The 124,758-nt window shown below is 34.8% G+C and overlaps 3 protein-coding genes across 4 annotated transcripts; 2 read left to right on the top strand and 1 right to left on the bottom strand.

Moving 5' to 3' along the window:
- Window positions 1-5,594: 5,594 nt before the first annotated feature.
- LOC131948251 (hemicentin-1) lies at window positions 5,595-79,235 on the top strand. Its single transcript, XM_059309785.1, has 50 exons — window positions 5,595-5,960; window positions 15,221-15,341; window positions 28,754-28,999; window positions 29,840-30,024; window positions 30,488-30,605; window positions 32,153-32,267; window positions 32,473-32,684; window positions 33,394-33,486; window positions 34,853-35,041; window positions 35,796-35,983; window positions 36,248-36,362; window positions 37,401-37,676; window positions 38,064-38,348; window positions 39,230-39,517; window positions 40,171-40,458; window positions 40,998-41,285; window positions 41,973-42,260; window positions 42,805-43,092; window positions 43,726-44,016; window positions 45,138-45,425; window positions 45,862-46,152; window positions 47,096-47,383; window positions 48,513-48,800; window positions 49,298-49,588; window positions 49,845-50,132; window positions 50,561-50,851; window positions 51,097-51,384; window positions 51,801-52,091; window positions 52,754-53,041; window positions 53,399-53,689; window positions 54,000-54,296; window positions 54,856-55,149; window positions 56,789-57,079; window positions 57,742-58,035; window positions 63,460-63,753; window positions 64,427-64,720; window positions 67,244-67,362; window positions 67,643-67,817; window positions 69,438-69,597; window positions 70,776-70,906; window positions 72,096-72,294; window positions 73,405-73,463; window positions 73,963-74,145; window positions 74,601-74,727; window positions 75,129-75,134; window positions 75,246-75,442; window positions 75,997-76,078; window positions 76,390-76,500; window positions 77,237-77,323; window positions 78,220-79,235. Exons 3-50 carry the CDS (start codon window positions 28,837-28,839, stop codon window positions 78,353-78,355), a joined length of 10,389 nt encoding a protein of 3,462 aa, XP_059165768.1. The 5' UTR covers window positions 5,595-5,960; window positions 15,221-15,341; window positions 28,754-28,836; the 3' UTR covers window positions 78,356-79,235.
- Window positions 79,236-88,436: 9,201 nt separating this feature from the next.
- LOC131948256 (ficolin-1-like) lies at window positions 88,437-102,683 on the top strand. Of its 2 annotated transcripts, XM_059309790.1 has the most exons (5): window positions 88,437-88,615; window positions 90,181-90,263; window positions 93,289-93,417; window positions 100,812-100,931; window positions 102,275-102,683. In XM_059309790.1, exons 1-5 carry the CDS (start codon window positions 88,537-88,539, stop codon window positions 102,644-102,646), a joined length of 783 nt encoding a protein of 260 aa, XP_059165773.1. In that variant the 5' UTR covers window positions 88,437-88,536; the 3' UTR covers window positions 102,647-102,683. The 2 variants fall into 2 exon arrangements, with proteins under 2 accessions (XP_059165773.1, XP_059165774.1); XM_059309791.1 differs by lacking the exon at window positions 93,289-93,417.
- An 8,233-nt stretch (window positions 102,684-110,916) lies between these two features.
- LOC131948263 (apoptosis regulator R1-like) lies at window positions 110,917-111,809 on the bottom strand. Its single transcript, XM_059309801.1, has 2 exons — window positions 111,402-111,809; window positions 110,917-111,072 (listed from the first exon to the last, which is right to left on the bottom strand). The coding sequence occupies exons 1-2, from the start codon at window positions 111,807-111,809 to the stop codon at window positions 110,917-110,919; spliced, it is 564 nt and encodes a 187-aa protein (XP_059165784.1).
- Window positions 111,810-124,758: the final 12,949 nt, after the last annotated feature.

The following is a 124,758-nucleotide window of genomic DNA, read 5'->3' as shown; positions in this document are numbered from 1 at the left end:
CCATACAAAATAATCTTAACCCCTCACTTAACCCAACCCCTTAACCTTCCATTAGCCCTGGTGAAAAATTTAACCAAAGTGTAAATAGTACCGATAAACTTATAGACTAATTTACATATTCACTGCGGTGCAGTCAGAGCCGATGCCGACAGCTTGCGGGATTACCCGATTAGCAGAAACCAAAAGTAGAAACGCGCCACTTGCCGCAAGCAACTCACAACACAAAAGAAATCAATACACCCGTATGCAGCCTTTCATTACCTATCTATGTACCGAAAGTGCAGGCAATCATTCTTAACACCGAGACACCTCGATAATAAACACAAGGCGGGGTTGAATAGAGATATTTAGCGGTAACCAAGGGTGATGGGATTATCACGTGTGGCCTCTGACCCGTGGGCGTCTTTTCACTTTCATACATGGGATATTTCTATTTTTAGATGTAAGCGTAAGTTGATCTATAAGAGAGCACGTTAACTTTTGAATTAAACTGCTGGCAAATATTTACAAAAACAACAACAACAACAGAAAGCAACAGTGCATTACAACACATGGGCTTACGCTTCGAAAATGATAAAAATTAAAAACTGACGTCATACAATTTCAACCACCATCTGTTGACAACTTGACCCCTTTCCCCCCACCCCATCCCCCCCCCCCCCCTCACCCTCACCATCGTTCTCCACACCACCTCATTGAACACTGACACATTTATTTTTTAACGCATTTTACCCACTCTGATCCGAGGATTATCGGAGATCAAACACACAAACCAAAACACGAGTTAAATAGTGAGGGGGGGGGGGGGAGGGGAAGGGGGGGGGGGAAGGGGAGGTGAAAGAAAAACAACAGTTGTTTTTCCACGGAATCTCAATTCAAGATGCTTAAGATTTTGGTTTGAAAGGGATTACTTCGTCAATGTTTTCCATACTTTCTGAAAAATGTGTCTTGGGTGGGGAGCGGGGGGTGGGGGGGGGGGGGACGACGTGGAATACAAAAGCAACGATTGAATATAAACACCCTATTCGTAAACTCAATATTGTTTATCAGAAAAGATTTAATTTATTGAAAACACATTATACAGACATTCAGCACTAACGTCCGTCTAAAACATGATTTTTGAGCTCAACCATGGTGGTTGTAGTCTAAGCAGAAACCTTGGAGCTTAATTAAAAGGCTTGGAGCTTAATCAGGATTATCGGAGCTTACCAAGAATGTTAACACTTAACGAAAGTGCTTGGAGCTTAACCAGAATTGTTGAACAAGAGAGCTTAAAGCGTTACCAGAATATGGAGCTTAACCAAATTGATTGGAGCTTAGCCTTAACAGTTTAATAAGAGAGTTTTAAGCTTAACCGAAACATATGAAATCTACTGCATCTGCCCAATGGATTGCTAGATATAACGAAGTATCTTTACTTTTACTTTTTTAAAGCTTAACCAGGTTAATTGGATCTTATTTTCATACCAAGATAATAAATACAAGTGTTGATTATTGTATTGATATCAATTTTGTTTATTGATATCGATCGATTTACGTATCAATCACAACTTGACACTCGGATCACTAGAGCATGGAGATCAGTTCTTGGATCGATAACAGATATTCGATTCATAGCCTAACCCTGGTCTTTAACTCCATACAGCCCGACAAAAACCTTTTTTGACGGTTTTAGTCGCTAGAGGTTTGAGGGTTAATCAAGATGTGCCAATAGTTATGTCCCTTGATTTATTTATTTATTTTTATAAAAAAAATTTTGCCTCTTTTATTTTTGTAATAATTTTTTTTTTGGTTGATAGTAAAGTAACCCTTTCGGATTCGACGGTTGAATAGTTTTGAAGTAGATTTCACCTGTTTCGATGACGTCTGTATGCGACGGAATAGTGTGTTGAGTTCTACACCAACCAGCCTTTTTATGGTATTGATTAGAACACAAACGCAAGACTTTTGAGGTGAACAATCGTGCGCTCTACCGCTCGACCAGACCGTTCCTTTGTTGTTTTGGTTAACGATATTTTAATGATGTGAGGTCCTTTATACTCGGTACACGTGGGCATCACATAGAGCTAATGGTGTGTAAGTTGATTTGGTTAAAATGTTAGGGCAGGTTTAGTTATAAGTAGTTCTATTTGAAATATAAGTTAAGGTTTAGTTTTGAGTGGTTTTGATTAAAATGTTAGACTGAGGTTAGTTGAGGGTTATGGGTACTTTAGGACTTGGATTAAATTATGATTAATGCTAGGGTTCATGTTGGTACAATACAGGGGTTAATATACGCAGTGGCGTAGCCAGGAATTAGTCATGGGAGGGGTTCAAATATTTTTCCATATGTATAAAATGATATATATATATATATATATATATATATATATATATATATATATATATATATATATATATATATATATATATATATATATATATATATATATATATATATATATATATATATATATATATATATATATATATATATATAGATATAGATATATATATATATATATATAGGGGTGTGAGTCCATGGGAGGGGTTATAACCCCCCTTGCCTACGCCACTGAATATAGGGGTCTTGTAAGTTTATTGGGCTAAGCAGGGTTAACTCAGTGGCAAGGATTGACTGCGATTATTATAGAGTTAGGGCTATTTAATGTAGAAGGTAATTTGATCAAGGGTTGTGGTTAAAGATGGCAGTAACGAACTAATAGGCTTTACGATGTATGATATTAAAAAATCCTTTCAAAGGAATAAATCCTTCAGCCTTTCACTTCCTCCTCCCCCACTCTATGTGACATGTTTTCAGACACCCCACCCCACCCTACATGACATGTTTCCACCCCCCCCCCTTCCCACCTACTATGTGTTACACGTATCCAAACACCTCCAGTCCACGTGACACATTCCAAACACCCCCACCCAATATGAGACGTTTCCAAACACCCCCACTTGATATGACACCTTTCCACCCTCCAACCCATAAGACACGTTTTAGCTCTCACCTCCCATCCCATGAGACACGCTTCTTAACACATAAGTAAAGAATTGTATTATATTTTTTTTTAATCGAAGAATAGCAGCAACATCTATCATTCAGCATCACAGGTAGCCTCATTCTAGCGTTGCCATAACAAGAAAGAGCCGAGTAATCTGATGTAGATAAATAACACTCACACCCCCCTCCCCTCCACCCAGCACAAAGGTGAACACGCATGCGCAGTTGCTAGGTGACAATGCGACAGGTTCTATTTGCAGTAGGCTTTCACTAAAGCTGAACGCGATGGCAGTGAAAGAACTACTAATTGAAAAAAAAATTGTATTTAGCTATCGTTAGACACGTCTCACCTGTCTACACAGTGACGTCAGACCTATATGTTTACATAAGCTACCGGCCAGATTTTATTTCATATTTTAGGCCATATTGGGAAATGATATTTGGCTTTTTTTTTTTTAATCAAGTGCGTTTTTAGTCAATTTTAGTGCCCAGTTAGTCAATTAGTAATAATTAGGAAGCAAATCAGTTTTTGGATGGTAACGATGACTGATAAATGTTCCAGGGAAGAAAAAAAAATATTCCGTTGCTATGGAAACGTAAACAAATAAAAAGACAGTTAAAAAGCCAATTAGCAGATGGTAGCAACTCGCGTTTTTGGACACGTCGCTAACTATGACAGTTAAATCGTACAGTGAAGAAAAAAAATAAACGTTACGTTGCTATGGAAACGTAAGCAAAACAAAAAAAAAACGACCGTTAAAAAGTGTTGCTTTGTAATTTGTTTGTAACAGTATATTGGCAGATAAGTGCTAGGTGTGTGTTAGAGTTTTTATTAGTGTAGGTCTCTGTGTTTGTGTGTGTGTGTGTGTGGGGGGGGGGGGGGGGTAGTGTGTACACGAAGTTTTAAAATAAATTGTATACAATGAACAAAACAAAAAAATCCCAAAATGTAAACGACTAAAAGGCTCAGATAGATAGATAGTTAACCAAGTTGATGTTTGCGTCTGTTTTGTTTATGTGTGTGTGCGTGCGTGTGTTTTTTTGTGTGTGTATTTGTGTGTGTTTTTGTGTGTTTGCTTTTGTGTGTTTGTGTGTGTATGTGTGTGTGGCGTCTAATTATTCAATACGGACATTATTTTCTCGTTTTCTTAAAAAAAACACTCTCCGCTTCCATTTTATTCCTCTACCGAATTAGACACGCCACAAGTTTTGCTTTTTGATGCAGGCAAATGCCACTCCTCTCTCAACCGCTTATAGAAATAAAGAAATTGTTAAAAATATTACGTAAGAACTTTGCTGTTAAAAAACAAATTAGTTTTTTTAAACACATAGTGCATTGCGTCCGCTGCAATCAGCTAGATATTTTTACGATCGAAGTGGCAGTTTTATAGACATAATTCATGTAGGTGTGCGGCGGGGTAGAAATCCTAGTTTTGTCTTCCGTATCATAATTTGGAATGCTTGAACAAATTTTTTGATTCGTTTATTGAAGCGTACGTGTAATAAAAAATAAAATATGTAGAAGTTTGCAGTATTGGAATTATTCCTCCTCTTTCAATAATTTTATCAGATTCAGATAATTCACGGTTCGATGCACATGAGTGACGAATTTCTTGAAAAATCGTTCGACGGTTTCCAGTACCTGTGTTATGACAAGTCGTTGTCCTAATATTTGTCAGTGGTTGTGTTGTGACATGTCGTTGTCCTTACATTTGTCAGTGGTTGTGTTGTAATATGCCGTTGTCTCAAAACGTGTCAGTTGTGTTGTGACATGCCGTTGTCCTTACATTTGTCAGTAATTGTCTTGTGACATGCCTTTGCCTAAACACTTGTCAGTTGTGTTGTAAAAGTTTCTTGTAATAGCACTTGGTGCCACAACTGCACAACAAGATGAAATCTGAGACTTCTGTTTGAAAGAAAAATTAAAACATCTTTACAATAACAAGCTTTCTCTAAAAATAAATTGACTATCTATGGATATTATATTTACCTAGTTCGAAAAATGGCCGTATTATTCATACATATTAACTAAATAAACATAAAAATGGGATTTTATTTAATTTTTTTAAAGACTGATTTTTTTAAAAACATAGATTTCAAACTTAAGAATATCTGTCAATATTTTAACCAACTTTTAAAGAATGACATCAGATAAAACAAAGACCTTAAAAAGGTCATCATCTGAATGACAAATCAAATCATAAAACTAAACACAATCACTCACACAAACACAAACACACAGGCACACACTCGCGCACACACACCTCACACACACCTCTCACACACACACCCATATAAATGTTTATATATATATATATATATATATATATATATACATATATACATATATATACGGCACTGAGAGCTTAAACCACCTACACGACACTAAAAGCTTAAACCACCTACACGACACCTAGAGCTTAAACCACCTATGCGACACTTACACCGAGAATGCCATAGATTCTCCAGAAATCGATGCCAGCCATTCAGGTATGACCAATATAATCATTGATCTGTCCCCCCCCCCCCCCCACCCCCCTCCTCTCTCTCTCTCCTACAGGCGTGGCACCGTTCAGAACTGTTTTTCATAACCGTCCAGGTGAACTGCACACGACGGTCGCAGTAAGTCTGGCACCACGACGACAAAGTATTCCCTGGAAGTGTAGGAGTGGTTAGGGTTAATGTTTCTGAGGAGTGGTTAGGGTTAATATTTATGAAAAGTGGTTAGAGTTAACGTTTCTGATAATAGGTTAGGATTAATGTTTCGTGATTTTAGTTAAACGAGTGAATTATTTTCTTTTTCAAAGTGAAGTTTACGAAGTGATATTTTCTATTTAGTGGTGATTGTATAGTAACAAAAGAAAAAAATAATTGAAATAATTTTGTGAAGGACTTTCGTTTTTGTTTCGAGAGTTGGAGATTATGTAAAAATATATACCAGGGACATTTTGGATTAGAGATTACGATCAAGGTAAGGAGACGGTGTTTTTATTTCAGTAATCATGTAGCTTTTTAAATTTGAAGAATAATTTTGTTAAAACAATTCATAAGTCAAACAAATAGTTAAGTGTGTTCAACTGATATATAAGTTTTGAATGGTGTAATGAGCATAAGTTTGGAACAAGTTAATTAATATCTCAGCATATGAAGGAATATGCCCAGCCGCATGTGTTTTCACTACTGTGAGCTGGGTGGTCTCAGGGACGGTCTACTGACTTGAACCCGGATTCGAACTCGAAACGTTCGGGTTGGCAGTCTAGCTCTCTACCGCTAGGCAACGCCGTCCCCTAGAACAAGAAATATGAGACTGTTTACTTTCACCTGATTTACATAGGGGAGGGGCTGTGTTTCTTCCAGACTTTTTTCTCCGGGGGGGGGGGGGCACTTGAAATTTTCGGGGGGGGGGGGGGGCGGTAGACTTTCTTCGGGGGGGCGGACACTGTTAAAAGTATATATTTTCTATATAAATTATATCAATTTCATTTCGTTCAGGGGGCGGTAAAAAATTTTCGGGGGGGGGGGGGGGCTTGTCCCCCCCGAAGAGATGCCTGGAAGAAACTCTGGGGAGGGGGGGGTGGTAAACGCGCGGTCTTACATCCTCCCCCCCCCCCCTCTTTAGCTTCTTTTATTTAAGTAGTTTCATGTTGTCTTTGATTAAATAAAAAAAAAGATTACACAATTTACACTTAGGTGTATAGTAAGCGACTGGGCGAGGATTAAACCCGTCACTAAGTTTTAGGATAAGACACGCCACGGACTAAGTTTTAGGATCAAATACGCCGAGGATTTAGGATAAGAAATAACCAATTTAAGGCAGGATCCGTTGCTTATTTAGGATAAAAATCGGCCAATTATTGTCAGATATAGAGACAGTTGGAGCAGGGTTCGAAACCTTGACACCGGAGTTACAATGATTAGCTCTATCAACTCGACTCTATCGTATGGTAGATACAGGTGATACATCTGGTAATAGTAAAAATAAAAAAAAAGTAAAGTTCCCTTTTCAAACCTGCAGGTCTATGGGGCAAGTAAAGTTGAGTTCACTTTTTTCCGTACCTCGGCATATGAAGAGATAGTGTGGTCAGAGCTATGCCCAGCCGCCATTACTTTCCCTAACGTGAGTTAGGTACCCATCAGCGTTGGGTGGAATCGTAAGGTAGATACAGGTGATACATCTGGGGAGGTGACAAAAGATGGCAGTCCCCTTGATGATCACGTGTATTGAGCTTTGATAGCCGCAATATGTTTTTACCTGTAAGAAAACTTGGAATCATAGGGTTTTTGACTAATTCTGACCATACAATGACAGAGTTAAATATACAGCAAGAACAGCAAAATATTTTTAAAAAGTCAAGTAACCAACTACAAAAAATAAAATAAAAAATGACTCCATTTAATGTAATTAATCTCAGAAACATTACCATTGATTTCAAAGTTCATTTAACTCAAATGTCCGTTATTATTTTTCTCATTTTCGACTTTAAATATTTTTTTCACCCAGTTTCTTGTAGTCCCCAGGCATTTAATTTAGCACTTTCTTATCTTTCGTACTTTAAGATAACTCAGGAACAGTAGTTCATTTAAGTGCTCCTTTGTTCATTCAACTGTTCTTTCTTTATAAGAGAACTCTGTTTTTAAACCAGTTCTGTCCCCTTCTGACCCGCTTTGACGAACTCGAATGACATTTGTGTAGAGGTCGCTTTATGTACCACAGCCTCGACAAGGGTAGTATAAAGAATGGTTTTTTTTTTTTTTTTTTTGTAATGCTTGAGACTGGATTACAAATATAAGCTTATCGAGTGCGGGTTCGGTTTAAACTTAAAAGGTTTAAGAGTGTGGGTAGCAGGAAAACGACCTTAGGATGTCTGAAAAATAAAGAGTATACCATGTGTGTATGGAGGGGATATCTGTGTGCATATTTGGGGTAGGGGAGTGCAGGGGTTGCATAGATACACACATTCCAGCAGCAGAGCCCCCCCCCCCCCTAAAAAAGTCTACAGTCCCGTCCCCCCCCCCCCCAGAACGAAATGGAATTTATATTGACAACATATACTTTTACCACTGTCCGGCCCCCTACCCGGAAAAAGTTGTCCGCCCACCCCCCCCCCCCGAAAATATCAAGTGCGCCTCCCCCCCCCCTCGGAGAAAAAAGTCTGGAAGAAACACTGTCCAGCAGAAATAAGGAAAGACGTATAAATTTCAGCTGGATAGATTAAGATAGATTAGATACGTACATTTCAAAATTTTGACTTAAGGATTACATACTGATTTCTGAAAAAATAGTACAAATTGCAATACTTGGAAGAGAGAAGAGGGTGGAGCTCAATTTGAACTAACTTGAAAGGGGGGGGGGGGTTGTTGAATTATAGACCACTGCGCAGCTATCAATGACGTGCAAAAAAAAAAGAAGAAAATGGTTTATTTTTGTAATTATTATATTTCGTGTTTAAAAAAAATAGGTCGTTTCAACAGTTATTTCATTTTTTCTAAAACATTGATATTTGCCAAAAAAATATATTACAAACCATCTGGATCCCTAAATTGCATGAGGCCCTTAGGCTTGTGCCTACTCTGCCCATTGATTAATCCGCACCACAGACTTCACAAAAACTATTCCACTTCAAAAATATTAACCTTAATACCACGCCCTTTCTACTTGAAAGCCTACAGCGACATTCTATACTTAATGAATCACTATCTATAACTCTACAAACACACACACACACACACACGGTGTGATTTTTCTGATTTCGATTTCAATCATCGATTTGTTTACCAACTGATAAGGCGAGCATGGGTTCATGATTGGGTGATTAGACCGCCTATCTGTCGTTCATTAGCTGTTAAGATAGCTTGCTACTGCTGGTCAAACATACGTCATCGTTCACTGCAGGGAAAAGGGGATGGGGTGGGGGGTTGTGTAAGGGGGGGGGGGAGGAGTTGGCGCATTTGCTTGTATGGCAATTACGTTATGTCTGATAACACACATACATTCCCAACCCTGAGTTTAAATAAGGTTGTCTTATAACACACAAAAAGTATAGACATACATATATATTTATTTATGAGTATATATATATATATATATATATATATATATGAAAATTGTGCATATATGTGTTCATATATATATATATGTGTGTGTGTGTATGTGTGTGTGTGTGTGTGTTGGCCTAAATGAGCTAGTATTGTCAACATATTTCCGTTTTTCCTTTATTGGAGCTATAAAAATATTAAATCCTACAAATTCATTAGTTGGCTCTTAATGAACTCCCACGGTCAGGTATGGAGTCATACATTTGGCCTGAAAGTGAGTAGTCGCTCTATAAGAAAAACCGCTCCTCGATTGTAAACTGTGTAGGTCTACATGAGACTTACAATTTCCCTTTACCACTGAAATGTAAACATGTTTATAATGTTACACGGAGCGCTATCTCTGAGCTGTAAAGTCTTGCGTTGCTATGGAAACGATGTAAACACATCATTTAATTGAAAATAAAGACGCGGGGATTACTTGTAGAGCTTGGCCTTTCATCTTTCCTTCTCTGGTCTCAGCTTCAATAGGCTGAACGGTAATAGCTCAGAAAAAATAGAGTCATTGATAGCTTCAATTAAAGAGAAACGTTCATATTCCTATGAGCTGATATATGTTTGGGATATGGCACTCGGTTGAATGAAACTCAGTGACATATCTCAGTGCTAAAATAAGATCATTTAAGAAGATGCGAGCTGAAATAGAATAATAATTACGTATCGTGTCAACTTGATATGCGCCGTATAGACCGTTGACTCCGGTTTTAGCCTGCTTAACTTTTTTGGTTTGCTACCATAGACTTTGTCCAAAAAAAAAAAAAAAAAAAAAAAAAAAAAAAAAAAAAAAAAAAAAAAACTACAAGGCAGTTTAGATTTGCCGTGAGGAAAGAATAGGACATAGGGCATACGAAGATTATATATGAGCTAGTTGTTTAAGGGGTGGGGCTGGAATGTTATGGACAAATATAAGTAGCTTTCCCCACCTATCGAGCATTATCTGCCCAGGGTTCGAACTCGGGACCTATATATGCAATTTATAATGCTACAATAATACATTGTCTGCCAAATATCACCTCAGCTGTATATATAACAGCTACCGTTTTTCCCAAAAAATCACCTCTGTTGTTTGATAGTTACTGTCGTATGCCAAAGCTCACCTAATCTATCTATGCAACAGGTAGACGTCTGCCACTTATCACTTAAGCCCGTGTAACAGACGCAGTCGTCTGCTAACAAATCTATCAGTTCTTCCGCCGTTCAATTTTTTTTTCACGCATGCCCGACTTTGTTAGTCCACTGATCGAACCGTACAGGTACCCACTTGTTCACGCTCCATTGAGCTTGTTGTTGTAGGCGTTGGATCATGTATCCACAGGCCGTGTGGATTAAGGTGGATATGATTGGAATGTGATAGTAGAATAAGACAGAGGACGCGTATCAGGAGTATGTATGTGATAGTTGTTGAAGAGAAAGTACTTAAAATAGAGTAAGAACAGGACATAAAAACACATAAATGGATTACATGTTGCCTAGCATTTGAAGATGTAGAAATGAATATGAAGGAAGAATAGAACATATAGGACATATAATTTGAGGGTTATATATTAGATTGTAGTTTTTAAAGAGGAAGGACTGAAATTAGGGTACGAACAGGACATAAAGACACATATGAGGATTATATATGAGCTTGTAGTTGAAGAGGAAGGGATGAAATTTGGGCACGAAAAGGACAAAGAGACATATGAGGATTGTATGTTGATTATGTTGATTAGCACTAAAGTAAGAGGTTGGACTGGAATATGAAGAAATAGTAGAACATAAGACTGAGGATTATATTAAGATATATGAGGATTATATATGTGCTGTAGTTGACGAGGAGCTAAGATTTGAGTAAAGAAAAGACAGAAGATAGATTAAGGATAACATTTTTGAAGTGGAATCGTTTTTGTGAATTCTGTGGTACCGGATTAATCAATGAGCAGAGTAGGCACCCGCCTAAGGATCGAATGCAAGGATTATATACTAGCTAGTAGTAAGACATTAAAGCGGTAGGTTAAGGTGTATGGAAAAAAATATTGATTTGAAATATGTTGGAGGTGGGTGGGGGGGGGGGAGTAGGAGGTGGATTATATTGTAAGGGGATAGGGTTTGGGATATATAGGTCCATATAAGGTCAACTACGTTTAACCTCTGGTTTAAGGTCACTGTACAAATTAACCTAAATCTATACAATTCTGTTGTGTTCGCGAAATATGACACCACGCGTCATTGAGACTATGAACCAAATGTTCCGTGACCTTAGCAGAGTGGCTCCGTTGATTTTTGTTCAATGTTTTATGTTTGGCCTAGACTTCTTTGGAAATAAAAGTTTGGTTTGCCAAATTTTGTTTGTTTCGCCCACATAAAATTATCTTTGGAAATAAAAGTTTGGTATGTCGATTCATGTTTTTTTTTTTTGCTTTGTTTGGCCACATTATTATCTTTGGGAATAACAATTTGGTATGTCAATTCATGTTTTTTTTTTTTGTTTGGCCACATTATTATCTTTGGAAATAACAATTTGGTATGTCGATTCATGTTTTTTTTTTTGCTTTGTTTGGCCACATTACTATCTTTGGAAATAAAAGTTTGGTTTGCCAAATGTTATTTTTTTTAGGTTTTGTTTCGCCTACATAATATTATCTTTGGAAATAACCATTTAGTTTGTTAATTCGTGTTTTTTTTTGTTTTGTTTAGCCTAATTATTATCTATGGGATTAAAAGTTTGGTTTGTTAAATGTATTTTGTTTGGCACACATTATTATCTTTTGGAATAAAAGTTGGGTTTGTCAATTCATGTTTGTTTTTGTTAGACCCAAAAATCTTTGGGAATAAAAATAAAAGTTTGGTTTGTCGATTCATGTATTTTTTGTTTGGCCAAATTATTATCTTTGGGAATAAAAGTTTGGTTTGTCGATTCATGTATTTTTTGTTTGGCCAAATTATTATCTTTGGAAAAAAACAGTTTGGTTTGTCAATTCATGTTTTTATTAGACCCACAAATCTTTGGGAATAAAAGTTTGGTATGTCAAATATAGGCTATTTTGTTTGACTCGCATATCTTTGGAAATAAAAGTTTAATTCGTCAAATGTTTTTTGCATCGCTTTGAGGATAAAATATCTGTCACATGTTTGTAAAGAGAAATTTAGTCCCCTGTAAAGAGTGATATTTTATCTGCTGGAGGCCTTATTTTAAACATGTTCGTGCAGATCTATTCCATGTGTACTTGTCTATACACTTTAACATAACATGTACATAGTCTGTACATCAGGAGCGTCACTTTGAAGGGGGGGGGGGATCAACACGGAACGGCAAATCACCTTTTTTTAAAAATCATCGTCACCCTCTTACTACCTAGTAACTAATCTAAAAATCTTCCTCTCAACTACTGAACCACTGAACCACTGAACCCTTGAACCACTGAACCCTTGAGCCACTGAACCACTGAACCCCTGAACCACTAAACCCCTGAACCACTGAACCACTGAACCACTGAACCCTTGAACCACTGAACCACTGAACCCCTGTACCACTGAACCACTGAACCACTGAACCACTGAACCACTTAACCACTTAACCACTTAACCCTTGAACCACTGAACCCCTGAACCACTAAACCCCTGAACCACTGAACCCTTGAACCACTGAACCACTGAACCACTGAACCACTGAACCACTGAACCACTGAACCACTGAACCACTGAACCACTGATCCCTTGAACCACTGAACCACTGAATCCCTGAACCCCTGAACCACTGAACCACTGAACCACTGAACCCTTGAACCACTGAACCACTGAACCACTGAATCCTTGAACCACTGAACCACTGAACAACTGAACCCCTGAACCACTAAACCACTAAACCACTGAACCACTAAACCCCTGAACCACTGAACCACTGAACCACTAACCCCCTGAACTCCTGAACTACTGAACCACTGAACCCCCGAACCCCTGAACCACTAAACCACTGAACCACTGAACCACTGAACCACTCAAAGTAATTTTCAACCCAACCCGTTTCCCACCCAAACACTTTTCTTACCTTCCTTCTCAAACACTCAACATTTTTTGCACCCACCTTACCCACTGAAAGTGCATTTCACCATACCAACCTTACCCACCCATAATATATTACAACACACACACCTTACCCACCCATAATATATTACAACACACACCTTACCCACCCAAAATATATTACAACACACACACCTTACCCACCCAAAATATATTACAACATACACACCTTACCCACCCAAAATATATAACAACACACACCCCTTACCCACCCAAAATATATTTCAAGACCCCCCTTACCCACCCAAAATACATTTCAAGACACCCCTTACCCACCCAAAATACATTTCAACAACACCCACCGAAATTCAAGAAATTAGATCCTCTTTCTAATTTCCCCCGCCCCTCACCACCCAACCACCCACACTAATAGACACTATAAATCGGATCAAAGATCAATACAATGCTAAAGCTCTTGTGTTTTGATCTTAATCTTCAAACAGGATTAATTGATTAGTAGTGACGATTTATGGGTCATTAAATTCTAATTGAACGCCTACTGACTTTTTTTTCAAACCGGGTATTGACTAGATTACAATTTACATCATACATTTTTGAAATAAAAAGACATTATTTCAAAAGAGGATTAAAGCTGTTTAGATTTAGCTATTGTTAAAATTGCAGCACTTAAAATGTAACAAAAAGCAAAGAATTTTCTTGGAATTAGTGGCTCGTAATGTTTTAGTTCAATCACTGCGCACATGGAAAGGTCAGCTAAACATGGCTCAATTGACTGCTTGCATTGAATAATGATAACAGTTTAAGTGGGCGAACCACGCTGTCGACTGCTACGGTTATAATCAATAACGGGCTAGTCATCAATTACATCACAAAATCAACATTAAATTTTGCCCTTCCTAAAGCCCTAAAAACATCTTTTTAATCCGTTGTGTTGTTCTCTAAAATAAGATAGGTAGGTTTATAAAACTTAGTAGTTAGAACGCCGTCCCACTATGATATATATATATATATATATATATATATATATATATATATATATATATATATATATATATATATATATATATATATATATATATATATATATATATATATATATATATATATATATATATATATATATATATATATATATATATATATATATAGGGGTCATCCATAAATGACGTCACGCTTTTTGGACGATTTTAACCTCCCCCTCCCCTCCGTCACACGTTGTCAAAAAAAGCCAGACCCCCTAAAATGACGTCACACTTCAGCCTACACCCCCCCCCCCTAGAAATTGCAGTTGAATTTGTTTTAAAACATTGATATTTTTCTAAAACCTTGTCTAAACTCTGTCAAAATAGAGTATTTTAATAACTTCCTATTACAATTCATTAAAACAGTTTTATAAAACGCGAAATAACGGCTAAAATTCGTTTTCTAACATTGCTTTTTTATAATGCAAAAGTGTGACGTCGCACCATCTGGACCCCCCCCCCCCCCTCCTCCTCGTCACAAAAATACGGACCCCCCTTCTCCCTACGAGTGTGACGTAATTTATGGACGACCCCATATATATATATATATATATATATATATATATATATATATATATATATATATATATATATATATATGTGGCACCATAGTCTAATAGACCGTTGGATTATTGGTCATTGGCGATCCAAGCACAAAAGTTACGCCCTAAGTTGATTTTCTAAGTTTATTTTGATCAGATTATGTGGTCTTGAAGCAAATTCTTCGATTATTCATCCGGTATTTTTAGATTCGGCTGCTGACTAAATCTATTTTTACGACTATCTTTGTGATATATCTGAGCTATCCCAGCTAAATGGGGTACCTGACATTCGTCTCTGAGACGGCTGACGTAACCACGTAATCCTCTGTGGAGCTAGGGGGCTGAAATTTTTCTACGCACTCTAATCCAAGCAGATCTCTCCAGTTTGGTCCATGTTAATCCCGAAATCTTTGCTTCACTTTCTATTGTCCTCTTCAAAAATAAAGCATAAACCTTTAAAATCATCGATAAACAGGTGGACTCTACTTCACCTGGCCAATGGATCACCATTGAGAGTAAACTTGTCTAAAATGTTGTATTTTTATCCACAGGAGCACCATAATGGGATGTGAGGAGACTTACACCATGTAGCCACCAGTAGCCCTGGATTACATCCAAGTTTTAGTGGCTACCTCTTGCTGTGGATAAAAACAAACTTCGCTTCATAATAAGGTACTTTTTGGTACTTTTAGGTGTTCATATGTTTTTTTTTTTAAAAACAGTCTTGTTTAATTTAATATAGTTTAGTCCTTTTCATCATATTGATAACGAAACAGTTGTCGAAACAAAACATGATAGCCCTCCTTTAAAAATAACGTTACAATTTTCTCATTCCTCTGATATTCAACCATTATTTTATTTTAAAAAATCAAATTTTTGTCGTTGATACAGTCATTCCTCGGTTATCTAGGTCAGTAGGGACCCAAAAAAAAATGGCCGCCATAAGTTAAAAACCGTGAAGTAGGGTTACCCTTTCATTAAAATTTTTATATACATTTTAGTTTGTATGTATGTATGTATAATATCAATAAGTGTATATAAAACTAAATAAGTGCATATATTATCATTTGAACATTAAAGAATAGTTTCAAACATGTAAAAAAATATAAATAGTAAAACTAAGATACATACAATAAAGTATCTATAATATAAGCGGGCTGTGTCTGTCCTTCCTTCCTTCCTTCCGTCCGTCATCGCTATAGATTTTGGGACTATAAAAGTAAACTACGCACCATGCTGTGCTTTTCAGTGCACCGCAGTGTCTTATTATAACTATTAGAGTAGGGTTTGTTTATATAGCGGCATAGAGCTATTTTATAATTTCCACTGTTTGTACAATTTTGCATAACGTAAAGAGAATATTAAATACACGCACATTGCTAAAACATATTAAAAGGATCAATGTCAAATATAGTTTTCGTTAATATTCCTAGAAAAAGTGGATACATTTTTATAACATAATAACTGTAGGTTAGAAAAATCAAATTAATTTAACTCTTTTCTAATTTTGACAAAGGAGGTAATTTAAAAATACATTAAAACTCTCGCTAATAAAAAATGTGAATGCAAATATACGTTCGTCATAGAAGGAATTAGTGTTGCAATAATATAATTAGCAAAATGTGAATGCAAATTATTCGGATGTGTAAGAGGAAATTATTGTTAGAAAATTATAATTAGCATGGATTGATAAAAGGCAATCTTTTATTTATTTTATTCACTGAATGTAGGCCCTACTGTTTATTACTTATAATTTTTAAACAACTATTCAGCACTATTATAGGCGCGTCATCACGTTCATTAGGTGCGCAATGGTTTTAGTTATGAAACTCAATTGTAAATTTTTAAAATTTAAAGTACTGGGAAAAAAAAATGCGTGAATGGATAAAGTGAAATATTGTAGGTAAAACACGGATATTTTAAATACTGCCTATTATTTATACTGTTTTCTAATTATTATTCTATCTTTCGGGTTTTATAGGAGAGGCGTAGCGAGGGGGGGGGGGGGGGCATATGTCCCCGGGTGCGCCAAAGTGGGTTGGAAAAAATTTGCGAGGGGGAGGGGTGTGGTGCAAATCGAAAGTTTTAGGGCGGGGGGGGGGGGGAGGGGTGCAAATCGAAAGTTTGAGGGGGTGCAAATCACCGGAAAGGGCGCGATTTGGCGCTACGGGCTAGACTGTGAGCAATATGCCTTTATGATTGCATTTAAATTGTGTTTATGTTATGAGTGTTGTGTTTGTTTTTTCGTTGTTTTTTTTTTTTTTTGCGTTCGTTTGTGTTGTGTTTAGTTTTGTTCTGTTCCCAAGTTGGTACATTTAAAAAAGATTTACCGTGGCGGAGCACGGGATGCAGCTAGTCTATAATATAAGCGGGCTGTGTCTGTCCTTCCTTCCTTCCTTCCGTCCGTCATCGCTATAGATTTTGGGACTATAAAAGTAAACTACGCACCATGCTGTGCTTTTCAGTGCACCGCAGTGTCTTATTATAAGTATTAGAGTAGGGTTTGTTTATATAGCGGCATAGAGCTATTTTATAATTTCCACTGTTTGTACAATTTTGCATAACGTAAAGAGAATATTAAATACACGCACATTGCTAAAACATATTAAAAGGATCAATGTCAAATATAGTTTTCTTTAATATTCCCAGAAAAAGTGGATACATTTTATTAACATAATAACAGTAGGGTAGAAAAATCTAATTAAACTGCTTAGTAATTTTGCCAATGGAGGTAATTCAAAGATAAATTGAACTCACGCTAAAAATGTGAATGCAAAATCTGCAAGACGGAATAATTGTTGGAATAATATAATTAGCAAAATGTGAATGCAAATTATGCTGACGTGTAAGAGTACATTATTGTTGGAATATTATTATTAGCACATTGATTGATAAAAGGCTATCTTTTATTTCTTTTTATTCACTGAATGTACTGTTTACTAATTATAATTTTTAATCAACTATTCCGCACCATTATAGACATTGGGTGCGCAATGGTTTTAGTTATGAAACTCAATTGTAAATTTTTAAAATTAAAATACTGGGAAAAAAATGCGTGAATTGATAAAGTGATATATGGTAGGTAAACACGGATATTATAGATATTGCCTATTTTTTATTGTATATTATTTATTATTATTCTATCTTTCGGTTTGCGGACAAGCTGGGGTTTTATAAGAGAGGCGTAGCTGGGGGGGGGGTGGAAATCGAAAGTTTTAGGGAGGGGGAGGGGGGTAGGGTGCAAATCGAAAGTTTGAGGGGGTGCAAATCAAAAGTTTGAGCGGGGGGAATTTCAAATCAAAAGTGGTGCAAATCGAAAGTCTGAGGGGATGGGTGGAAATTGAAATTTTGAGGGGAGGGGGTGCAAATCGTAAGTTTGAGGGAGGGTCAAATCGAAAGTTTGTCCCCGGGCGCCGGAAAGGGTCGCAACGCCTCTGTTTTGTAGTCATTCACTGTGTCAGACGCGTCCGCCGGGACTCGGAAAGGGCGCGATTTGGCGCTACGGGCTAGACTGTGAGCAATATGCCTTTATGATTGCATTTAAATTGTGTTTGTGTTATGAGTGTTGTGTTCGTTTTTTCGTTTTTTTTTTTTTTTGCGTTTGTTCGTTTGTGTTGTGTTTAGTTTTGTTCTGTTCCAAAGTTGGTATATTTAAAAATGATTTACCGTGGCGGAGCACGGGATACAGCTAGTAAAAAATATAAATGTGATACGTGTGTGTGTGTGTGTGTGTGTAACTTACTTGCACTGAGGCTGCGATAAAAGAACCGCGAAATATCGATGGATTATTGTACTCCTAATTGATATAAAATGAACGCATAGTTATCTTAGCCCCCCCCCCCCTATCCTTACCCCACCCCACTCACTTATCTTCACCCTCTCCTCCCTTCCCCTTATACAACACAGATTTCGATGTCACTGCATTCTTTATGTTTTATACAAGAGTTTGTACCGGAAGTTGTAATCTCTATGACTACCACACGTCCTGTAGAAAAGAAAAAGACTCAAGAATAAAAATAAAACACCGACAAATCCTCTAAGAGTTTAATGCCACTGGCAATATTTTTTTTTTGCTTTGCCTCTATTATAATACCCGAAGAAGAAAAAAATCATTAAATGCAATCAATATCTCATGCGATTACAATTATCGATTTTTCATAACGTTGAAAGCACATATTGACCCACAAAAATCCGATACAGTTATGGCGGCGAGTGGGATTATATGCCATGGGTTAAATTCCTTAGCTCTCGAATACATGATTTTTTTTTAGTTGACGGTAAAAATCAACAAACGGCCGCAGGAGAAATTTATCTTCAAAATATTTGTTGATAAACACACATGGGGGATGAATATGTGTTGTGGAAGTTTGGTTTTGTATTTGTTTCTGTTCATCAAGTAAAGATTTTAGATACCTTGAGAAATGTTTTCCTTTAAAATATTTGATGATAAATGAACTTAAAATATACAAAATCACTCGCGTGTTGATAGTTTGTTTTGTTTCATTGAATAAATTATAGATTTTAGATAGCTTGAGAAGTATTTTGCCTGAACATGCTTGGCGATAAATGGACTAAAATCATAAATCTCTTGTTGATAAATTGTTTCGTTTCATTGATTCAATTATAGATTTCAGGTAGCTGGAGAAATATTTTCCTTCAACATATTTGATGATAAACGAACTTGAAATGAAAACTATCTTGTTTATAAATTGTTTCGTTTCGTTGAATCAAGTATAGAATTTAGACCGCTTGATTAATATATATATATATATATATATATATATATATATATATATATATATATATATATATATATATATATATATATATATATATATATATATATGTATATGTATATGTATATATATATATATATATATATATATATATATATATATATATATATATATATATATATATATATATATATATATGTATATATATATATATATATATATATATATATATATATATATATATATATATATATATATATATATATATATATATATATATATATATATATATATATATATATATATATATATATGTATATATATATATATCCCCCTCTTGTGACCTTGTCTCTCTACCAGTAAGAAAATTGTATATAAAAATGTCTGGTGAGAGACAAACAACGCAAAACGTACCTGTGTAGACAGTTCACTTCGCCTGCCGTGTATCAATTATAGACCTTAGATTAATCGAGAAATGTATACAAACAATGGTTCGTGACGAGCTAGACAAAGAGTGTCTTGTTGATAATTTGGATTGGTTCGTTTACCGTTCGTGTCCAGCGAGTTTTTTTAACTTACCACACACTCGATGGAACAAAATAAACTTTAGTTTTGCTTTGAATGCGGAGTGAGGGAGAAATATGAGGGATAATGTTTTATATTAGGATCTACGGGTGTCTTTAAAGCAGGAGGGCGAGGAGGCGGGGGGGGGGGGGGGGGGGTCAAGGGTATGTCTAGGGGTCTGTTTATCCAACTCCCCAGCCTAATTCTGATCGCGTTACGATGAAATACTTTTAACATTTGAATTACAACATCTTGTTATCAATATTGTATTTCTGTAATAAAATTAAATGATCTTTACTATGTATCGGTAAACCCCGGTAAATAAAGATCCCTTGTAGAAATGATGACTGTATACTTCAATCTTTATTTATCTTCTGCTTTATCTTTGTTCTTATATGTAATAAACTTTGGAGGGGACTTCCTACAAGACAATTATATATTACACATTCACATTAACATATTATACCCCATATGACCGGGTGACTTCGATTTCCATTTTAATACCTCAACGTTTTAAAAATTTTGCCTTAATAATATTTACACGCGCATTTTAAAGTAACGTGGTTTTTAATAGAACATGTTTACCTCTCTTATATAGAGCCGTATTTATCATTTTTTAAATTCAGTTACTTCCCTAGCAGAGTTTCTTCCAGGCATATCTTTGCATAGGGGATTGGGGGCTAACGCCCCCCCCCCCCCCCAGAACAATGTCTACCCCCCCACGGGTTATATAGAAAATATTTTTTAACAATGTCCGCCTCCTCCTCCTCCCACCCCCCTCCCACGGAAAATATAGTACCCCCCCCCCCCCGGAGAAAAAAGTCTGAAAGAAACACTGGCCCGCATCTTTACCCTCTTGTATCATGATGGTTGATTTACACTTGGACGCACTCAAAAGACATCAAAAAATGTTTCAAACTTTAAAAAATTCAAACATCAAACTCTCTAGCTCCGGATTAGAATCGACCGAAATTTTTGTCTTTTCAATCAGGGGTAATAAAGTTCAGAGCTCAGATCAATCAAAGACACGAACACCTGTCATCGACGAGTCAGGTAAAAATTAACAGCTGTGCGTGACGCACATCATACGCTTAGTTTAACCCTTTATGAGTCCGTCAACATTTTTTATAGCCTGCTGTGTTATTAGACTGAATAGTCCTTGAATTCAAATGAAGTTTGGCTGTTTTAATCTAAAGTGCCGATTTACTTTATTTCCTGAGATTATTTAAATGTGATTTATGCTAAAGACTTTTTTGGCTACAACTCTGTTTAGTTTAATACGAAGACGATTATCATGTGAGTATATGTGACACGATTTGTGGTTTAAATTATGTCATATTTCGGACAGGGGCGGATTCATAGAGGGGCTGTTCAGGCATTAACCAGGTGCCCACTTTTTATAGGCCCCAAAAATTGGCGTATGTAAACATGTAAATAATTCGGGGGTTGAAAGAATTTTAGAAGTCTCAAATAGTTTAATACCACACCAGTGACATCGCTCAAGCTTCTTGTTCCTCCTGTGTTTACCACTTTATTAGATGTGGCATTTTAATTATAATTCATTTTGAGGAAACCGTGTTGTTTATTTTGAATTAATTTTCGTGAGTAATGTGTTCATGATCTTTCTATATAAAAATGTCAGGTGAAATAATGAATTAAGCATCGATTAATTAAGAAGTATATTTAGGATAACCAAGTTATTGGGCTTCTCGATAATGCTCTAATTTTTATTAAAATATGAAATAGTGTATCCTAGAACAGGTCATTCCCCCACATTCAGCTGTGCCACTATGCTAACTACAATCCTACAGTGTTAAGCTACACACCTTAAGTGTTAAACTAAACACCTAAATTGCTAAACTGCTTACCTACAGTGCTAAACTACACACCTTCAGTGCTAAACTACACACCTTCAGTGCTAAACTACATACCTAAAGTGCTAAGCCATACACCTAAAGTGCTAAACTATGAGTCCATAGTAATAACATAAAGTTTAGTTTATTGTTGATTACTCGTTGCTAAATAACATCTATTAATATAATTTCACTAATTAGCCCATTAATTAGTAAGTGCAAAATCCGCTGGTAATCATGAAATGCCGGCAGACACTTCATCAAAAATAACTTTTATGTGCTTTTATGTTTATTTTCACCATGGCAACGTAACTTTGATGAAGCCAGTCTGATCCAAACGATTATTCCATAAGCATTTTTGTAGATCAAATAGCAAGAAGCAGTAGCATATTCAAAAATTCACGTAATTGTTTTCTGACGATATAAAAGAAAACAATATTACAGCTAAAATTATATTCTAGAATACATCTTACTGCCCGTCGTCATGTTGAGGATAAATTATAATGCTTCAAGCAACGAGATTAATTGTCTAAAATTGTGTGTGTATTAAAAAAAGGAAGTTGATAGAAAAATGTAATTTTTAAAGAAAAAAAACATAGATTTGCTTTTTAATATATTTCAACTTACCCTATCCCTCCGCCTCCTCCTCCACCACACACACATACACACACATACACAGTCACACACACAGTCACACACACTCGTCCACCCCCCATACCATCAGCTTCAGTCTTGAGCTAGAGTTTATAGGAAAGGGGTTGTAGTAGTAATAGCTGCTTACATTTGAACTTCATGTAAAGTTTTACTCTAGCAAATTAAAAATTAAAAAAATCTCATATATATATATAATATATATATATATATATATATATATATATATATATATATATATATATATATATATATATATATATATATATATATATATATATATATATTCCTATTTAACATAAATACATACAAATATATATATATGCTTATAAATATGCCTATATATATATGTCTATATATATATATATATATATATATATATATATATATATATATATATATATATATATATATATATATATATATATATATATATATATATATATATATATATACAGGTACACACAAACGTTTTATTTACGTAGGCCCACGCGTGTCATATTATTTATACCATTGTATAAAATAAACCAGTACTTAAGTTCCGAACCGTTGATTTATTTTCTTTTATCGATCTCCGATGAGTATTGAAATCGATAACCAAAGTACCCTTGGAACAGTGTGTCTACCCCTCCCCCACTCACCCTCTACCTCCGCCTGTGTCCACGGCATTGTTCAAACCACTTAGCCTTCATGTCAAAGTTTTAGGTAATCAAAAGCATAACAATGACCGATAACTCCATTAGACTTGTCTGTGGGCCAGTGCATGCACAGACAATTACATTCCACTATTTCCCCGACTGGCTGTTTTGAGCGTGCGCAATAATAAAAACGAGCCGACCCGCTGCGTATCATACGCCGCTATTTAGTTGCTTTTTTTTCCTACTTTTCAGCGATTTATAATTTGTGAATTCGACAGTACCAATGCTGCCACTGAAAATATTTGCTTAAAAACACTAAACCCCCCTCCCCCCAAGTGAAAGCAGCCTCCTCTTAGTTACCTCCTCTAAGTTTAAAATCGTTTCAAACTACATTATCTGCCCCTAATAGCTGTTACCAAACCCGTCTCTATGATTGTAAAATGTAAACAGCGTGAACCACAGCTCACCAGACCATGTGAGGGGGTGGGGAGTGGGGGGGGGGGGGGTGGTAGCGATAGAGAGGAACAGAGGGAACTGTAAGGCGCGCTTGCAGCTTGTTTTCTAAAGGCTCCCAGAAGAGAATTATATATATAGATAATAGGGGAGACAACAACAGCATTTAAAATAAGGGAGACAACCCAGGTAGAATTAATTTTTTTGAAAAATCAACGTTATGGTGTTACTGCTTAAGTCAGACAGGCGATGACATGTCTTTGTTTGGTGCCAAAGCGTTTAGAACCCGTTTGGTTGGTTTTTTTAAAAGTGTAAATTTATTGCATGTGGAAGTTTGGCCATATAACCTTCAGCTAACGATATACCTTTTTTAGACAGGAACTTTATGGTAGGCTGTTGTTTATTCTCCTACTCCTATTCCATAAAAAAATAAAAATAAGATTAAGTTTGAAGCCGTGGTTGTAGTATATTCACATAACTTTATTCGGTTATTACTAAAATTTGTGTTAGGTTTTGGTTATACTGTATTGTGTAGAGTTAGGGTTAGAAGTGGTGTTAATAAAAAGGGTAGAATATCTATATCAGTTCTAGAAATTTGGATTCGGGTTTGATGTTATGGCGTATTAAGAACAAACAAGTTAATAAAAAGTCTAGTGACAATTTAAGCGCAATTTCCTTAATTAATTTTTTGTGACCAAACGAAAGAATATTTTTGAAAACTTTCTTCGGCAATATTGTTTTAAATTATGGCAGAAATCGATTGGTAAATGTTGCAAGTCGCTAAGTGGTCTGGTTGCCGAGATATGGGCAAAAAACTGCATTTTTTCGAGGTTTTTTGGCTTTTCCGGGAAATCCAGGAAGGAATTCCGGAATTTTTTTGGCCCACAATCATCCTCGGAACTTACTTAACAAATTTGCTTTTGGAACTAGTCCTCGATATTGCTTCGGTGAGGAGAAGATACGACTTAAAGCTGCGCACATCCATCCATCCATCCAGAAATAACGAGTTAATAATCGCAATTGTCCAGTAAGGAAATTGCGCTAAAAAAAAGCAACACTTGGTTGATTGGGTCGAGATAAGTTGTCGGCGAAACGCTATTCGGCGAAACGTGACAAAGTATCGTACAGTTCTGTTTGAGCTAAATCTATACGAGCGTACTGGATGGATTGGCAGCTGTGACTTCTTTCATGTTGGATAACATGGTGAAGGTCACCAAGATAAACAGTATTTTAAAAAGGGAGTTTCTTTTCTGGAGTTTATTTATTGCTTTTGACTCCTACCCAGAGGCGTAGTGAGGGGGGCGGGGGGTGCGGACCGCACCGGGTGACACCATTTAGGGGGGTGACACCAAGGCAAAAAATAGCAAAATATATAGAGAAAAAACTTGACGGGGGGGGGGGGTGCAAAACGAAAGTTTGAGGGGGGGGGGGGGGTTCAAATCGAAAATTTGAAAATTTGTCAATTTGTCCCCGGGAGGGTCGCTACGCCTCTGGGGGGGGGGGGGGGTGATTGACCGGGTGATAATTTACGGGGATCGGGGGTAATGACCTACTGCAATTGTTTTATATCGGAGGTGATGTACAGTGATAATTGATCTGTGGGTTATGACGGGAGGGAGGGATGGGGGGTGGAATAACTAGGGGATAATTGACCTGGGAGGGGGGGTAATGTCCTGCCCCAATCATGTTTATCACGCATGTGGTTAAAACTTAACCCTACTCTCCACGTAAGTATGTGCAGCCGTAAATCTTGTCAGTCGGAACTTAGTCCTAGGGTGGGGTTCGGCGAACCCTGGCACATATTTCTTATCGATGGTAGCGGGGATAGAGATAAGTATGGTATACAGTGCCGAGGTTATCTGACAAGCCCATCAACACAAATTAATCGGTACTTTCAGCCTATGATATAGATGTTTTCTGGTTAAACACTGGTTAAACCCAGGTTAAACCTAACAGCACAATACTCTCGATTTAAGACAGGCACTTTTTTAGTTAAACCCAGGTTAAACCCATTAGCACAAATAAATCGATATTTTCACCCTACGGTAGAGACGTTTTCTGGTTAAACACACGTTAAACCCAGGTTAAATCCATTAGCACAAATCAATCAGTACTTTCAGCCCACGATATAGATGTTTTCTAGGTTAAACACAAGTTAAATCCAGGTTAAGCCCATCATCACACAGATATTAATAATCTCACAGATACTTAACTGGTTAAACACAGGTTAAACTCATCAACAGACATAAATCAATACTCTCACAGATACTTAACTGGTTAAACCCAGGTTAAACCCAAGCTTAACGCCAGTGAACTAAACATTACATATCGATCGAGGGCGAAGTTTTTTAAAAATCCAAGCTTTTGTTTCGTTGCTAGCGCTGTTTGTTTTTACTCTCAACCAGAGTTTCTTCCAGGCATCTCTTCGGGGGGGCGAAGCCCCCCCGAAAAATTTTTACCGCCCCCCCGAACGAAATGAAATTTATATAATTTATATAGAAAATATATACTTTTAACAGTGTCCGCCCCCCCGAAGAAAGTTTACCGCCCCCCCGAAGATTTCAAGTGCCCCCCCGGAGAAAAAAGTCTGGAAGAAACACTGCTCTCAACAGATTTATTTTTAGTAACGTCCCAAAGAAATATGCCGATAAACTTCGATCATAGCAAATACAGGAGGGATGGGTGGGGTGGGGTGGATTAAGAAGAGGTGGAATAATTTAAGGCAAGTTTAAAAATTGAAATTTTACTTGTAACATGAAAACAGAGTAATATTGTTGACAAAAAAAATTTCTCTTTCGTCGGCAGTGCAGAAGACAATGTTTTGCTTAGGGGGTCATCCATAAATGACGTCACACTCGGGGGGTGGGGGGTCCGTAATTTTGTGACGATGTGTGATGAGGGGGAGGGGGGGGGGGGTTGGTCCGTAATTTAGTGAAGATGTGTGATGGGGGGGGGGGGGGGGTCAGATAGGGCAACGTCACATTTTTGCATTATAAAAAAGCAATGTTAGAAAACGAATTTTAGGCGTTATTTCGCGTTTTAGATAACTGTTTTAATAAATTGTAATAGTTTAGACAAGATTTTAGAAAAATATCGATGTTTAAAAAAAATTCAACTGCAATTTTGAGGGGGGGGGGGTTGTAGGTTGAGGTGTGACGTCATTTTAGGGGGGGGGGGTTCTGGCTTTTTGTGACGACGTGTGACGGAGGGGAGGGGGGAGGTAAAAATCGTCAAAAAGCGTGACGTCATTTATGGATGACCCCTTACACAATTATTGTGTTGTGAAAGGTGGAGGGTTGTGTTTCTTACAGATCTTTTTCGCCCGGGGAGGAGACTTGAAATTTTCTGGGGAGGCCGGACTAATTTTTCAGGGTGGCTGGGGGGGGGGGGGGGGGGTGGCGGCAGAGATGCCTGAAAGAAACTCTGTTGGAGTGGAGGGATGGTGTTTCATTCGCATTAAAGACGAAAACCCCATATTAAAAAAAAATAAAGATCTTAAATAGAATAATTTAAAAAATAATAAAAAGTCTAGTGACAATTTAAGCGCAATTTCCTTAATTAATTTTTTGTGACCGAACGAAAGGATATTTTTGAAAACTTTCTTCGACAATATTGTTCTAAATTATGGCAGGAATCGATTAATAAATGTTTCAAGTCGCTAAGTTGTCTAGTTGCCGAGATATGGGCCAAAACTGCATTTTTTTCGAGGTTTTTTGGCTTTTCCTGGAAATCCAGGAAGGAATTCCGGAATTTTTTTGGCCCACAATCATCCTCGGAACTTGCTTAACATATTTGCTTTTGGAACTAGTCCTCGATATTGCTTCTTTGAGGAGGAGATACGACTTAAAGCTGCGGACACACATCGGACACACATCGGACACACATCCATCCAGAACGAGTTAATAATCGCAATTGTCCGTATGGAAATTGCGCTAAAAAGTATTATGTATTGAAAAAAAAAAAACAACTTAAATCGCATATTTAAAAAAAAAATCATATAGAACTATCATTTTCAAGGGAAATCAGACATAAACACACACACACACATAAACACACACACATAAACACACACACACACACATACACGCACACTCGCCCTACCCTCGGAATGTCATAACTTAAAACAGATACCGATCAATACCAATTTTCAATGCCTCTAACAAATCGATTATTCTAAAAAGCCTGCATTGAAAAATACTTAGCCGTATGAAAGAAGCGTGAATTAACGCCGGCGAAGAGTGGGAAGATTGTTTAGCGCGTCCTAATGTGCGTTTTGACAAGGTAAAGACGTTGTTTGGGTACAACTTATAAACACGGAAGTAAAAAACAAATTGATTTTTTCAGCGCATCGTAAGACATACACCTTGGAAGAATTTGAGTAACGTTACTTAAAAAAATAAACAAGATTTCTTTGTGTCGATTTTTTTCTTTAACAAGTAGGAACGTAAATGTTGAGAGGTTGTTCCGCCTATATATTAAAGAAAAGTACATTTTTTTGTAAGGCTAAGCGTAGAATGTTTGTTAAGTCTATGCTCCAGCTTGTGGCGTCACTAGGGCGGGTGTAACCGGGGTCGAGCCACACCCTCCGTACCAGCATTGTTATCATTCTGGCTCCCGCCTGCATTTTATTTTTATGTTCGACCAATCACAGGGGTGATAATTAATTTGATGAAAACAATAATTAAATAATGGTAATTCTATTATATACAAGGTATAAAACATGATAGTGTATAATTAATTTAGTCGTGATGAATTTGTATTTTTTTCGTTAATAATAGTAAATTAGTCTAGAACAATAAGTCGTTTTGATCCCAACAAAATTTACGAAGTATGGGACGGCGTGGTCTAAGCGGTAGAGCACTAGGCTGCTAACCCGAAAGTCTTGAGTTTGAATCCGGGTTCAAGTCAGTAGAATGTCCCTGAGTCCACTCAACTCTGTGGGGTTCCTAACTATTGTTAGGGAAAGTAAAGGTGGCTGGGCAAAGTGGTGACCACACCTTTCATGTAACCGAGGTTAAGAAACATATAGACTCTACTTCATCTGCCCAATGGATTGCTAGTCTAAAGAGGATTCTTCACTTCGTTTTTTTTTACTTTAAGTTCACGCATTAAGACTATGACCTATACATCTTTCATATTTTTGTATGTTACATTTTTAATTTGAAACATTTTTGTCTTCCAAATTTCAGATCAGCTGTAAATAAGTGGGCAAATATTTGCCAGAAAAAAAAAACAATTAAAAATGTCAAGTGACATATTAGGGTCAACGAATATGACACCCGAAAGAAAATGTGTTCGGTTTAAATACCAAAACAACGAGGATCACCCAAACACGCCAAAGAGGAAAAAGGGAGGCAAACTAGCAAGCCACCATACGAGCTTTCACTATTTGTTACCGTTACTGTTATTACTAACGTATTTACCATTGTCTTCATGTAAGTATACTTTTATCAGTAGCTAGACTAATACAATATCCGTATTTAAATAGTAATATACGTGCGTATTAGTCATATATATATATATATATATATATATATATATACATATATATATATATATATATATATATGAGTTTGTATTAGTAATATATTTTTATATTTTCATAGTGGGGGGGGGGGGGGGGGAGTGCACATGAAACATACGGAGGGGGGGGGGGGACTTCTTTAATTTGGGGTAAAGTATACATTTTCTAAATACATTATATATTTTTTTCTATTTCGTTCGTGGAGGGGGTGTGACTTACTTCGGTGGTGGTAGAGGGGGAGTGTTGCTCCCCAACCACCCCGAAGAAATGCCTAAAATAAACTGTGAAATTGAAATAATGTTGGTATGGGGGTCCATCTAAAATATATGTATGTGTGTACGTCATAGTATATTACTGTCACAATAATACAATTTTGCCCTTTTATTAAGTTGAAAGCTTTTAACATATTGAATATTAAATTAATGCCTCTACCTTTAAGAAAACCTACAAGAAATCTCAAAAAGTAAGATGGGTGTTATCGATTGTTGCTGTCAGTATTTGGTTCAAACTTTCTGCTTCGGTGTGGGGAGGGGATTCTGAAACTTACTTACGGGGCTGGGGGGGGGGGGGGTTGTCCCAATTACACATTTTTAATTTAATTTTTTAAATTTAAATTTCTAGTTCGTCGGCAGGTGGTAGTTGACAAGCTTCACTACCCCCCCCCCCCCACCTCTTCCAAAAGAGATGCAGGAAAGCATCACTGATTACTGCCACCAAAATGTCATCTAAAATTTCTGCTCTCTTCATGCAGGTTTGTCAGATCCGGTCATCTCCTCCCCGTATGCGGTGCTAGAGGGGGGTAAGAACGCCACCCTCACGTGTACCCTGTCGTCTGCTCAACTCTCCACGACCAGCTACCCGCTCATCTGGAGGCGAGACAACGGCCTTCCTGTCGGTTCAAGTGCCCAGAACTACCCGTGGGACTCGAACACAAATGTGTGTAATGTTCGCCTTTAAATTGTGTATTATGTAACACACTCTGGTAGTGTGCCATGCCGTCATCTATAGCCAGTTACACCAGTTTGATCATGATAGTATATCCAAATTCATTCTGATATTTTTTTTTTCTTAAATGTGTTGGTGGATCTCTATCCCATATTGTTAAATGAATACATCATAATTTTTTATAATCTATTCTTGGACTCGGTGGGTGGGTGGGTGGGTGGGTGGGTGGACGGACGGACGGACGGACGGACGGACGGACGGACGGACGAACGAACGAACGAACGAACGAACGAACGAACGAATAAATGAATGAATGAACAATTAAAGAATCATCGCACACTATTCATTTAATCTACATTTCATTACCTCACAAAAAAAAAAAAACAAATTAACTTAGACCATATTCCCAATCTTTATGTCTCAATTAACAATTAACTTACAATGTTATTTCCAGACATACAGGACTGAGCTAACTTTCGCTCCTACGGCACTAGACAACGAAGTTTCAATCATATGCTTAGTCTTTGATGGCACAGATACAAAAACTGCAAGCTATCAAGTTTCCGTCATTTGTGAGTAGTTCAAACTCCACGTTTTGCATGCTTTTCATAGTTCTTAGTATAGTTTAATGAGATGCTATGGTCTTTCGGTATAGGGTTTGAAAGTTAATTAAAACGTTTTTGATTCGGCCTAGTGTGGGGGCCGTACAATATAAATCCAGCTCTAATGGGTATAGGGCTGGTAAGTAGGTCACCAACCAGTTCTACAGCTCAATAAAATCTGCATGAGACAAAGAGCTGGTTGGTGGCCTACTTACCAGCCCTATTGGCTAGGTGTGGTACTGGGTATTTATTACATGTATATTTTGCAATCACAGACATTTGTGAATTGTAGCCAAGTCTTCTTACTAAATTGATCAGTTCGTAACGATATTTTTGACTATATTCATTCAGTGTTTCTTCCAGACTTTTTTCTCCGGGGGGGGGGGGCACTTGAAATCTTCGGGGGGGGCGGTAAATTTTCTTCGGGGGGGCGGACACTGTTAAAAGTATATATTTTCTATATAAATTATATAAATTTCATTTCGTTCGGGGGGGCGGTAAAAAATTTTCGGGGGGGGCTTCGTCCCCCCCGGAGAGATGCCTGGAAGAAACTCTGTATTCATTAATGTTTAATTTCTCTGAAGTCGAAAATTGGCTTATTTTCTAGTGAAACAGTATATAGTTCGCTTAGATTTCAGCACACAACAAGCCTATATGTTTTATTTACGGTCGTCATGGTAGTCCATTATCCTAATATATGATAGCCCATTCGCGCAATTCTCTCTCTTTCTCTGTCTGCATGCCCCGAGGCTATGAAGCAGTATTCTAATGTAGAAACAAATTTTTGATTATGCAACCGGAAAAGTGTTTTGTGACAAGAACGCAATAAACAATGACGTCACATGCCACATGTTTAAACTACGGAAATTACACATGGCGTCATCTTCCAATTTCAGAATACGAAGAAATGAACTATTTCGATCAAATTTGATTTAAATCTAGATCTATAGTTCTACTTACCAAGATGTACGCTATGAAATGTATAAAATTTTCTCGGCCAAAACTAATACAAATTACTTTAAAAAAAATATAAATACCATTGAACAGCCGGGTTTTTAACGGAATAATTTCAGTCTCTTAATCCGTGTGCATTTAATGTGGTGTTGTGTTTAGCTATTTAGTTATTTCTTTGCTTATCACTAATATTGTTAATATCATAACTTTTAGGCCAATAACTGATTTATTTTTTTCCAAACAAAAAAAAAATCATAAAAAACATTTTAATAACAGGCTTTTATGTAATAATGCACTAAACAGGAGAAAATAAATGATTTTTCTTAAAATATATAATCATACACTACTCTTTAAATATTTTTAATATGTAGATTCTTTTAAAAATATTTGTGAAGAGACCCACGCTTTTCTTTATAGTTATTTCAAGAGTAGTGTATTAGTATATATTTTAAGAAAATCGTTAATTTATTTTCCTTTTTATTGCATTATTACATAAAAGGGTATGATAGCACTAGGGTTAATGCTAATGTTAACAAAATTATCTTTTCTGTTTTTCCAACCAGTGGTGCCCCAAACGCCAAACATCACAGGGAACTTGACCGCCAGAGCCGACGTTGTAGACATCTGGACATGTGTGGTAGATGGTGCTAGTTACATCCCACCCAACGTCTACTGGAGGTAAGTCCTCCTGTTACATATGTATACATATATATATATATATATATATATATATATATATATATATATATATATATATATATATATATATATATATATATATATATATATATATATATATATATATATATATATATATATATATATCTAAGTCTATAGTGTCCGTCTGAAATCTCAAATTAATATTTTGGAATCCCTCCATCAGAGATGGCGACGGCCTCTCGCTGACCAAGGGCGTGAATAAGAACACAGACATCGTCGTGGTGAGCAACAACAATTACGTGTACAAGGTCACTAGTACCTACACGGCGGCACTTCCGGCCCAGAGCACCTTCACCCTCACCTGCTACGTCGTCCACCAGATGGACAACTACTACAACATCATGAAGCAGTCGTCCATCAACATCAACGTCGTGTGTAAGTTATTGGGGAAGTTGGGTGAGCGTGGGTTGGTGGGTGGGTTAGTTGGTGGGTGGGCTGGTTGGTTCACGGGGTTGGTGGGATGACGGGGTTGGTGGGTTAGTGGGTTGGTGGGTTAGTTGGTTAGTGGGTTGGTATTTGGGTTGGTCGGTGGTTGGATGGGTGGGTGGGTGGGTTAAAGGGGTTGGTGGGTTGGTGGGTTGGTGGGTGGGTTGTTGGGTTGGTGGGTGGGTTGTTGGTTTGGTGGGTGGATGGATGGGTTGGTGGGTGGGTTGTTGGGTTGTTGGGTTGGTGGGTGGATGGGTTGGTATGTGGGTTGGTATGTGGGTTGATGGGTGGGTGGGTTAGTGGGTGGGTGGGTGGGTTGGTGGATGGGTGGGTGGGTTGGTGGATAGGTGGGTCATTGGGTGGGTGGGTGGGTGGGTCGGTTGGTGGGTTGACGGGCTTGGTGGGTGGGTTGGTGGGTGGGTGGGTAGACGGGGTTATGTTGGGCCGATTTCTTATAGATTTAACATATCCTATGTTAAAATTAAAAATAAGTAAAAAAAAAGTATATATATTCGCTATTTCGTCCGGGGCGGGTGGTGGGTGTGCTTACAAGGGTGTGGGCAGTACCCCCTCTTCCTCCCGGAGAGATGCCTGTAAGAAGTTCTTGACGTACTCAAAACGTCTCTATGTTGTGAAATGTGTGTGTTGCCTTCACCAGATCCTCCGACAACTACAGCAGGCAGCCTGGCGATGACTGTGAACGAAAACACCAGGGCGACTATCGTCTGCACCATAAATTCCAACCCACCAGGTGAGAGATTTTTGTTAGGTGATTCTCTCTCGTAAAGGGTTAAATCGTATCGAGACATCCCTTTGTTTGGGTGATTCTCTCTAGTAAAGGGTTAACTCGTGTCGTATTTTATGCCTCTGGGTGATTTCCTCTAGTAAAGGGTTAAATCGTGTGTTATTTTGGGTGATTCTATCTTGTAAAGGGTTAAATCGTGTGTTATTTTGGGTGATTCTCTCTTGTAAAGGGTTAAATCGTGTGTTATTGTGTATGATTCTCTCTAGTAAAGGGTTAACTCGTATGTTTTTTTGGGTGATTCTCTCTTGTAAATGGTTAAATCGTGTGTCATTTTTGGTGATTCTCTCTAGTAAAGGGTTAAATCGTGTGTTATTGTGGGTGATTCTCTCTAGTAAAGGGTTAAATGCTGTGTTATTTCCTCTCTCTGTTTGAGTGATTCCCTCAAGTAAAGGGTTAAATCAGAGGCGTAGTGAGGGGGGGGGGGGGGGGCGGGGGTGGACATATGTCCAAAATGGGTTGGAAAAATAAATTGAAAGCTTGAGGAGTGGCGCAAATCGAAAATTTGAGGGGGGGGGGTGATGCAAATCGAAATCTTGAGGAGGGGGGGGGTGCAAATCGAAAGTTTGTCCCCGGGCGCCGGGAAGGGTCGCTACGCCTCTGGGTCAAATTGTGGGGAAAAGCTATTCACACGCGACTAGGTCGGGGGACGGGGAACGGGGGGAGGCGTGCGAACAGGGATTTTTGTCCAGATAAGCCCCGCCACTAATGCAAAAAGTGCACGGGCGAAAAGTTTAGCTCCGCCACTTGTGACCTATTTTTTTATGTCTAGACATTTGACTTTGAATATTTAGATCGAGCTGAAGTTTTTAAAAACATTATAGCCAATAATAAAACTAGACTAAGTAGGTACACAGTATAACCCACATAAAGCGAAGGTCATCATAAGTTGTTTGTAAATGACGTCATTAATTTAAGTGATAAAATTAATCTAGGGACTAGCTAGTCAAGATCACCGTACAGACGATAAATGAATTGAAAAAATTATGTGTAGGCTAGAATCTAGGTGGTCTAAATCTAGTTCTAGATCTATATCTTTACTTTAAGATTCTAGATCTAGACTCCAGATCTAAATCTAATGTAGGTTGAGATTTTGACTTAAAGATTAAAAATAGATCTAGATCTACTCTAGAACTAGATTTAGATTATAATTATAATACGAATGCATTGTAAGTCATAAAAAAAGTTTTGTTATTATTATGATTATTGGCCTGTAGGCCTCTAATACTAATAGAATCTATAACTTCCAGCTCAATATTTTTAGAAGGCTTAAATTATTGAATTGCATCTCCTAATTTTTATTTGGTTTATACAGCAACAACTGTAACATGGACAAAAGATGGAGTAACAGTTAGTGGTGAACGCTATGAAAGTTTTAACGCCACCTCACCTAATCTTATTATCAAGAATGTATCTGTAAGCGATGCAGGAAGATATAATTGTACAGCCTCGAATTCACTTGGTAGTGGGAGCTTTACAGCGCCCACAATGCTTACTGTTAACTGTAAGTACCAAAACACTTAGGTCTACTGTTTGTTAATTCTTAGTAGTAAAAAACTTAGGCTTAGGTCTATTGTTTGTTAATTATAAGTACCAAAAGGGTTAAGGAATTATAGCCACTGATTTCACTACTTAGTTAAATAAACATAATTCAACATTATAACACCTTATTTCACTATTTAGTTAATTATATAACATCTTTTAACATTTTAACACCTAAACACCATGATTGTGAACATATTACATATCACACAAAAGGGTAACATCTGGTTTAACATGTCTCTATTGTTTTATTACTTGGGAACAGGTGGTATGTGGTTTAACACTGTCTAAAAATGTTCTGCTATATATAGGGTATAGACATTTGTATTTATTCAAACCATATATATATATATATATATATATATATATATATATATATATATATATATATATATATATATATATATATATATATATATGTATATATGTATATGTATATATATATATATATATATATATATATATATATATATATATATATATATATATATATATATATATATATATATATATATATATATATGGTTTGAATAAATACAACTTTTCTAATGTAGCGATGTATCAAGTTTGCATTTCTAAGATTATGTGACACCAAAATTTTTTGTTTGTGGTAAATTCTTGGTTCTTATAAAGGGGGTGGGTCCCTGAAGTATTATACATTTATGTAAGATGTGTATGAACTTGTATGACAATGCCCTGTGCAATTTGATCTACAGATGCCCCTGTCATACGGTACAACATAACATCATTCACTGGCAACGTTGGCTCAAGCATAGTTTTACCTTGTCCTGTGAACGCCCTTCCAGAAATTACAACCATCCGATGGAAGCGCTATGATGCTGGACAGGTCACAACTTTATCATTGACCAGTAGTAAATATTCTGGTGCTGATGTCACTAATAAGGTATGTCTTAAATTTTTTTCTTCTAACTAAATAACAGTCAATAGCTTTGAAAAACAGTAGGCCTATAATTACAAATTAGATTGTTAAGTGCAACAATTTTTTAGCTTTGTATTTAAACAAAGGTTTACATAATTGTGTAGTTATTTATAGCTTTATGAAAAATTATATAAAAAATAAATTTCATTTAATAGTGAGAATAATTAATAATTTTTTTTCTAATACTTATAAACCCGCTAGCTAACTTATATAATTTTTTCTTTGAAGGATTATGGATTAAAAATACAGACCCTGCAAGAAGGTGATGCTGGAATTTATTTCTGTGAGGCAGGCAATACACTTGGGACAGGAACTGGGTCTAACCTTACCCTTACAGTCACTTGTAAGTTGACTGAAGCACTTGTAACCTAAAGCACCCTGAATTTTTTTATCTTTGCTTTTTATTCTTTAGAGGAAGGGGAAACTACTCATAGTTTAATTAGTCATGCATGTGTGACCTTGTGGCTTCCCTTAAAAGCTTTTGTTTTTAATTTATATCTTATAGAAAGTGGAGAGATTAAAAAAAAAAAAATTTTAATTGAACTTACTGCAACAATAGCCTACTTTTCAGATTCTTCTATTAAAAAAATATATTCTACGTATATTTAAAATTGCTGATTTTATTTTATTTTTGGTAGTTTTCTAATGCTTTAATTGCTGTTTAAATTAGTTTATTTTAATGCTAAATCAATTTAATGGAAGAAGCCCATATTTAGCATATTTGTAGATTCTGTAGTTGCATCTAATGGCATGGCATGTTTACAATCATTCTATACACTATGATGTCACTTTTTATTCTATAAATTTATTTCAGTGTGTTTAGCTAAGTTTCCATTCAAAATTGGTATTTGATGAAAATGTACCGAGTTTTTTTTTATATCATCTGTCAACATGTATCATGTTATGATTGAGAGTAGTTGAGTAACATGCTACAATTAGGTTTGCAAAAAATCCATCCTATATGATTGTAGATCATGAAGAAGTAAATATAAGTTTTTTTTTAGGGAACTTTGAATGTACAAAATTCTGATAAGTTAAAATTTAGTTTTTTATTTCTTGTTTTATTCATATTTTCTTGCTATGTTGCCTCACTTTTATAATATATTTTGATATTTTAAACATCAAAATGTGGAGTACTTTAGCCAAGTAAAAGAATTATTTTACAGAATGTGACAACAGCAGTATAAAGATGATCAACTCCCAGCTCAACAAAAACCAGTACATTTATTTAATAATTTAAACTTTATGTATATATATATATAAATATATATATATATATATATATATATATATATATATATATATATATATATATATATATATATATATATATATATATATATATATATTAATATCAATTTTGTAATCATTTTGTAATTAGCTCCAGTAATTGTTAATGTGTCGTCACATTATTACGAGCGCAATGAAGGACAGAAAGTAGTCATGGGCTGTTCGTTTACCCCGGCTTGGGAAGTCGTTTCAGTTTTCTGGACCAAGAATGGAGGAGAGACTGCTGTTCCAGGAAATTATAACGAGACATATCCAGATCTGGTGATAGAGTCTGTAGCACCATCTGACTCCGCATATTATCAATGTGTTGCTGTCAATCAAACCGGCCAGAAAATAATTAGTGATTCTGTTACTTTACTCGTTAATTGTAAGTTATAAAAAACACTTAACTATTGAATACGTAATAGTCATTATAACATCAAGCAGAGAATCGACAGTCAGATTTGTTTAGGCCTACGTTTTTTAATTTTTTTTTTGTTGTAAAAGAATGATAGTTGGGATAATAAAAGATAAATGATCTACACATGTTATCATTGTATTACTAAATATATTTAAAATACAGTTATTTGTTTTTAATCATAACTTATAGACATAATTTTTAAATGGGTTTTTAAAGCAGATTTCTGATTACATTACGTGCAACTTCTACAATTTAAATATTGTTCTATGTAAAATCCATTGCAATAGTTATATTTTGTGAAAGCAGGACATTGCATCTGTTGAAACTTATGTAAAAAGCCATTATGAATTCCAGATTTGCCTAAGATTCAGCCAGTGCAACAAACAGCTTTTCAGAGAAACTTGTCTCAGTCAGTGACCCTTCGGTGTTTCGTAAACTCCTACCCTGCAGCAGTAATAACCTGGCTAAGAGACAACCAAACTTTCGACATGAGCAACAGCAGCAAATACCTGCTCACAGACAGCCAGCAAACTCTGACCATAAACAACTTGGTTCCCGCTGATGAAGGGAATTATTTTTGCCGTGCGGCAAACAGATTAGGAACTGCGGAAGGCCAGATTCAGGAAGTTCATGTCTTGTGTGAGTGTCACACTTCCCGTCAACGGATTGTGTTTATCATCCACGTATATCCACATGCTGTTGGCTGCAACTTGTAACCCCACGCAAAAACATCAGTGTTGCTTTTAATATGTTCAGCATTGGCTTATTGTGCAAATTATTTTTTAAATTTTTGGTTCATGGGCTGATATTTATATATTGATGTGTTGGGTGAAAATGTAAAATTACATTTTTTAAAACATTGTAAACAAAGCTTTTTAAACCTTTTATTTACCTTTATTTAAATATTTTGCTAATAAAATTTACATATTTTAATAATTTTTTTAAAACATGTAAAACAGGAAATTTTCACTAACTTAAGTGACATAAATCAGCTGAGTGTACTATTTTAATTTATAAACTTTCTCATGTTTTGCTTACATTTTGCTTTGAAATAGGAAACTTAAAATTAATATAATTTTTATATGCTTTTTCTCATGTTTTGTTAAAGTTTCTATTTTTTTAATTTTGTATGTTGGTATAGGTAACTAACATTAAACAGACATAAATAATATAATCAACTAACACAAGAGGGATAATTGTCATTATTATTATTATTATATCAGCTATGAATATATGCACTGCTGTGTACTTTTATCACTTTAAAACACATGCTTATAAAAATTGAAATAAAAAAAAATTTATTTCCAGAAAGCCACAAGAATCCAACAAGACATGTTCCCAGCTGCTAGCTACATTATTATAAAAATATAAAATACTAATATTTGTTTCTTTAATTTCAGATTTTAATTTTTATTTTAATTTGTTCATGATCACATGTTTTACACTTGCTACTAACATATTCTACTATCTATTCCTCATTTTGTATCTCACTCCTCCAATAATATCACTGGTAAATTTAGCTAGCCCAGTGGTCGCTGTACCATACACGAACATTGTTGCCAGTGAAAATCAGCCATTCACACTGACATGTATTGTCACATCTCTGGACAATTTAACTGATTTTTACTGGACTAAAAATGGTCAGAGACTGAACACTAGCGATGCGGGACACTACGTAGGCGGAACATCAGCGGTTACAAATTTGAACATTCTCTCGGCACAAGAATCAGATGGTGGTGTTTACTCCTGTGTTGCCACCAATTCTTTTTACACCACTAAAAGTGATAACGTAACTGTTACGTATACAAGTAAGTGACTGAGTTATCACAAACATTTTAGCGTATAATTTATTGCTTTTCCTACTGTTTCTTGAGGTGCTAACTAGCTTATTGAAAGTTAAAATACATCTTTATATCTACAGTATTTAAAAATATTACTTTTTAAATCTGTCTACTTCAATCTTGTTTTTTTTTCAGTTATATTTTATAGGTAAAAGACATCTAATTCTTGCATTAACATAGTATAGTGTTTAGTTCATGGCAAATCATCTTACACCTCACTTTATCAAATTTCTAAGTTGCTTTCTTACATTTTAAAGGAAACAAAACAAAAGATTTTTATATCTCAGAAAAAAATTCATTTTCAGCTAGTTATTTTAAAATATATATATATATATATATATATATACATAGGCCTATATATATAATATATATATATATATATATATATATATATATATATATATATATATATATATATATATATATATATATATATATATATATATATATATATATATATATATATATATTATAGGCCTATATATATATATATATATATATATATATATATATATATATATATATATATATATATATATATATATATATATATATATATATATATATATATATATATATATATATATATATATATATATATATATATATATAATTAACAGGTATTCCCAGGGTAAACACCCCTAGCCAAATCTCAAGTAATGAGAGCTTGATCGTTGTACTGACTTGTAATGTTAGCTCAAGTTCACCAGTCACTATTTTGTACTGGACCAAAGGTGGACAACCCATTAACACAAGCTCTGATCCAATCAAGTATCAAGGGGGAACAATCAACCAGGCAACTCTTGTTCTGTACAATGTGTCTAAAGCCGACAGTGGACTCTATGTCTGTGTCATTGGTGATGCTACAGGAACGACTAACAGTAGTGCATACATTGTTACCATTACATGTAAGACGTAGTAGTTTTATCTCATTAGTTATAATGTTATATCCACATAATTGCTCTTTGCAATACTACAGCTGATTTTTTTTAACTAAGAAGATTTAACACTAGAAAAAATAGCAACCCAGCAGATGTTTATTAAAATCACAGCAGAGTTATGAGAAGTAAATAAAATATTGAAGTACAAAAAAGTATGGTAAAAGACACAAATGGTTAAACAGCCACACTATATTGCATTAAAAAATAAAATCTATTAGAGTGATTCAGTTCAGATATTAAAGAAGTGGCTTGAACCTGAAGTTTGTTTCAGTAAAGGTCAGACTGGAACTTAGTTTTTCTTTTGAAAGCAAAAGGAATGAGTAGCATTTTTTTTTTGCTTAGCTCATGTGATGCAAAATAAAAAAATCAAAAATCAAAATCTGCTTCCTATTTCCTTCTCTTTTCAAACCCTGAAATAGCTTAGAGTTAAGAAATATATCTGACATACAACTAGTTCATTTTCTTCTATTCTCTAATTCAATGTCAATTTTTCTCTTTATTATAAGCTGCACCTGAAGTAAAAGTAAACCTTACAAATATAACAATCTCTGAAGGAAGCCAGCAGTTTAAAATTTCATGTGAAGTTAATGCAAATCCTGCTGTAAGCTCAGTCATCTGGCTGAAAGATGGACAGCCTTTAAACATCCCATCTCCCAAGTATGCTGGTGGTACAACAGCCACTCCTAGTCTGACCATAAACAACGTCAGCCGCTCTGACTCTGGTGCTTATGTGTGCAGGGCTACCAACAGCTTTGGTTCAAGTTCCAGTGGTGCTGTCAATATTCTTGTTACATGTAAGTGGATTATATTATCAAGGAAACTGGATTATATTGTAATGGGGTTTATACGGTATATCGACCTGAAGTGGGTCGTCTATAAATCTTGGGGGGAGTTTTATATCTGACAAGTCACAATCTGATATTTAGAGCTAAGGGAGATAACAAATTTGAAATTTAAATTTTTTAATACTTGAAAACAAATGATGAAAGGTGTTAAAATAATTGTTTAAAGTGGGAGTGTGGGGAGGGGGGGGGGGGAGAGGAAGAGGAACATAGGTATGCTATTTTTTTGGAAGTGACTGGCTTTCTGCTAATGATGTGTGGTAACAAGGGACAGGGCTTCATGTCCAGTAAAACTTTTTGACTTCTTTTATGGACAACTGCTTCTAATTGTCTATAATTTTAATTTTTTTTAATCAAAAGACATCTTCAGTAATTTTTTCACGTTAATGCACATTATTGCTTTACTATGTTATTTATGTTAAAACTTCTGTTAAAACTTCTGCTAAAACTTCTGCTAAAATTTCTGTTAAAACTTATGTTAAAACTTAATATGTTAAAACTGATGTTAAAACTTATGTTAAAACTTATGTTACAATAACCTTAGTAGCACCAGGCTGTTATAATGAGCACAATTTTATTTTATATTATAAAAACTGTTTTTTTTTTTATTTTTATACATTGTCCTCTTAATATTTCCAGATGCTCCCTCTGTTATTGTCAGCTCCAATGAAATATCAGCACAAGCAGGAACCAATGCTACCCTTACCTGTGCTGTATCAGCTTTACCAAGTGTCACAAACTTCTACTGGACCAGGAATGGTACACAGCTTCAAACTCCAAGTCCAAAGTATCAAGGTGGCACAATAACTCAGACAAACCTAACCATCTTTAGCCTCGATCCAAAGTCTGATCCTGGTGTGTATGCCTGCGTAGCTACCAATTCAGAGGGAACAACCACAAGCTCAAATATATCATTAACTGTAACAAGTGAGTAATCAAATCACTTATAGTTTAAGGAGGTAGGCTCCAGTAATAAAAACTTTTTTAATACTATAAATACTAGAGAGAAAACGATTTTTTCTCTATATCTAAATATGCATTTCCGTTTTAAAAAATGGGTAATGTTTTTTTGGTAACTTTGACAAGGGAGGCCATTTTGAAAAATTTACCTCTTTGTAGGATTTCCACCAATGATAAAATATTACATTTGGGGTATTCAGCTAAAAATTGTAAGTGCAGATCTTCAAACTAATTTCTTATGAATTTTCAAAAAGTGGGTCTGTCAAAAGCATTAAATTTAGTGTTTTTACTGAAGCCTACCCCCTTAGCTATGTTTTGTAAAGGTGTATGCTTTTGCTTTTTTATGTAATGACTTTTTAGTAGATATTTTTTGCATGTCATGTCACAATTTTAACAGTTGTTTTGAAAGTAAATTTAGCATTTGTTAAAAACACAAGCTGAACCTGTACTTAATATATGTAATCACAAAATCAAAGAATTTAAATAAAAAAATATTGTCCAATCAAAACAGCTGTTCCAGTCATCAAATCAAATGACACAATTGTTAACGGCACAGAGAACCAATCAGTTGTTGTACACTGCCCTGTCACAAACATAGAATCACTGACAGACCTGTACTGGACAAAAGATGGACAGAGGTTGAACACGACCAACTCAACCAAATACGCGGGTGGCACCCTGTCCACACCAAGCTTGACCATAAAGTCTTTGTCTATCTCAGACAGTGGCACCTACATGTGTGTGGCTGCCAATGCTTTTGGTACAGTGCCAGGGAGTAATGTCACAGTGGATCTAACTTGTGAGCTTTTAATTGATTAATTATTTCAGTTATTTTTTAAATGAATTTTTAATTTCAAATACCTAAGGACTATTTCACTGATAAAGTTTATAAAATAAATTATTAAAAAATACAAATCTTCCTTCCAAAATACAGACAACTCCATTTTAAAACAAATTTACAAAACTAGCCCTTAATATTAAAATAGTATCATCCTTGCTTTTAAAACAAAAATTATTAATAGTTCATTATTTTAAAACATTTCACTATTGAATGATTTGATCATCAAAACTAATTCTTATAGCTGTTTAAAAATGCTTTTAAAACAATAAAAATTATTAGTAGTTCATTACTTTAAAAACATGTCTTTATTGAATGATGTGATCATTTAAAGTAATTCTTATAGCTGTTTAAAACTGTCATGAACCATATTTTATAAGTTAGCTTTTTATATAGTCTATACCCAAACAAGAACGGTTTTAATTTTAATGGGAATAATGTTATCACTAAATCCCATTTATATCCAATATATTTGCCTATAAACTATTATGACACCAATGTTGGAATAGTTATGTATTAATATTAGTCAGTACTTAGCAGGTAATTTAAAAGTATGTCATAAAAAACTGTGAAACATGCTTTTTAATTTCCCAGATCGCCCAAAAGTGGCAGTAACCAACTCAACAGTGACTGTGGTTGCTGGCCAAACCATTACCTTAAACTGTAGTGTTGATGCAGTTCCAGCCATCAGCAGTTTGTCTTGGACAAAATCTGGTCAGACCATTAATGTCAACAATCCCAGCAAATATTCAGGGGGAACAACCAGTGATCCCAGCTTGAGAATCTTGAGTTCATCAGGTTCTGATGCTGGCTCTGATTATATTTGTATAGCTGGCAACACTGTGGGCAATACAAGTAGTAATCCTGTCACAGTTGTTGTTATAAGTTAGTAGGTTTTTAAATCACTCATTTAATGTTTCTTCTAGGCATTTCTTTAAAGAGAGTCTACCACCACCCCCCAAACGAAATGGAATTTATATTGAAAATATATACTTTTAACAGGATTCCCCCACCCCTCCAAATTTTTATTTAGTCTGCCCCCCTACCCCTACCTAAAGTTCAAGTACCCCCCCCCCCCCCCCCCCTAGAGAAAAAGTCTTGAAGAAACACTGCACACATTTCAATCATAAATATTTGGATATTAATATTATTTAATATGTAGCAAAGAAATGAATTTTTGATTATTGTGTTTACATTTGGTTTAATACACGGGTTCCCAACCTGGGGGTCGCGACCCCCATGGGGGTCGCGAAGGGCTTTCTGGGGGGTCGAAAACTGGTATAATAAACCTTAATAATTTGAAACAAAACGTAAATATTTAGAAGAATTTTTAAAATTTGGCTTTACTAAAATCACTGGAAATTGAATAGAGAAGAAGCAAAGCGTACTGTACAAAGTTTTTCTCAGTCATGAGTTTATGATATGGAGTTCTTTCGTCGGTATGAAGCTAGTTGCAAACGTCAGAAGAATCTGCATTGACGCATTATCCATTCTCTTCTTTCCTCGATGTTGCCAGCATTCACGATGAATTACAAGATGAATTCTTTGATTTGTAGAATGATTCCGCGTAAGATAAAAAACTGCACACTCAATTTTGGTGTAGTATTCACCATTCATACCCAAACGTAAAATTGATTGACTTTTCGAGAATAGATTTTCAACACTATTTTTCGATTAAAAATAAAATTAAGATAATGATAATGACATAGGTTGGCGTTAACAAAAAAAAAATGCTATTAAAAAAATTAACCACTAATGTTTAGTGAATAGTATGCAATTTTACTCATGGTATTAAAACAGTTATCAAGAGTAGTTCATATTGAAAGTCTACTAGAAAATGTTATTTTAGTGCTTATTAATTTCCATACTAAATTTCGGCTTTTTGATTCTATGGGGGTCGCGGGTCACTTAATTTTTATAAAAGGGGGTCGCCACTCGAAAAAGGTTGGGAACCACTGGTTTAATAGATGTATCTAGGTTAAAGTTTCATGGTATACACTTAACAGCATCCCCAGTAATATCTACAACAAGCACCAATGTTACATCATCTGAAAATCAACAAGTGACTTTAAGCTGTGAAGTCATACCCTTAGATTCATTGACTGACCTGTATTGGACTAAGGATGGACAAAGGCTAGACACATCTAATACAGGCAAATATTCAGGTGGTAACAAAATAACCCCAAGCTTGACCGTAAATTCACTGACCCTAGCGGATGCTGGGAAATATGTCTGTGCTGCCAATAACTCTTATGGCACTGCACAGAGTGGAAATATTTTACTCAGTTTACAATGTAAGTTTTTATTTTTAAGGTAGTTGTCCTTTATCTAGATTTCTTATAGTCTGCGATGTAAGCAGATACACTTTTAAAATAATTTTCCCATTTAACTTAACAATGGGGTTTTAAGGTAGACTAAAAACAATAGTTTCCTTGGGATTTAGAAAAATGTTTTGTTGTTGAAAATAAATCTAATTGAAATTTTAATTTTAATAGGAAAACATTTAAAAGATTAGTGGTTAATTTATTCAATGTAGAAAAGATGTAATTGTTTTCAAGATAAACACTCCTGATTTTTTAAAATTAAAATATTTGATTGTAAAATATTTTAATATAGCAGCTAAAGAATAAATATTTAATTTTTTAATAAATGTGTCAAATATCTTATTCCATCTACTTCAAATTTTGTTTTAATTTACTTAATGAATAATAATTTTAATTTATCAAACAGATCCTCCTCATGTAAGTGTTGGGAACTCTTCTATTCAAGCCCGCCCAGGGGAGACAATCATGTTAACATGCTCAGTTGATGCCAGCCCAAACATTACAGAGTTCTACTGGAAGTTTGAGCAAACAATTATCAGCTCTACAGCCAACCCAACAAAGTATTCAGGGGGAACAATCACTGATAGATCTTTGAAAATTTTTACTGCTGCACCTTCAGATGTTGGCAACTATTACTGTGTAGCTAGCAATTCTCTGGGTACCACCACAAGTTTACCAGTCAATTTGACTTTGAATTGTAAGTGTGATAAAATTTATTTGGCATGTAATATATATTTCTGAAAAATTTCTTAGACATTTGCTGCTATATGGTTTGTTTCTTTGAAAAGTATTAGTTCCAAACAGCAAAACACAGCACATGAATGGAGAATTGACAATGATTATATTTAAGTTTAATAGCTACTCAGTTTTTAAAATTAAGTGTATTCAGTCAGAGGCATAGTGACCCATTCCAGTGCTGGGGTGAACTTTCAACTTTGTGCCCCTCCCTCCTCATGTGTATAGTTATTCACATTGGCATTTGTAAAAAGGTCCCCCCTCCCCCACATCCCAGTTAGGAAAGGTTGAGAGCGTTTTTTTACCATTCACTGTACCTTAATGGTTATGTTAAGTTAAAAACTTTGATGTAAAAAAACAGTTAAATAAGCCAGTAAAACCAGGGGCGTAGTGAGGGGGGGGGGGGCGGGGGGTGCGGACCGCACTGGGTGACACCATTTAGGGGGTGACACCAAGGCAAAAAAATAGCAAAATATATGGAGAAAAACTCGAGGGGGGGTGCAAATCGAAAGTTCGAGGAGGGGGGGGGGGTGCAAATCGAAAATTTGAAAGTTTATCCCTGGGAAGGGTCTCTATGCCTCTGGGGGGGGGGGGGGTGACACCATTAAGTGCCGCACCGGGTGACACCCGACCTTGCTACGCCACTGAGTAAAACTGAGTAATTGTCTATTTTCCATAGCTTCGACTGTGTATAATTTAGTAATGCAGCTCTAAATGAGCTTTTTTATTCATTGTTTTATCCCGATTGGCACCCCAACCTTTAAGTCAGCACCTGGGGTAGCCGCCCCATGCACCCTCCTCTAGCTACGCCTTTGTTCATATAGTAGACTTTTCAGTGAATCTTGTTCTGGAAAAACTAAGAAAGAAAATATAAAATTAATTTCTATAATTATTTTTTTTTAAAGCTGCACCAGTCATATCAACCCCAATTACAAAAGTTTCTGCAAATGAAACTGAAAATGTGACCTTAAAGTGTGAAGCTACACCACTGGACTCTATCACTAGCTTCTATTGGGTGAAAGATGGGCAACAACTAAACATTTCTAATGCTACAAAATATACTGGAGGAACTAATAGTTCTACAAATTTGGTCATATTTTTTGTTATTCCTGGAGATGAGGGATTTTATTCATGTGTAGCAACTAATTCTTATGGGACTTCCAAGAGTGAAAATATTACTCTCACTGTACTGTGTAAGAACATCTACATTCACATTGTTATTGTTTTAACTGTTTAAAAAATATAAAAATAGATCATGCCTATTTACTAATTTTTCTTAATACATAGTTTTTTCAATAAAATATTTTATACTGTAATATATTTCTATGCCAAACTTATTCCAATTATTAAGTGAAAACTATTTGTTTAGTAAAAGGCAATGTTATAATTTTCTGAAAAACTAATTCTAATTGATAAATGGAAACATTTAGATTGATAAAAGGTAACACTTCAATAGCAGTTTATAGGCTACAATTTATTTTGAATAACCATTTCAATCTTACATGCTATATTTCACATACACATAAAAAAAACAACAACTGCTTTTGGTTTAATATAATATTTTCCTGATTGTGCCTAAGACACATGGGGCAGATGAAGTAGAGTTCCTCTGTTTCAATGACCTTAGCATACTGGGTTTTTGTTTCACTAACATTAGTTAGGTACCCACTTCAGATGGTTATACTCAGGGACATTATACTTATTTGAACCAGGATTTGAACTTAAGACTTTCGGTTTAGCAGTTTAGTTCTCTTTACCACTTGGCCATGCCACCACTTGCTATTGGTATGTTATTGACAAATCTTGAAACATTCACAGATGGGCCCCGTGTGACAGTGACAAACTCAACAATATTAGTCATTGTTGGTCAAACCATTACCTTAAACTTAATTATGCTTCATGTAAGAAATTTAAAAAGGTGGAATATGAACTAAATGCAGTTAAAGTTTAAATTGTGTGTATGTCATTTTTGTGTAAGTATAATGAAAATGACTTACACATATTTTGTAGCTCTAGTATTAAGATGTTACATTTTTAGGACAAAGACTTATTTTAAATTCAAATTAAACAAATAGATGTAGTTATATCCTAATGAAATATATTATCACAACCTTCTGCTAGAAACCATGTATTGCAAAATAAATTGGATTTTTCTCATTTTAAGAAAGGTAATTTTTAAAAAATTTGAAAACAAGAGAATTTCTTTTTAAACATAAGAATGAAATTCAATAATGCCACATTTTTTTTTGAAAATTTACACAAGTCAGAACATAGTTGTGATGAAATAGGTGCTGAAGAATCTGTTTATTAAATTTATTACAGCGGTCCCACTCATTGTCACTCCAAACACAAACATCACTGTCAATGAAAACCAGCAAGTGACCCTTAGTTGTCAGGTCACTCCACTGAACACACTAACTGAACTTTACTGGTTGAAAGATGGTCAGCGGCTGGTTACCAGTAATACTGTTAAATACTCTGGTGGCACAACAGCAACACCCAGCTTGACCATCTTGTCACTGACCCCAATAGACAAAGGATCTTATTCTTGTGTGGCCAGAAATTCTTATGGGAATTCTAGCAGTGACATCATCAATGTTGTCGTACAATGTAAGGCACAATTTAACTTTCATAATGTAATTAATGCTGATTCATTAAGAAGTGTTATCTGAAAATACTGATAGTATAAAATATGATGAAATCATTATATAAGGAAATAATTATGTTTAGCCTAAGAACATATAAAGAAAGCAAGTACAAAAAATATGTTGGTAATATATTTTCATAGAGTTATGAAATAAAACATTCTACTATGTGAACCTTTAGTAATGACAACTGTTTTAACACAAGTATAGCTGTATAAAACAAAAAAAGAGTTTAGATTATCTATTGAATGTTAAGGTTATACACATATGGTGTAAAGAGTGTTCTGTTAACACTCGCATTATGTATTTACTGTTCTTTTGAATCTCATTTAAAAAAAAATTATTATTGATTTAGTCTGTTAATTTTACATTTAATTAATATAATTTGTTTTATATTTTAAAGTTTAAGACACTCATATTTCAAATGAATAATCTAGTTTTTAAATTAAATTTTTGCTACAGATGTACCTCGTGTGGCAGTAACCAACTCAACAGTGACTGTGGTTGCTGGCCAAACCATTACCTTAAACTGTAGTGTTGATGCAGTTCCAGCCATCAGCAGTTTGTCTTGGACAAAATCTGGTCAGACCATTAATGTCAACAATCCTAGCAAATATTCAGGGGGAACAACCAGTGATCCCAGCTTGAGAATCTTGAGTTCATCAGGTTCTGATGCTGGCTCTGATTATATTTGTATAGCTGGCAACACTGTGGGCAATACAAGTAGTTATCCTGTCACAGTTGTTGTTATAAGTGAGTAGGTTTTATTGATAATTTTTTAAAATACATATGTATTGTTTTAATCTTTTTTTTTAACACATTATTAGTTAGTTATTTAACATATGCAATTTACAAATTAAGAAATACTTTTTATTTTTTTTTTTAAATTTATGCTCTATTGACACTCTTTGTCCTTAAAAATCAATTTGAGTATATTTGAAAATGGGTAAATTTTAACATAATCTTTGCCATCATTATAAAACTTTTTTAAAAACAATTAACATTTCAGCTGTCCCAGTGATAGTCACTCCAAACACAAACATCACTGTCATTGAAAACCAGCAAGTGACCCTTAGTTGTCAGGTCACTCCACTGAACACACTAACTGAACTTTACTGGTTGAAAGATGGTCAGCGGCTGGTTACCAGTAATACTGTTAAATACTCTGGTGGCACAACAGCAACACCCAGCTTGACCATCTTGTCACTGACCCCAATAGACAAAGGATCTTATTCTTGTGTGGCCAGAAATTCTTATGGGAATTCTAGCAGTGATGTCATCAATGTTGTCGTACAATGTAAGACACAATTTTTATTATGTTAAGTTTATTGAGTATTAATGGAAATCCTATAAATTCCTTCTTATATATTTATTAATGAAATTATTTGATATTCAGCTCAATAATATTTAAAACGCTAAGTGCTATAAAAAATAAAGGCCTACATTCTTTTCATTCTGGAAATTAACTATAGTTACTTAAAATGTTAGAATAAATTAAATGTTCTAACAAAAGTATCATTCTACAACACTATAAGTTTAAATCCAAAAGTATTTTAAAAAATAGTTGTAATATTTGATCTGTTTGAGTATGCATTAAAGCAAATCACTTTTGCAGTATTCATTTTTGGTTTGCAAGTTAGACACATTTTTTTATTTAAAGTCTTGAAAAGATAAAATTTTTTACGGAAAGTTTTATATATTTCATACATTTCACAATTACTACAGATGTACCTCGTGTGACAGTAACCAACTCAACAGTGACTGTGATTGCTGGCCAAACCATTACCTTAAACTGTAGTGTTGATGCAGTTCCAGCCATCAGCAGTTTGTCTTGGACAAAATCTGGTCAGACCATTAATGTCAACAATCCTAGCAAATATTCAGGGGGAACAACCAGTGATCCCAGCTTGAGAATCTTGAGTTCATCAGGTTCTGATGCTGGCTCTGATTATATTTGTATAGCTGGCAACACTGTGGGCAATACAAGTAGTAATCCTGTCACAGTTGTTGTTATAAGTGAGTAGGTTTTTTTGGTAATTTTTTTAAATACATGTTTATTTTTTTATAATTTTTTTTTTATACATTGTTAGTTAGTTTATTAATCTATGCAATTTACAAACTAAGAAATAATTTTAAAAAATGTATGCTCTATCTAAACACTTTGTCCATAAAACCATTTTTTAAGCATATTTGAAAATGGGTAAATTTTAACATAATCTTTGCCATTATTATAACACTTTTATAAAAAAATATCATTTCAGCTGTCCCAGTGATAGTCACTCCAAACACAAACATCACTGTCATTGAAAACCAGCAAGTGACCCTTAGTTGTCAGGTCACTCCACTGAACACACTAACTGAACTTTACTGGTTGAAAGATGGTCAGCGGCTGGTTACCAGTAATACTATTAAATACTCTGGTGGCACAACAGCAACACCCAGCTTGACCATCTTGTCACTGACCCCAATAGACAAAGGATCTTATTCTTGTGTGGCCAGAAATTCTTATGGGAATTCTAGCAGTGATGTCATCAATGTTGTTGTACAATGTAAGACACAATTTTTATTATGTTAAGTGTATTGAGTATTAATGGAAATCCTATAAATTCCTTCTTATATATTTATTAAATAACATTTAAAAGGCTAAAAGTGCTATAAAAAATAAAGGCCTACATTCTTTTCATTGTAAAAACTAAATATAGTTACTTAATCTTAGGATAACTTAAATGTTCTAACAAAATTATCATTCTACAACGCAATAAGTTTAAACCCAAAATAAAATAAAAAATAGTTGAACATAATATTGTTTAATATTTGTTCTATTTTAGACTGCATTAAAGCAAAGCACTTTTGCAGTATTCTTTTTTTGATTTGCTAGTTAAACAATTATTTTTTTTAAGTCTTGAAATGATAATAATTTTTATTGTATGTTTTATATATTTCATACATTTCACAATTACTACAGATGTACCTCGTGTGGCAGTAACCAACTCAACAGTGACTGTGGTTGCTGGCCAAACCATTACCTTAAACTGTAGTGTTGATGCAGTTCCAGCCATCAGCAGTTTGTCTTGGACAAAATCTGGTCAGACCATTAATGTCAACAATCCTAGCAAATATTCAGGGGGAACAACCAGTGATCCCAGCTTGAGAATCTTGAGTTCATCAGGTTCTGATGCTGGCTCTGATTATATTTGTATAGCTGGCAACACTGTGGGTACTACAAGTAGTAATCCTGTCACAGTTGTTGTTATAAGTGAGTAGATTTTATTGATAATTTTTAAAAATAGATGTGTACTTTTTAAATCTTTTTTTTTAATAAATTGTTAGTTAGTTTTTAGCGCAATTTCCATACTGACAATTGCGATTATTAATTCATTATTTCTGGATGGATGGATGGATGTGTGTCCGCAGCTTTAAGTCGTATCTCCTCCTCAATGAAACAATATCAAGGACTAGTTCCAAAGCAAATATGTTAAGCAAGTTCCGAGGATGATTGTGGGCCAAAAAATTCCCTGAATTCCTTCCTGGATTTCCCGGAAATAGCCAAAAAACCTAGAAAAAATGCAGTTTTTGGCCCATATCTTGGCAACCAGACCACTTAGCGACTTGAAACATTTACCAATCGATACCTGCCATAATTTAGAACAATATTGCCGAAGAAAGTTTTCAAAATTATCCTTTCGTTTGGTCACAAAAAATTAATTAAGGAAATTGCGCTTAAATTGTCACTAGACTTTTTATTAACTTGTTTAATCTATGCAATTTACAAACTAAAAAATAATTTTTAAAAATAAGTATGCTCTCTTTACACTCTTTGTCCATAAAAACCAAATTGAGCATATTTGAAAATGGGTAAATTTTAACATAATCTTTGCCATCATTAAAAACTTTTATTAAAATAAAATATTATTTCAGCTGTCCCAGTGATAGTCACTCCAAACACAAACATCACTGTCATTGAAAACCAGCAAGTGACCCTTAGTTGTCAGGTCACTCCACTGAACACACTAACTGAACTTTACTGGTTGAAAGATGGTCACCGGCTGGTTACCAATAATACTGTTAAATACTCTGGTGGCACAACAGCAACACCCAGCTTGACCATCTTGTCACTGACCCCAATAGACAAAGGATCTTATTCTTGTGTGGCCAGAAATTCTTATGGGAATTCTAGCAGTGATATCATCAATGTTGTCGTACAATGTAAGACACAATTATATTTATGTTAAGTGTATTAACTATTAACTGATGTCTTCTAATTTAATTATATTTATTATTTATTATTTACCTTGTATGGCTAATTATTCTATAACGTTTTCAAAAATTGATGATTATAGCAAATTTTAGCATTTAAAAGTTTAGGTTGTATATCAAATGTTTTAATTTAAGTGTAGGAAAGTTTCAAGCAAATATTTTAAATAGCACATTGTTGAATCCGAATATAAATCCTTATTGAAGTCCTCTTTGGAATCTTGAAATAACTTAATTGTATTTGTATGTTTTTAGTTCAAGTTTTTGCCAGTGAAAAAATGTTGAAATTTATTTTATTTTTCTTTACAGATGCCCCTAAGCTTTCTGCAACCACCAGTCCTGTAACCACAGTCTCTGGAAGTACAATAATTCTTACATGTAATGTAGATGCCAACCCTCAATTGACTGATTTCTATTGGAGGAAATCTAACAGTAACATCTCTTCCACTTCTAATCCTGAAAAGTATTCAGGGGGGACAATTTTCAATACAAATTTAACTATTATTAACACTTCAAAAACAGACACTGGAAATTATACATGTGTAGCTGTTAACAACATTGGAGCTTCCTCCAGTCAATCAGTATCAGTTGTTGTGAACTGTAAGTATAATATGATGAAGTCTATTTTAGATTTATACATTATTATTTAGTTAAAACGTTTTCTTTTTCTATACATGCCAAATACAAAATTGATAACTACTGCATGATTACACCATGACAAGAATTTTAGATATTGTACTTGATCTTACTTTGACCATTTATTATATTTTGTCTGATTATATTAAGCTTTTAACAAATATTCAAGTTTCATATAAAAAAAAAAAACTTTTATTATCTTTTTTATTTTGTTACTATTTTATATACTTTAATTAATATATAAAAATATAAAATAATTAAATTTTATTTACAGATATTCCAGTGGTGTTGATGAATCAGACAACTATTTCAGTAAGAGAAGGAACTGCTCAATACACAATTACAGCCCTAGTAGACAGTAGCCCAGCCCCAGTCCTCCTGACCTGGAAGAAGGATGGCCAGGTGATCAATGTCACTAACCAGCTGTCCAAGTACAGTGGTGCTACACCAACAAATCCAGAGTTGACCATCAAAAATATTTCTCGATCTGATGTTGGGCTCTACACTTTAACAGTGGAAAACAGTATAGGATCTAATTCAAATCAAGTTCCAGTTTCTTTTCTTGTTACATGTAAGTGATAAATTTGGTTGTTTATTATTGAACATATATATGTTGAATCTACTTCTAGCTAAACGTATTATCTTCTATAGACATGTCAGTGCATAGAACACAATGTGTAAGCCCCACAACATTTAAACAGGTTATAATTAATATAGACTAAGCAAAATGTTCTTTGCTCTCAATAAGCATCATTTCATAAATGAATAATTTACAACACTTAAACATGGTGTAATTAAATTAAACAATTTTTTGCTTTTGATAAGTATCATTTCTTAAATGAATATTATACATTACAAATCATTATACCTAATGTGTTATAAATTATAATTTATTCACCTTCCCTCAACTTTTTTTTTCATGAAAATATTTAGTGTTTACTTAAATACATGGTTTTAATTGAAGGATTTTTTTAGCTTTTATGTTGTTATTACTTTTAATATTTCTTTTATCAAATTCACCTCTTTTTTAATAATGTTTTACATTGTCTGATTAATGTTACAAACTTCTATTAAATAATTTGAATGTTAAACATTTGTATATACAATATGTATTTTACACACAATTTCAGACCCACCTACAATTTATGTCAACACCAGCAACATCACAGCCAAAGCAGGCACCAACATCACCCTGATCAGCATTGTGACAGCTTTCCCAGCACTCTCCAGCTTCTACTGGACCAAAGACGGACTGCCCTTAAACACCACAGGCACCTCCAGCAAATATTCTGGCGGCACAGTAGCCACGCCAAATCTCACCATTTTAATCTTAGATGCCAGTTCTGATCCAGGGCTGTATGCGTGTGTGGCTGAGAATGATGTTGGAAGAGTTACAAGCTCAGCTCTAATGCTAACAGTTTTCTGTGAGTTGTACTTCTAACTTCAGCCTGGGACTTCAGAGTAAAGTAAAATATTGAATCTCTTCACCCCCAAAATTTTATGTTCCATAAGTTAAATAACCCTAACTGTGGAAAATGTAATAAAACTATATGATAAGTATTTAATTATAAACAAAAAAATACTTAAATTCTGTATTTGAATACTATTGAAATTAAATTGAACTTGAACTTTTTAGATTGAAATGCCTATTAAATGTCCTGCTAAAATACTAACTCTGTGACTGAATCATATATATCCTGATAATTGTGTGATTTTTGTTTTTGAACTATTTTTTTTAAACAACTTTTTAAAATTTAACCAAACCCACTGTTAAAATAACTTTCTATCTCTGACACTAATACTGTTTTAATATTATATTATATTTAATTTAATTAATATTTATTTAAATAATTTTTTTACATTGTTTTGTTTATAATTTTTTTTGAAAAATGAGATAAATGTTTTTTATATTTCTATTTTTTAGGATTACTGTAACTCTTCAGTGTATGAAGCATTTTGTTTCATACATTTCTACAGGCTCATTGGTTGGTTTATTTCATCATGCTTGATAATTGGCTTTTTATAGGCTAAAGGGGGAAAAAATGGCTTTGGCATTCACTGATATTTTGTGTGACTGATATTTTTGTAGGCTGCTAGTTAGTTAAAGATTATAAAGCAAACCACTTAAGAACACGGAAATATTTGGTTTGGACACATTTATTTACCTACATTGTTCAAAGCTGCCTTCATTATTACCACATTGAGAAAATGTCTTCTTACAACAAATAAAATATTTACAAGGGGACAGAGTATAAAGAGTATAAACTATAAACAATCTCAATGGTCAGTTTTATATTTGGATATTTAAACATCTTAAAACATAGAAATCTGTCAGGCTTTTGTACTCAATTTGTGAATGCTTTTAATGTTTTTTTTCAAAACCTTATTTATAAATGCTGACTCCATTTTATTTTTCATTTCATGGCATTGCTGGTGTATTCATTATTCAATTTAAAATTGCTAGTTTTATACATTGAACATAAACTGCTAATAAGAATTTTTCAATTTTCAGCTCTTCACTATTTGAAACCAGCTTTTTCATTTTAAATTCTTCAGCGTGTTTCTGCATTTCTTTACTTTTTGTATTTAGCCATACAATATTTTTCTCTGCACATTTTTTAAATTTTACATCATTAAAAATATTTCTCTTGCATATTTTTATTTTTTATAGCTTCTTGTATAAAAAATATAGTATGCCTCACCAATAGGCAATGCTATTTTATTCCAATTTACATTTTACAATCATCTTAGTTTTATTACTTTCCATAAATAAAAGATATTGTTAAGAGATATTTAATCATACAATAGGTTCACAACTTCTATTCAACATTCATCACAAAAGTATAAATAAACTGTTAGAAATTCACATGTAATGATAAACTCTGAGTCATGCTCAAATTTTCAATTAAAAGGCCAAATTAAATTTTGAACACTTAATATTTTACCCAGCTGAATGAACACAGGCTTATTGAATAAGCACCAACTTCATGACAACACTAAGTTCATTAAAATAAGAAGTATCAGTTGACGACTATTCACCATTTAATGCTTTGCTTTTTTTAGCTTTTCCAGTAATAAAACCACCCACCACCACTAACCTGACTGGCGTTGAAAGCCAACAGACAACTCTGGAATGCAACGTCACACCTCTAGATTCACTCACAGACCTCTACTGGACTCGGAACAGTCAGCGGCTAAACACATCCAACTCTACCAAGTACCAGGGCGGCACCACTACCAGACCTAACCTGACTATCCTGTACCTGACAGACACTGACACTGGCATCTACGCTTGTGTGGCCAACAACAGCTTTGGGCCTAGTCAGGGCCCTAATTCATCTTTAAACATCTTCTGTAAGTTCTGCCCTTCATTGTTACAGGTACAGTATTAATCATAAATCTTTTCCTGTTACTGCCCAAGACACACGGGCAGATGAAGTAGAGTTCATCAGTTACAATGACCATGGCATTACAAGGGGATAATGTGATCGGAACTAAGCCCAGCTACCTTTGTTTCCCTAATGTGAGTTAGGTACCGATAAGAGCTTGTGGACTCAGGGCCATTATTCTGATTTTAACCTGGATTCAAACTCGAGACTTTCAGGTTAGCAGTTAGTGCTCTACCTCTAGACTACACCATCCCTCCAGTGTTAAAAGTTATGTTTAAATAGTGTCAATAATTCTGTTTCATCTTTTAAAGCAACTTTTCATACATACATTATAAATAAAAGCAAAAAAATAAAATTAATAGTTTCTTTTATAACCTATTCACTTTTCCCAATCAGCAATACAAGTGTTTCAGTATAATTAATGAACTCATACATAAACAAAAGTATAAGCATTTTTGTTAATTATATTGGAAGATATTTACTTTTTATTTCTTTTTCTTTAGATAAAATATAGTTTTAATGCTTCAGATAGTTATCACAGTTCTTATTTCACTCTTTAAAAATATGGCATAAGTTTTGATGGTAATGATATTTTTATGGTTCTAAAACAGTTTCCTTTGTCTTTAGACAAGCCCAAGTTGACAGTTGTCACTGATCCAATCTCATTAAAAGATGTGGGATTTGTGAGCTTGACTTGTAGCATCAGTGCTAACCCAGCTATAACAAGCTTCAACTGGACCAAAATAGGCGTGGGGGCCATCAACTCCTCCGCCAATACTAGCAAGTACTCAGGGGGAACGACCTTTAACCCTACACTGACCATTTATTTGTTGTCAGCTCAAGACTCAGGAAACTACACTTGTGGCGCAGCCAATAGTATTGGTTCTACAGTCAGCTCAGTTGTTGTGCTTAATGTTATCAGTAAGTCTGTTTTATATTACTTTAAACATAGCTTTAGTACTGTCACAAAATGATTATCCCATGGATGTCACTGTACTTCTTCTTTATTCTTAATTTTAGTATTAGTGTCAACTGGTTATTTGCTTCCATAGCAAGATATGATGGTGCTTAAAACTTAAGTTTGGGAAAGTAAAAAAAAAAACTGACTTGGCAAAGAGCTGATGCCACAATTATAATAGATTGACGACAGAAGCCTGTGGTTGTATATAACACATTTAATGGGTCTAACTACCACGATGGTAACACACAGAGAGGACTGAAGAGGACGTACACAAGGGACATCACTCAAGATAACAATATTATAAATATAACTAATACAGAAGAGTGAGTTCCCTTGACCTCACAATTATTTCAATCTATTACATCCCTTTACCCTTAGAACACAATAACACATCTCTCAATAGAACAATTGATAGTATCCTAAAATCACCAATTATATTGTAACATGAACACTATGGTATATTACATCCTTACAAACAATGCACAATATGCTACAACATAATCAAGATACAAAACAATGATGTCAAAGTCCTTTTTGACCTTTAAAATCATAGGTCTAACTTATTTGGGACTTTGATTGTCCTGCTTGACCTTCTCAGTGGCTTTTGATTTGGTGACTCAAGATTCTGACCATCTGGATTCTCTATCTCAGGAGGTCTAGGATTTAAATCATTAACTCCAGAATTTACATTTTCTGACTCCAGACAACTTGGTTCACTCATATCAACAGAACTTGGTTGTGAAACAAACTGAGTTGGTGTGAACTGTTCAGATTTGGTGGGATTGACAGATTCACACTTATTATCTGCACAAGTTATTTTTAACTGGTCTGCATGTCTACGGACAATAAGTCCATCATTTGTTTTTACTTTATAAGACACAGGTCCTGTACATTGAACAATTTGACCTGGTATCCATTTTTCCCTTCTCCCATAGTTTCTTAGATACACATTCTCATTAACACCAAATTCTCTTTCAATGAATGTTTTGTCATGATTTAATGGAACTATTTTTGAATTGGCATCTGAAAGTATTATGCTATTATTCAGATCCTTAACTGGCATAGATTTCTTTGATTGATCAATTTCTCAGGTAATCTGATAGTGCTTTCCTGGTAACCAAAAATACTGTTTAAAGTAATATCCTGGACAATATCACTTTGCAACTGTGATCCAGTATTTGAAGTGGGTGTATTAAATGGCAAAAATCCTTTTTCTTTTCTTTTGATGTTACCCTTTTAGTTTCTGTAAGTGCTAATGATGTTAGCAAAGTTGTTTTATGATCACATTCCTTCTTACTTAAAGCATTTGAAATTGCCATATCACCATAATCATTTATTAAGTTACAAATACTTTGTTTAGGTAGCTCTGACTGATAATGGACTGCATCTTCTCCATCTTTTATATTATCTTCACAAAGGGTTTTAATTTCTTATTTTATATGGCTTTAAGTCCTCATTCACTGACTCTTCAGGCCAACCATTCTTACAGTACTCATATACTTTTATTAAGCACTCATCTTTTTGTGTTTCTCTCTTAATATCATTCACATTTATATTGGAGTTATCCATGATAGTGAAGAGAACAAATACATCTTCTGGTACATAGCTCAGGCTTTGGTTTTTTAAAGGTAATCTACTAAGACTATCTGCACTATTCTCAGATCCAGGTTTGTATTTCAATTCATAATTGTATGCAGTTAGTGTGATAGCCCATCTTTGAATTCTTGGTGAGGCATGCTCAGGTAGGGTTTTGTTTTCTCCAAATAAACCTAGCAATGGTTTATGATCTGTAAAGATGGTGAACTTCCTACCAAACAGAAACTTATGAAATTTCTTAACACCAAAAATGATGCCTAAGCCTTCCCTATCTAACTGAGAATAATTTTTCTCAGCCTGGTTCAAAGATCTACTGGCAAAAGCAATGGGTCTGTCACCCTTCTCATCCATGTGGGACAAGACTGCTCCTACACCATCTGGTGAAGCATCACATGTCAATACAAGTCTTTTCCCTGGGTCATAGTGAGTTAGTAAGGTGTCAGCAGACAAAGCCTCTTTTGCTGTATTAAAAGCAGCTTCTTGTTGTTTACCCCAGTGCCAAGTTGCATTTTTCTGTAGCAGCTTGTACAGTGGTGATAGTTTACCAGACAGATTTCCTATGAACTTTGCATAGTAATTTATCAAGCCCAAAAAAGCTCTTAGTTGTTGGGTATTTTCAGGTTTGGGTGCTTCTTTAATGGCTTTTGTTTTCTCAGGTTGAGGTCTGATGCCTTGTTTGCTTAATATATAACCAAGAAAACTAATTTCTGTCAGCATGAATTGACATTTATCTTTGTTTATCTTTAAACCTTTTTCACCAACAATTTTCAAGACTTTATCAAGTGTTTTAAGATGTTCAGTGTCATTCTTACCAGTTATGTACACATTGTCAAAGTACACACAAACATTTGGAATGTCCTTAAAAATACTGTCCATGACAGCTTGGAAAATTCCAGGGCTAGATGATATGCCAAAACATAGTCTTTCATATTGGTAGAGTCCTTTATGTGTGTTTATTGTCGTATAGACTTTTGAATCTGGATGCAGTTCTAGTTGAGTGTAAGCATGACTAAAGTCTAATTCAGTGAATTTGTCTCCTCCTGCCAAATTCAAAGAAATTTCCTCAATGTTAGGTATAGGGTACCTATTTAGCTCTATTTGCTTATTCAGTGTAGTTTTATAATCTCCACAAATTCTTATAGAACCATCCTTCCTTAACACTGGCACAATGGGTGTCGCCCAATCGGAATAGTCTACCTTCTTTATAATGCCATTAGATTCCAATCTACTTAGCTCATTTTCAATTTTATTCCTCATTGCATAAGGTGGAACTCTAGCTTTGCAGTATCTTGGATTTGTATCTTTAATGCTTAACTTCACTGTTCTATCATTTAGTAAACCTGAATTGCCAAAAACACTTTTATTTTCAGATATTACTTTATCTAGTGAAGTAAGACTAGATTCTTTTCCATTGTTCAATGAACAAATACTCTCCCAATTTAACTTAAGATCACTTAACCAGTTCCTACCTAGTAATGGCGGTCCATTTCCTTCAACCACAAGAAGAGGAAGTTTAACACTTTGACCATTATAACTTACATGAACCATACACTCTCCTATTACCGGAACATTGTCACCAGTGTATGTTGTTAGACACTTGTGACATGGCTGTAGAGGCACTGATCCTCCTATGACAGCGTCAAAATCTTTCTTTGTTATGACTGTTAGAGATGCTCCAGTGTCCAGTTGGAAGCTGATGCTCTTACCGTTGATATAAACTGGTACATTGATGGGAGCATGACTTATTGATTTCACAGAGAATAGGTTGAAATCCGGCTGCGAATCAGTTTGAGCATTTTCACTGGTAGAGTGGTTCATTGGTTGGGTTAGGTAGTCTTGGTGAGAGTTAACATAGTGCTGCCTTTGGTTGCGGTACTGTCTTGACTGGCTAGATTTAGCAACAGACGAAGACTTTGCAAAGCAGGCCTTGGCAATGTGACCTTGCTCACTGCACTTATAACAAGTTGCAGACTTGAACTTGCACCGATGAGATGCATGGGGACCTTTGCATCGATGACATTTTTGATAATTATTACTAGATTTAGATCTAGGATTTGAACGAGCAGGCTGTTTAGCATAAGTTGGAATGCTCTGATGGGGTTGATGTTTATTGACTAACCTGCTGTTTACTGCATGGATCTCTGAAGGTGCTAAAGATCTCGCCGCATCTGATGACCGCTGGAATGACATTGCAAGTTGTATTGCTTTTTCTAATGTTAGATCTGACTCGAGCAGCAACTTTCTTTGAATATCAGGACTGTTTACACCTGTCACAAACTTTTCACATAATCTGTCAGACAGCGTGTCTCCGAATTCACAAAATTCACTTAAATGACGTAAAGCAGCAACATATTCTGATATTGACTCGTTTGGTTGACGAGTCCTACTGTCAAATCTAGCTTCTACATAAAAACTTTGATGGGGTAGGCGCATGGTGGTCTGTTAGCAATTTGCTCAGCTCGTTAAAGCTCTTGGTAGTTAAACTAGCTGGTGCGCATAAGTCTTTTAGTAGCCTAAATTGTTGAGGCCCTATGACTGTTAACAAAACAGCTCTCTTTTTGGCTTCTATCGTCACGTCGTTAGCTTCTAGGTAAAAGCTTAACCTCTCTAGGTAATCTTGAATGATTTCATCATTCGCATCAAATTCTTTTATTTGGCCATACAGCGCCATAATTCTAGAAATAATTAGCTAATAAGCTCTAGCAAACCTCTTTTTTGCGTAAGTAGGTGCTCTTTCTAGTAGATGTTTATCCTTCGTCGCCAGTTATAATAGATTGACGACAGAAGCCTGTGGTTGTATATAACACATTTAATGGGTCTAACTACCACGATGGTAACACACAGAGAGGACTGAAGAGGACGTACACAAGGGACATCACTCAAGATAACAATATTATAAATATAACTAATACAGAAGAGTGAGTTCCCTTGACCTCACAATTATTTCAATCTATTACAACAATACATTCCAATTTTTTAGAATCTGGTAAACACTTTCATTGATCAAAAGATAAACAAAAAAAAACTATATTACATTCAGTATGAAAATTGTTTAGGGAGGGGGGGGGGGGGGGGACAGGAATATTTTACTAAAAAATACACTGATCATGTGACTATATTCTGTTGCCTATTGGCATTCACTCCACCTCAGCTTCAACAATTTTACCCAATAGACATTTACTAAGTACCCAGAGAGCTTGTATAACTTTTTTAAAAGTAAAAGTAAAGTTCCCTTTACAAACCAGACGGTCAATAGGGCAAGTGAAGTAGAGTTCACTTGTTTCTGTGACCTTGGCATATGAAGAGATAGTGTGGTCAGCACTATGCCCAGCCGCCTTTACTTTCCCTAACAAAAGTTAGGTACCCATCAGAGTTGGGTGGACTCAGGGACGGTCTACTGACTTGAACCCGGATTCGAACTCGAGACTTACGGGTTAGCAGTCCAACTCTCTACCGCTAGGCCACTCCGTCCCTTAACTATTTTAACTTCTTTTTAATCCTGTTATTGCCCAACACACATGGGGCAAATCCAGTAGTAGTTCATCTGATTCATAGTCCTCAGCATATGAAGGGATAGTGTGGTCAGCACTATGCCTAGCCACCTTTGTTTCCCTTATGTAAGTTAGGTACCCATCAGAACTGGGTGGACTCAAGGACGTTCTACTGATTTGAACCCGGATTCGAGCACAAGACTCATGGGTTAGCAGTCTAGCTCAACTATTTTAACTAATCTCTCAAATTGAACTAGTTTCAGTCTAAAAATGTTAACACCAACCAATGTGTTGCAGGTAGTCCGCAAGTAACTGTATCCCCTACATCGGACACGAAGCCAGAAGGAACACCTGAATTTGTCCTCTCCTGCACGGTGCTAGCCATTCCAGCTATAAAAAACCTGACCTGGCAGAAAGATGGCGCAGTCATGAACCTGACTGGGCAGTCATCCAAGTACTCTGGAGGTGTAATCAGCCAACCTAACCTGACCATTAAAAATTTAACCCGCTATGACGCAGGGGTGTATGTTTGCCAAGCAACAAATGACAACGGTTCTGGACAAAGTGCGGGCGCTCAACTCAATGTCACTTGTAAGTCAGGGGGCTTAACTCAATGTCACATGTAAGTCAGGGGGCTTAACTCAATGTCACATGTAAGTCAGGGGGCTTAACTCAATGTCACTTGTAAGTCAGGGGGTTCAACTCAATGTCACTTGTAAGTGAGGAATCAACTTCAGACAACAAAACAACACTAACTGCTGCTTATATTATTTGCTCTTCATAGTACAGTCAAGAATTAAATATATATATATATATATATATATATATATATATATATATATATATATATATATATATATATATATATATATATATATATTTATATATAGGCCTATATATATATATATATATATTATAATACCATAATAAACTCAATAAACTCATAACCTCACATTCCAACAATACATTGTCACAGACCTGATTCCCTTCCCCCCTCTCACCTTCCCATACCTGAAAATGATATTACAAATTTTGACCCTCCTTCCCACTAATAAACTTAGTTCTAATAAATATTAACATTTTTAAAATTATTTATGTCTTGAAAATATGTAAAATAAATTCTAGTTCATATGTGATTATTCTACATAGCACATTGTCACTAAAGTCTGAAAACTTTAATTTTAGTTGTTTTAGATCTATTCAATTTATTGTTGACACCCTACATTTAAGCTCTAAGCTGAAATTTTTTTGTCTTAACTTTCAGTTCAGCCAACCATCTCTGGTGGCCCTGGCTCTGTCCAAGCAGCTGATGACAAAAATGTCACGCTGACCTGCAGCGTCGCATCCTACCCTCCCCTCACTAGCTTGTACTGGACCAAAGACGAGGTGCCCATCAATACGACACAGAATCCAAATAAATATTTTGGAGGGACTGTCTCGGTCCCTGACCTGACCATCATCAAACTTAACAAGACTACAGACGTGGGCAGCTACAAATGTGTGGCTAGAAATTCTGTGGGAAACACCACCAGTCCAGCTGTTAACCTTACCATCACATGTGAGCTTAGTTAAATACTACATTTATGTTTTAGAATCAGTAAATAAATAATTTTAAAATAAGCTTATTCTTTAAAATAAAAAAAAAATTACAAAGCTTGTTTTTATTTATAGGCAAATTTTAATTAAATAAATAAGGTTTTCCTTATTTTAGCTAAAATATGTTATATAAATATAACCAATGCTATTCAAGTATAGCATTATAAAACCAAAACACCCTTTAGTTTTTTTGTTGATAATTAATGCAAATTTATTTCCCAAATATTAAAGTTCACTTATTCTATTAGAAATATGATATTTTAATCGAAAATGCAGAGTAAAAATATTAATGCCTTAGTTTTGAAAGCATTTGACAAATAATTTTGTTGTAGCCTATTTAAAATTTGCATTCTAAAATTTAATTGAGTAATTTAATTATCAGATAAATAATTTTAAAGTAAGCTGTACAATAGGGGTTTTATTAGAGGTTTTTGAATAATAATTTAATAAATAAAACATAACTTATTCTTATTTTTTTTACTCTTATGTTAAGCTTTTTCTCATCTACTGGAGATTAGTTGTAAAATATCTACTAACATTTTGATCTTAGCAGAAGCTGTTGCTATAGAATGAAAAATCACTCAGAAAAAAATAGAGCATTCTACTCATGTAGGCGCTTCTTGAATGTGACATTCAACACTTCATTAACATTTCTTAAAAATCAAATGCAACAGCTAATTAAAACTAAAGTTTCATATTTAAGTTTTTGTTTCAACAGTTCAGGTATTTACACCTTTATAACTTCTTAGAAGTCTTTTAGCAATTTAAAAAAAATTGTAACACTAATTTTAGGCACACCATCTTCTTTGTTTCATAGTTCATCTTTTTTATTTGCAAACTAGAAATGATGCTTCTTTTCTTTTATTTTAGCAATTTAGATTTCTTGGAATAATTTTGATAACATTCCTCCTAAAATTTGCAATACAGAAATGTAATAACATTTCAACTTATCAATGCGGTTGAGAGGATTCAAAGGTTTGTAATAAAAAAAAAACAGGTAAACTGTTGCTCTGTTTATACTGTATTTAATGTACACAAACAACAAAATGGGAGTTTAACTCAGACATTATGTCTTCTAAGGTATTTCTCCTATTTACATATGTGATGGACATTCAAGTAAACAGTTATGTTTCAGTGAAAAAGTAGAACAATTTTATAAAGCTAGTATTCAAAGTTTAATTATTTCCTTATAATCCTGCTAAATATACCCAGCTTAACAAACAAAAGAACAAATTTTCAACTGTACAGACAGTAGTGTAAAACCCCTTCACTATCAGTACACTGATGTATTTTACAATTACCTTAAAATAAGCCTTTAGTTAATAAATGGCAAGAAACAGACTTGGCACATTTCTACACACATCTTTAAGTAACACCCTACATTACTTTTTACAATTTCGTATTTATGTCGTAATGGTTGATTTAGACGAGTCAATACATAAAATAAATCTGTTCAAAACACATCAATTATAGACCAATACCAAGCTATCAGTAAAATGTTATTCAAATGATGGTTTTAATGTTGTCCAAAATATTTGAAAATGTAATTCAATGCAAATTACAATTAATTGTAACTTAAATATTTAACAACAGATTGTTTTTTCAAATGTTTACAGGTATATCATAATGCATATATTTATATTTTACGTCTTTTTTTACAGCATAGTTAAAAAACATCTTGACATATTGCTGATAATTAATACACTTTTAATACATGATTAAATTTTCAATTCTTAGCAAATAATATAAGTCTTTCCCTTTCTAGGTGATGTTTTTCCATCATTAATTACATTTACCATAATTTTTAAAAAACATTTTATCATAATTTTTTAAAATTATAATAATCATTGTCTCTAATTTTCAGGACTTCTCTTTTGTTAAAATCACATTGTTTATGTGAATTTATAATTTTAACATAGATTATCTACTTTTTTTTAGATGGTATGTTCATATTTAAAAATAGAATCTATGTAACCATTAACAATTTCTGTTAAGCATGTTTTTATATAGAAAACAATGTGTTCATTACTAATATAACTGTAGTTAATGTTTATACTTAGAATTTTGTTGCCACTGTACTCACATTTGCACTATTTGTGAACTGTTTTGTGATTTTTTTAACAAAATCTAGCTGTAACCAATTTGATGGGTTTTATTTATCACCTTGTAGTGTAATCTCATTTGCATTATCATTTATGTTGAATTTCCATTTTGACTTTTGTATTTTTTGTCATCGAGACATTCTTTATTTAACAATGTTATTCTTAAGTCTGTAGCAACTAAAAACTAAATAATTTTTAACTTTTAACATTTGACTTTAGCCAACTTTAAGTTCTATGAATTAGTTTTGAAACTTAAATAGTAATTTCTACTAAATAAAACTGGAACAAATTCTATAATCCTATATTTTGAACTGAAGCTAATATTTGTACTAAAATATTTAAAATTATATTTTTTGCTGAAATGCATTTTTTTTTGTTAACAGATGATCCTTACATATCTGTTAACCAAACAAGCATCACAGCAGAAGAAGGAAAACCATTCACAATATTTATAAACGAAGTGAAGATTTATCCATCAACAGCTGGTGTCACATGGTTCAAGGTAAAAGATATTTGTCAAGTAGTAAAATATAATCAGAATATATCATTAAATGCTATAGTGTGTTGTAAAATCACATGTCAGCATCATCAACGGCGTTCCTAATTACTTTTAGAAATTGGTATGTTGTGTTATGCTTTGTTTTGTTAAGTTTAAAATTGTTATTTGTATAATCATAACTTGCTATACAAGTGTTTACAAAATAATATTTAAATATTATTTAAATATAAACTGAAAATATAAAAAAGAAATTTAAATTTTTTTTTAATCCAAAAATAATTAGGATGGTCAACAAATTAATCTAGATGCAAATAGAAACAAATATACAGGAGGTATACTGAACAGTTCATCCTTAACTGTTCTAAATGCTTCAAAGAGTGATTCTGGCACATACAAACTACAGGCCACCAATGGATCTAAAACAGTGGACAGTCCAACAATCACAGTCTCAGTCATTTGTATGTACCATGCTATCTTTGATTACTGTTTTTTTTAACACTACCTTTTTTTTACTGTTTCATTTTTTCCATGTCTCTAACACCATCTTGTTTTTTCCATGGGGGTCATCCATAAATGACGTCACACTATTTTTGACGATTTTTACCTCCCCCCCTCCGTCACACATTGTCACAAAAAGCCAGACCCCCCCCCCCAACCCCCCACTTAAAATGACATCACACCTGAGCCTACAACCCCCCCCCCCAAAATTGCAGTTAAATTTTTTTTAAAAACGTCAATGTTTTTCCAAAATCTTGTCAGAACTCTGTCCACTTAGAGTACTTTGATCAATTCCTATTACAATTTATCAAAACAGTTTTCTAAAACGCGAAATAACGTCTAAAATTCGTTTTCTAACATTGCTTTTTTATAATGCGAAAGTGTGACGTCCCACCATCTGAACCCCATCTCCCCCCTCATCACATACTGTCACAAAATTACGGACCCCCCCTATTAGTGTGACGTCATTTATGGACGACCCCATGTCTCTAACACCATCTTGTTTTTGCCATGTTTCTAAAACTATCTTGTTTTATGTATTTCTCTAACACTATCTTGTTTATTCCATAGCTCTAACTGTTCTTACACTAACACTATCTTGCTTGTTTCCTAACACTATCTTGTTTATTTCATGTCTCTAACAATAACTTATTTTTTCCATGTCTCTAACACTATCTTCTCTTTTCCATGTCTCTAACACTACCTTATTTTTTCCCAACACTATCTTATTTTTTCCATGTCTTTAACACTATCTTATTTTTTCCATGTCTCTAACACTATCTTATTTTTTCCTTACACTATCTTATTTTTTCCATGTCTCTAACACTATCTTATTTTTTCCATGTCTCTAACACTATCTTATTTTTTTTCCATGTCTCTAACACTATCTTCTCTTTTCCATGTCTCTAACACTATCTTATTTTTTCCTTACACTATCTTATTTTTTCCATGTCTCTAACACTATCTTATTTTTTCCATGTCTCTAACACTATCTTATTTTTTCCTTACACTATCTTCTCTTTTCCATGTCTCTAACACTATCTTATTTTTTCCATGTCTCTAACACTATCTTATTTATCCCATGTCTCTAACACTATCTTATTTTTTTTCCATGTCTCTAACACTATCTTCTCTTTTCCATGTCTCTAACACTATCTTATTTTTTCCTTACACTATCTTATTTTTTCCATGTCTCTAACACTATCTTATTTTTTTTCCATGTCTCTAACACTATCTTCTCTTTTCCATGTCTCTAACACTATCTTATTTTTTCCTTACACTATCTTATTTTTTCCATGTCTCTAACACTATCTTATTTTTTCCATGTCTCTAACACTATCTTATTTTTTCCATGTCTCTAACACTATCTTATTTTTTCCATGTCTCTAACACTATCTTATTTTATCCATGTCTCTAACACTATCTTATTTTTTCCATGTCTCTAACACTATCTTATTTTTTCCTAATACTATCTTATTTTTTCCTAACACTATCTTATTTTTTCCTAACACTATCTTGTTTATTTCATGTCTCTAACACTATCTTATTTTTTCCATGTCTCTAACACTATCCGTCCCCAGATCCCCCTAAGGTGTCTGGTAACTCCTCCACCGAGACAACATCTGGAGCAACAATCTCTCTCGTGTGTACTGTGGATGCTAACCCCTCCATTACCTCGCTCAGCTGGACAAAAACAGTCAATGGAGTATCTGCCGCTGTGGTTTATGATGCTCGACTAAGGTAGGTGGACACGACTCGCAGGATTTTTTCAATGAGATTTAAAACTAAATTAAACCCGTCTGTAAAATATAAGATTTAAAGCTAAAATAACCAGAGGCGTAGCGACCCTTCCCGGCGCCCGGGGACAAACTTTTCGATTTGCACCCCCCCCCCCCCCCTTCGAGATTTTGATTTGCAACCCCTCCTCAAACTTTCAATTTATTTTTCCAACCCATTTTGGCGCCCCCTAAGCTCGGCGCCCGGGGACATATGTCCCCCCCCGCCCCCCCCTCGCTACGCTACTGAAAATAACCCAGTCTAACAAATATAAGATTTTAAACTATATTAATACAGACTATAAAATATGAGATTTAAAACTTAATTAACCCAATCTATAAAACATAAGAATTAAAACTAAATTAACAGTCTTTAAGTATAACGTAAAAATTTAAATTAACCCTGTTTATAAAATATGAGATTTAGAGTCAAATTAACCAGTCTATAAATATGAGATTTAAATCTAAATTAACAAGACTATAAAATATGTGTTTTAATGCCAGACACATGGACTATGCAATGATATTTAATACAATTTTATCCTAGTCTGTCTTACACCTCTTGATATTTCACATACAGTTCCAGTACAAACACACTAGCTTTAAATAATCGTTTGTTTCCTGATGTGGTCTAGTGGTAGAACATGTCCTTGGTAACCTAAAAGTCACAGGTTTAAGATCCGCTCTTCAGACATAGGATTCCCTTTAATTTAACTGTTTGTAATATCAAATCTATGTGGTGTGATGCACCAGGGGAGTGTCTGGAAGTGCCCCATGGGTCAAGTGGCTTTCAATATGGGTGTGAGAAATACTTGACTCTTAACCCTGTTGCCCACTGCCTGGTTAATGATAACTGTTCAAGACAGTTATGCCAGTATAAGAGAGATCAGTTAGATCTATTACAAGATTTAATGTCACAGATTTTAGATAGCCTTATAGTTTTACTTTAGTGGCCCTAATATTAAGGTCTTACAGTACAGTAATTAAAAAGTTAGCATTCAGTAAGTTAATTACAGTATTTTTTAAGTGGCATTATGTGATTTTCAGCGAGGTAATTATAACAAGTATTATGTTATTTCTTTTACATGGCATGATATAATTTTCAGCAAGGTAATTAACAAGTATTATGTTATTTGTTCTAAGTGGTGGGAATGTAACAAATCCTGACTTAAAGATTGCTGGCGTGGCACCATCTGATGCTGGTAGCTACAGGTGTGTGGCTGGTAACACACTGGGCAACACCACAGGCCCGACTTCAATCATTACAGTTAAATGTGAGTACAATCATTACAGTTAAATGTGAGTACAATGATTACAGTTAAATGTGAGTACAATCATTAAATGTGAGTACAATCATTACAGTTAAATGTGAGTACAATAATTAAATGTGAGTACAATCATTACAGTTAAATGTGAGTACAATCATTACAGTTAAATGTGAGTACAATCATTACAGTTAAATGTGAGTACAATCATTAAATGTGAGTACAATCATTCCAGTTAAATGTGAGTACAATCATTACAGTTAAATGTGAGTACAATCATTAAATGTGAGTACAATCATTAAATGTGAGTACAATCATTACAGTTAAATGTGAGTACAATCATTAAATGTGAGTACAATCATTCCAGTTAAATGTGAGTACAATCATTCCAGTTAAATGTGAGTACAATCATTACAGTTAAATGTGAGTACAATCATTCCAGTTAAATGTAAGTACAATCATTACAGTTAAATGTGAGTACAATCATTACAGTTAAATGTGAGTACAATCATTACAGTTAAATGTGAGTACAATCATTACAGTTAAATGTGAGTACAATCATTAAGTGTGAGTACAATCATTATAGTTAAATATGAGTACAATAATTACAGTTAAGTGTCAGAACAATCATCACAGTAAAATGTCAGTTCAGCTTTATGACTTTCCTTTCATTTAATCACCTCATTAAATCATACAAAGATAAGACTGCTGTAGTTAATTTTTCTGTTGATAAAAATAACTTCTATAACAAGTTTGCTTTTTTATATCAGAAAACCATTTTAAAATGATTAATTTGATTAGTAATTAGTAACTGATGTTGAAGTTTCACTAAAAATAAATCCAAATACTATTATTTACATCATCTATCACAATGCATGAATTGAAAATAATTCTTGCATTGTGATACTACAATGATTATTCAATACTTTTTTCATTTATTCTTCCATCCCTGTCTGCATCAAATAAATTATTTGTTTTGCAACTTAGGTATGAAGTATTGCTACAATTCTTGTTTTTACTTATTCCTTTCCTATCGCTTCCAACCAGTATCAATGAAATCAGTTTTTCTATGGTTTGGTGAATGTAAAACATCATTATAACAAAACAAAATTATTATAACTTTTCATTTGTCTCTTATAAATGCACATATTTTTCATCATAATAGGATGTTGAAATAATATATTTTTATTGTATTTAGATAAGCCAACTGTGGAAGTTAGAACATCTCCAACTAGCGTTGTTGTTGGACAAAGAATGGACCTATTGTGTACAGTTACTGCCTACCCTGCTGCCAGTAGAGTCTCATGGAGCAAAATAGAAACAGTAGAAACAGAAGTCAGTACCACATCAACCTATGTTATAAGGAATGCCACTTACACAGACTATATGGAGTATAGGTACAAATTTATGATTCTATTGAAGTCATTTTTTTAAGTTTATTTTCAGTCATTTAATTTACCTGGCTATAAATTTATGATTTTCATTCAAGTCTTTTTTATAGTGATTTAATTTAGGCTACTTAGGTACAAATTAATGTTTTTATTTAAAGAATTTGTTTTTAGTGATTTTATTTACTTAGTAAAGTTATTGTTTCTCTTGAAATAATTTAGTACAGCGATTTAATTTACTGTTATTTAAATTGTTTCAAAGTCTGGACATAATAGGGGGATTGATGGCTTGATTTTTTTACTAACTTAACTGTAAAAGTTTTGTAACATCATAAAGTGTATGTAACTGAAACATTACACTGGATACAATAGATTTTAAAAAATGAGCAAATGGAAAACAGCTCAACGGAAATGTGTAAAATGTGCAAATACAAACTAATTATACCAGTACACTTCAATCATGTCACATTGTAGAAAAGTGTTTTATTATGCTACAATCTACACAGTGGCGTAGCGAGGTCGGGTGTCACCCGGTGCGGCACTTAATGGTGTCACCCCCCCAGAGGCGTTGCGACCCTTCCCGGGGACAAATTTTCAAGTTTTCGATTTGCACCCCCCCTCAAACTTTCGATTTGCACCCCCCTCCCCTCATGTTTTTGATTTGCACCCTCCCCCCTCAAGTTTTTGATTTGCACCCCCCCCCCCTCTAACTTTCGATTTGCACCCCCCTCAAGTTTTTCTCTATATATTTTGCTATTTTTTGCCTTGGTGTCACCCCCCTAAATGGTGTCACCCGGTGCAGTCCACCCCCCCCCCTCCCCCTGAATCTACATATGGTCATTCTATATTAATCTCTAAAAATCCTCAATTTAACAAAACAAAAAAAAATCCATTTGCATAGTTTTTTGTTGTGCAGTTTCCTTTGCGTATCTTACTGGTCACAATGTACATGTACCTATTCCATCCTAATTGATATTTTTAAAATGTCTATTTTTAAAGCAGAAAGAAATCTAATTACAAATAACCAGTGTTTAAAATGTGGCTGAGAAAAATTTTACAAGTGCTTTTATCTTCATCCAAAAGAAATCAAATTTAAAAAAACTGATTTGTAATTTACAGGTGCAGTGCTACTAATACAGAAGGGACATCGTCAGCCACCATCAAACCTAATATTACATGTAAGATTTTAAGGTTAATTAGCCAGACCACCAGCACTTATTGTTAACATATTTTATTTTAGTTTATTGAGTTATTAAAACAGTTAAAATGTTTCTTACTTGTTATTATTATTTGTCAAAAATACCACAGTATAAGGTATTTTCCCACGCTTTCTTTAACTTGCTTTCGCGTCTGTTTGTTTCTTTGTCTTTCCTTCAAATCTTGCGATCAAAATTTCGGGCACTTTCCAGTTACCTAGCGCGCTGAAATTTTCAGGGAAGCTTTGTTTCCGATGACAATACAATATTCAATTATTATTATTACGAAATTGATCCATGGAAAAATTTTATTGATCATTTTAGACTCCCATTGACTTGTACAAAAAAGGGACATAACCTAGTAATTGTAATTTGATAAAAACAATCAGAAAACGTGGGTTTTTTAAATTTTTTAAATGATAATAATTTCCTCTGTATATACTTGAAATACATTTAACAAGTTTTCCCTATTTTCTCAAAGTTAACCCACAGCAATCTGGGACAGGGGAGGAGACGGTACAGACAAATGTGCCTGCTGATTTGACTTTAGAATGTACTGTTGTTGCGAACCCTGAGCCAACGTCTTATTCTTGGTTTAATGGAACTAACCTGATGCCACAGTACACACAGAAGACAATAACATTGCGGATTACTTCAGCTTCTGGTAACAATACAATTTTTTTTTTCAATTTGACACCATGTGCTTTTGCAACAAATTTATTTATACCTTTATTATTTTTTTTTAAGTAAGCAAATAGTTTAATCTGCATATTATTATGTTTTATTAGTGTTAGCTTATACAAGAAGACATTTTGTTTTTAGTGCTTCCTTTTCCATCAATTTTACACACATATTGGGTTTTTAAAAATGATTTTCAATCATATATACACATTGCAAACTGTATATAATACAGATAGATAGAATAATAAGTCAACTTAGTTAATATTTATAAGCCATCAATAAAGTGATTCAAACCTAAGAAACTGAGATGAGTAATTCAAGTGTCATTGTATTTTCCATTAGAGTAATAGATTGCAATAGGAAAAAATACTTTTTAGCATAAAGAGACTATATCAAACCATCATTCAACAATACTCATGTGACTACTTTGTGTTACAGATTATGGTGTATACTCATGCAGTGCAAACAATTCACTAGGAGGTTTGAACCCTGCTCGCACCTTTACTGTGACCAATAAAGGAAGTAAGTTGAAAAAAATTATCCTCTGTCTCATACTTAGTAAACAGTTAAAGCACCCTTTCAGATGTAATTATCAATAGGGCAGGTAAGGTTGAACTGGTTCAAAGACATACACTTATCTTGGGATAGCATTGTCGGTTCAATGCCCAGCAGTCTTTACTTTCACTAACATCAGAACCAGGCAAGCTTGGGATCTGAACTAGAAACTTTAGGGTTATTAGTCAAGCACTCTACAACTTGCCCCTCATAGCCACTAACTTTTTTTTAATTAGGTATTTCTCGAGTTAAACTCATTGGTTGAGCTCTCCTAGCATTAGTACTCTTTAAATCCCATCCTACTTTTTAATATTTTTTAATGATTTTTTTTTTCAAATTATTGTAATACCCACATCATATTTTATTTTTATTTGTATTATAATGTAATATTTTCTTTCTGCTTGTTTACAGCAACAGGTAAGAGAATACATCAGGACTAATGAAACAGATGCTGAGTACAAAAGGATTAAATTTGGTGTATCGTTTAATAGCGTGCCTTTTAAACATCAGTAGTTTTGTTTCTTAAAGTAGTTTTGTGTTAACATTTACGTTACATTATTGTACATATTCATTGTTTTTTCCCTTATACTTTTCATTTTCCTCCACTATAGGAAGCAGCACTGGAAGTTCCGGACTGAGTACTGCTACCATTATTCTTATTGTGATTATTATCGTAATTCTCCTAATCATAATAATCCTGCTGCTTATATTCTGCTGTTTACAAGGTAAGAATCACATTTTATTAAAGCTAGCTTTTAATCATTAGCTAGAACCACAAGGATTATTATCACCACACGAGAAAATGTAAATTTAAATGTTTGTTCTGTAACTTGTGAATTTGACAACAGCGCAGATGAACTCCATTTAATGTAGACGTATCTTGTCATTAATAAAGTAGAAAGGTTAATGCATATATAAAATAACTAATTCTCATACTATAAAATAATGTTTTATTTCATTCTAAAATGGTTTCAGTGTATAGGCTATATCATCATAATAACTTTACTTTTTACATTGAAATATTTTACCACTGACTAATTTTAATCCTTGAAAGTTTTAGCCCACATTGTTTATAATAAAAACTATTTACATTTTGGTTGAAAATATGGTATGCAAAGTTAAAGCATTGAGATTTGTAGTTTTTTTCAGTATTATAATATTTTGAATACTTTATACCCAATAATAATTTTTTTTTTAAAACTAAAATTTTTATTTCAACATGTTTGCTTAAAGCTTAAACAAAATAGTTTCAAGACTTTAAATTCCTTTTACTCAAAAGGGGTTTTTGCTAAATGTTGTAAGAAGAAAGAAAGTGGAAAAGTTGCTCCAGTCAATGGATCTGCTCCTCCAATGAAAGCAGCGTATGTAAAATATGTTTCTGAATTCTTACTGTATTATTATATTTAAAAATATTCTAAGCAAGATGGCTCTGTTATTTATTTTAAAAGATTACAGGTACACACTCACATTTTTATGTTACTGTGATATATCTACCTGATAAATAATTTTTCTGAACTGTTGATGGTTGTTCTGGATTTCATGTTTGATAAGATTCTTGTTAGTTTGTTTATTAAAATATAGAACTATGTATGAGCAAAAGTAACTACAAACCTTATATCTACAGACAGCTTAAAATATCATTGCTGATGTTTACTTTCTTTTGCTACACCAGGCTCTCCAATCCTATATTTGCTTCTGATCCAAAAATAAGTATAAATGATGACGTACCTGTTACACCAAGAAGATTGCCTCCTATGCCTCCTGTGAAACCTAATGTCATCATGTAAGTTGATAATATTCACAAGTTTTTCTAAGGGGTCAGCCATAGTTTTAGGATGAGGGGGAGGGGGTGGGTGGGTGTAAGATAGTGTAATTTCGTGCAATTGCATTTTTAAAAAGTAAGGTTAAATCCTGAATTTTATCATTAATTTTGCTTTTATTTTGCTTTAATTTTGCTTTAATTTATACTCTATGTTAACCATACTCAATTAATATTTTAGGAAGAAATGTTTAAATTTAAAAAAAATAACAGTTTTGTAGGGGGCTGTAGGCTGAATTGTAATGTCATTTTAGAGAGGGGGGTGGGGAGGGGGGGGGGGGTAAGGCCTTTTGTGACAGTGTGTAACAGAGTGGAATGGGAAGTGGAAAATTGTAAAAAATTGGGTGACATTGCTTATGTATGACCCCTAATCATAATTATTTGTTAATTGATATCTGCAAAGATCTTTACTCGAACTGTTAGTTGATATACATTATTTCTGTCCTTGCCCTTAATATCACACAACACAAATGTTTTCAGTTCATAAATTAAATGTTGCTGAAAATTAATTCTGTTTATACGTTTAAAATAGTTAAATCTTAAATATTTTTATTCATAAATGGTACAAGTTTTTTGTTTGACTGAATTATGAAATGTGTAAGCTGTACCAAATTAAAATAAGTATTAGTGAGCTAACAAACTTATTATGTTAAGCTGCTATCAAACGGCAAGTGTTGATGCTACTTTTTTCCTCAACCAGCTCTGTGCCAGCTCCAGACGGAGCTAAGCCACATCACCTGCCCCCATTTGACCCAGTTGGAGAAAAAGCAACTGAGAAGTTCTACAGGTAAATCTCATCTTCTGCTAACATTCTCATTAAAACACAGTTTTATAAGCCATAGCAGGACATTCTTTCTTTTCTGTTTAGTTTACGAGACTTCATCTCGTCATAAAATAAACCATGTGCCATTTTTTAAAATGCTTTTTTCTGTTTACTTTAAGAGTCTTCATATCATCCATGAATCCACAGTGTGCCATTGTTTTTTTAAATGCTTTTTTTCTGTTTATTTTTAGAGCATTTTTTCTGCACTTTTTTCTGTGCTAATTGTTATGTTTTATGTATTATTCACAAAATCCATAGCACTGCATACTTTTTACACTGCGTTTACACTTGCGACATGTATACTATACAAGTCTAGATAAAAAATGCATGCAGCAAGAAGTATACATTTTTGGTGGAATAAATATTTTTATACAGCATTAACTTTTTGCAAGCTTTTATCTAGATATTTATAATATACTTTTTGCAAGTATAAACGTGTAATAGATGATATTTTTCTTTTTTACTTTAGTGACATCTATATCATTCTCAAAATCAACGATTCATTATATATCCAATCAGTGGCGTATCGAGGTCGGGTGTCACCCGGTGCGGCACTTAATGGTGTCACCCCCCCCCCCCCCCCAGAGGCGTAGCGACCCTTCCCGGGGACAAACTTTCAATTTTCGATTTGCACCTCCCTCAAACTTTCGATTTGCACCCCCCCTCAAACTTTCGATTTGCACCCCCCCTCAAATTTTTTTCTATATATTTTGCTATTTTTTGCCTTGGTGTCACCCCCCTAAATGGTGTCACCCGGTGCGGTCCGCACCCCCCGCACCCCCCTCGCTACGCCTCTGTATCCAATATATCTTTCATTGTTTATTAACTTTTAAATACAACATTACTGTGTTTACTTACAGAGATCAAAGGAGAAGATCAAGAAAGAAAAAGAAGGAAAGAAAACAGGAGAACAATGAAGATGAGAAAGCATTGACAGGAAACGGGACAGATGGCTCTACACCTTCTTTAGAGAAAATTGGGGTATCAACAGCTTAGTTATAGACACTGCTGTTAACTGTTTCTGAACAACATAACTCAGAAGTGAAAGTATTAATAGGACAAGCACAGTGGTATAAAGTATAAAGCCTGTGATGTTATTACAGTAAATGGTCAGTCATTGTTTGAGAAAGTAAAAACATTCCGTTATTGTATTCATCTGTCTCAAAACCTACCATTGTAACACTTCTGTTTATTTAAAAACTTTGTTTTAAATTCTTGATCCAAATGTTATTTATTGATATAGTTTAGATTAAACCCTAACACATGCTTATATCTATTGGAAAAATGATATACCACATTTATATTCATACATTTATTTATTTTATACCAATAATTTTCACTGATTTTTACTGGGTTTTTTTACAACTTGTTATAAATTTGAAAGCCAAATAATTATGTAAATTTGATTTAAATTATTGTAATCTAAACATTCATGATTCAACCATAATATGAATTTAATGCTAAATAATGATGTAATATAAGCTATTTCTCTATAATTAATATCTGACATTCGTATTCTCTAGCCACTCTTTACAATATTTCTAAGTGCCAAATCATTCATCATAATGCCTTGTTGCTCAAACTCTTTTAACCATAATTATGTCCCTTACACCATTCCTCAGGGTATGAGGTCCTATCTTACTACTTGTAACATGTGTACTGTATATATGGATGTCTACTGTTATTTTGTGTACAAGAACAAGTTGTCTGTTGACTTAAACTGTCTTGACTCTGTACAGCGTTGTTTGCAGACCTCGTCTGTTTGCGACTATGAGTCTAAGTCAGAACCTGTGATATGATAATAATTTTTAACTAATGCTTGATAAATAATAAAATTATATGTGATTTTTATTAATTAATAAATTAATTTGGGAAATTTGTACTGTTTTTGTTTTTTCTTATTGTTTATATCTTTAAATGCAGTTTTAACCGGTAATTAAACATGAGGTTAGCGTGGTCAGGTTGGTTAGGCTCATGGTTGCTGTACTGAAAAAATAACGAGTTCGAACCCTATGGCCGATGAGGCTCGATAGCTGGGGACAGCAACTCATCTAAGAGAGACAAACTCCACAATCAAATAACTGCTACCTTGTAGTTTGTTTTTGGTTGGACAAAGGCTATGAAAGCAAATCCAAATAGAAAAGCAGGCTAATCCAAAAGCAGGCTGAAATTGGAGTCAATGACATGAAACAGTTAAATGTGTTGGAGGGAATCCCTTCCAACACTGGAATTAAGAAAGAAGAAGAAAGAAATAACCGATAATATAGCATCAGCTTGGTCGTTGGACAGAGCATACGATTTGTAGCCTGTGCCTGTAAGTCTCGAGTTCGGATCCCAGCCTCTAGTCGTTGAGTCCACCCAGCTCAGATGGGTAACTGACTCACGTTAAGAAAAGCAAGGCGTAGCGACCCTTTCCGGCGCCCGGGGACAAACTTTCGATTTGCATCCCCCCTAAAACTTTCGATTTGCACCCCCTCCCTCAAACTTTCGATTTGCAACCCCCCCCCCCCGTTAAACTTTCGATTTGCACCCCCCTCGAACTTTTGATTTACATCCCCCCCCCCTCAAACTTTCAATTTGTTTTTCCAACCCATTTTGGCGCCTCCTAAGGTCGGCGCCCGGGGACATATGTCCCTCCCCCGCCCACCCCGTCCCCCCCCCCTCTCTACGCCTCTACGTCAAGGCATAGTGCAGACTTCACTATCCCACAGTTTGCCGAAGGTCTTTTAAACAGATACACTCTGTTTCACTTACCCCATGTATCTTGAGCACGAACGGCAAAAATGATAGGTCTACTATATAATCTGCTTACCACAATTGTCAATTAGCCTAATTCTTTTAAAAGTTACGTTATTGTAAAATGTCCTTAAAATTGTTTTAAAACCATTGAAGTTACAGTATATCGCATGCCGCAGGCGAGATCATCTCATCTTCTCCTCCCCCACCCCCACCGCGCTAAAAAAAAGTCTTTGCTATGACTGTACACTACAAAGGAGTAAAGAGGAAACTAAGCCAAGGTATATTCTCTAGCTTTGCACTACAAGAAAAACAGATGACTAAGCCATGGGATATCTCTTCAAACAGATTAAATATCCTACATTATTTGCAAGTAATCCATGATGCCTCAATTTGTTTCGGGATAACAAATTCTAATTATATAGAAGAGAGACTACAATATATTACTGCAAATGGTCTTTCTCCTCATAAATAAATACGTAGTTATGTATTTCTTAGACACATATCTCCCGTCGAGGGGGGGGGAGGAAAGAGCACTTTAAAATTCGGGGGGGGGGGGGTAGGGACGACGCTGGTTCCCTTACTGATGATATTTTCAATACAAACTATATATTGTTCTATTTTTAATGGGGGGGGGTGAAGAGAAGCCTGAAAGAAACTCTGAGTATTATGAATGATCGTATGTCAGCTTATCTTCAGTGAGCTTTAATGGCCAATGTAAGATCTGTTGGCATCGACATTGAGGAAAAAAAAGAAACTCGCATGGTGAAAATAAAAACATTTCTGTCGAGGTAAGTCTGAAATTCTCACTGTCTTTGAGGTCTATATAAGTAAAATATCTCTGTCGAGGTAAGTCTGAAATTGTAACTGTCTTTGAGATCAATAGGTCCGGAGTGTTGACACCAGTCGATGTTCTGAGCGCTCATACGTCTGTTTAGGTAAAAAAAATTACATCGGCTGAAACAGTTGAATCGTCAGACAACGTTAAAACAGTTGAATGGGGGCGTTTTTTAATAAGTTTTGCCTAGGGCGCTGAATAACACGGCGCCGGCACTGCTACTTCCTGGCCGGTTTCGGATTTTCCCGTCATAATGTCTGTCCTAGCCTGGCAAGGGTTAAATCCCACAACGAACATCTTTCTCTTTTCGCTGTCCGCTTTAGATATTTTTTGTTTACTGTGATGAATCTTTTAGCACCCAGTAATGTGAGATTTGTGATTGATATCAGACAGTTGTTCTTCACCTCGTAAAATCAAATCACTTTACAGCCGTGAATTATCTCATTACAAGGATTTTAACCTTAAGCTCTCGGCTCGTTGATTTAATCTGAATAGAAAGATTATTAGCGGTGTTTTTACCTTTGTACTTGCATAAGCTCAACACATCTTATCGAACCAAGTGCACTATTAAACTGCTAACAGCTTGCGTTGAGATTATTAACGCGATTACTAACAAACATACAGGGATTTTATTAAAATAAAATTATATCCAATAATGATTTTTCTATCATCTGATTGGCCAGTGCCATGACCTTACAGGTTGTGTTTGACGTCTACAGACTATGTCTCATCTCAACCGTCCCACTGACCTTTGTCCTACTGTGTACGTCACTGACCATCTTAAAACTGCTGGTGACGTCACAGAAATTTAAGAACATGTCCAGTATTCTACACCAGAAGTCAGCCAAGGAGATGAAAGTGGTCAAGCTGTTGTTGACGGTGTGTGTGGTGTTTGTGGTGCTGCTGGTGCCGGTGACTGTGGTGTACACGTATGTGAACATCTCTTTTCAAGTCGGTCTACATCTTCAGCTGGTATGTGACATCTTTGACCAGATGATGGTCAAGGTCAACGTCGTCATCTAGGTCAAGATGGACGCCGACTTTGCCACGTCAGTTTAAACTCTATGCAGAAATCATTAACCTATAGGTTTCTATGTCCTGATATTTGCCATCAATTTTATTTCCAACAGGGGCGTAGCCAAGTAATCGAAGCATGGGTGAGATATGAATACGTAGGACGGGAACATTTTTTTCAGTTTCGAAATGCTTCTTTCAATGATGTTATTTTTTTTTTAAATAATTAACTTACCATTTTATTTTAATTTTCATTATAACAAATTACGAAAAAGGGGCCACTTTTACTAATCTTGTTCCCATAAGATACCGCAACTCACTCTGCACCCCAAAGAATGAGCAGCGACCATAAACAAATATACTTTAGTGTCAATCCCACTTCATTTAGTCAAACCACAAATATAATTATAATTTAATTAAAATTATAACATTGTACGAACTATTCTTTTAAATCAACAATATTATCATTATTATTTTTAATAAACCTTAGTAATTCCCTGAAATAACAGCCCATTGTGGATCACCATTTCTAAATCAAGCCAACTTGATGACATTCTTTAACCACCAGTCCATTTTATATAGCACGCTGTCCGTAGTGGCAAACGGTCGATTAGGGTGTGATTATCATGTTGTTCGGGTCAGGGCCGACCAGAGGCGTAGCGACTCTTCCAGGCGCCCGAGGACAAACTTTCGATTTGCACTTCCCTCAGACTTTCGATTTGCAACCCCCCTTCACTTAAACATTCGATTTGCACCCCCCTTCAAACTTTCAATTTGTTTTTCCAATCCATTTTGGCGCCCCCTAAGGTCGGCGCCCGGGGACATATGTCGCCACCGCCTCCCCCCCTCTCGCTACGCCTCTGGGGCCGACGGTTAACGATCATACGGTACACGTTAGCTTTTTTTTTGTACCTAGAACAAAACATAAGGTCACTATGGTTGATGGTAGATCGTTTGGGTGATAACCCGAAGGTCTCGTGTTCAGAACTTGGTTCAAACATGTGAATGAATCTTCTTCTTCGTCTTCGTTCTCAATTTTAGTGTTGGAAGGGATATCCTCCAACACAGTGAAGGATACGTGTCAACTGGTTATGCGCCATTGAGGACATTGACTCAGCCTGCTTTTGTTTTTGGATTTGCTTCCTTAGCCTTTGTCCAACCAAGAACAAACTACAAGGCAGCAGTTGTTTGCTTTTGGAGTTGCCTCTTCTAGAAGAGTGGCTGTTCCCAGCTAAAGAGCCTCATCTGCTTTTCGGCTTAGTAACCATGAGCTTTACCCACTAGACCATGCCGACCCCTAAGGCTCTATGACTCTGCTAGTATAAGTAGCCTACATCTTGACAATTACCGATTATGTGATACACCCATTTCCAATATATAGTTATTTGTCAAACGAGCCCAATCCGTCTGGATAATCTACTCAGAGTCTTAAAATGTTCGCATATACTGATGGATTAAAATAAATTGAAAAAACAAATGCTGTAATTTAATTCCACACATTATGCAGTCTTAAAGGGGTGACCTTGTTTAGTTAAGTGTGTTGAAAAGAGATAATTGAAATAGCACTGTGATAACGTGTTGATAAGTGATAACTGACTTTACAGTGCTATAGCGTATTGATAAGTAATTATTCAATTTACATTGGGGAAAGCGTGTTGAAAAGTTATAACTGACATTTTACAATAGCTGATGTTTAACATTACAATTGTATATTTTGTTTTACCAAAACTGATATCAGACATTACCATCACACAGTGTTGATAATAACTGACATTTAAAATGACAATGGCATAATGTGTTGATCATAAATGATAAGTGCCTTTCTAATGGCTTATTATGTTTACCATAACAAATATTGCACATTGTATCGAATGTGAATCTAAAATTTGATATAACAATGGTTCAGTACGTTTATCATAAGTTGTATTTTACATTACATTATTGCGTCGACGTGGCACCACATGAGAGGTAAAAACAAATGGCCCACTCGTCATTAGGTGCAAGAGATTAAGCTAATCCCTTATCTTGTCTAAACACTTAACCACGAGAGTTGATAGACACTCAAATAATCGGGTTAAGTCTGACCAGGTCGGATTATCGTCTTTGTCTAACGAAATAAAATATATTGTATCTTCAGACCAGACACATTTGTAATTACTACGTTATTTTAAATTTATTTGTAGAACATATGTATATCAAATGATAATAGAACATCGGGCAGAACATGTGAATACCAAAAGATGATAGAACATCCTATAGAACAAGTGAATACCAAAAGATGGCAGAACATCTTGTAGAATAAGTGAATATCAAATGATGATAGCACATTTTGTAGAAAATATGAATATCAAATGATGATAGGACATTTTGTAGAAAATGTGAATATCAAATGATGATAGAACATTTTGTAGAAAATGTGAATTTCAAATGATGATAGAACATTTTGTAGAAAATGTGAATATGTGAATATCAAATGATGATAGAACATTTTGTAGAAAATGTGAATTTCAAATGAAGATAGAACATTTTGTAGAAATTGTGAATTTTAGATGATGATAGAACATTTTGTAGAAAATGTGAATTTCAAATGATTATAGAAAATGTATTTTCAGCCCTTTATTATAAGTATTAACATTAACTGAGCCTAGATCAACGACCGTGCTATTATAAAGACATCTTATTTTGGATCACTGATTGTGCTCAAAATTGGCAAAGACATTTTCCAAAGCTTAAGAATTATCTACATTCACACGTGTTGGTGTAAGTAATTACTACTATATTAAACGCTAGCTTACTGCAATCTTCAACAACAGCTCCAAAGTTGGAGTATTATACAGATTATAAATAAAGAGTTTACCCATTTCTATAACTTAAACTCCTATGAGCACATTCAAGTATACTTCGCTCTACCACCAAAGGGCAGCAACCAACGTTAGAGAGAAATCCGCAAAATCAGCTAGGGGCAGCAGCCCACCTAGGGGAGAATACTTCAATATAATAAAAACATTGGAGATGTTCTGATGCACACGATCTTTCAAAGCACTTCCAGATTGTATTTCAATATGATAAGATCAAGATCGATCCAAACAAAGCGTTTATATATATATATATATATATATATATATATATATATATATATATATATATATATATGTATAATCCATATACACGTGTATGTGTATAAGCATGTGTATATGTATTCAAATATTTTTAGCGCAATTTCCATTCTGGAGAACCGCGTTTATTAACTCGTGAAATAATCATTTTTCTGTATATAATTAGATATTTTTGCCTTGGTGTCACCCCCTAAATAGTGTCACCCGGTGCGATCCGCACCCCCTCCAAAGAGTTTTGATATTCGCCCATGAGTTATGATATACAACAAAATTTAACAATATCTCTAACATTCTTAAATGTTTTTCAAAATATCACTAACAACATAGCACACCTATTTCTGGGAGATTCCATTGTCATACATGAATAGTAGAAGCCATCCAACAATGTTTTACATTATGTAACAAACTATCACCCGTATTTCTTGGATAGCCCATTGTTGGACATGTAAACAAGATATCACGCAATAATGTTTTAAATTAATTAACAACCTATCGCACCTATTTCTGGAATAGTCCATTATAACACTAGAATAGTAAACCAACAATATGTTAGCTTAAGCTGACGTGGCATTGATCAAATTTTGACTGTATAGTTAAGTTCATGTTAAGACTTGCAATCCGTTTGGTAGATGAAGTATAGTTCATATACTTCTTAAACTCAACATATGAAGGGATGGTGGTGAAAGAGCAATGCCCAGCTGTCTATAGATTCCCCAACTAAGATACCCATCAGAGCAGTAAAGTTTCTGAAGAGTCAAAAGTTAAAACAATTTGGCTGTCAGCGGATTAGAGATAAAGATAATCACGTTATTTACAAATAATTTATCTGAAATGACAGATAATTAAATGATCTGGTCAAGTCGGTCTCAGTTTAATTCATAAGTTTTACTTTATCCCCAGCTTTAAATTATATATATATATATATATATATATATATATATATATATATATATATATATATATATATATATATATATATATATATAAATATATATATATATATATATATATATGTATATATATATATATATATATATATATATATATATATATATATATATATATATATATATATATATATATATATATATATATATATATATATATATATATATATATATATGTTTGTGTGTGTGTGCGTGTGTTTGTGTGTTTGTGTATATATACATTGACTAACTTATCCGTTCGGTCAACTAAATACACATGACAATGTTTTGTTGACTCTTTAGAAACTCAAATGTGTCGTCCCAATCCAAACCATTATCTGCAGCCAAACAGTTAACCGATGGAATGGTGTGGTCGAATGGTAGATCGTTTGGCCGCTAACCCAAAAGTCTCGAAATTGAATCTTTTTTCGGACATGTGACTGAAGGATGTCCCTGAGTCCACACTGATCTGATGGGTACCTGACTAACATTGGGTAAACTAAAGGCGTCTGGGTATAGTGCTTACCACACCATCCCTTCATATGCCGAGATCAAGAAACACATGAACTATACTTAGTCTGCCAAAAGAATGGCTAGGTCTAAAGAGGACTTTAAATATACATACATTGTTAAATGCCACGTCAGCTTAATCTAACACATTGTTTGATTACCTGTACTATTCTCGTCCGACAATGGACTCTTCCAGAAATAGGTGTGCTAAGTTGTTGATGATATTTAAAAAAAAGTTATCAACGTTTATGTAATTGTTTAATTTCATTCGATTATAGAATTTGTCAAGGGGCTGCCAGTCACATAAGAGAGAAATCCCCAAAGTTAGCTAGGGGCAGTAACCCACCGAGTGGAGAATACTTCATTATAATAGAACTTTTGCTATGGAGATGTTCTGATGAACATGGAAGCACACCCATATAGATTTTGAATAGAAAAATGAAGACACCGATACAAAAAGAATGCTTATGTATAATGTTATGCAGTTAATAATAAGGCATGTATTAATATATATATATATATATATATATATATATATATATATATATATATATATATATATATATATATATATATATATAGTAATTGTGTTTGTATATATATATATATATACATTGACAAACCTCTCCGTTCGGGTCAACAAACTACAACATCTTTAATGAGATAATTTAAAGCTGAAGATAAAGTATGACTTAAAACCAGGACCGACCATTTAGTTGTCTATCACTGCAGATAAATCCTTTGTAAATAACTTGACTATCTTAATCTCTAAGTCTGACGATAACCAATTTGTTTTAACATATGACGTGGCGCCACGAAATAATACTCCTACGGTGAATGTTTGGTTGTGCTTGTGAAGCATCGAACTGTTATACAAACGAAACTATTACTATATGGGTATTGTGTTTGGAAGACGGGGTTGCATTGAGATTTCATAAAAAGCAAATTACAATCGCAGATAGACCAAAACATAGCTCGAGACAATGTTTTGTTGACTCTTTAGAAACTCAAAAGTGTTGTCCCAATCAAAACGATTATCTGCAGCTAAGGTCTCGAATTCGGATCTTGGTTTGGGGATGAGAATGATGGCTGTCACAGAGTCTACCCAACTCTGATGGGGAAAGTTAAGGCGGCTAAACATAATGCTGACCGCACCATCCATTCATATACCAAGATCAAGAAACATATGAACTATACTTCATCTGCCAAAAGCATTTCTAGGTCTAAAGAGGAACTTAACTGTCCAATCAACCAACGTATGGTCATCTCTTGTTCAGTGCAACGTCAGCTTAATCAAACACATTGTTAGATTACGTCTACTGTTCGCGTCTAACAATGAACATTGACTAACTCATCTGTTTGGTCAACAAAATACAACATATTTAATGTGATAAGTGATTAACCTGTGGATATAGTACGACTTAAAATTAATGCCGACTTTACAAGATTATTTAGCGTTTCATCATTTGAGATAAACTATTTGTAAATAACGTGATTATCTTAATCTTTACGTCTGCTCTGATTGCTAGGTCTAAAAACGAAGTTTACTGTATTAACAACCAACATTCTGCCAACACGTATTCACTGCCACGTCAGCTAAATCTAATACATTTGTTGGATGATTTGTACCATACATGACCGACAATGAACTCTTCCAGAAATAGGTGTGCTAGGTTGTTAGTGATATTTTGAAAACAAGTACCAATGTAAGGGTAATTGTTAAATTTATACCATTATAAAATTGTTATCTTTATATTTGTGATTCTGTCACTATTTACATGTCCACGACCACATTTTATCTTCTTATACCAGTATCACAATCATTCTTCCACCCCTTCTGCTTGCATATGAAATGATCCAAATCCCTAAACAACCTGTTGTCACAAGACGATTGGCTTATACCAAAAGGTTATATAAAAACGTAATTTATTGATTTCAACACTGAGCTCTATCACCACATCAACGAAACAGACTCGCTGTTCCGATGAGGTATTCGCCTTACAAACAGCTTCCCATTATAGTTGGCTTGCAGCTATAATGGACTACTGCAGTCTGCTCATCGCTGCCATATTGTTCTTTCAACACTTTCATGGCGCATGCGCTGATGATACGGCAGGTAAGGCTTTGCTTTATATCAGGGATCTCCAAACTTTTCAGTCCGAGGGCCGCATTAACTATCAAATTTCAGTTCGGGGGCCAGTTTCTTCCAGGCATGTCTTTGATTTTTCTGGGCAAACTTCCTCAGCAATCACCAAGAAACAATTTTTCCTTAGACCAGGGGTCTCCAAACTTTTCAGTCCGAAGTCCGCATTAACTATAAAATTTCAGTTCGGGGGCCAGTTTCTACCAGGCATGTCTTTGATTTTTCTGGGCAAAGTTCCTTAGCAATCACAAACGAACGATTTTTCATTGTACAAAAAGATCTCCGCGGGCCGGATGAGAGGACATCGCGGGCCGCAACCGGCCCGCGGTCCGTAGTTTAGAGACCCCTGCCTTAGACAAAAAGATCTCAGCGGGCCGTAGTTTGGAGACCCCTGCTTTATATGAATACATATATGTATATATATATATATATATATATATATATATATATATATATATATATATATATATATATATATATAAATGATATACTATACGTCATATTTAAATTTTATGGGCGATACAACATGTTCTATACACCATGCACTATATACATTACATCATATAGTATACGTCACCAAACATAGTCTACATTACACAACAGACCAAGAGCTATAGATTATTAAACATGATGTATACACCATACAATATTTACTATACCCTATATACAATATACGGAACTTACACGATGTACTATCCCCTTTTCGTTTTTGGAAATAAATTTTGAAACGTTGTAAAACTTTAATCTAACAAATAGGCACAATGGGCTAAGCAATCTCATAAATAGACACTTGATTTTAGAACTTGGTGTTGATTTTTTAAATCTTTTTGTGCCTATCATACATGGGGCTGCCACAGAAAGAAAGCTCCCTCCACTTTTGTCAGTCTTTGGATTTCGGTTTTATAATTGAAATTTTTAATAAAAAATAACTTACATTTGTGGTCAGACACATACATGTGCTATCGAGTGTGTGTTTCACTGTGTGTGTGTATGCAGGTAAAGCTCTGTGTAAGTGTGAATAAATGCATCAACCTGTTTATATAATAATGTAATTTGAAATATATGAATGCACAAACATGTTTTAAAAACATATTTGAGCTATGTGAAATCTATTCATAAAATGAAGACATTTCTTTAATAATTAAAAAAAAAAAATTAAAATACTAAACAATATTCTATTATCAAAACGACGCATAACAAATGTGTATACAAATTTCACGGCTACGAACTTAACATACTTACAGCTATTTACATGTGTTAAGCATTAAAAATTTCTATTGAGACAAAGTGATCTATTAGGCAGATGAAGTAAAGGTCGTATGGTTCTAGAGTACTGTAGTTTAAGGCGTAATATTGTCAGCAGTAATGCCTAGAAGACTTACTTTCCCAGACGCGAGTCATGTACACTTTAGCGCTTGGTGGACTCATTGACGTTCCTTTGACTTAAACCGGGATTCGAACTCGATACTTTCGGCTTTGTAGTCTAGCGCTCTACTGCTAGGCCACGCCCTTTAACCGTGTTAATTTTTACTCACTAGAAACAGAGAACAGATACACTAAAAAAGCTGGATCACCTCGATGCAAGAACAAACCTCACTACTGCCGTACCATAGACGGTCCCGTAAGTCCGTCTTATTTAAATTAATTTATTATTTGTGTTTTGGTTCATTTGCAAGTCATGCTAGAGTAGTCCAAAGTTCGAGGGTAGTGAGTCTGTTGGTACATTTTAAATCCCTCGTGTTTATGTATAGGTACCCCAGGGTTGTGTATTTTATTATGTGTATAAAAAAGAATGTAAACGATTGTAAGGGGGCGTTTTACAATCTTTTTTTTTGTTCGCAAAGTCTGTTTGTTTGTTTTAGTTTGTTTGTTTGTGGTTTTGTTGCAAATGTTTTAACTCAATTTTGTCCTACTTTTAATGCAAAATTTCCAGAAACGTTTCACTTCGATGACAATACAAATCTTTTTATTTTTAATTTAAGTAGATGTTTTATTAGTCATTAAAATTAATTAATCAGTTTCGGTACTAACAATATCAAATCACTCTATACATTACAATATTTAACAACAGAAGGGGGAAAAACTAGCTAGACGCTATCAACCATCAGTCTTGTGAGCTGTGGTTCACGCCGAATGTTTACAATCGCGGAGACGCTCGATCTAATAAAAGCTATTAGGGAAAGATAATGTTTTTAATCGATTTAAAACTTAACGTGTCGGTCGCTATAATATGTAAAAAGAAAACCCTCTCATAAACGTTAAAGCTTTTATGAAAGATAGCAGTTTTATTTTCTTATTTTAAGTGCATTAAAAAGCTTGTTTTAGAAAGTTTTTTTTTCTTATATGTTTTCTTATGTGGTTAGATAGCCTATTTAGTGGAAGGCTGTTTAGGCTAGGAGGTGTGAATCTGGACAGAAATAAAGCGCGAGTGATCTCTCCTAAAATTTCTCGAATATACTTACATAAGGATGGCACCAAGTGAAAAGCAAACAATGAGTGTATAATAGTGCGGAATATAAATACGTTTTACATCCATTTGCTGTTTGTTTTTGAGAAATCGGAAATAGCGTAATTTATTACTTCCGGTAAACGCAAAATGCTCAACATTTGATAGAAGGCAGGGATTTTGATATATTATACTTATATTTGAAATTTAGTCTATTTAAAAGAAAGAGTGCTCAAGTTATAGGCTTTTGAAAAAATAAAAGTAGAATAAGTCTATTCGGTTTTCCGGAAATCATCGAAAAGCTGATACAGAACTACACATTTTATATATTTGAAATTTTATCAACCTAGCTGTAACGGTGCTCAAGTTATCGTGTTCACATACACCTACACATGCATACAGACATACGGACACAATTCCAAACCTATGATTTTCTGACTCAAGGAGGTGTAAAACATTCGAGATTTGTCAGGGGCGGAACTACAGTGCCGCCAGACCCCGCAATGCGGGGGGGGGGGGGGGGGGGCCCATGACGTTTAGGGGCCCAATTCCGACCAAAAAAACAATCAATTTTTTTTCAAAAATAATGTTTTTCGTGCACCTTGATAGTGGTTTTGTAAAAAAAAAAAACATGTCTACTATAGCAGTGATTGCTCTACAGTAACTAACACACACTGTTGCGAAGAAAAATATTTTACTAAGAAGAGCTGTAGATAGGCAAACGTTCAGACTACTTCCATGACTTACTGCCCTTCTTTGAAATAAGGGTGCCCATAAAGCTCATTTAAATAGTTTTGTACAATGTAAATTAAAAACCAATTAATTCTTTTAATTATTATTTAAATAAGGCATAATAAAGAATCCTGTAGCTATAAAAATGAATGTATTCAAACCTAATAATATAAATAAAAAAATCATAAAAATAAACATAACGCGAGAAACCATTGCACAAATCAAGCTTACGTGTTTATATAACTTTGACCAGCTTGCTCATATATAATTAGTTTTTCACAATTTTCGATATAGGTACATGAAAATGTAATACAAACATTTGTAATTTTTTTTTCTGAAAAAAAAATTCGATACAGTTAAAAACATTTAAAACAATCATGGTTAACTGCCATTACTGTATTTCTTTATTTCTAATTACCTTCATTTGAATTGTTAATCGACAAATCATTTTTTTATTAATGTTCACCATTTTGCTCATGCATTGAAATTTTTTGGCAATCCTTGAACTATGTTAAAGACTAACGCACACACACATGTGTATATGCTGATGTAATTATTTCTATTTGAAAATAAAAGTATTAAAAAAAATACAAACATTTGTAAAATACGATTACTGCGGGCCCGAAACGAGTTCGGACTTAGATTAAAATACTCAGGTAATAGACTATTTAAAATTTAGAGAAGCAGGTTTCTATATATATATATATATATATATATGTATATATGTATATATATATATATATATATATATATATATATATATATATATATATATATATATATATATATATATATATATATATATATATATATATATATATATATATATATATATATATATATATATATATATATATATATATATATATATATATATATATATATATATATATATATATATATTTAGGGGGGGCCCAAAAAATTTTTTTGCGGGGGAGCCTTTTTTTTCTAGTTCCGCCACTGAGATTTGTTAAAACCCCGATGTCGGATTTTTGCAAGATTACAATACTTCCTCTATATTTTATATACGAGAAATTAAAAACAAGAAAAATAGTATGTTGTAGTCTCTATTAAAATTATTACAATGACGTTAACAATTGGAAACCAGTTTATCTACTTGACTTTAACATTCCTACTTGCTATGTATATATTTAGGCATTGGGTGAAAGTACTGTTGGCAAATACATTTATAAAATGTATCTGTTTAAAGTATTGCTTTATTTAATGTGTAATGGTAAGCGCTATTAACTAATAAAATAAATTTATTGAAGACAATTTGGTTTTAAAAGCCAATACAATTTTAATACACAATCGAATGTGGAAACAAACTATATAAATCCAATCATGGTGGTTTTCGTGGATGTAGCGTGTTACACACGGACGGACAAAAATACACAACGATATGATAAGATAATTTTTTTAAATCGTGATTGTTCTATTATTAACTGGCAAAAAATTTAATTACCAGACAAAACCAAAATGTGAAAAACGTTTCATGAAACCCTCCCACAAAGAAAGAATGGTATTTGAATCATTGGGAACAAAACATGTTCTTTGTGACACTAAAACTGATGGAGGTGGATGGGTCATTTTCCAGGTTGTTTTTTTATGTTGCACTTAAACTAATGGGGGTAGGTGGGTGTGTGAATATTTACCTTATTTCTATTAAAAACATTGCTCTCTAGCTAGTTGAAAGATTTCATTAGAGACGAATATTTTTGGTAAAGAAAGACATTTTTATTTAAGGTGAATTTATCATCATATTATCATAAAGCACTTTAACTTGTGCTTTAATTTTGTTCATTTAAGTAACAGTAAATTGAAAAAAAGTATAGGTAAATCAATATTTAATTTGTTAAATATCCTCCTCATTTGTTTTTTTTTATAATTCATTTTTTTTCTTGAAAAAAAAAACGTCAAACATCACTAATGACTAGAAATTGTTTTTCTAAAATTCCTAGTGCAGCTTGCTAACTTTACAGTTTTTTTGTATTTTTGGGTTGACTTTGAAAACGAATGTATGTGAGAAGTTAGAGTTAGGTAAAAATTGAGTTACAAGAATTACCACACAGACAGAAGTATAAAAAGACAAACAGGACAAAGAGACAGACTTAAAAAGCAAAAATAATCTTTCGAAAATATATTTAGCGTAACACACAGATTTGATTTTATCACACTGTAACGGTCACCTATCTACCAGCCAGATAGATGGTGAACGCTCCCGGATTCGTTTCAAGGGTTATATGCAAATGACCTAAAGCCTAAATGAATGAAAACTAACTCAACAACTCACTAGGGCTCGATGTCGAGGTCTAGGGAAAACTAGTGAAACTATTGAAGTTAACAACTCATTCAATCTGCATACAACTTTTAATAAGTGAACAAGTCGTGGCAGAACACGAGATTAAACAAGATAAAATATTTAGTTTAGAAATAACAAAAACCCAACTTACAAAGCGTAAGAATAAATACTATCACAGATTCTAACACTTTATAAAAATAGCCACAGTTCAATAACACTGCTATAGCATAAATAATCACTTGGCCACAAGTAATATAATACTAGGATACTTAACAACTTAATACTACATAGCACACTCAGGACTTATGCTCTCTCACGGACGCTTGGTCAAAATGGACTGCCTCGAGATACCTGTGGGCGGCCTATTTATAGACTGAGGCACACAGAAGGTCATTGGCTGGGGTGGTCATATGGTCTGAATCAATCAATCATCTTTTGATGGAAAATTTCTGAGTCTAAGACTCTCTTAGTAAGATAGATGAAAAAACCGGTCCTTATACCGCAGACCATATATGGTAAGGGAACAAGTGTAAACCTAAAAATAAACAGACCTAAGTAGGTCACATCCCCTCCCTTTTTGGAAGTGGCAGATAGGTTCCACAAAAAACATACATAAGGAACCAATCTGGCATAAAAAAAAAATGTTCTACAAATGTAGCAAACTAAAATCTTAATACCAGGTGAAAATATCCCTGGAAATTAAAAGGGAAGTAACTCAAACTTTTACAATTCGTGAAAGGGGGGTAACCCTTTCAAAAGTAATAATACATCAAAGTCCCTCAGAAAGGGGTATTACAATATTTCATTGTGATACTATAAGTGGTAAACCTGACAGGGTAAATTCTTTATTTCAATGACTAGCTACAATATCAACTGAGTCATGTGAGACATATTATCATAAAAGATTACATATAATGAAAAACCACCTTTAAATAAGGTTCACCTGAAAATAAACAAAATATTCAACAGGATTGAAATTTTGAAAAGAATTCAAAACTCAGACCCCTCACAATTCATGTGAGTGTCACCCAAACAAACTTGTAAATGGTCTCAACCAACCACAAAACATGTCACATGATCAATGAGGGTAATAAGGTTTTACATCCTTGACAAACAGTCAGCCACAACATTATCAGTTCCCTTAATATGGGAAATTTCCAGATTAAAATTTTGGAAATATAAACACCATCTCAATATTCTGTGATTCTTTTGCCCTAACTTGGAAGTAAACTTAAGAGGGTCATGGTCAGAAAACACCATGACTGGATTGATTGAAGACGTGACATAGACTTCAAAATGTTGTAAGGACAAAACCAAAGCTAAAGCTTCTTTTTCAATAGTGGAGTAATTTTTTTGGTTCTCATTTAACTTCCTGGAAAAAAAGCGATTGGATGGTCAATCCCCATGTTGTCTTCCTGAAATAAGACTGAGCCAATGGCTAAGTTGCTAGCATCAATGGCAAGTTTAAAAGGCTTGCTGAAATCTGGGGCAGCCATAACAGGAGCATTAGATAAAAATGACTTAATGGTCAAAAAAGCTTCATGACATTTAGTTGACCATTCAAACTCAACACCCTTTTTCAATAAGGCAGTAAGAGGTTCAGCTACAGCTGAAAAGTTTTGACAAAATCGTCTATAGTAACCTGCCATCCCAAGGAACTTTTTGATCTCTTTACAATTTTTGGGAGGAGGCAACTTTACAATAGCATCTCGTTTAGCTTCAATGGGCCTAACTTGGTTAGTTCCCACTTGATAACCCAAATAGGTAATCGAACCTTTACAAAAATCACTTTTATGCAGGTTTACAGTAAAATTAACTTCAGACAATTTTCTAAAAAGGTCAGTCAACTGAACAATATGTTCTTCAAAAGTATCAGAAAATACAACTATATCATCTATGTAGGCCTCACATCGGTCTATGTCAGCAATGACAGAGTTAATGACCCGCTGGAAAGTTTGACCAGCATTTCGCATACCAAATAGCATACGTTTGTATTTATAAAAACCATTACGGGTCACAAAAGCAGATATTTCTTTTGCACGGTCAGATAAGGGGATTTGCCAGTATCCTGACAGTAAATCAATTTTGGAAATTATCTTAGCTTGACCAACTTTATCAATAACGTCCTCTATTCGAGGTAATGGATAGGAATCAGCTTTGGTGAGCGCATTGACCTTCCTAAAGTCGGTCACAAACCTGAAAGATCCACCGTCTTTCGGGACTAAAAGACAGGGGGAACTCCAATTGCTGAAGCTGGGTTCAATGATATCATTTTTGATCATGTACTCAATTTCATCTTTTATCAAAACAGCTTTGTCTGGGTTAACTCTATAGGGGTGTTGTTTGACAGCTTTTGCATCACCGACATCTACATCATGAGGTGGTACCTTTGCTTCTTTGGGGACATCCCCAAAGATAGAGGGAAATGTCTCAAATAACTGAGACAATTTATGGCTTTCCTCAGTGGGTAAATGCATAAGGTGGTCCTTTAAATTATCTTAAAAAGAAGAATTTAACAATTTTGGGGGTTTCAATTTGACATGTATCACATCATCAGAAACATTTGAACATACAGGTAAAGTAATTTTAGCTGTGGAAGGAAAATTGTTACAATTATCATAAAACTTTTTCAGTGAGTTAACATGATACACTGTCTGTTTCTTTCTTCTGTCAGGAGTATTGACAACATAGTTCAAATCACTTAATTTTGAATGCACCGTAAAGGGACCACAATATCTTAAGGATAACGCATTGTTCAGGTTAGGCACGAGCACAAAGACTTTCTCGCCTGGATTGAATGTTCGTTTACGAGAACTCTTATCATACAGTCCTTTCATTCTCACTTGGGCCTTTCTTAAGTTCTTGTGAGCCAACTCGCACACGGCTTTCAACCGAACGTGAAAATCGTCAAAGTTCTCCACTGGATGGTTACTGGTACCTGTCCAACGCTCGTGGATCAGCTTCAGGGGACCACGGACAGAATGTCCAAACACAAGCTGAAAAGGAGAGTAACCTAGAGACTCCTGGACACAGTCTCTAGCAGCGAAAATAATCCAAGGAACAATTTCATCCCATTGGGTGTTACTTTTAGCGAACGTTCTCAGCATGGTTTTGAGTGATTGGTGAAACCTCTCAAGTACACCTTGAGACTGAGGGTGGTAGGCTGAACTGGTGACGTGTGTAACACCTAATTTGGATAACGCTTCCTGAAAATGGTGGCTGGTGAAGTTGCTGCCTTGGTCTGTTTGAACGATTCTTGGTAATCCAAAGGTAGTGAAGAACCGGGTCATGGCTCTGACTACAGTCTTTGCCTTAATGTTCCGTAAGGGGAGCGCCTTGGGAAAACGGGTACTGGAACACATAAAGGTAAGTAGGTACTCGTTGCCCGCCTTTGTTTTAGGCAAGGGACCTACATAGTCCATGATGATTTTGGAAAAGGGTTCTTCTAACACAGGAATCGGGTTCAAAGGGGCCTTAGGAATATTCTGGTTTGGCTTACCGGCCAACTGACAGTTCGTGCAACTTTTGCAGTAACGCGACACATCATTTTTCATTTTCGGCCAAAAAAACAGTTCTTAGATCTTTGCCATCGTTTTCGTGACTCCTGGGTGCGCTGACATCGGATGGTCATGTGCCAGTTTCAGTATTTCATGCCGATAAGGTGGAGGGACCCGCAGCTGGTTTTTACCCAACCATGGTTCGGCAGGTGAGGCATCCACTGGTACAGAGCGACGAAAGAAGAGGCCGTTCTCGGAGAAATACTCCCCATCGTCAGATGAAAGGGATTTTTCGACCATTGCTTTGAGTTCAGCGTCGACTTGCTGAGCTTTAATGATGTCTTCCTGAGAAATCCTCAGGGGTAAGCCCAGGCTGGTGTTCTCTGGAAGCATAGACTCCAGTTTGGGAGTTGGATTTTCCGACGATGATGGTAGGTGTGGTTCATGCGTTGAGTCAGCCAATTGTTTGGTTTGGCTTCTTGTCACCACACATGCAGGATATAGTTCATCATCAATATCTGGAACTGTTGATAGAGGGTTCTGGACCGTACAGGGGTATACTTTGCTTTCTGCAAGGTCATTCCCTAGAAGCAGGTGTACTCCTGGGACAGGAATACTATCTATCACTCCTAAAATGACCTCACCTTCGACGAGATGATGTTTCAGGGAAAACTTGTGTAGAGGGACGACAGTGGATTCTGCCCCCACTCCTTGGATAACGGAAACATTTCCGGTGTTCGTCTCCGGTGTAATGTCCATTGAGCTTTTCAAAAGAAGTGACTGTGACGCTCCTGTGTCTCTTAGGACGGTGATATTCCGCTGAGACAACGGATCACCTGGTGTGCCAATGACAGCCTCTGCTATGAAAGATGAAAAGTCAACCTTTCTCGATCCCTCGAGATCGGTAGACTCGGAAAAAACTGGATGGTGGCGAGAACAGTCAAAATGTGACTGGACGTAATGGGTGGAGACTTGATTTCCTTCCTGCGGACACTTAGGGTTACTGTCCCTTAGAAGACTAGAGTTCATATTTGAACTGGCTGCTTGAGGGGTGAGAGCATTGTGCGCAGAGGTACGCACCACCTCTCTGTTAAATTGAAGACGCTTATAGCAGTCCTTGACATGGTGACCAGGTCTCTTGCAGAACTGGCATACTGCTCGACGATTGAGAGTTGATCTTGGCTTCTCTCTGGGCTGTAACGCCTTCAAGTGTTGGCCAACAGGGGGATTGTTGCCAAAAAGGGGAAGTACAGGGTTGAGGCGGTTTCCTGACACTGGTGGTTTCTTATGTACCAACGTATATGTGTCGGCCGACTCCGCAGCCTTCTTGAGGTCGTCTATCCTGTTATCCAGGATGTGTAGTCGTATGTCTTCCGGTAGGGACTTGAGGAATTCCTCCCTCAGAACAAGTGATCTGAGTTTCTCAAACTCAGAAACTTCCTCAGAGTGTAGCCACCTTGAGAAAACTTTCTCTTTTTCAAAGAGAAATTCCACGTAGGTTTGAGTGGGTAGCTTTCGGAGTGATCGGAATTTTATCCGATAGGCCTCTGGAATCAGTTCGTAGGCCTTCAAAATGGCAGTCTTGACCAAACTATAGTTATTTTGAACATCCTGAGAGAGTGCCTGGTATGTTTTTGCAGCTTTTCCTGTAAGAACCGTGCTCAATAAAGCAGTAATGGAAGTTTCGGGCCATTCACATGTCTTCGCTAAACTCTCAAATGAGTTAAAGAAAACATCCAAATCTGTTTCACCAAATTTAGGAACTAATTTCCCAAATTTGGCAATCACCTGCCCCACCGACAACTTTTTAGGATCTACTAGAGAAGTGACATCACCACTAACTTTACCAAATTCTAATTCCAACCTCCTCTTATCTAAAGCAATTTTAGCCTCCAACTCCACCTTCTCTAGAGCAACCTTCTCCTTCTCTAAAGCAATTTTAGCTTCTAATTCCACCTTCTCTAAAGGTTTCTCCTCACGGAGTATCACTTCAGCCAACAAACTCTCATCAAATACACCTTCATTAATAAAATGAACTAGAATTTTATCTCTTAACACTTCTGATTTCTGAGTGACAGAGTAAACTAACTTCAATTCCTTTACAACACTAACTAGATCTTTCCTACTCAACTTCTCTACCTCCTCAACTGTGGGGTTTAACAGGAAAGACTCCATCTCAACTAGACTAGTTTCAAGATCAAAACAAAACTAAATTTAGCACAGCCCAACGCTCTGCTATGAATTTGACCTTAAATATAGGACGTGACACGTCTGGCTTTTTGACCTAGATAACTCTAGCCTTGAGCGCGTTTTAATAACACGGCTCCACTGGATAGATAAACCACTAAATCAAACTAAACCTAGTGTTTAACTGTTAAAACCAACAACTCGAACAACAGATTAAATGCCGGCGAGTCCACACTTTGTAACGGTCACCTATCTACCAGCCAGATAGATGGTGAACGCTCCCGGATTCGTTTCAAGGGTTATATGCAAATGACCTAAAGCCTAACTGAATGAAAACTAACTCAACAACTCACTAGGGCTCGATGTCGAGGTCTAGGGAAAACTAGTGAAACTATTGAAGTTAACAACTCATTCAATCTGCATACAACTTTTAATAAGTGAACAAGTCGTGGCAGAACACGAGATTAAACAAGATAAAATATTTAGTTTAGAAATAACAAAAACCCAACTTACAAAGCGTAAGAATAAATACTATCACAGATTCTAACACTTTATAAAAATAGCCACAGTTCAATAACACTGCTATAGCATAAATAATCACTTGGCCACAAGTAATATAATACTAGGATACTTAACAACTTAATACTACATAGCACACTCAGGACTTATGCTCTCTCACGGACGCTTGGTCAAAATGGACTGCCTCGAGATACCTGTGGGCGGCCTATTTATAGACTGAGGCACACAGAAGGTCATTGGCTGGGGTGGTCATATGGTCTGAATCAATCAATCATCTTTTGATGGAAAATTTCTGAGTCTAAGACTCTCTTAGTAAGATAGATGAAAAAACCGGTCCTTATACCGCAGACCATATATGGTAAGGGAACAAGTGTAAACCTAAAAATAAACAGACCTAAGTAGATCACAACACATAGTGAAATTGAGATAGTAGGAGAGAAAAAAATTGGGAAATAAATTAAACGCTCTTTAAAATATAAATTTCAGCGACGTGTCAAAGGGGGAGTGAACTTCACAAAATCCTGGGCAGAATATCGAGATGGGTTTGGCTCGTTTGATGGAGACTTTTGGATTGGAAATCAGTTTATACATCAACTTACAACAGCAGTAAAGAAAACTAAATATTTCTAATTTTGTGACAGAGGGAGAAATTAATTTTATGTGTGTAATAGCGGATAAGAGTATGTGTGTGTGTGGTGTGGGGTATATGAAGAGGCCACTTGCAAAACTTTGCAAGTCCACTTTTTGAAAAAAAACAAGTTGCTCTCATAGCCCCCCCCCCCTAATTAAGTGCCAATTAAAGTAGTATGCTTATTTCTGTCCTAAAAGATACATTTTAAAAATCAATTAGGTAATAGTATTAAAAACTATAAGAATAGTTAACCAAAAAATATTTAAGTCGATTTCCTCAAAATCAACCAGAAGTGACATAACAGGTGGAATCATCAATTATGTAACAGATTTTGAGCAGTTTCTAAAGCAGTGCCATTGTTTACATTCTAAAACTACATTTATAATCCTGCATTTTGCTACTTATAAACCAAAATCATTTTTATGGTTTAATCAGGATTACTTAGTATTTCAGGTACATGCAACTAGTTACAATTTTTTTATCAAATTTAAAGAATTAGGCTCTTGAAAAAAAAACAGGAGAAAATCGTTTCTTTATTAATAAGTTCTATACATTTATTTTTGTGTATCTAAGTTAGGCTACTTGAGGGAAAATATTGCATGCTTCAGGGACTCTTCTTCACATATGGCTGCCATGGCAACAGCGGTCATCTAGAAAAAGAAACATGTCATTGCAGTGGCGTAGCGAGGTCGGGTGTCACCCGGTGCGGCACTTAACGGTGTCACCCCCCAGAGGCGTAGCGATCCTTCCCAGGGACAAACTTTCAAGTTTTTGATTTGCACCCCCCCCCCCCTCAAACTTTCGAGTTGCACCCCCCTCCTCAAACTTTCGATTTGCACCCCCCCCCCCCTCTCAAGTTTTTCTTTATATATTTTACTACTTTTTGCCTTGGTGTCACCCCCCTAAATGGTGTCACCCGGTGCGATCCGCACCCCCCGCCCCCTCCTCGCTACGCCTCTGTTTCATTGAAATCTTAAGGTTTAAAATACTAAAATATATATTGATAATATAATTATTGAGCCTTTCTTTTGCTAAGTCTAATAGAATACGCTTTCTAATGTTTGTAATAAAAAATATTCTAGAAATATTTTTCTTCACATTTTCCAAGTTTTGTGTGATGAAATACTAGTAAACTTAGCATTCATGTTAATGATATTTCACTGTACAAAATTTTGAAAAACTCTGATGCATGCAAATATTTTCTTTAAGTACCCTACACACAAATAAATAAAATAAGGTTTTGTAAATTAAGCAGTTTTTTTTTTCTGGCGCCTACCTCTTTAAAAAGAAATTTCATTAGCGTAATGTCGTTTTACAGGGCTACACGGATATGAGGGTTGACATGAAATATCAAGGACGGCACTACTATGCTCGGTATAAAAATTTTGTCCTGTCAAACGAAACTCTTTTCTATCGCATCAACTTTAACAGTTACACTGGAAATGCCTCTAACAGCTTAGACCAAAATCCGAATCGAGGATTCGCCACTTTTGACAGTGGACCAGCTGTCAGTAGTCATTGTGCTAGGGCTTTCGGAGGTGGCTGGTGGTATAGAGATTGCGGTTCTGCAATGCTAAATGGAGTTTGGGGATCCAGAGGTTACGGCCTAGGTATTTATTGGACAACCGTTACAGGTGTTTACAATTCCCTCAGTTTTGTTGAAATGAAAGTACGAAAACCAAATCCCTAGTAGTCTCCTGGAGATAATGTAAGCATATATGTCAAATTTTGACATCAATAAAGCTCTTCAGACAAACTTAAGTGTTATACTTTTCTTGTTTGATTTGGCAACAATTGTGGTGTTGTTGAAAAAACTATTTCACTTTATATTTTTTGCCTTAGACCTATATAAAATCTGGACTTACTGACAATTCCATCATCAGTTAATGACTAACCTATATCAGTAGCTTGCAACCTTTGAACTTGTTGTAGCTAATTCTGGTACTTCAAGTATTTTTTCGGATTTGTATATTCCACATACATAATCTAATACTCTAGATGAGACAGTTTGCCAAATTTGAATATGAGTTGTACACCAATATTACATTCTATATCAATTTGAGTTTCTGTCATGTTTAATCTGATATCAAAATATGTTGGTTCCAGCATTGGTTTTTTTAACATTACCCCCCCCCCCCCCCCATCACCCGGCCCCCCTGACATCTCAGTGTTCATCATAACTGATATTTAACAAACTGCGGCAATTATTGTTATAGCTGATAATTAACATAGCAATGGTATTTCTTTTTTACCAAAACTGATACTAGACATTGCCATCACACATAATTGATAATGGCGGACATTTAATATTACAATACCATAATGTGCTGATCGCAAATGATAAGTGCCATTACAATGTATTACTATGTTTACCATTATTAATATTTGACGATGTATCGCGTATGTAACTGATATTTGCCATTACAAGGGCTTATTATGTTTCCCATAACTAATATTGGACATTGCATCGAATGTAAATCTGCTATTTGATATAGCAATGGTTTTAGAACGTTTATCATAACTTCTATTTTAAAATATTGCGTCGACGTAGCACCACATCAAAGGTAAAAACAAATGGCCCACTAGTTATTAGGTGAAAGAGATTAACCAAATCCCATATCTTGTGTAAACACTTAACCAAGAGAGATGATAGACAATCAAATAATCGGGTTAAGTCTGACCAGGTCGGATAATCGTCTTTGTCTCACTAAGTAAAATATGTTGTATCGTCCGACGATCTAAGTTTTCTATTACTACGTTATTTTAAATTTACCTGTAGAACATATGTATATCAAATTATAATAGAACATCGTGTAAAACAAATGTATATCAAATGATAATAAAACATCGGGTAGAACATGTGAATATCAAATAATGATAGAACATCCTATAGAACCAGTGAATATCAAATGATGACAGAAAATCGAGCACAACATGTGAACACCAAAAGATGATAGAACATCGTGTAGAACAAGTGAATATCAAATGATGATAGAACATCGAGCACAACATGTGAATATCAAATGATGATAGAACATCGTGTAGAACAAGTGAATATCAAAAGATGATAGAACATCGTGTAGAACATGTGAATATCAAATGATGATAGAACATCCTATAGAACAAGTAAATGTCAAATGATGATCGAACATCTTGTAGAACAAGTGAATGTTTGTATGTGTGTGTTTGTGTATTGACTAACTTCTCTATTCGGTCAACAAAATGACATAAATTAAAGCTGGGGATAAAGTAAAACTTAAGAATTAAAGTGAGACCGACTTGAACAGATCATTTAATTATCTGTCATTTCAGATAAATTGTTTGTAAATAACGTGATTATCTTTATCTCTAATCCGCTGACAGCCAAATTGTTTTAACATCTGACTCTTCAGAAGCTTTACTGCTCTGATGAGTATCTTAGTTGGGGAACCTATAGACGACTGGACGACTCCACCATCCCTTCATTTATTGAATTTAAGAACCACATGAGCTATACTCCATCTACCAAAAGGATCGCAAGCCTAAAGATGAAGTTAACTATACAGTCAAAATTTGATCAATGCAACGTTAACTTATTCGAACATATTGTTGGTTTACTATCCTAGTCTTACAATGGACTATTCCAGAAATAGGTGCGCTAGGTTGTTGATTAATCTAAAACATTATTGTGTAATTTCTTCTTTGCATTTCCAACAATGGGCTATCCAAGAAATACGGGTGATAATTTGTTACGTAATGTAAAACATTGTTGGATGGCTTCTACGATTCATGTGTGAAAATGGAATCTCCCAGAAATAGGTGTGCTAGGTTGTTAGTGATATTTTGAAAAACATTTAAGAATGCTAGAGATATTGTTAAATATTTGTTGTATATCATAACTTATCATTTTATGTATAATTGGGTCAACCTTTTCAAATTTCACAACAACAGTTCATGGTCTGATACCAGTATCAAAATCATTCTTCCACCCCTTCTGCTTGCATATGAAATAATCCAAATCCCTAAACAACCTGTTGTCACAAGACGATTGGCTTATACCAAAAGGTTAAATAGAAACGTAATTTGTTGACTTCAACACTGAGCTCCATCAACACATCAACGAAACAGACTCGCTGTTCCGATGAGGTCTTCGCCTTACCAACAGGTTCCCATTATAGTTGGCTTGCAGCTATAATGGACTACTGCAGTCTGCTCATCGCTGCCATATTGTTCTTTCAACACTTTTATGGCGCATGCGCTAATGATACGGCAGGTAAGGCTTTGCTTTATATCAGGGGTCTCCAAACTTTTCAGTCCGAGGGCCGCATTAACTATCAAATTTCAGTTCGGGGGCCAGTTTCTTCCAGGCATGTATTTGATTTTTCTGGGCAAAGTTCCTTAGCAATCACCAACAAACGTTTTTTAATGGACAAAAAGATTTCCGCGGGCCGGATGAGAGGACATCGCGGGCCGCAACCGGCCCGCGGGCCGTAGTTTAGAGACCCCTGACTTAGACAAAAAGATCTCCGCGGGCCGTAGTTTGGAGACCCCTGCTTTATATGAATACATATATGTATATATATATATATATATATATATATATATATATATATATATATATATATATATATATATATATATATATATATATATATATATATATATATATATATATATATATATATATATATATATATATATAAATGATATACTATACGTCATATTTAAATTTTATGGGCGATACAACATGTTCTATACACCATGCACTATATGAATTACATCATATAGTATACGTCACCAAACATAGTCTACATTACACAACAGACCAAGAGCTATAGATTATTAAACATGATGTATACACCATACAATATGTACTATACGCTATATACAATATACGGTACTTACACTATGTACTATACCCTTTTTCTTTTTTTGGAAATAAATTTTGAAACGTTGTAAAACTTTAATCAAACAAAGAGGCACAATAGGTAAAGCCAATCTCATAAACAAACACTTGATTTTAGAACTTGGTGTTGATTTTTTAAATCTTTTTGTGCCTATCATACATGCGGCTGCCACAGAAAGAAAGCTCCCTCCACTTTTGTCAGTCTTTGGATTTCGGTTTTATAATTGAAATTTTTAATAAAAAATAACTTACTTTTGTGGTCAGACAAGTAGTATAGTAGGTCACGTTTGATGCGTATTGAGGAGGAGGAGGAGAGGAGGGAGGAGGAGGAGGAGGGACAACTGTTGATTATTTAACCCGTTATTGATTGAGTTTTTGCCCACCTGTTGCATATTTTGACCGTTATTGATTGGTTTTTAACCACCTGTTGATTATTTAACCCGTTATTGATTGATTTTCGACCACCTGTTGATTATTGTCCCTGTTTTTTGACCAACCATTGATTTTTTTAGCCCGTTGTTGATTGTTCATTAACCAACTGTTGATTATTTTGACTAGTAGGTTATTGTTTTGATCGGTATGTTGACCACTTGACCACTTGTTCATCATATGTTGTTTTACTTTGTCTTATTAACGATTATCATAGAGGAGGAGGAGGGCATTGTTTTGATCAATTGATCGGTAGGTTGACCACTTGACCAACTGACCAGTTGTTGCTCAGATGTTGTTTTACATTGTTTTTATTAACGGTTATCATGGAGGGGGAGGAGAGCATTGTTTTTCTATTTGTTATCCGGTTGTTGACCACTTGACCAACTGACCTATTGTTTCATTAACGGTTAAAATAATAATGTTATACATTTGTTGACCAGTTGACCAACTAACCGGTTCTTGTTGACCAGATGATCAGTTTACCGGTTGTTGACCACTTGACCAGTTGTTGGTTGTTTTATTGACCTGGACGACAGTCCGGCTTTAACAGTATATAGTAAAATATGATGCGGGTGAAACCCGGGGGCGGGTATGGGAGGTGGTAGCAGGTGGTGCCCCTTCCCTTTGTGTGTTGCAATCTCATTCTCCCTTTGTCTGACGTCTGTGTGAGCTTGTCTTTTGTGTACAACGCGAATCGCGCGCTCGCGCGCTTTGTCTACCCCGAACCATTCGTTATGATCTATTGTAAGGCTAGCTTTATTGAATAGGGCTGGTCTAGTCTTACCCCAGTTGTTAGTGTCTTTAAAAACATTGATATTTTTTCTAAAATAGTGACCAGGGTCAGACATCAAAGAGTATATTCATCAATTATTGTTAACAATTTAAAAAGTAATTTAGGATACCAATGGTTTAACAGAAATTAAACTAAATACCCTTGATTATGTTTTTGTTTTAGTTTCAAAGTCGATTATGTTTCAAAGCTCAAGTTTTGTAAATTTCTTTTGAGACTATGTTGGTAATCACTTCGTTTTCATTGTTTTATTTATTTATTTATTTATTTTTTTTTTTTTTTTTCACCACTTTTTAATTTTAAGATTCTATAACTCTACCATATTGACTTCCACTTGTTTATCTTTTTATAATTTTCTAAAATAAATATTAATATAGAAGATAAACAAATACTATTTTGTTTCTGTAACCTCGGCATATGAAGAGATAGTGTGTTCATCACTATACCCATCAGGCTTTACTGTCCCTAACGTGAGTTAGGAACCCATCAGTACTCAGAGAAATTCTATTGATTTGGACCCGAATTCTACTCTTCCCTGTCTATAGAATGGGACTTCTGTGAGAGTGGGGAGGGAGTGGGGTGGTTCACCCCTAAACTAATCCACGACCACAACGATGGTTCTTTCATTCTTTTTATAGTTTTTAATTGTTACCCTTTAAACATTCTCATGTACGAGAACTCAGCGACATACATTATAATAGCGACAATGGAACGGTGTAGCCCCGTGCGTTTATTGTTTAAATTTAAAAATGTTTGACGCGTGTGCTGCTCGCGTCTTCCCTAATAGAGCAACGAAGGTAGAATCCGATGTTCTATAATTAGAACAGTCTTGTTTACATTCACAAATAGCTTCACATAAATTTAGGATCCCAATGGTTTACTGAGGACTGATACGGGCGAGTTATTTTTATCCGTCATTTATAGACATCAAATAGGCTAATCTAACACAAGGCGAGCTTTTAGAACTTTGTTGAAATTAATTCAAGGGAGAAAACCCTAAAAATATTTACTAATGTGCCGCTGGTGTAATCTTTACAAGCTTGCAAAACATACCCGCATCATTCACTCTAGCATTTTTAAGTGTCACAATAGCGCGCGCCCAAATTCCATTGTATGCCGTGAGCACAATACCCATTGTATGGGTAGCTGAGCCTAGGACAATAGCTATACCCCAACGCAGATGGATGGTTGGATAATAAGCGAGGTATCTTTTCCACGGAGCGAACCGTGAAACAGTCGACATAAAGGATTCGCTTTTGTATTTTATTTTTCAATCAGGGTGGCGCGATATTTTTTTTCTTTTTTATCCGTGTTGTAAAAAAAGGAGGAGGAGAAAGACCAATGACCTACCCTCCTACTCTTGTGTTCCGTGAAGACAAACACAATTTCAAATGTGTATTTGTTACGTTTTAGTAGCGAGACATCGTCTACTCGTTTCTTCCTTGTGACGGCATTAACAGGGGAGACGATTAGTTTCCGCGGAGCGAGTCGTGCGACATTTAAAAAGACATATCAAATATGGTAATGTTACACAAGACAAGCTTTTAGTACTCTGTTGAAATTAATTAAAGGGAGAAAACCCTAAAAATATTTACTAATGTCCCGCTGGTGTAATCTTTTCAAGCTTACAAAACATACGCCGTCATTCACTCTACGCATTTTTTAAGTGCTACGAAGGCACGCGGCTACCTTCCATTGTGTGCCGTGAGCACAATACCCATTGTACGGGTATCTGAGCATAGGACAATGAACCAAACAGACTGTGTCGGAAAAATACTTCCATACAACACACTTCTCCCTCGAAGACAATTTATTTTTTAACTTCACGTTGAGTTATTTTTTAATTATTTTTTTTAATCGCGTATTTGGTACGTTTTAGTAGCGAGATAGCGTCTACTCGTGTCTTCCTTGTAACGTCATTAGCAGGGGAGACGATTCATCTTTTACAGTGAGCTAGACCATATCTTTTCCAAGTGCAACGTACGCAAAATAAAGACACTAGCTTTTGTATTTTATATCGCAAGCAGGTGACGGGATATTTTTTTTTCTCTGTAGCCGTGTTGTAAACAAAAGGTTAGAGGAGGAGATTACTAAGTAAGAGGGGAGAGAAGGCGGCTAGAATCATGATATTTGAGAAAATGGCGACGTTTAGCTATGCTTACAGAGCTCAACCATAAAGACAATATTTCTACTTGAGCGTTATCGGCGAAACTTGTTTTAAATATTATTAATACGCTAAAATTTTAAAATATTTTTGTTTCATACACTGATCTCAAGATAGAGTTTTTAATCAGATCTATTATTAACAAATATTGTCATTTTAACACTTTTTGTAACCTACCAATATATGTGGGGGTATAACTTGTATTGAGTATAGATGTATACGTGTTTAATATTTAATGCATAGAACACAGGACAAAAACAGATTTAGTGAGATTTACATCCCTGCAACATCCGACATAAGGGTTGGGATGGGTACGGGGAAGGCGGAGGAGAAGAGAAAAACACCGTAAAATGTTTAACGTTACAAATGTTTGGCTTTATTCAACGGCTTAAGAGTAGAAATGTGCTATAATTTTATGTATGTCTTCATTGGGAGCCGGACGTTCTCCCGAAAGACACTTGCCCGAATGCCGTTTGCCCGAAGGCCAATTTCCCGAATGGACACTTGCCCGAATGCGACAAATGCCCGAATGGACACTTGCCCGAATGCGACAAACGCCCGAATGGACACTTGCCCGAATGCGACAAATGCCCGAATGGACACTTGCCCGAATGCGACAAATGACCGAATGGACACTTGCCCGAATGCGACAAATGCCCGAATGCCACTTGCCCGAAGGCCGTTTGCCCGAAAAATGTAAATATTAGATAATAAATAATATTTCCAAATAGACATTCTTTAATCAATTTAAGTTTGAAATTTTGATTATTAACACAATTCTAAGCATAAAACAAAGTTGTTTATATTTTTAAATTTAGCTTTTATTTATTTTTTTCAAAACTGAGAAAGTACAGTAAGAAAAACTTTATTCTTTAACAAATGTAAGGTGATGTTGGCGGCGGTGTTCTAACATTCTTTTGATGAATGTTTTGAACACCTTGTTTAGCCGACGTGTTGCGGTGGTTATATAGCTTTTATGACACGGCGTAGGCGGCGCGGCGTCTCGCAACATTGAACAGAGGCGCGTTTGTTTGGTGATCATTTAACAAAAGAATGAGGTGAGGTCTAGGTGGCAAATTTAAAAACTAAACGTAGTCAAATATGTTTGATCGACATTTAATGCACCTTGTTAAGACAATGTGTTGAAGTGATTACTTAATAAAGAAAGCAAAACTCATTTTAAAATCCGGAGATGAATAAAAATTGTATTTTTGTCTAATTTGATATATGGAAGAGAAAGTATGTTTCTACACTTTTTAAATATCAAATACAAATTAATTTAAAATGTCTGCGTGGTAATATATAATATTATTTTTTCACTTTCTTTTTGCGTAGATGTGTTTTGTTTACCAACATTTTAAATTTAAATTGATTACGAATGATTATTTAGTAATATATAATGTTAACATTTTTCGGGCAAACGGCCTTCGGGCAAGTGGCATTCGGGCATTTGTCGCATTCGGGCAAGCGTCCATTCGGGCATTTGTCCCATTCGGGCAAGTGTCCATTCGGGCATTTGTCGCATTCGGGCAAGTGTCCATTCGGGCGTTTGTCGCATTCGGGCAAGTGTCCATTCGGGCATTTGTCGCATTCGGGCAAGTGTCCATTCGGGAAATCGGCCTTCGGGCAAACGGCATTCGGGCAAGTGTCTTTCGGGAATTTGTTGCAGACCCGTCTTCATTGTAACAGTCACCATGACAAATGATTAAAATTTATGATTTTTTGTGCAAGAAATGCTCCCAGTGTGATTGCACCAAGTCCTGCCACAGACCATTTAAGTAATGTTTTAAAAGATGGCCAATCTCTGTGACTTTCAGTGCGTGAATAAAACTCAACCAGACCTTGCTGTAGAAGATAAAAATAAGAGAGACTCAATTTCTTGATTTCTCTATCTTGAAGATGGGTAATCAGTATACTTAAGAGTCATGGGGAGAGGGTTGATAAAAGATGATAGAGATAAAATATAGCTGTAGCATACATAACAATTATCCTAAACACAATATGTATTCTAATGAAAACACAGCTCATAAATTTGAATTAATCAATATTCTGTTGTTCAAATATATCAGTTAAAACAAGTCAATATACTGATTTAGATTCTTCTTAACAGGTGATATAAATTTGATATTATGATGTATGCATATGGAAACTATTCTTACCCATTTATCATTAGACGTCAACCATTCTTGTAAGTTAGTGTCGATATATGAAGTAACCCATTCAACAACATTATCCACCAAATGGCTTTTATTATGTACGAAACAATATACCACAAAGCATCCAGCGAAGCCTAAAAGCGCCACAATCCTGCCCCAGTTAATACCATCAGAGAAGGTTTCATCAACTATTGTTTTAAAAGTATCATAAGCGTTGTTATCAGTAATATTAAGCTGTTCAATCAAATCATTGAATCTATTTCTAAATCGTTCCTCAAATTCATCACCAAGACTACGCATGGCCGCTTGGACGGCATTGGGAGTAACACTACTTTGTCGGCCATCATTTTCCCACTGAAAGCCTTCCTTCGCTACTCGGTGTTTGATATGATCCACTACTATTAAACGAGTATTAAAAGATTCCATTTTTTCAGACAATTCACTTGAACTTAACACATCTTTTTTAAAAAATCATCTCAAACTTTAAATGAGATTCATTTTATATTACACAAAAAACTGCCTAATTCAGCAAACAAAAAAGTGAAGACCTTTTGTCATGTGTAGCAACTAAAGCACCAGCCAATCTTACGGCCACCTGCATAATCGTTCAAATTATAGAAAAAACGTGGTTTGCATCGCGATATTTGAAAACATGGCGATGTTTACCTATGCTTACAGACCTCAACCAAAAAAGGCAATGAAACTAGAAGGAAGAGGAATATATATCTTAGTCTTGCAGCAGATTAGCTGACCATGTTCGCTTTAGTATTACAGTTTTCATCAAACTTCTTTTTGACTTGAACTTCTTTAATTTAAGAAGGTTTACTTATACATAATACATTACGTCTAATTACAATTTTTATTTTTACCACTCAATGTATTTTGTTTTTCTATATCTTGCATTGTCATCTTAATTTTTGATCACCTTAGTAAAAATTTGCTTAAGATTATAAACTTCAAGTTTTAAAAAACCACAACGTTAGAGTACGTCGTGTCAAATGACACGACGTTTAAAATGTCTACATTTAAATTTCCACAAAATAATGACGTAAAAAAAATATGATATGACGTTAGCATACATATCATTCAATCAAATCACTCTAAAGTACAAATTAATAATTTTGATTGATTAAGGGGCTGGGTGAGTTATTTTTATTCGGGTGCCTAGGGAAGGTTTGGGATTTGGTTGGGAGAGAATGTATACTAGAGTCGGAGGAGTTTTGATTTCACCGAGGGTGGTTTCGAAGTTGGTACATGCATGTTTTGGAATTGATAGGGGGAGAGTTTATACCAGGGTCGGAGGTGTTTTGGTTTCGTCGAGGCTGGTTTCGAAGTTGGTACATGTATGTTTTGAAGTTGGATGGGGGCAGCGTTCATACTAGGGTCGGTGAAGTTTTCACCGAGGCAGGTTTCAAAGTTGGTACATACATGTTTAGGAATTGGTGGAAGCCGTGTTCATACCAGGGTCGGTGAAGTTTTCACCGAGGCAGGTTATAAAGTTGGTACACGGATGTTTTGGAATTGAGAGGGGGGCAGAGTTCATACTAGAGTCGGAGGAGTTTTGTTAACACCGAGGCAGGTTACAACGTTGGTACATGCATGTTTTGGAATCAGTTGGTGTAGAGTTCATACTAGAGTCGGAGGTGTTTTGTTAACACCGAGGCAGGTTACAAAGTTAGTACATGCATGTTTTGGGATTTGATGGGGTAGAGTTTATACTAGGGTCGGTGAAGTTTTCACCGAGGCAGCTTTCAAAGTTGTTACATCCATTTTAAGGAATTGGTTGGGGTAGAGTTCATACTAGCGTCGTTTTAAAAACATATTTGAGCTATGTGAGATCTATTCATAAAATGAAGACATTTCTTTAACAATTTAAAAAAAAACAATTAAAATACTCAACAGTATTCTATTATCAAAACGACGCATAACAAAGGTGTATACAAATTTCACGACTACGAACTTAACATACTTACAGTTATTTATATGTGTTAAGCATTAAAAATTTCTATTGAGACAAAATGATCGATTAGGCAGATGAAGTAAAGTTCGTATGGTTCTAGAGTACTGTAGTTTAAGGGGTAATATTGTCAGCAGTAATGCCTAGAAGACTTACTTTCCCAGACGCGAGTCATGTACACTTTAGCGCTTGGTGGACTCATTGACGTTCCTTTAACTTAAACCGGGATTCGAACTCGATACTTTCGGCTTTGTAGTCTAGCGCTCTACTGCTAGGCCACGCCCTTTAACCGTGTTAATTTTTACTCACTAGAAACAGAGAACAGATACACTAAAAAAGCTGGATCACCTAGATGCAAGAACAAACCTCACTACTGTCGTGCCACAGACGGTCCCGTAAGTCCGTCTTATTTAAATTCATTTATTATTTGTGTTTTGGTTCATTTGCAAGTCATGCTAGAGTAGTCCAAAGTTCGAGGGTAGTGAGTCTATTGGTACATTTTAAATCCCTCGTGTTTATGTATAGGTACCCCAGGGTTGTACATTTTATTATGTTATTTTAAAAAGAATGTAAACGATTGTAAGGGGGCGTTTTACAATCTTTTATTTAGTTCGCAACGTCTGTTTGTTTGTTTTAATTTGTTTGTGGTTTTGTTGCAAATGTTTTAACTCAATTTTGTCCTACTTTAAATGCAAACTTTCCAGAAACGTTTCACTTCGATGACAATACAAGTCTATTTATTTTTAATTTAATTAGATGTTTTATTAATCAGTAAAATTAATTAATCAGTTTCGGTACTAACAATATCAAATCATTCTATACATTACAATATTTAACAACAGAAGGGGGAAAAACTAGCTAGACGCTATCAACCATCAGTCTTGTGAGCTGTGGTTCACGCCGAATGTTTACAATCGCGGAGACGCTCGATCTAATAAAAGCTATTAGGGAAAGATAACGTTTTTAATTGATTTAAAACTTAACGTGTTGGTCGCTATAATATGTAAAAAAAAACCCTCTCATAAACGAAAAAAGCTTTTATGAAAGAAAGCAGTTTTATTTTCTTATTTTCAGTGCATTAAAAAGCTTGTTTTAGAAAGATTTTTTTCATATATGTTTTATTATGTGGTTAGGTAGCCTATTTGGTGGAAGGCTGTTTAGGCTAGGAGGTGTGAATCTGGACAGAAATAAAGCGCGAGTGATCTCCCCTAAAATTTCTCTAATATATATGGATATAGATATTGTTTTTAATCCATTTTTTAATACTTAAAATTTTAAAAATTGAATAGAATCGCTCAGAAAAGCGAATTGCGCACCAAGTGAACAGCAAACAATGAGTGTATAATAGTGCGGAATATAAATAAGTTTTACATCCATTTGCGTGTTTTTTTGAGAAATCGCAAATAGCGTAATTTATTACTTCCGTTGAACGCAAAATTCTCAAAATTTGATAAAAGGCAGAAAACTATATATATTATACTTATATGTGAAATTTAGTCTATTTAAAAGAAAGAGTACTCAAGTTATAGGATTTTGAAAAAAGAAAAGTAGAATAAGTGTACTTCGGTTTTGCGGAAATCACCGAAAGGTTGATACAGAACTACACTTTTTATACATTTAAAATGTTATCAACCTAGCTGTAACGGTGTTCATGTTATCGTGTTCACATACACCCACACATACATACCGACATACGGACACAATTGCAAAATTATGTTTTTCTTACTCAAGGAGGTGTAAAACGTCGAGATTTGTGAAAACCTCGATGTAGGATTTTTGCAAGATTACAATACTTCCTCTATATTTCATATACGAGAAAGTAAAAACAAGAGAAATAGTATGTTGAAGTATCTATTAAAATTATTATAATGACGTTAACACTTGGAAACCAGTTTATCTACTTCACTTTAACATTCCTACATGCCATGTATATATTTACGAATTGGGTGAAAGTACTGTTGGCAAATACATATCTATTAACTTTTCTAAAATGTATCTTTTTAAAGTATTGCTTAATTTAATGTGTAATGGAAAGCGCTATTAACCAATAAAATAAATTTATTGAAGACAATTTGGTTTTAAAAGCCAATACAATTTTAATACACAATCGAATGTGGAAACAAACTATATAAATCCAATCATGGTGGTTTTCGTGGATGTAGCATGTTACACACGGACAGACAAAAATACACAACGATATGATCAGATAAAGTTTTTTTTTTTTAAATCGTGATTGTTCTATTATTAACTGGCAAAAAATTTAATTACCAGACAAAACCAAAATGTGAAAAAAGTTTCATGAAACCCTCCTACAAAGAAAGAATGGTATTTGAATCATTGGGAACAAAACATGTTCTTTGTGACACTAAAACTGATGGAGGTGGATGGGTCATTTTCCAGGTTGTTGTTTTTTTTATGTTGCACTTAAACTAATGGGGGTAGGTGGGTGTGTGAATATTTACCTTATTTCTATTAAAAACATTGCTCTCTAGCTAGTTGAAAGATTTCATTAGAGACGAATATTTTTGGTAAAGAAAGACATTTTTATTTAAGGTGAATTTATCATCATATTATCATAAAGCACTTTAACTTGTGCTTTAATTTTGTTCATTTAAGTAACAGTAAATTGAAAAAAAAGTATAGGTAAATCAATATTTAATTTGTTAAATATCCTCCTCATTTGTTTTTTTTTTTATAATTCATTTTTTTTCTTGAAAAAAAAACGTCAAACATCACTAATGACTAGAAATTGTTTTTCTAAAATTCCTAGTGCAGCTTGCTAACTTTACAATTTTTTTGTATTTTTGGGTTGACTTTGAAAACGAATGTATGTGAGAAGTTAGAGTTAGGTAAAAATTGAGTTACAAGAATTACCACACAGACAGAAGTATAAAAAGACAAACAGGACAAAGAGACAGACTGAAAAAGCAAAAATAATCTTTCGAAAATATATTTAGCGTAACACACAGATTTGATTTTATCACACTGTAACGGTCACCTATCTACCAGCCAGATAGATGGTGAACGCTCCCGGATTCGTTTCAAGGGTTATATGCAAATGACCTAAAGCCTAAATGAATGAAAACTATCTCAACAACTCACTAGGGCTCGATGTCGAGGTCTAGGGAAAACTAGTGAAACTATTGAAGTTAACAACTCATTCAATCTGCATACAACTTTTAATAAGTGAACAAGTCGTGGCAGAACACGAGATTAAACAAGATAAAATATTTAGTTTAGAAATAACAAAAACCCAACTTACAAAGCGTAAGAATAAATACTATCACAGATTCTAACACTTTATAAAAATAGCCACAGTTCAATAACACTGCTATAGCATAAATAATCACTTGGCCACAAGTAATATAATACTAGGATACTTAACAACTTAATACTACATAGCACACTCAGGACTTATGCTCTCTCACGGACGCTTGGTCAAAATGGACTGCCTCGAGATACCTGTGGGCGGCCTATTTATAGACTGAGGCACACAGAAGGTCATTGGCTGGGGTGGTCATATGGTCTGAATCAATCAATCATCTTTTGATGGAAAATTTCTGAGTCTAAGACTCTCTTAGTAAGATAGCTGAAAAAACCGGTCCTTATACCGCAGACCATATATGGTAAGGGAACAAGTGTAAACCTAAAAATAAACAGACCTAAGTAGATCACAACACATAGTGAAATTGAGATAGTAGGAGAGAAAAAAATTGGGAAATAAATTAAACGCTCTTTAAAATATAAATTTCAGCGACGTGTCAAAGGTGGAGTGAACTTCACAAAATCCTGGGCAGAATATCGAGATGGGTTTGGCTCGTTTGATGGAGACTTTTGGATTGGAAATCAGTTTATACATCAACTTACAACAGCAGTAAAGAAAACTAAATATTTCTAATTTTGTGACAGAGGGAGAAATTAATTTTATGTGTGTAATAGCGGATTAGAGTATGTGTGTGTGTGGTGTGGGGTATATGAAGAGGCCACTTGCAAAACTTTGCAAGTCCACTTTTTGAAAAAAAACAAGTTGCTCTCATAGCCCCCCCCTAATTAAGTGCCAATTAAAGTAGTATGCTTATTTCTGTCCTAAAAGATACATTTTAAAAATCAATTAGGTAATAGTATTAAAAACTATAAGAATAGTTAACCAACACATATTTAAGTCGATTTCCTCAAAATCAACCAGAAGTGACATAACAGGTGGAATCATCAATTATGTAACAGATTTTGAGCAGTTTCTAAAGCAGTGCCATTGTTTACATTCTAAAACTACATTTATAATCCTGCATTTTGCTACTTATAAACCAAAATCATTTTTATGGTTTAATCAGGATTACTTAGTATTTCAGGTACATGCAACTAGTTACAATTTTTTTATCAAATTTAAAGAATTAGGCTCTTGAAAAAAAAACAGGAGAAAATCGTTTCTTTATTAATAAGTTCTATACATTTATTTTTGTGTATCTAAGTTAGGCTACTTGAGGGAAAATATTGCATGCTTCAGGGACTCTTCTTCACATATGGCTGCCATGGCAACAGCGGTCATCTAGAAAAAGAAACATTTCATTGCAGTGGCGTAGCGAGGTCGGGTGTCACCCGGTGCGGCACTTAACGGTGTCACCCCCCAGAGGCGTAGCGATCCTTCCCAGGGACAAACTTTCAAGTTTTTGATTTGCACCCCCCCCCTCAAACTTTCGAGTTGCACCCCCCTCCTCAAACTTTCGATTTGCACCCCCCCTCTCAAGTTTTTCTTTATATATTTTACTATTTTTTGCCTTGGTGTCACCCCCCTAAATGGTGTCACCCGGTGCGATCCGCACCCCCCGCCCCCTCCTCGCTACGCCTCTGTTTCATTGAAATCTTAAGGTTTAAAATACTAAAATATATATTGATAATATATTTATTGAGTCTTTCTTTTGCTAAGTCTAATAGAATACGCTTTCTAATGTTTGTAATAAAAAATATTCTAGAAATATTTTTCTTCACATTTTCCAAGTTTTGTGTGATGAAATACTAGTAAACTTAGCATTCATGTTAATGATATTTCACTGTACAAAATTTTGAAAAACTCTGATGCATGCAAATATTTTCTTTAAGTACCCTACACACAAATAAATAAAATAAGGTTTTGTAAATTAAGCAGTTTTTTTTTTCTGGCGCCTACCTCTTTAAAAAGAAATTTCATTAGCGTAATGTCGTTTTACAGGGCTACACGGATATGAGGGTTGACATGAAATATCAAGGACGGCACTACTATGCTCGGTATAAAAATTTTGTCCTGTCAAACGAAACTCTTTTCTATCGCATCAACTTTAACAGTTACACTGGAAATGCCTCTAACAGCTTAGACCAAAATCCGAATCGAGGATTCGCCACTTTTGACAGTGGACCAGCTGTCAGTAGTCATTGTGCTAGGGCTTTCGGAGGTGGCTGGTGGTATAGAGATTGCGGTTCTGCAATGCTAAATGGAGTTTGGGGATCCAGAGGTTACGGCCTAGGTATTTATTGGACAACCGTTACAGGTGTTTACAATTCCCTCAGTTTTGTTGAAATGAAAGTACGAAAACCAAATCCCTAGTAGTCTCCTGGTGATAATGTAAGCTTATAGGTCAAATTTTGACATCAATAAAGCTCTTCAGACAAACTTAAGTGTTATACTTTTCTTGTTTGATTTGGCAAAAATTGTGGTGTTGTTGAAAAAACTATTTCACTTTATATTTTTTGCCTTAGACCTATATAAAATCTGAACTTACAGACAATTCCATCATCAGTTAATGACTAACCTATATCAGTAGCTTGCAACCTTTGAACTTGTTGTAGCTAATTCAGGTTCTTCAAGTATTTTTTCGGATTTGTATATTCCACATACATAATCTAATATTCTAGATGGGACAGTTTGCCAAACTTGAATATGAGCTGTACACTATCATTACATTCTATATCAATTTGAGTTTCTGTCATGTTGAATCTGATATCAAAATATGTTGGTTCCAGCATTGTTTTTTTTAACATTACCCCCCCCCCCCCCCCCCGCCCCCACATCACCCCCCCTGACATCTCAGTGTTCATCATAACTAATATTTAACATAACTGCGGCAATTTTTGTTATAGCTGATAATTAACATAGCAATGGTATTTCTTTTTTTTTTACTATAACTGATATTAGACATTGCCATCGAACATTATTGATAATGGCGGACATTTAATATTACAATACCATAATGTGCTGATCGTAAATGATAAGTGCCATTACAATGTATTACTATGTTTACCATAACTAATATTTGTCGATATATCGCTTATGTAACTGATATTTGCCATTACAATGGCTTATTATGTTTCCCATAACTAATATTGGACATTCCATCGAATGTAAATCTGCTATTTGATATAGCAATGGTTTTAGAACGTTTATCATAACTTGTATTTTACATTACATTATTGCGTCGACGTGGCACCACATCAGAGGTAAAAACAAATGGCCCACTCGTCATTAGGTGAAAGAGATTAACCGAATCCCATATCTCGTGTAAACACTTAACCAAGAGAGATGATAGACAATCAAATAATCGGGTTAAGTCTGACCAGGTCGGATAATCGTCTTTGTCTCACTAAGTAAAATATGTTGTATTGTCCGACGAGCCACATTTGCTATTACAACGTTATTTTAAATTTACCTGTAGAACATATGTATATCAAATTATAATAGAAACTCGTGTAAAACAAATGTATATCAAATGATAATTAAACATCGGGTAGAACATGTGAATATCAAAAGATGATATAACATCTTGCAGAAAATGTGAATATCAAATGATGATAGAACATTTTGTAGGAAATATGAATTTCAAATGATTATAGAAAATGTATTTTCATGCCTGTATTAAAAGTATTAACATTAACTGAGCCTAGATCAACTACCGTGCTATTATAAAGACATCATATTTTACATCACTTATTGTGCTCAAAATTGGCAAAGACATCTTCCAAAGCTTAAGTATTATCTACAGTCACACGTGTTGGTGAAAGTAATTACTACAATATTAAACGCTAGCTTACTGCCATCTTCAACAACAGCTTCAAAGTTGGAGCATTATACAGATTATAAATAACTAGCCGTCCCGGCCAGGCCCTGCTCTGGCTTCTGTGAAAAACCTTTCTGTTAAAGACCATCACCTGTGTGTTTAGTAATCATCATAAACCCGCCATTGCCCACCCAAACCACAACCAACCAAAACCAAAACAACAAAACGCAAACATAACGCTAACTCAATTACAAATACAAACGAAAACAAAAACCTAACAACAAACCCAACCACAACCACAAACATCAATACAAACACAAAGAAAAAACAAACAAAAAAGCAAACGAAAACAAAAACCTAACAACAAACCCAACCACAAACACCAATACCAACACAAAAAAACAACGAAAAAGCAAACGAAAACAAACCAAATCCAAACGCAAAACCACCCAAAATTACAAGTACAAACCCAAAGAAAAAAACACAAACGAAAACGAAAAAACAAAGAACAAAAACGAACCAAATCAAAACGCAACCACTAACGCAAACCCACCTAAACACAAAGAAAACACTAACGCGAACATAAACGCCCGGGGCGGAATCATCTGTTTTAGCTTAATGAACGACTATAGTACCCCAACTTATTCATAGTCTTTTGCACTCACTTAAACGAACGCGCCTGTTTCAATTTAATGAACAATTTTAATACTCCAAGCTTATCCGTAAAATACCTACATACAACATTTGCACTTCATCAATCCCCGCTAATTATGTAATTATTTTTTTTCCCAACACCAAAACAAAGTAATAAAAAGTAAATTCTTTTCCACTAATGCAATGGTTTTATAAAGGGAAGTAATTGTGTTTTCCTAATTTACCAAAGGGATGATAAGTGCTATAGGACTAAATAAAGATATAATTAGAATTTTTGTAAAAGATGATTTTTTAAAAAAACTTGTGTTTAATGAACATGCCGACAATTATTACTATCAGTTTGAAAAATGAAAATTATTTCCGAACACTTTCAATAGTAATTTTTCAACTCATAAATTTAGACAAATGCGCACGATAATTGTCTAACACTTTAATCCATGGAAGTATGTCAACGACAAACATATGTATTTTTACATACAGAACTGAGCTTTATATATTAGAAGAGTTTACCTATTTCTATAACTCCAACTCCTATGAGCACATTCAAGTATAATTCGCTCTACCACCAAAGGGCAGCAACCAACGTTAGAGAGAAATCCGAAAAATCAGCTAGGGGCAGCAACCCACCTAGGGGAGAATACTTCAATATAAAAAAAATCATTGGAGATGTTCTGATGCACACGATCTTTCAAAGCACTTCCAGATTGTATTTCAATATGATAAGATCAAGATCGATCCAAACAAAGCGTTTATATATATATATATATATATATATATATATATATATATATATATATATATATATATATATATACATATATATATATATATATATAATCCATATACAAGTGTATGTGTATAAGGATACTACGATTCTCAACCAACCTGTTTTTCTCAGACATATATTGCAACGTTGAGTTGATGTAACCCCCCCCCCCCCCCCCCCGGTCTCGCCCACGGTGATTGCTTTAAACTGTGCTCGGATAATACTAACGATCTCAATCTTTATTTGGTGATAAATTCAGCTGGATGTTGCATGTTTTCTTTATCATTAGTAGGTTTACGTCATAGTGTCAACCCCCACCCTATCCATTCGTGTCGGGATTATCCACTTTGCTCTTAAAAAACTATTTAATTCACTCTATCTAATCATTTAATTATGTGAAATAATCATTTTTCTGTATATATTTAGATATTTTTTGCCTTGGTGTCACCCCCTAAATAGCGTCACCCGGTGTGATCCGCACCCCCTCCCAAGAGTTCTGATATTCGCCCATGAGTTATGATTTACAACAAAATTTAACAATATCTCTAACATTCTTAAATGTTTTTCAAAATATCACTAACAACCTAGCACACCTATTTCTGGGAGATTCCATTGTCATACATGAATAGTAGAAGCCATCCAACAATGTTTTACATTATGTAACAAACTATCACCCGTATTTCTTGGATAGCCCATTGTTGGACATGTAAACAAGATATCACCCAATAATGTTTTAAATTAATTAACAACCTATCGCACCTATTTCTGGAATAGTCCAATATAACACTAGAATAGTAAACCAACAATATGTTAGCTTAAGCTGACGTGGCATTGATCAAATTTTGACTGTATAGTTAAGTTCATGTTTAGACTTGCAATCCGTTTGGTAGATGAAGTATAGTTCATATGCTTCTTAAACTCAACATATGAAGGAATGGTGGTGAAAGAACAATGCCCAGCTGTCTATAGATTCCCCAACTAAGATACCCATCAGAGCAGTAAAGTTTCTGAAGAGTCAAAAGTTAAAACAATTTGGCTGTCAGCGGATTAGAGATAAAGATAATCACGTTATTTACAAATAATTTATCTGAAATGACAGATAATTAAATGATCTGGTCAAGTCGGTCTCAGTTTAATTCATAAGTTTTACTTCATCCCCAGCTTTAAATTATATATATATATATATATATATATATATATATATATATATATATATATATATATATATATATATATATATATATATATATATATATATATATATATATATATATATATATATGTTTGTGTGTGTGCGTGTGTTTGTGTGTATATACATTGACTAACTTATCCGTTCGGTCAACTAAATACACATGACTGAAGGATGTCCCTGAGTCCACACTGATCTGATGGGTATCTGACTAACATTGGGTAAACTAAAGGCGACTGGGAATAACGCTTACCACACCATCCCTTCATATGCCGAGATATACAAACATATGAACTATACATCATCCGCCAAAAGAATCGGTAGGTCTAAAGAGGACTTTAAATATACATCCATTGTTAAATGCAACGTCAGCTTAATCTAACACATTGTTTGATTACCTGTACTGTTCTCGTCCGATAATGGACTCTTCCAGAAACAGGTATGCTAAGCTATTGTTGATATTTTTAAAAAATAGTTATCAACGTTTATGTAATTGTTTAATTTCATTCGATTATAGAATTTGTCAAGGGGCTGCCAGTCACATAAGAGAGAAATCCCCAAAGTTAGCTAGGGGCAGTAACCCACCAAGTGGAGAATACTTCATTATAATAGAACTTTTGCTATGGAGATGTTCTGATGAACGTGGAAACCCACCCATATATATTTGGATTTTGAATAGAAAAATGAAGACACCGATACAAAAAGAATGCTTATGTATAATGTTATGCAGATAATAATAAGGCATGTATTAATATATATATATATATATATATATATATATATATATATATATATATATATATATATATATATATATATATATATATATATATATATATATATATGAGTAAGTGTGTTTGTATATATATACATTGAAAAACCTCTCCGTTCGGCGTTCGGGTCAACAAAATACAACATCTTTAATGAGATAATTTAAAGCTGAAGATAAAGTATGACTTAAAACCAGGACCGACCATTTAGTTGTCTATCACTACAGATAAATCCTTTGTAAATAACTTGACTATTGTAATCTCTAAGTCTGACGACAAACAATTTGTTTTAACATATGACGTGGCGCCACGAAATAATACTCCTGCAGTGAATGTTTGGTTGTGCTTGTGAAGCATTAACCTTTTATACAAACGAAACGATTACTACATTGGTATTGTGTTTTGGAGACGGGGTTGCACAGAGATTTCATAAAAAGTAAATTACCATCCCAAATAGATCAAAACATAGCTCGAGACAATGTTTTGTTGACTCTTTAGAAACTCAAATGTGTTATCCCAATCAAAACGATTATCTGCAGCTAAGGTCTCGAATTCGGATCTTGGTTTGGAGATGAGAATGATGGCTGTCCCAGAGTCTACCCAACTCTGATAGGGAAAGTTAAGGCGGCTGAACATAATGCTGACCGCACCGTCCATTCATATACCAAGATCAAGAAACATATGAACTTTACTTCATCTGCCAAAAGCATTGCTTGGTCTAAAGAGGAACTAAACTATCCAATCAACCAACGTTAGGTAATCTCTTGTTCAGTGCCACGTCAGCTTAATCAAACACATTGTTAGTTTACGTCTACTGTTCGTGTCTAACAATGAACATTGACTAACTCATCTGTTTGGTCAACAAAATACAACATATTTAATGTGATAAGTGATTAACCTGTGGATATAGTACGACTTAAAATTAATGCCGATTTTACAAGATTATTTAGCTTTTCATCATTTGAGATAAACTATTTGTAAATAACGTGATTATCTTAATCTTTACGTCTGCTC

The sequence above is a fragment of the Physella acuta genome, unplaced genomic scaffold (genome assembly GCF_028476545.2).
Source record: "Physella acuta isolate Inbredline_101_S28 unplaced genomic scaffold, ASM2847654v3 ptg000634l, whole genome shotgun sequence".
Taxonomy (NCBI): Eukaryota; Metazoa; Mollusca; class Gastropoda; family Physidae; genus Physella; species Physella acuta.
Note: the sequence above shows the minus strand (reverse complement) of the source record. Positions and strands in the feature narration are given on the sequence as shown.

What these genes read in the sequence shown, in the direction of transcription:
- LOC131948251 (XM_059309785.1), top strand. Translation starts at nt 28,837, where the DNA reads ATGACACCCGAAAGAAAATGTGTTCGGTTTAAATACCAAAACAACGAG. An exon ending in AGTTTCTTTTCTTGTTACAT is followed by an intron (nt 54,297 to 54,855) that starts GTAAGTGATAAA and finishes ACACAATTTCAG; the next exon opens with ACCCACCTACAATTTATGTC. An exon ending in GTTTATGATGCTCGACTAAG is followed by an intron (nt 69,598 to 70,775) that starts GTAGGTGGACAC and finishes ATTTGTTCTAAG; the next exon opens with TGGTGGGAATGTAACAAATC.
- LOC131948256 (XM_059309790.1), top strand. Translation starts at nt 88,537, where the DNA reads ATGGACTACTGCAGTCTGCTCATCGCTGCCATATTGTTCTTTCAACAC. An exon ending in ATGCGCTGATGATACGGCAG is followed by an intron (nt 88,616 to 90,180) that starts GTAAGGCTTTGC and finishes TTTACTCACTAG; the next exon opens with AAACAGAGAACAGATACACT. An exon ending in TACATCAACTTACAACAGCA is followed by an intron (nt 100,932 to 102,274) that starts GTAAAGAAAACT and finishes GTCGTTTTACAG; the next exon opens with GGCTACACGGATATGAGGGT.
- LOC131948263 (XM_059309801.1), bottom strand. Translation starts at nt 111,809, where the DNA reads ATGGAATCTTTTAATACTCGTTTAATAGTAGTGGATCATATCAAACAC. An exon ending in ACTTACAAGAATGGTTGACG is followed by an intron (nt 111,073 to 111,401) that starts TCTAATGATAAA and finishes TATCTTCTACAG; the next exon opens with CAAGGTCTGGTTGAGTTTTA.